The 144,179-nt window shown below is 38.9% G+C and overlaps 8 protein-coding genes across 18 annotated transcripts; 5 read left to right on the top strand and 3 right to left on the bottom strand.

The window, feature by feature from the left end:
- The first annotated feature begins 28,033 nt into the window (after positions 1 to 28,033).
- Positions 28,034 to 51,485, top strand: mms22l (MMS22-like, DNA repair protein). The gene is made up of 25 exons (XM_079836905.1): positions 28,034 to 28,195; positions 28,549 to 28,746; positions 28,830 to 28,955; positions 29,048 to 29,100; positions 31,145 to 31,232; positions 31,344 to 31,521; positions 32,479 to 32,572; positions 32,678 to 32,808; positions 32,897 to 33,010; positions 33,086 to 33,262; positions 33,345 to 33,407; positions 33,574 to 33,693; positions 36,371 to 36,606; positions 39,165 to 39,674; positions 45,130 to 45,317; positions 45,591 to 45,741; positions 45,835 to 45,965; positions 47,624 to 47,763; positions 47,841 to 47,997; positions 48,133 to 48,302; positions 48,474 to 48,685; positions 48,846 to 49,012; positions 50,824 to 50,920; positions 51,010 to 51,177; positions 51,309 to 51,485. Exons 2-25 carry the CDS (start codon positions 28,553 to 28,555, stop codon positions 51,382 to 51,384), a joined length of 3,741 nt encoding a protein of 1,246 aa, XP_079693031.1. The 5' UTR covers positions 28,034 to 28,195; positions 28,549 to 28,552; the 3' UTR covers positions 51,385 to 51,485.
- On the bottom strand, positions 51,005 to 73,668 carry klhl32 (kelch-like family member 32). 10 transcript variants are annotated; one of them, XR_013818037.1, is made up of 14 exons: positions 73,464 to 73,636; positions 72,651 to 72,875; positions 69,662 to 69,786; positions 68,244 to 68,424; positions 62,703 to 62,810; positions 61,449 to 61,547; positions 60,362 to 60,577; positions 56,791 to 57,517; positions 56,603 to 56,661; positions 54,228 to 54,420; positions 53,821 to 53,915; positions 53,513 to 53,737; positions 52,850 to 52,972; positions 51,005 to 51,127 (listed from the first exon to the last, which is right to left on the bottom strand). XR_013818037.1 is itself a non-coding variant. In XM_079836907.1 (13 exons), exons 5-13 carry the CDS (start codon positions 68,412 to 68,414, stop codon positions 53,576 to 53,578), a joined length of 1,830 nt encoding a protein of 609 aa, XP_079693033.1. In that variant the 5' UTR covers positions 68,415 to 68,666; positions 69,208 to 69,786; positions 72,651 to 72,875; positions 73,312 to 73,396; positions 73,473 to 73,619; the 3' UTR covers positions 52,785 to 53,575. The 10 variants fall into 10 exon arrangements, 8 of the variants coding, with proteins under 8 accessions (XP_079693033.1, XP_079693032.1, XP_079693037.1 ...); XM_079836907.1 differs by lacking the exon at positions 51,005 to 51,127 and adding an exon at positions 73,312 to 73,396 and having other exon boundaries at positions 52,785 to 53,737; positions 68,244 to 68,666; positions 69,208 to 69,786; positions 73,473 to 73,619; XM_079836910.1 differs by lacking the exon at positions 51,005 to 51,127 and adding an exon at positions 73,312 to 73,396 and having other exon boundaries at positions 52,787 to 53,737; positions 73,473 to 73,629.
- A 757-nt stretch (positions 73,669 to 74,425) lies between these two features.
- calhm6 (calcium homeostasis modulator family member 6) lies at positions 74,426 to 79,739 on the top strand. The gene is made up of 2 exons (XM_079836678.1): positions 74,426 to 75,030; positions 79,005 to 79,739. Exons 1-2 carry the CDS (start codon positions 74,491 to 74,493, stop codon positions 79,431 to 79,433), a joined length of 969 nt encoding a protein of 322 aa, XP_079692804.1. The 5' UTR covers positions 74,426 to 74,490; the 3' UTR covers positions 79,434 to 79,739.
- An 874-nt stretch (positions 79,740 to 80,613) lies between these two features.
- On the top strand, positions 80,614 to 83,546 carry calhm5.1 (calcium homeostasis modulator family member 5, tandem duplicate 1; the record flags this gene model as incomplete). The annotated part of the gene is made up of 2 exons (XM_079837795.1): positions 80,614 to 81,171; positions 82,323 to 83,546. The coding sequence occupies 2 exons, from the start codon at positions 80,614 to 80,616 to the stop codon at positions 82,710 to 82,712; spliced, it is 948 nt and encodes a 315-aa protein (XP_079693921.1). The 3' UTR covers positions 82,713 to 83,546.
- A 2,592-nt stretch (positions 83,547 to 86,138) lies between these two features.
- Positions 86,139 to 91,414, top strand: rwdd1 (RWD domain containing 1). Its single transcript, XM_079836592.1, has 7 exons — positions 86,139 to 86,299; positions 86,695 to 86,760; positions 86,884 to 87,014; positions 87,129 to 87,281; positions 89,120 to 89,252; positions 90,740 to 90,802; positions 90,896 to 91,414. Exons 1-7 carry the CDS (start codon positions 86,227 to 86,229, stop codon positions 91,006 to 91,008), a joined length of 732 nt encoding a protein of 243 aa, XP_079692718.1. The 5' UTR covers positions 86,139 to 86,226; the 3' UTR covers positions 91,009 to 91,414.
- A 498-nt stretch (positions 91,415 to 91,912) lies between these two features.
- zufsp (zinc finger containing ubiquitin peptidase 1) lies at positions 91,913 to 97,219 on the bottom strand. Of its 2 annotated transcripts, XM_079837840.1 has the most exons (12): positions 97,082 to 97,219; positions 95,661 to 96,208; positions 95,482 to 95,583; positions 95,327 to 95,386; positions 95,134 to 95,241; positions 94,815 to 94,924; positions 94,522 to 94,690; positions 93,588 to 93,773; positions 93,351 to 93,513; positions 92,613 to 92,776; positions 92,261 to 92,481; positions 91,913 to 92,094 (listed from the first exon to the last, which is right to left on the bottom strand). In XM_079837840.1, the coding sequence occupies exons 2-12, from the start codon at positions 96,196 to 96,198 to the stop codon at positions 92,047 to 92,049; spliced, it is 1,869 nt and encodes a 622-aa protein (XP_079693966.1). In that variant the 5' UTR covers positions 96,199 to 96,208; positions 97,082 to 97,219; the 3' UTR covers positions 91,913 to 92,046. The 2 variants fall into 2 exon arrangements, with proteins under 2 accessions (XP_079693966.1, XP_079693967.1); XM_079837841.1 differs by lacking the exon at positions 95,482 to 95,583 and having other exon boundaries at positions 92,093 to 92,481; positions 97,082 to 97,148.
- kpna5 (karyopherin alpha 5 (importin alpha 6)) lies at positions 97,178 to 113,386 on the top strand. The gene is made up of 14 exons (XM_079837842.1): positions 97,178 to 97,302; positions 99,002 to 99,135; positions 99,317 to 99,418; positions 102,281 to 102,380; positions 102,461 to 102,555; positions 102,645 to 102,776; positions 102,885 to 102,973; positions 106,971 to 107,070; positions 107,225 to 107,388; positions 107,485 to 107,563; positions 107,657 to 107,782; positions 107,872 to 107,999; positions 108,526 to 108,704; positions 111,529 to 113,386. Exons 1-14 carry the CDS (start codon positions 97,299 to 97,301, stop codon positions 111,714 to 111,716), a joined length of 1,620 nt encoding a protein of 539 aa, XP_079693968.1. The 5' UTR covers positions 97,178 to 97,298; the 3' UTR covers positions 111,717 to 113,386.
- Positions 113,387 to 122,046: 8,660 nt separating this feature from the next.
- Positions 122,047 to 129,207, bottom strand: gprc6a (G protein-coupled receptor, class C, group 6, member A; the record flags this gene model as incomplete). The annotated part of the gene is made up of 6 exons (XM_079838117.1): positions 122,047 to 123,104; positions 123,319 to 123,454; positions 125,147 to 125,341; positions 125,437 to 126,189; positions 126,270 to 126,567; positions 128,996 to 129,207. 6 exons carry the CDS (start codon positions 129,205 to 129,207, stop codon positions 122,047 to 122,049), a joined length of 2,652 nt encoding a protein of 883 aa, XP_079694243.1.
- Positions 129,208 to 144,179: the final 14,972 nt, after the last annotated feature.

The raw sequence follows: 144,179 nt of genomic DNA, 5'->3' as shown, positions 1-144,179 counted from the left end.
CAACCCCTATTCAACGCTGCGGTTTTTAAGTCACTTATTTGTACGGTATGGTACAAAATTGGGGACACTATACTGTAACAAGCACCGTCCTTCGGATGAGACGTTAAACCGAGGTCCTGACTCTCTGTGGTCATAAAAAATCCCAGGATGTCCTTCGTAAAAAGAGTAGGGGTGTAACCCCGGCATCCTGGCCAAATTTGCCCATTGGCCTCTGTCCATCATGGCCTCCTAATCATCCCAATACACTGATTGATGATTGATCATCCAGGTGGATGCTGCACATGGGTGGTGGTTGAGGAGATCCCCCTTCTAAATGTAAAGCGATTTAAGTACCCAGAAAAGCGCTATATAAATGTAATGAATGCATGAGCTAAAGTTGAGTGGCAAATATGGCCAAGCCAAAAGAGCTCTCACAAAAGCTATAGAGAACCAATTGTTTTATTACATTAGAAAGTATTTGGCTATGAGAAGATTTCCAAAACACTAAAAGTTCCTAGAGAGCTGGCAACCTTATTCATAAGGGGAATAAAATGTTTGATCAGAGCAACTGAGAAAAACCCTCAATTTGCTGCCAAAGACTTGCAAGACGACCTGATGGAAGGATGAAAAAACATTTCAATGCAGAGTATTAGAAGAACACTAGTCAAACATGGCCTTCGTGTTGGGATATTTTGCTACTTTTGAACAAGAAGAACATAAAAGGCAGACTTGAATATGCTAAATTTCATTTGGATAGACCTGTGGGGATCTGTAAGAATGTTGTATGTGTTTGTGACCAAACTGGAACTTTTTGGACCCATGGATAAGCACTGGTACAAAGATGTCTGGTGCAAAAAAGGCAAAGCTTTAGAGCAGAAGAACACCATCTCCATGGTCAAAGATGGAGGCAGTCCAGCCTTGTTATGAGGGTGCTTTGCTGTTGCAGGAAGTAGAAATCTTGACTGTATGAAGGACATCATGAATTCTTTGAAGTTTCAAGCCACTTTGGCAAAGATGGTGATGCCTTGGGTGCAGAGACTGAAGCTTGATGATCAATGGACTTTCCTGCAGGACAGCCATCCCAAAGTATACATCCAAATCTACTTAAGCTTGCTTTAGGAATCAGTCATAGAATGTTCTTGAGTGGCCTGTACAGTCTTTAGATTTAAATCTCATTGAAAATATTTGGTGGAATTTGAAGAAGACTATCTAGATTATAGTGTGAATAATTACATGGTTTTTAGTCCTTTTTTGTTGTTGTCGTTTTTGGGTTATTAATCATTCGTTAGATAGGAACTACTGAACAGACATTTAGAAGTTCATATTAAAGTGCAACACTATGAATTAGTGTTGAACTTTTGATTACAATGCCCACTTTAACACTTGGGCCAAATGCAGGAAATACTTAATGTAAGGAGACAAGTGGTCACGGCCAAAGCGTGGTTATTGGGACAGGACACCTGCACTGCATTTTTAGATCACCTAAAATATACTATGTATTAATAATGTTTTTAACTAAGTTATATGGATAAGCATTTATTTTAGTTTTATGAAATTCACACTTATTTTGTTCAAGTTTATTGCTGTCTGTTACCCTAATTGAATGTAATCATTCAAAAACGTTTTTGAGGTTCTGATATTATAATAAATAATATTAAAATATAGTTATGTATCTGAAGTTATTTAAGGGGCAAGTTAGTAACTTTTTTAGTAACTTGTGTCATTACAAGTAGCTTCTCCAACACATGGCTGCTTCCTCAATATCATTTTGCCAGTCCTGTATGATTAAATGTGGGGTTAAAGGTCAAAAGGAAGCGTAAGGGTAGTGCCATGCAAACACAGGGCACAAAATATCCACAGCAGACACAATCATGCATCCACACACACCCTGTCTAGCCACATCAATCTTCAGGGTGGAGCAAAATCAAATCCAGTGGCTTTGCTTTGACCCTTTCAAAGGTTTTTCATTTTCATTGCCATAGAGACCAAATCATATCGACCAACTGGGAGAGTTCAAGCTAACTAAGTGAAATCCATGTGTGTGCGGTACAAGAGTGTGTTTGTGTGTGTCAGTGTCTCGCTGATTTTATCTTCCTTCAGTTTCATTCGCTCTCTATTCTCTGTCCCGAAGGTATATCAGCGAGAAGACTGCAGAGTAAATTGTCCCAAATTGAGTTCCCTCTCCTCGCCAGAGACAGGCCACATCTCCGGCGTTTAGAGGCGGCAAAAAAAAAACAAGGGAAAAACAATCTTGGCACAGTCAGGCTCTTAACAATTTTCTCTAATTTCCATCCCTCTCTCTCTCTCTCTCTCTCTCTCTCTCTCTCTCACCATATAGTTGCTTTCTAACTGATTCTCCATTGCTTGTCCCCTCTCTATCCTTTTTCTTTCATTGTATTTCTCTCCTCCAGCTCCCTTTGTCTACCACGCCATCTATCTTCCCCCTCCCCCTTGCTTCCTCTCTCTACTTCAGCTTGCGTTCTCTCTCTCGCTCTCGTCCCTGACACACTACCCATCACAGCGGACCCCCAGGCGGTAGAGTCCCGCTCTGACAATAATCACACAGTAAGTTTATAATGCTGCCAGGGCCAAGCCTAGCGCAGCACACACTGCTCCCTGGGCTCTCCTACACCCCATTACGCTCAGTGGGAGCCGAGCTCGGGCCAGCCGAGACCTGCGCTGATGGATAGCGGCAGAGAGAGCTCTAGCACACTGCCCCATGCTGTGTACAGGGTCCGAGTCTGGTCACATGTGGCCGCAATGCTAACACTAGTGGACCGAACTAAGGCTCCATTCAACCTGTACTAATGCCATTTAGCTCCCGCTGTCTGGCTGAAAAATCATCGTACATGCTTTATTTTACATTGCCGGTATGTAATTGTGAACAAACAGAAAAACACTTTTATTTGACAGCGAAGACGGCTGATAAACCCCACTGTGAGAGTCATTCTAATAGCATAGGCTTCCTTTCAAAGTGTTTTTGCTCAAATGTCAACTTCAATGACATGCCTGTCATCCTCCGAGTATATTATACTATTTCAGCGTGACTGACTCCAGTATTTCCCAGAGATGACTGACTAAAGTACCTCCGAAATGACTGTAAAAGTATCTCCCAGAGATGACAGTATACCTCACAGAAATGTAACAGTAGGCAGTCTCACAGAAATGCCTGACTAAAATAGACTTGTAAGTATACTGAGGAGGACTACAGTAGGAGTTGGGTAAGATGTGTCAGGGGTAAGCTGTGCCAGCCTCTTAATCTAGAAAACTCGCATTTTTATTGTCTAAAGACTATATGCATGCATAGGCACACAATATACAGCTGCCTATTATTGAGAGACGCAAATCAGAAGAGTGGAGAGCATTTATTAATGCATTTTTTTTAATAAATCAACATTACCTATTATCAACTAAAACCAATATGCATTTCTTCTTCCCTAGAGTGTAGAAAAAGTGGTACAGCTTACCTCACTCATCCCAGCGCACATGCCTATATAAACAAGTAATACGCATGTGCACCGTTTTCACAGATTTGTGTTTTTGAAGTTTACACGTAGATGGTAATATTATCGTTTTCAAAAACTCGGCTTTGAAACCTGTTTCACGGTTTGCATTCTCAAGCCACCAAAATGTTGTTTTCGTGTAAATGAATGGCCATAATGCATTAAAAGTTTTGTTTTCAGTTCCAAACTGTGTCGTGTAAACGGCCCCTAAATTTATAACTAATGATTTTTACAACAGAAATGAATCAACGCTGAACCTAAACTTACTTAAGCTGGACAATGACTTTCTTCTAGAGCTGCTGTACAGCCAAAACAATCTTTGTTGCATTATTGCCCTGTTATCACTGTAAAGCTGCTTTGAAACAATCTGTATTGGAAAAATCGCTATTTAAATAAAAGTGAATTGACTAATATAGTACAATGATGGTTTAAGTAATACATGCTGCTTAACATATTCATATTCAAAGCTATCTGCATGATACTCCAATAAACTACTGCCCAAAAAGCATTGTATTGTTTTGTTAGTGTAGTAAAGGGCCTACCTTAAAGAGGATGGATGGATGGATGGATGGATGGATGGATGGATGGATGGATGGATGGATGGATGGATGGATGGATGGATGGATGGATGGATGGATGGATGGATGGATGGATGGATGGATGGATGGATGGATGGATGGATGGATGGGACGGGATGGGATGAGACGGGACAGACTATACCAATATATTCCAAAAATAATCTATCATGTCACAAACCAAACAAGTATATACATTTACCACTGGCCAATATGAATCCAGTGCGAGCTGTGTTGCCACCGATCTCTCAGCGCTAATGAAAGCAGTTTGAGGAAGTAATCTGATTCATGGTCAGCAATTAAATGTAGGAGAGGACTGTCACTATCAATTACACACGCTTTCAGTCTCCGCATCTCGGTCAGGATCAGCCCCTCAGACTGCCATCAAAACACTGATCATCTCCATCAGCTCCTGCACGACACACACACTAATCATATCTGGGTTTAATGTGATAATCATATTTCAGCCTGAACATTCTCGTAAATGGGCGTATCAGTGTAACACAATGCAAACGCACCCACAACATTAATTACAGGAGTGTTTCGTTACTTGTTATTGTAGCCATGAAAATTACTCCATATTCGTTCGCACGGTCTAGCAACCATCTCTAGCAATAAATCAAACATTAGAGTATTTAGATTATGAAATTTAGATGAACTGAACTTTGACATAATGCACCGTGATGTTAGTTGTGTCCAGGAGGGAATTAGGTACGGTACTGTTGTAGTAATTTCACAGTAGTTTGATATACCATAGTATTGATTGCCATATTTTAGTCATTTGATGAAATGGGTGCATTTACATTTTAGATATGTGTGCTAACATAATTAGCAATGTGCGCAAGTGCTAATAAATTGCCATTTCAGGAAAATAAAATAAAATGCTTAGAGCGTAGAAAAAGTTGCACATCTTACTCACATCTCATAAAAAAACATGCAAAAACCCTTACAAAAAAAGCAAAGTAGTGTTGTTATACATGCTATTGAATAATTATCATATTTATAATCAATGCTATCAACACAGGACTCCAACGAACCTCAAAAATTACCATGGTACTGTCCAAAGAGCATTGTATTTTTTGTTAGTGCAGTAAAGTAGCCTTCCTCACAGAGAAAATATTATTTTTATAATTTTATAAATGTGCCATTTCAATCTAAAAGGAAATAAAAATGCAGGCAAATTCACCTGACCTATGTCATGTCCAGATCCCATTTCCAATCTCTCTTCCCTTTTTCATATCTTTCTTGACTTTTCTGAGTTGTACAAAGGCAAAAAGCCCATTAATACTATCTGGTTTCAGTATCTCTGCAGAATGAACAAACTCTCAGAAATTGAATTTTACAAAAAAAAAATGTAATCCATTACTCAGATGAAATGCTCTTCTGCTTCCTAAATTTATAGGAAAATGCAGTCCAAACACCAAGAAAAGTCCATTGGAAAAATAAATCAATCTACCCAAAAATGCTATTTTGTTGCTACACTTAAGCGGATAATTGGTCTTAAATACAGGATCCTGAAATGCCGCCTGTTAATTGAATACTATATAAAGGAAGTCAGGCAGCGTTAATGCTTCAGCTATCCTGCGGTTCAGAGACCAACAGGGATCGGGTTGTGATGAATAATTCTAACCCGGCACAGCTGAACTTTGCGCGTGTGTGCGCGAGCGCTTCATACCACACAGGTATTTTACACTCCTGACATGTCTATCAAGCTGCTGCCAGGAGCTGCTCCCGCTGTCAGATCTAAAAGATGACAGGAGGGAAGGAATGTGCGAGAAAAAAACAACAAAATAAAGAAAGACATCAGACCTCGCGAAGGGGAGAGGCAGAGCTCCATGGTGCGGTCCCTGCCTCTTGTGTTTTTGTGAGTGTGGCTGTTGGTGTATAACTCACATGTTAGTTCGCCGCATCTTGTTCCCCCACAGAAACCATAATCATAAACTATGTGGAACACATGTCCCCTCGGGGACGTACAGACACAAACGGCGATGCCACGGCCTGTACGACGGGGCTGCTCTGTGGACTCCAGTGCACACTGTAACAAATAAACACATATCCTGTAAACATTCACACACAAGCAGAACTAATGCCACTCTTGCTGAGGTGCTGTGGACCTACAATCTGGAGGTGATGATGCTGTTTTTGTTTGAAATAGGAAAATCATGTCTGTGTGACAAAACATGAAAAGGCTAGCGGAAAAGGTTGCAGAGTATCAGATGCAGTAACTAACTCAAAGTAGTAGGCTAATGCTAACCAACTTAACTAAATCACTCATTAATAATAAAATGGATTTTCATTAAATGTCCCATTTATGTTGCATTAATTCACAGTTTCATTCATTTTAGTGAATCTGTTTGTTCAGACAGTTGTATTCATTTGATTCTTTTTTTAGTAGGCTAAAAATATTCGGTTCCACTTTATACTCAATAAAACCCTTATTACTTTATACTTATAGGGGCGGTTTCCTGGACAGAAATGCTCTAGACTTAAATGGCCTTTTAAACCAGATCGACACAATTCTGCTTTCTCTGTCATGGTTTTAAATAGTCCTAGACTTCTAATCTAGTTCAGAGAACACTGATTTCCTGGAGGAAGACTAGAGCTACTCCACAACTAAATTGTATCTTAAATTAAAGGCAAGATTAACTTCGGGATTACTTGGGACATGGATTACTAGGACTATGTATACCGGTATGTGTCAGGGCCGTGCAGAGAGTTCGTCAGGGGCAGGGGCTCAAATGTAAAAAAGGGGCAATATGTAAATATATATATATATACACACATATATATATATATATATATATATGTATATATATCCTTACGCTCATCAAGCCTGCATTTATTTAATCAAAAATACAGAAAAAACAGTCGCCTAATATTGTAAAATATTACATTGTTCTTTTTAACTTTTTATTAATCAAATAATCTTTAAAAGAGTCTCACAGTTTCCATCATTGACATTAAATCCTCATATTAGAATGATTTCTGAATGATCATGTGACACTAAAGAGTGGAGTAATGATGCTGGAAATCCAGCTGTGATCACAGGAATAAATTATATTTTAAATTATTTTAAAATAGAAAAACATTATTTTAATATATTTCGCAATATTGCTGTTTTTTATTAAATAAATGCAGGCTTGATGAACATAAGAGACTTATTTCATAATGCTGCATAATATTCAAAAATGGTAATATAATAAAGTCCTTTCATGTAGGCTAACCATTTCGCCACACTTCACATAATAGGCCTGTAGGTGCCGGTGGCACTTGGGTTTTGTTAACTTTGATAGTTTCATGAAATAGTAAACGGTGTATCAATATAGGCTACATAAACACAAGTGAATTTAACACAACTTACCATTAATGCGACTTTTGCTCCTGTGGTTTTGTGCAGGGATTTGTTTGTTGTCAGTTAAAATCCATTGTGTCAGTGATGCAATTTATAAAATGAGCCAAACCGCAGGAAATTGTTCCACAAACGTTAGTTCGTCTGTCCATGTAATTTTCAGCCGATTTATGAATAAGAACAGAAAATTACCACTTCACATCGCCCAATGGAATTTGAACTTACTTTGCCAGATCACGATTGGTTGGTGTATAGCCCATACATAACAAACGGGCATTGGTGAATAGTGTAATACTTTAAAATATATAGCTAATATATAGCTTTGTAATTAAATCAACACATTAGCTCTGATTATGGATGAAAAAAAATATATTGGTTTACTTTTTTCCCGTGAGGCCACACACTTTCTGAAAGGACCATATTTGGCTCGAGAGCCGTTTCCGAACAGTGGAAAATCAGCTGTCAATCAAAACGCACGCAATCCATAGCAACGCGTTATGGCAACGCCTCAACAGAAATTGTCCGACTTTTGAGCCGTTCGTTACTATTGTATGCATTGTCATGTTATAATAATCACATTTATTTAGTTTTATTGACCACAATATTATCCTTGATATTTGTCTGAGAGGGGCACTTTTGATTCATTTTGAAAAAGGGCAGGGGCTCGAGCACCCAAAGATGGCTGACTCACAAGATAGAAAACACGAAAACACCGTTCTGTCGGGAGAGAGAGAAGCCGCATTGTGTGCACGAATAATAAATAATTAGCTACACATCAGAAATCACTGATCACAGATCAGAAGGAACTGAAAAAAGACTTCTGTTTTCATTTGTACATCCAAACACTGAGAAACTGCCAGCGTTCACTCGTTCACAAGCAATGATCTCTCGAGCGTTTGCATGGGCGTGCCAGATTCTCTGGGCGGAGGAAAGGGAGGTAACCGTTCCTGCTTGGACGTCAAACCAGGAGACTTCAGGATTGGCTAGTCTGGCCTGTCATTTTCTCAAAGGCAGAGAAAGACAGCCAGAACTCGGGTTTACACCGATCAACATCATGCCATGGGACCTTTAAGAAATCATTTTTTTCTTGAGCTTTTGACATATAAGAGGTCTTTGTACAATTAAAACTTCCTGCTAGTTTCATAGCTTAAAATGTCCTCATTATAAACCAGCCTTTATTTAATCAACAGCTGTGGGATCTGTGACGTCACATTGACAAATACATTTGCATATGACTGTCTCTAGAGCTAGACATCAGTGAATAGTTATACATCATTGCACCATAGGCCCCGCCTACTATCGTTCAGTCGCTTAACGGCTGACACCTATCATCACCAGATGCGAACATCACGTCAAAAGCAAATAAATTATATTCACTGATGCTCTCTACACTGGGTATACAGATACAGATTCAATTTCTGTCATACTCCACGCACTTGAGTCTGTAGACAACAGGACAAACGGACAGAGTAAAAGCACATGCTCTTTGACACAGCCTGTTTGTGTTTCTGTACAGACGCAAAATCGTGTTGAAGAATTGTGTGTTTGTTCGGAGCATTTGACTGCAGGATGTTTTGTAAACAAGGCACATTATAATAAAGGGTTCCCAAGTGTATTGGATCTGACAGCAGCTGCATCCCAAGCCGTAAGTAAACAATTTCATAATGCTCTGCATCTGTAAATGACAGTATCATATGGATAATGTTTTTAAAAACCTTACTCGCGTGTAATAGCAAGTGGGCATTAAAGGATTAGTTCACTTTCAAATAAACTTTTGCTAATAATTTACTCACCCCCTTGTCATCCAAGATATCCATGTCTTTCTGTCTTCAGTCGAAAAGAAATGAAGATTTTTGATGAAAACTTTTCAGGATATTTCTCCATATAATGGAAGTCAATAGCCCCAAACGGTTCAAGGTCCAAATGAGAGGTTCAGTACAGCTTCAAAAGGGCTTTAAACCACATCAAACGGTACCAGACGATCAATAAGGGTCTTATCTAGCGAAACAATCGGTCATTTTTTTTAAAATAAATAAAGTTTAAGTTTTATAAGCACAAACGCTCGTCTTGCTCTGTTCAGTGATGCGCGCTCGTGACGCCACGTAAAACGCAATTACGTTGAAAAGATCACGCTAGACGCAGGCGGGAGTCAGTGTTTACAAATGAGCGGAAGGAGGACCGCATCCACATTTTCTAACGTCTTGGCGCCTGCGTCTAGCGTGAGCTTTTCAACGTAATTGCGTTTTACGTGACGTCACGAGCGTGCATCACTGAACAGAGCAAGATGAGCGTTTGTGCTTATAAAACTTTTTTTATTTTAAAAAAAATGACCGATCAATTCGCTAGATAAGACCCTTATTGGTCGTCTGGTACCGTTTGATGTGGTTTAAAGCCCTTTTGAAGCTGTACTGAACCTCTCATTTGGACCTTGAACCGTTTGGGGTCTATTGACTTTCATTATATAGAGAAATATCCTGAAATCTTTTCATCAAAAAACTTCATTTCTTTTCGACTGAAGACAGAAAGACATGGATATCTTGGATGACAAGGGGGTGAGTAAATTATAAGCAAAAGTTTATTTGAAAGTGAACTAATCCTTTAATAGGTTCCTATGCAATGATGTTAGCCAATCATAACAGTGGCCGAATACTGATCATTTCAGACAGGGTCAGAATATTTCTTATATATTCTGCATATATATATATATGTTTGTTTGTTTTTGTTTTTTGCAAAAATGTATTATTAACATTATAAGTGAACCTCAAAGAAATTTTTTCTCCCTCAAACTAATTTTTTTTTTAATCCATGTCGTGACCCCATTAATATAATATATAAGGTGCATCCAAATTGTTAGTTTAAGGGTTAATTCACCCAAAAATGAAATTTCTGTCATTAATTACTCAACATGATGTCATTCCAAAACCATAAGACCTTCATTCATCTTCGGAAAAATTAAGATATAAAAACAATTTGGATTTTTGGGTGAACTAACCCTTTAAGTACTACAGTTCATCACATGTTTAAATTTAATTGTTTCAACCTAATTGACCTACTGTTTTTGTAGTGGATAAATAGGGAGAGATGATGATAATGATGATGATGATGAAGTGTTAGCCTGATGTACAGCTCTGTTGAGGGCAAAAGGGAAGGCTAATGAGTCAAGTCAAGTCACCTTTATTTATATAGCGATTTATACAATACAGATTGTTTCAGAGCATCTTTACAGGAAAATTATGCATTTCAGCCATTGTTCAGCTGAAGTCAGTTCAGTGTTGATTCGGTTCTGTTGTAAAGATCATCCATTATTATATTAATTCATTTAATCAATAGAGCAGTTCTGCAGAAAACAGTGATGTCATCGTCCAGTGCTGTTCAGTTCTCATACAACAGCGTCAGTTCAGTCAGATGAATAATATTGTTGAATATTCAGTTTCTCCAACTGAGCAAGCCAAAGCGACATCAGGTGACAGAATGGAGAAAAAAAATCTTGGGAGAAACCAGGCTCAGTCGGGAGGCCAGTTCTCCTCTGGCCAACGAACAAACACAGTGTGATTATGATTCAGACTGCATCACAAGTCAGAACTTAGATCGGGATTGGTAGCATTCAAATATTCATCCAGTTCCTTTTGACTGAAGATCGGATTCATCATGCCAGTATGGAGCTGAAGCTGGCCAAAGGGTCTGTGTGGAGGACCTGTCTGGTTCCTGTGTTCTTTGTCTTGTCGATGAGGCCTTCACAGGGGATTGTCTACACAGTGTCAGCCGACATTCAGGGCTGCGTTTTGGTCGTGTCTAGGTGCAGGTCCACTGTCTGATCTGGATATGGACTGTTTCCGGCTGACTGTGGTAACCTTGGGATAAGGATGACACAGACAGACTAATATTATTCTTCTTACAATGTAACAAGTACATCGGGTGTTATAGGAAGTGTTCCCGGTTCTGGTTGACCTAATTTATTTAGTCTAACAATCATTTAACTGATTTGAATAATAGAAATTGATAATGTGTTATGTGTATGCCAAGTTAAAGAGATGTGTTTTTAGTCTAGATTTAAACTGACAGAGAGTATCTGCTACCCGAATGAGGCTAGGAAGACTATTCAAGAGTGAGCTCGCTCAAATACTGAGGAGCTAAACCATTTTGTGCTTTGTAATTAGCAAGATTTTTATAAAAATATTTACAAAAAAGAATGCCAGTCTCTCGTGAACGCGCGTATGACAGTTAGAGATTACAGTATGTCAAGTTTTAAATATGGATATTTTTCTAACATAAATGCATCGATTCGCTTCAGAAGGCCTTTATTAACCTACTGGAGCCGTGTGGATTACTTTTACAATGGATGGATGGACTTTTTTGGATTTCAAAACAGAAACAGCCATTCACAGCCATTATAATGCTTGGAAGAGCCAGGAAATGTTTTTATTATAACTCCGATTGTATTCAAAGAATGTCATATACACCTACGATGACTTAATGGTGAGTAAATCATGGGCTCATTTTTATTTTTGGGTGAACTATACCTTTAATGCATTTTGGCTGAATATAAGTATTCATTTCTTTAAGAGAAAAAAAAAACATACTGTCCACTTTTGAACAGTATATAGTGTAACTAATGGAGTGGAACATCATCAATCCAGAATGTGTGTATGGAACAAAATTTAAGCACCTTTTTTTAAATACTGTAACTGTAGTAGGTAATTCAGCCTTTCTCGTTAGCACTGTAATTCAACAATGCTTAACATTAATATAATAAAGGTTATGACAATAATAGCAAATAACAACTGATTTCGTTCAAAAATAAGCATTACCTTTAGGATATGTCGAGAAGAGCTCTCAAAAGTCATCTTGACCTTCAGCCTCCTGCAAATTCGCATTCAGGTCTGGCTCCATTCTGGTATAAAACACCCACTTTTCAATATCCAATACATTCCTGTTAGTTCCATCCTAACTTTTTTTTTCATTGAACATCCTGTTTTACTCATAAATCCAGCACAATACAGAAATCAAGTGAGTTGCAGGTGCTGTTTCAAGTCGACTTTAAACACATTATATTCTCAAATCTTTATAAACCTTTAAATCTTTATAAACCATCCTATTTTTTCCACCACTACTATATTATTCAAGGTCTTTTCTTCTGGTGCTCAGGTGTATTGAATTAAATGCTGAACAAATGACTGTAAATTTATGTAGATTAACATGCATTACCTGAGTCCAGATGTGTTTATCTGGACTACACACTTTCTTTCATTCTGCATATGTGTGTGTGTGTGTAGAGAGAGTTTTATTAAAGACAGGACTTGGGGGTGGCGAGGCGCTCTCGGTAATTTTCCTACAAAGTGCTTTAATCCATCACACGGCCAACATGTGGCCTTTCCAGTCATACATCATCTCACCCTGCAGAGAGCATACAGCATCAGCTCTCTCCCTTCTCTCTCTGTCTCTCTCTCTCTCTCTCTCTCTCTCTCTCTCTCATTCACTCACACATTCTTTCATTCTCTCTCTGTCTATAAATCTGTCTCTAGCTCTCCTGCCTACAGAGATGTAGACATGTTTCTGTCTCTACGTAGCCTCAGTCGGAGCATTGCCCTCAGCAGTTTTTTACCTCAATCCTTCTCCAGAAGAACGTGATGGGAAGAAACAGCAAGTACATGAGGGGATAAATAAAATGGGTGGAAATACAGAATATAACAGACGGAGCTAAAGAGAAAGATGCTAAACACCACGCTGTGTGTGTGTGTGTGTGTGTGTGTGTGTGTGTGTGTGTGTGTGTGTGTGTGTGTGTGTGTGTGTGTGTGTGTGTGTGTGTGTGTGTGTGTGTGTGTGTGTGTGTGTGTGTGTGTGTGTGTGTGTGTGTGTGTGTGTGTGTGTGTGTGTGTGTGTGTGTGTGTGTGTGTGTGTGTAATAGTGTTCCCTCCCTCCTTTCTGCACTGGCCTAAACCTGTCTCCATCTCCACTGTACAGTAAATGGCACAGTCGTATCTATCACACAGCTCTCTGTAATAGAACACAAGCTCCCTCACTACCATTAGAGCACTGCCATGTGTCCACATGATTACACACACATATACGCACACACACTCTCCATCTTTCACTCCAAATGTACTGTATACTTACAGCGTCTGACATCCACCAGAGCATTCACAACATTTGCCCTGCATTTAATGGGATATTATGTGAATCTAAAAAGGCTGACAGTGGGACATTCACATGTTGGACACAACTGATTGAAATGTTCCTGGGGAAAATAAATAAATAAATCAAGGGGGGAAAGTTTCAAATGCACATCACCACTTAATATCAGATAAAGAAGACAGGCGCATCCAAGATAAATGAGGAAACTGGAGAATGGAAATAACCAAAACAGATGTGAGAATCGAAACACAGATTGGCAGATCATATCTCAACTGCAGACTGAAGAAAAACTACCTCTATATATGAAAACACAGAGGACACAAATTACATTCGCACAAACAGCACATGGTAGATGCCGTAGACGTAGGCTAATGCTGTGCTTTCATGCCAGTACTGATGTTCTTTTAATTATTATTTTTTATTCACAAACAAAAGGAAAAAAAAGTCCTGTAAGTTGTGTGTTCAGCACATACAGACACTCGATTGGATCGAGATTTGGGCAATTTGGTGGCCAAGTCAACACCTCAAACTCGTTGTTGTGCTCCTCAAACCATTCCTGAACCATTTTTGATTTGTGGCAGGGCGCATTATCCTGCTGAAAGAGGCCACAGCCACCAAGGAATACCATTTCCATGAAAGGCTTGCTTCCTTCCCATAGTGCATCCTGGTGCTCCCCTAAATGAGGCACACGCACCCAGCCATTCAGGCCACCTTCTTCCATTTCTCTGTGGTCCAGTTCTGATGCTCACGTGCCCACTGTTGTGGACAGGGGTCAGCATGGGCACCCTGACTGTTCTGCAGCACCATACGCAACAAACTGCGTTGCACTGTGTATTCTGACACCTTTCTGTCAGAACCAGCATTAACTTCTTGAGCAATTTGAGCTACAGCAGCTCGTCTCTTTGTTCGGACCACAGGGTCCAGCCTTCCCTCCCCACGTGCATCAATGAGCCTTGGCCGCCCATGATCCTGTCACCAGTTCAGCACTGTTCCTTCCTTGGACCACTTTTGATAGATACCGACCATTACAAACCAGGAACACCCCACAAGTGCTGCAGTTTTGGAGATGCTCTGACCCAGTCATCTAGCCATCACAATTTGGCCCTTGTCAAACTCACTCAAATCCTTACGCTTGCCCATTTTTCCTGCTTCTAACACATCAATTTTGAGGACAAAATGTTCACTTGCTGCCTAATATATCCCACCCACTAACAGGTGCTGAGATGAAGAGATAATCAGTGTTATTCACTTCACGGATGACTGGGTCAGAGCATATATATATATATATATATATAATATTTTAATTATTTTCTTTAAAACTTTTAATTCCTATTATAACTATTATACTGTATATATTTTTATTTTATTCACTTATGACTATTTTAACTTCATTTCTGTGTAAAGCACTTTGAATTGCCACTGTGTATGAAATGTGCTATACAAATAAACTTGCCTTGCCTTATTATATAATTTAAAAATATATAAAAAAATATCCTGTAAGAGCTGAATGTGTCATCTTTCAGATTCAAAGTGAATAACTTAGCTAAAAGCCACGAAAAAAACTTTACGGATAAGGGTTCTTTAAGGATCGAAGACAAGTAAAAGACAGGTTTGTGGAGAGGTGAACCTCTTGATTAGGTAGCACCTTACCCCTACACGCTAACCTAAACTATGCTGAGGAAATGATAAACTAATGATATGCTAATCCGGAAACACAGTTACATATCAGAGGTGTGACAGGATTTCAGTCAGACTCTTCACCAAAGGAAAGGCCTCCATCCCACAGTGTACACACCCCAGTGCACACAAACACACACATTGGGTTTTCATGTTTTATGGGGACATTAGACATAGTGAATTTTATAATGTACAAACTGTATATTCTATCCCCTAACCCTAGCCATCACAGAAAACTTTCTGCATTTTCGACATTTTAAAAAAACATCACTTAGTATGATTTATAAATGTCCCCACAAGGACAAGGATTTAAGATATTGCCATCTTTGTAGGGTTTACCAGGACCACACACACACTATACTCATAAGATACTCAAAAGACAGGTTTGTCGGTTTCAAAATAAACTTACAGAAAATACGGGTAATTTGCTTGCTGTCATTCATTCGTTATCATTTTTGTTAAAACACAAACTGTTTACCTCTTAAAAGGAATGTTCCGCTTTCAATAAAAAGTTTGATCAGCAGCATCTCTGACATGCTGTTGATTACCACGGAGAACAATTTCCACTTGTAAAAACAAATGCAACTCACATTTGTCGTGATGCACTTACAATAGAAGCAAAGACAATGCGAAGCTCATAATTTTGTTAAAGCACTTATATTAATTAGACTGTACGATAGGGCTGTAACGATTTGACCAAAAATAAAAACCTCGATTAATTGAGCATTTGACCTCGATTACGATTAATGAACGATTATTTTGCTTCTTCTTTTTTTTTTTGCCCTCATAAGTTTTTTGAGTAAGTTCCTGATACGGTTTGTACTGTAAATATTTTCTACTATTAAAGGTGGATTTTTTTTTCTAATGAAAAAGTGCATTTCTTTGTGATTTTAAAATACTTGAAGGAAACGGTTCACTTTCAGCAGTTATTGTCTATGGAGCATATTTCTGTTTGTTGTACATCAGATGCAGATAAATTAACACAGTAGGCCTACATTACATTTGAATGCATTAATGAGAAAGTGATTGTGTGTGTGAATTACTCTTACTGTCTCTATTCATTATGAAGCTGTGGTTTGTACTTACTTCAAAGGTATTCAAATAACGGTTGAGTTTCTAAGCTACTTTAGTGACTTTACTTTAGTCACAGGACAGCGTTGATCCTGCGTTTCTGTGCTCCTCTGCGCGCGATCTTCACGTGATGTGCGAGCTTCTGTCTGAGTGTTCGTTTGTCACAATAAATCAGGCATTAGTTCAACATAATAGCTACACATCTGATGGTCGAAACTCGCTTTAATGTTCAAACTGACAGGGCTTAAACGACATACAAATGACAAAGCTTTGCGAGAACGCAGGTGAAAGAGGTCTGCCTTCAGGGCGCGCGCGTTGTCGCGTTTAAACGCATTTACTTGACAAACTTTACAAGCACGAAAGTGAAAGCGGTTTCGGGGCTTGCGCGCGCCTTCTCTGTGTGTGTGTGTGTGTGTGTGTGTGTGTGTGTGTGTGTGTGTGTGTCAGTGGCGCCACCAGGGGGTGGCCACCCCACTGGCCACCCCACTGGCCACCCCATGGCCAGTATAAATTTTAGTAGCATCAGTTATGCATTTCATCCCTAATGCACAGCCAGGCAGGCAAGCCGCTCTAGACGATCGATCACACACCGCCCGCCCCGCCCCTCCCCCGATGCCGCTGTTGCGCGCTCACACAGCAACAGTACAGGTCAGCGCGTGCCCGTCAGTCAACAGTTTCAAAAGAAGTAAGACGAAGAAGACTACCGTAAATAAGTCAAAAAATATTCTTTAGTAAAAGAAGACGGGGAATTATGTGTCGTGACGTGCTTTTTAAGTGCCAAATGGTTACAGTATACTGTTACAGCAGCTTTTTGATGTGTCTTTGACACGTTTTGACAAGAGTTAACGTTACCTAGCTAACGTCGTTAGCTGGTGCAAGTTATATCAATTTTCAGACAATAAAGAGAAAGTCCACAGACATCTCTTCTTATTTTAAGAAGAAAAGTACAGAAGGAGGAGTGAAAGAGATGGCAGGGGAGCAAGAGAAGCTTAGTAATAGTGAGGATGAGGAGGAGGATGCTTTTATTTGTATCTGCCAGTATCTGCTTTTCCCCAGTAACTGTTTTGTTTGCAATAAATGTACACCTTATGCCAAATATAATTGCAAAATAAAACAGAATTGTTGTGCAACTCAAAATGTTAACTGTACTGTAGTCTATGCACATTATATAATTAGTAACATTAAATATAACACAATAAACCAAAGTATATCAGTAGGAGTTTCCTAAAGTCTTTCTGATAGTTTTCTACAGGCCGGTTTACTACACCAGTAGAATACAATTCTGAAATTATGGTTTCTAGTTTTGGTGTGCCACCCCAAGATTTTAAGTGGCCCCATCTGGCCACCCCTATGAAAAATTTCTGGAGGCGCCACTGGTGTGTGTGTGTGTGTGTGTCAGCGCGTATGCTATAAGAACAGCAATTAACTGACCTGTATAAACTGTGTAAAACATGCAGTTACTATAGTGATTCTGGGCATCTATAAACACAGATAACTGCTCCTGCATCTGTGTGTCTGCAAACTGCTCTTGATGTGACTGACGGGGCGGAGTCACGTGAAAACCGAAATAACCGACATGGGAAAAATACGTCGGTTAGAGGTTCTGAATGTCGGTTTCGGTTATTTTTCGATTAATCGTACAGCCCTACTGTACGATATGTTTTATTTGAGCTGTAAACCGGTCTATATCACACTTTTAGTAACTTGTGTAGTATCAAACTATAGCACACTCTATGAGTGTGATTTCCTGTTTTCATATTAAATATGATTCTTTCATAGTAGTTTTGTGTTAACATGTATAATATTTAGGTTGTGTGGAATACTTTCACAATGGTGATAAAATACACTTATTCTGCTGCAACGCCTTGCCTCACAGACTATTTACCTACTATTTTCACTCAAAAAACAATTGCAAAAGATGCACACTAAACAAATAACACAAACACTGAGCTCTTTTCTAGCCCATTGTAAGGGTTTGCGTCTCATGAATTCAAGCATGTGGGGAGGTCTCAAGAACCACTGGCTCTCACCAGAGGTCGCAGTGTGCACAAGCGTGCATGTCTACGTCTGCACTGCAAAGGTGTCAGATATTCTCCTGGCACTTCAAATGAAACCTCAAACCCATAATAGCCACCATTATCTGCCTGACGTGCGTCTGCGTGCTCATGCTCACAATTCTCACACAACACACAGATCCCATTTCAACCCAACAATGCACAAACAACCTCTGGAACACTTCCTGACATGTGCCTGGACACTCATTACCACACTGTAGGACGATTACTGACTCGTAACACGCACCAACAACTGCACACAGATTGCATTACAGTACGATGCAAGTCTCAGACTACATAGAAAACCTTCATATAAACAAACTCTTCTCTGTCTACACCTGTTTATTTAAGCTTTGCGTCAGCAGGTTTCGATGGGGTTTTCATTTAGCCTGCCAGCATGTAAGCGGTTACGTTCTGAGATTTTAATATCGCCCTTGCAGACGAAGACATTCATCAGTGACCTTTTATGATGGGACTGAAGAGGCTGGAAATGGTGACATAATGTCACAGAGAACATAATAAATCACATTAAATAAAAGCAGGCACACTAAGACAGCAGCTTCAGCCCATAACTGAGAACACAAACATATTGTAATGACCTTCAAATGCACATGACGTCGTTGAAAGGTGCGAGGCAGACGTTAAGTGCAAAGTGCTATGGTCGACTACATGGTGAGAGGATGTTAGCGAGATGGGGTGAAGATTTGCTTCACAGAGGGGTGGCAGCTTTAAGGCGGTACAGCCTATATATGCTATGGACGCTTTCTGCCAAATCCTTCTATTACGACAAGAAATGATCTTTCTTCCTGTGGCACAGCTGGTCAATCCCATATGAATGTGAGAAGATATTCATGGCATATGTAATGCAGCATATGTCAAAGAAAGCTGCAATTTTTCCTTTTTACGTGGATCTCAAGTAAGACTAAAGCTGACTCTAACCTATCCCACTTTTTACACAGCTACTCATTAAATATATAAGTAAATAAGTAGACATGACATATTTATTTGAAATAGGTATTTTATAATATTATCCATTAGGCCTATAGTCTACTACAATGTACAAAACAATGGGTCTACCAACAAAGAGAACACTGCAAAAATATTTGTGTAATATTAATACTGAAGTCAATTTCATCACAATAGACAACTTTGTTGCATACAAATAAAATGCCACCATCTTGCATCTGTGACAGTCCACTTTTTAAGTAGCAAGTATTTTCCATAAGGAATTTTTAAAAGTCTTTATTAAAGAGATATAATCCGTGAACCAAACTAACCAACACATTTGAATTTGAAGAAGTATTTGAAAATTGGAGTCAATCCTTACTTCGTACCCTGATTCACTATAGTAAACCTATTTTAAGTGATTATATTTTAGACCTACACTCTAAAAAAAAAAAACGGTTCTATGTGGCACCAAAAATGGTTCTTCGTCGTAATCATAGAGGAACCACTTTAACATTTTCTGTATATGGTAGCGGTGCTATATAGCACCTTAGTCAAAGAACCGGTGAAGAACCTCTGAAGAATCTCTGAAGAACCTCTGAAGAACCACTAAAGAACCACTGAAGCACCAAAATTGGTGCTATATAGCATTTAAAAAGGTTCCCCTATGATTACGAGCCAAGAACCATTTTTGGTGCCATATAGAACCTTTTTTTTTTGGAGTGTAGCATGATAGTTTCCATGGGACATTGCGTACATACACCACTCGCTTATAGGAGTCTTGTCATATCCGTAAATATAGAAAAGTTGCTCAGGCTACTTTGATGCATGCATGCTGTGGGAGTGGCATACGTTAGTTGTCAACGAGTGAGAAAGGTTGACATGGTGCACCTTCAGGGAATCACCTGTTTTAAATAAATGTCGAACAGAGGAGAGTCTGCTGGCAAAAAGAGAACGTGCCAGAGTTCGTAATAAAACAAGAATTGGCTTGGCTTTTCGGAGAAGGGATTTTAAGGCCCTGTCCACACGAACACGGGTATTTTCATAACCGCAGCTTTTTCTACGCGGTTTGGCTGTTCGTCCACACGCAAACGCAGTATCCGGTTACTGAAACCGGACTTTTTTGAAAACTCCGGCCAGGGTGAAGTTTTTTTAGAAACTCCGGTTACAGCGTTGTCGTGTAGACGGTGAAACCGGAGATTTCGGCTTGTTAAGTCGAAATGTGCGCCGTTATCGCTTTTGTTTATACATGAGTGGAGTCTATGCAATGGCGGACGTAACTTTTAATAACTCTGCTAACAGCGCTTATTACATATATACAGATACATGCGCAGTTATCTCATTGTATTGCAGAACAGAGGCGCCAGAATACAATAATACAACATAAGGCAAGTGTGTGAAGCTTCAGTCCACTTGAGCCCTGCCCCTGTGTATATACAGTTACCTGTCACTGATTCCAAAGTAAACTTGTAGAAGGGTTTCACTGAGCCCATGGCATCCCTCAGTGCATCAGTGCCGTGGATGGGACCCATGTGGAAATCAAGCAGCCAATCATAGCGCGGTTTTGCGATTTCATGTGGACGGAGATTTTTTTAAAACCGTGCTTGTGTGGACGCGAGGAAAAACTCCGGTTATAAAAATACCCGTGTACGTGTGGACTAGGCCTAAATGTTGTAAAAGTGACGCAGGGATGGCGTTTTTATTACTCAACAGGTGAGTAAGGGATTTTATTGAATACATAATTTTTTTTAAAGCAGTATCTATTGTAAAGGGTCGTTTTATTATGGTTGTGGTAGCACTGTGCTGAAATTTGTTTTCAAGGAAGTACCGTGTCTATTAATGGGTATAGCTACAGTAACGTCTTCAGCTAGTCAGTTTGAGATCCTTTCCATCTAAAATGTATTGTTAGGAATGTATGTATAGAGGAAAATAACACTATTGATTTTTATAAGTGTTTTATATATAAACAACATTTTATATTTATTGCAAAAAAAATTATATATATATATATATATATATATATATATATACACAAATATTTCAGTAGTTTGAAAGCGTAGGGAGACTTACATCATCCGCAGTGCTTCATGGGAATTGGGGGGGGGGGGGGGGGCACTCTCTTCTAAAGAGTTCTTTGGCACTCTTTGCTTGTCGTGATTCTCTAATTGGTGCAGGTAGTTTTTCCACCAGAATTGCAACTGTTAAACATTATTTTAAAAATAAATCAATGTGGGCTAATAGCATTATTCCATTGATTAACAACCTCGTAGCTCACAGTAAGTTTGTTTTTAAAGGTTTATAAGTTATTGTTAAAGATAAATTCCCCTATTGAGAAAATCAATGGGATTTTTGCTCCCAGAACCTGACTGCTGAACTCCATAGCAAGTGAGTCTGTGGTGTGACATGAGAGACATGAAAATAACGCATATTTTCAAATAACATAGATGAACATCGCCTTGGGTGTCTGTGAATACTAGGAAATATCTGAGCCAATGATTGACCAAGCAAGTATTCCAAAGAACCGTTGCAACATTTACAACTTATTCAAACTCAAAATTTTCTACATCTTTAACTTCTCTTTTTCTTTTTTTTTTCTTTTTGAATACATAGATGGGTAATTCTGGATAATAGGGGAAAAGTAAGCATTTCTTTGAGAAAGAAACAAATTATCCTTGATGGTGTCCTTGGGGATTCTGGTGGGATAAAACCTTTCAAATGCAAATGTTTTCAAACAAATTATCAATATATAGAGATTTTGAACATATCCATTTGATAACCACTCAATCCCACAGTCTTAGCCGTGAAGGACATATTAATATCGCAAAACAGGATGAGCAGACATAAACCATTTGAGAACATAAGCTGAGGGAAATGGAACGAGCAGAACTTGACATATTTGGCCAGTTGAGGACAAAAATCACCAGTGACACAATTAAATCAGACTTAACAAAGGGAATTTAATGTCAATGACATTTAGCACCAGCCTAAGGCGACAGGTAAAACAGTCCAGTCAGCCATTTCTTTGCGAAAGAGCTCATGGGACTGATGGGGCGCTGGGATAGAGGATTAATTGAAAATGAATGTAGTTCTACAAATGCACAACCAATTCAGAGCAATCACTCACTGTCATTCTGCACACTGGATGTAGTGGACATACAATACGTTTCACCATGTCGACATACAGCAGGTGGAAGATACCACGATACCGAGTGAGCTTTAAGTGGTTCAGAGGTTACGTTTAATATAGGTGGACGTAACAAACCTGACCTTCAAAACAAGTCAAAACATAAGACCGAGACACGGCGAGGAACTTTGATGGTCAAGACATCTTGTGTCCTCACACCTCATTTGGCGACAGTAAGAAAAGGCGAGGATATCGAAGGGGACATGACTGAGAGGGGAAACAGAGCTCAAGCTGGGCCAGGCAGCAGGCAGGCCAGCAGGACGCCTTCATCCTCCAATAAACTTCAGCTAAAGGTCAAACAGATGAATTATTCATCATTCAAGGTACAGCCAAGGCCAATATTGGCCTTCGTCCTAGGCTGGCCATTTTAAAGTGTTTTAGATGGGGGGGTTAAAAGGGGAATGGCAGCGTTGTGCGGTTCGATAGAAACTAGAGTGCATGAATCGGGTTACATGCAATCCCCAAACTTATAGCACAATAGGCTTTAGACACCTTTGAAATAATACTGTGAAAAAGGTGCAAAGGTTTCTTAATAAATATCTGAATTAAAGTGGGCATTGTGGGTCAATGTGTGCATAATGATTGGAGTTTTAAAAATTGATCATGCCCCATGTGGGCTCGTGTGTGTGTGCCGCTTGTAAAGGGCTTTTGATCAAATATGAAATATTCAAAAACCCAACTGTAATTTGATGAATTCAGATATCCTCAAAATGGGAATAGCAGTCAGCACTTTTCACATTTCTGCTTATAAAAGACCCTCAGTAAACGGATTTAGAAACGGGAGGGGGGAAACCGGGGGTCTGGGTTAGGGTAATAAAGGCTGTTTAAAATATGCGCTGACCCGTGAGATGAACTGTTGTCCGTGTTGCACGGCCAGCGGTCTCGCGACCGCCTTCCCTCCCTCCACTTGGTTTCGGTCCCGCGCTGCCCTCCGGCGGCCAAACAGCGCCACTGCAGCAGTGTGTGGGCAGCCGCACCAGCACAGCAGGCCTCTCCAATCCATGCCCTGCCATTCACAATGGTATCAATTAAGAGCTGCTTGTACTCTTTCTCAAACACACACATTTACTGAAGCCTTTCAGCGGTTCAAAAGGACTGATGACTGGTTGAAATGCATTGATTGGTTGAAGGGGGGTATCACCGCTGGGTCTGAACAAAAAGTACAGTCCTACAAGTTGCCCCATTGAAATTGAGTCATATTATTTCAAGAATATATCCTGCTTAAGCTCAATGTTAATATGACACTTTAACAGGTCAACACTAAATGGCTGAAAAACCCATTTGTCACTAATGTGGGCCAACTAGAAAGGCATGATGAAAGATTTCAAATACCTATTTTACACCAGGGTTTCTCAAACTATGGTCTTAGAAGCCTGGGGGTCCATGGAAAATTTCTGAATAGAGAACAAAATTCTAACTGGAAAACTATGATAGGAACAATGAGCATTCAAGTGTAGTATATTTCCCATTAGTTTTCTCAATATTTCTAAAATCTTCATTTAGGACTTTGAAGCCTTGTAGGGAACAACTTAACAAACAACCACTTGTATAATCAAATAAACAATGATACAAAAAAGTATTGATTCAAATATAAAATAATAAAAGGCTGATTTGATTGTTATTGTTTTTTCCTTAAAAAGTCTAAAAACAGTCCTTTACACTTTCAAACATAAAATGAAATAAAAAAAGGGAAATGTACTAAAAGTTAATCAAGTAAATGGGACAAGATGGGTCCGTAACAAAATAAATATAGCATCAAATATACACTTTCAAAACACCACAATGATAGGAGCGAGGGGAAAAAACATAGCAATCACTCAGGTCTGACTGACGCGATATAACACAAAGCGATTTAGACCCAGTGGTATGTGATAAGCTGAAACAATTCCGTGTCTGAATTGTTTTAGTCTACAGGTTTCAATACTCTGCTCTTGAAAACACTCTTGAGTTAACAGGCAACAAAACCAGAAGCATGGTTTGAAAAGTGAGAGTTTGTCTGTCCACATGAATATCTGCACTGGGCAGATTCACTTATGAAAATGCTTATGAACTGGAGAGTCCATTTGTGTTTCATGCATATTTCATGTAAAGCCCCGTATAATAAACAGAGGAACAAAGGAGCAAGAGTAACATTCTGAATTGAAATAGGATGTTTCAGCAAAGTAAAGAGATGAAAGAGAGATATTTGCTAGTAACACACAGGTATGAATACAAAGGCTAAGCAATGGTGGTGAACATGATGGTGTGTTGGCAGCATTAAACAGTACATTTTTGTAGCAATATTACTAAAAAAGATAAAAGTAATTAAATACTGAGAAAGTAAATTATAGCATGAACAAATAATGTAATTGCTCATTAATAATAACCTAATTGATTAAGGGCAGGCTTTACATTTACTTTCAGAATTAAGAAAGTTTAATTACTTCTTTAAAAATATTATTATATATATATAAAATGATGTTCCAGAATGACAAATTAGATACAATACCATAAAACAATTAAAGTTCAGTGCAAACTTTCTTTTTAAATTTCTAACATAAAACAATGTTAAATAATGTGAACAAATAATGTTCAATTTCACTGCTTTGTACTGATTTTTAAATCAAGTAAAACACAAAAAATGCAGGGTTTGACCACTACAAATGTAATATTGACTACATCCAAAATATACAACACTATTTAGCTGTTACACCGATATCACCAACCACAGCACATTTTACGAATACATTCCACTTTGCAAACTGATCTGAAAGTTTTCCCTGCAAAGATATTACGTTTCTTTCATACACACATTACCTGTCCGCCACAGCAGAAAAATCCTGAAGTCCATCACCTTAGGTCACTGTTCCCTGACAGAAACGAATAACAACCACCCACACTGCCTCTTCCTACACACTCTATCTACAGGTTTCGATGCAAATGTCTTCAGCAATAAGACAAAGTGCTAACGCTAGTTGCTCTTGGCATGCAAACGATGCATTTATCTAACTTTACCTTCACTCGCCATCTGCAGGGCTCAACTATATTCTTTGCACAGAGTTCAGGAAGCACAGACAGAAAATTGTAAATGAAGTTAGAGGAAAATGTTGCTCTACAATTTTCCTGTCTAACGTTATAAAGAAATTAATGTTAATATGAATCATTTATGGGCTGATTTTAGAATTTGAAAAAGCACATCCAAAATACTGTACTAATATTTCTGTTCTTGTGCACTTCAATATGGATGGACTTTCCCTGCTGCCAGGGCAATCGCCCAGTCAATCTTTCAGTAAAGCCAGGACGTATTCACACTAAGCTGCTCGGCCTGAGGAAGTAGGGAAGGAGGGGGCCAGGGGTCTGCCGTACAGATGATCCATTCCACAGAGCAAACATCCAGCACAAGGGCCCCAAGTCCTACAGGGACTCTGATAAAGCACCTCCACATTTTTATAGACAAACTACTTATTTTTTCCCCCTCATATCGCTTAGGACGCTTAGGACGACTGATAACTTTATATTTCTCTAAAGCGCTGTGCTGAAAAGGCTGAGGGAAAGGGCCTTTCAGCAGTTTAATTGATCAAGGTGAAGCCATGGGGGGCACCTTCAGATAAAAAAGACGGGAGCGTTTTGAAGTACAATGGTGGAATCTTTTTTCGGAAGGACCCAATAGGGAGTAAAATATTACTCATTACTTAAACTCATTTTGGAGCTTTAACTGTATGTCAGTATTAAGGTACACGTATTGTAGACCTATTAGAGTCAGGGATGTATTCTGTTGAGTACTTAAACTTTAATGTTTCATTTTCTAATTTTGGTTTTCTGGGGGATACAGGGAATATATGGGGCAATGAGTAAGAGGGCCCAATTTCTGAGAAAAAAGGGGGCCCCTGTAACTACTCAGGTCAAGTGACTTGGTATGAAAAATCTTGCATTAACTCATTAATATGTATGCATAGTGAGAATTGCGCTACCCTTGAGGTGAATGTTGATGTATGCTACATATGTTTGTTTGTTTTTTTTTGATAAAAGGTAAAAACTGAAAATAAGTCATATTTGTGGAAAGGGGTAAATAAATGGTGCTATTTCAGTCATATTACATTAGAAAATAATCAATTAATTTAGGTTTATGTCCCTAACCTTTCAATGGTTAACTAAAATAGAATAGGGTTTTGCCTTTTATGAAAATGAATTAAAAAAAGGTCAAATAACTAGTTTAGCATGAATTAATTGCTTTAAATAGCCATAGGATGCACTTCAAGCTGGCATGTTTTAATTTTTCTAGCCTATTTGCATTAACACTTTGAATTTGCCCTTAAACTATTCTGTTTTCTTCACAAGGGTCGTACCTGTTGATAATAAGAAGCATACATCTGTCAAGGTTGCAACATACAGAGTAGCTCATATCATCTTTACATATGCAGTGAGTGAGTTCATGCACGCTAATCAGCATATTGCCTGACACGTCCTCGTGCTCTGATTACACAGGAACATCATTTCATTCACAAATTAAGGACGTAAATTATTCAGAGATAATAGATTGAGACAGCCTCTAGGATAACCTAATCACTTTACTAAAAGAAATTGCCACAAAATGGAAGTATACCTTGAACATTTTGACAATCTGAAAAGCTGCCAATCTGGACAGCATTTTCAATGCTATCTATATCTAGAAGGGGGCTTGCTAGGTTTTGAGACACGACCTCTTGTTATATATTTTTTTTCTTGTCTATGCGCGCATGCAAGTGTATTAAAAATAAAAATTAATGCAAATGACATCAATTTCACTGACCTATTCTTAGGCACATGACAAAATCACATCCGGAGAGGGTGGAGAGCGTTTTAGAGAGATATCTCCTCCCTCTCGGTCAGCGAAAACAATGGTTAGAGTCAACATGACTTTCATTGTTTTCCTTACCTTCTGTCCGTGCGCGCGCTCAGCTGCACAAATCCACAAACGTACGGCAAGACGCAACAATTAGGATGAAAAGAAAGGGGCAACAAAATCACATCCGCTCCTTTAAACGGTGTTTTGTCGTAGGTAAAAAGTCGGACGACATATGTTTTTACCAAAACATCAAGACATTACATCCGTATAGGTAAAACTAGCCAATAAGCTTAGCCTGAGCGTCGAATAAAAGATTATCTAATCGAGATATCTGCATTCAGATGCGGGGACTGGAAAGATGTTTTTAAATGCATGCATGGTGATGGCTAAAGCTGCAGCCGGCGGAGATAGATCTGCATATGGAAATCAGGATAACCCTGGGTCCAAGTATTTTATTTAACAGTACTGTTCTGTGTTCTTTAATTAGACTGGAATAATGTTGGGCAGACCAGGGTACTTCATAAAATACGTAATGCATCACGCACGAGACGATTCAAAATCTCCTTTATTTTTTACTCCTGCCAGCGTGGAGCTGTGATTTTAACGACAATAACACATGCCTTGCTGGTAATGTCAATATATTGACGTTGTTTTTGTTCCCCGTTCTTTAATACGCTTTTTTACTAACAATGACAAGCGCGTGTACAATAACTTTTCAAGATTTTCAATCACTGAGTCCAATGCGGTAATATTATTACAGTTCCCGACCACTCCCCCGAGAACTTCTGACCAATCAAAGAGTGGCTTCGATGACCGACACTTCCGTGCGCATGCGCAGTGTTGGTGTGCCTGTAGCGCGGGAGAGCATTGATACACTCTGGGAAGAAGGTCTTTCATAGACGCGGTTGTCAACAGTGTTGAAGTAAGTGTTATTACAGAAGTTGTTACATTTGAAATGACTGAAATGGTTGTATCTGTTAAAAATGATTGGGTTCTCTTTCTATTGACACAATTTCCAGGTCGATAGATGACAATTTAGTGCAATTTAGCGGTTCGAAAGAGAAGTGTTCACTGTTGAAAATAACAACTTAAAGGGGCCTCAGCCATTTGCTGGTGTTTTCTGGTTTAAAGTTGTCTTGCAGCTTAGCTTTTTTGGCTTATAATTTGTATTAAATGGTTGTTTGATTACATTACTCATTCTAATTTGATGTTAAAAGTGGTTTTATTGAATTGAGTTGCATTTTTTTCATTGTCTCTATTCAACACTCTTCCCAGTGGTATGTTCCACCCTGTTGACATGGAGGGTGAATTCTCGCAGTCCCTCACCCCACCTGTGTCCCCGTCTGCTCTGGATCATTATGGTGAATCTGCTCCCAGTCGGCCTCCCTGCTTTACCTGTGCTTATGAACCAGGTAGAGAAGAGACAGGACGACTGTCATCAAATGGCTACATCAGCAGAGGAGCCTTAAAGAGGTACGTACTTAGTCCAGTTGTTATAATGATGATATAATCTGTCAACCTGTATATTAAATTCATATCCTTTTTTCCATGATTAGGTTATTGTTAAAGCTCGATCCAGCTCCTGCGGATTTTGAGGGGGACACGGTTGATATTTTTGACTTCCCATGGGTGACGGAAACAGCGCTGGTAGAATCTACCAAACTTCTGTTTGGCTTGTTCAGGTAGGAGTGCAGGTGTGTTGGCTCTGGAGGATTGCCATGTTGTCTGCTGAAACAGGAAGTCTGCTAATTTGACAATCTGTCTTTCCTTTCAGACAAAAGGTGTTAAAACTGGAGACGCTGGTTCAGTCCAGCTCGCATGATTTCGGTAAGCATCTGGAGACCAGCGCTCAAAAACGGGAGGAAAAATTAAATCGGTTCATTGCGAGCAGAATCAGTATTTTAATGTTTCTGTTCATCCTTCTGTAACATTATCATTCCAAAAACGGTTTAATTAGATAAAATACTGGTTACTACATTTTTTTTGCCTATACTTTATACCAGAGCTTGAATTGAACTTTATTTTAAGAATTTGTGACTTAACCTCATAACTCAAGTGAATCCTCAAACTTCAAAGTCCCTATCATGAATGAAGTCCTGCATGCATTTTGGAGACTGTCTCTGCTTGTTTGCAGTGCAAGGGATATTTGAAAAAGTACAGCATTTTCTTTATTCAAAACATGAGGTCTGTAAAGGGTGTTTTATGTATTTGAGGAGCAGAAAAGAGCGTTAGACGTGTCAACATCACATTTGTATAGGCCATACTATTCATTATTGGTTGACTGCCAAATTAAAAAATTAAAAGGAATGATAAAATAACGTTATTAACTGGTTTATGGTTTCAAATAAGCATTTATGTTCAGAACGTTTAAAATTGATTTATTTTTTAAGGTCCCATGGCATTTGAGGTTTTTTAACATTAATATGAGTTCCCCTAGCCTGTATATGGTCCCCAAGTGGCTAGAACTTTTGATGGGTGTAAACCGAGTTCTGGCTGTCTTTCTCTGCCTTTGAGAAAATGACAGCTCAGACAAGCTGATCTTGAATTTCCCTGTTATGACGTCATACCAGGAAAGGTTACCTCCCCTTCCTCTGCTTTGCCCGCCCCGAGCATTCGGAGAAAATGGATTCAGTTTATGTCAACACTGGCTTTACAAACAGACTTTACGATATGGATTCGACAGCACCGTGACAAACAGTGAGTAACAGTGTTCATTAATGCCTGATCTGTGATCAGTGAGTTCTGATCTGTAGGTAATCATTCAAGTTCAAACAGACTTTTTTTCTAGATCGTTTAATACTGTTCATGCATCCGTGAATCAAGCCAGTGACTAAACGATCAACTTTGCATTGTTTCTCTTAGTAGCATGAAACAAATCCGTTTTTTTAAGTGATTAAACTACAGAGAGCGATCAAAGAACACTCTTTATAATGTCCGGAGCTGTCGATCACACGTTGCGAGTGTATCTGCACACTTGCCCAAACTGCCATTATAATGAATGACGCTGTTATGCAGCACAGCAAAGCTCTTACTGTATTCATGTCGATGTGGTGTTTGCTATTAGTTGTGGTGAAAGCATTTTGTGAGAGAACGCGTTGCAATGACGATATCACTGCATTCACGCGATCAACAGACTGTCTGTCTACTCAATGCTCATCACTGCAGCCTTTCATGTGATTGGAATAGATCATAAAATAATGCTATAATCCACACTTTGACGATTCGTTCATCTCGACAGCTGTAATGGTACATTACATGTGTTACAAAGTTCGTAGAATAAGGTGGAAGAAGACAGAATCGACGTGACTGGGACTGTTTATTCAGAACTCTCAGCTACAAATAAATTCGCGCTAACAGCACAGCGCTCTCAACAACTCAGTACAATAAAACTTCCTCCAGCTCTCCGTGGTTCACGAGTGCCCAGTCAATCTTTCTCTCTCATGCATGCAGTGTGTGCAGTGCCTCGCTAAACCACGCCCCCCTCCACAACATAATCTAACACTCATTTCAAATGCAAAGATGTCAGCCAATCACAACAGTGGGCGTTTTCACGGAAGTCTCCCAGCAGACACGCCCCTTGAAACCAGGCATTCAGCCTGAGGGGTAATAACAGTATAGAAAAAATGCCTTTTATTTCTAAATTATGACATTTTTTGATGTAAAAATCATACTAACAATATAAGTACACCTCAGGAAACATTATAAAATAATAGAAAAATGCTGTGCCATGGGACCTTTACAATTTAGTTTGTTTCCATTTTTTGTTTTCGTTCATTGAACCAGTTCAGAGCCTTGCTGGACACTTGTTGTATTCTGACAGTACGTTTGCTTTTGAAATATGAATAAGTACTGTATATTTTGACACTTTCAGGTCAAGCGAGCAGTCTTCATTATGAGGCAGAGGAACTCCGACAGCAGTGTGTGCTGTTCCTCAGCTATATCAAGGTCTTCATTCACAGGTACACATTTTAGAGTCCTCAATGGTTTTGCTCTGGCAACACGTGCTGTGGTTTGGTAGTGCAGGCGTAATAATATCAGAAATTGGTTTCGTGTTGTGTTTTGATCTCCAGGTTTTTGGAGCCCTCACAATCCCTAGATGAAGGTCCTGTTCACCCCTTTAAAGACACAGAGGCTCAACTGCCCTCAGTTTTGGTGGAGGAGCTCTTCAGTATCACCCTGCTTATTGGACGAATCAAAAATCTGCCAGCCAATGTCCAGAGTGCTTTTACGATTCAGCATCAGGGGAAGGTACTGCAGAACATGTGTCATGAGATAGCAAGTCGAGCTGGGCAATATAGTTAATATAATAAAATGATAACTTTCAGCCTTTTGATGGTATATTTCGGAGGAACCATCATTTGACCGAACAGCCATTGTTGCCAAGTTGATTAAAAGTGCAAAAGCAGTTAAATACATTTTTAAAAAAATGAATAAAATGATCAAAACACTGTTTATCACCAAATTAATGTTAAATCAATACAGGAAGAGTAACATTTGATAATTTTTGCTTATATGAACCAATATATTACATCATACCAGTAATAATCTGCAATATTTACTTATACTTACAGTACCATTCAAACGTTAGGGGTCGGAAATATATTTTAAAGTTTTTGAAGAAGTCTCCTATGCTCACAAAGACTGCATTTATTTGATAAAAAAGTACAGTAAAACAGTAATATTATTACAATTACATTTTTCTATTTTATTGTATTTTCAAATGTTATTTATTCCCATGATGGCAATGGTTGTTTTGTTAAAATAGACAATTTGAAAGAATTTAATGGAAATTTAACCAGAACTTAATCAGCATTTTCATATTCACGCTTTTGGCCTACTTCAGTTGACTTTTGGAAGGTCACTGGCCAAATACAAAGTGTTTTAAAATTAATATGATACACACTATATTGGCTGATTTTTACATTTACATTTACATTTATGCATTTGGCAGACGCTTTTATCCAAAGCGACTTACATTGCATTCAAGGCACACATTTTACATTTTGTCAGTTCTTGCTTTCCCTGGGAATCGAACCCATGACCTTGGCGTTGCTAGCGCCATGCTCTACTGTTTGAGCTACAGGAAAGCCAGTTAGAAAGCCAGTTTTTAGATCTGCAACAATTACATTTGACCATGTTACTCACTATAGTAGCAAAAGAAAGTGGCATAAGGGATATAAACTAACAGTGTCATCCACTTTACAGCTCTTTCCTCCATCTTGGCAATTATTGCATCTGCACCTGGACATTCTCTGGTCTGTTCTGGAGATCTTGCACCTGTTGGAGCAAAGGATGATGGGTATGTTGCAATAGCTGAAAATGGTGTGAGATAGTAGATCATACATGTGACCCTGAATCTGGGACTGTCATACTAATGAGTGTTGGGTCCTGATGATTTCGAAAGGTCAGGTAGTTTACGCGCACCAGTTCGTGAATTTGACAGGCGAGACGCTCACGAACATCAGTCTGTTTGAGGACCAGGTCAACAACCTGCTCTGTGATCTCATTGGTCTGGCCATGAACAAATATAATAAGGTTTGGGTTTTTTTAACAATAACAAACATTGTGGTGTAAAGGTTAGGAGGTAGAATCTTTTAGTCTCTCTCTCTCTCTCTCTCTCTAGGTGAGACCAACAGAGACCCTGAACACTCATCACTATCACTGCCTCTGCACAAAGGAATTATGGATTCTACTCATGCATTTACTTGAGCACAGAAGCAAAACCATACACACTCAGGTTAGCACATACACAATCTCGGCATAGATGGTAGTTTCGTATGATTCCTGATTCTAATTTTGCTTTTCAATCCAGTCTTTTTGGAGTTATGTAAATGCCCTGCTGCAGACTGTTCTGAAGGGGACGCCTCCAAGAGACTGTGACCCAGGGTTCCCTGTGCACTGTAAAGACCCTGAGGGCTTCTCCTGGTGGCTGCTTGCACACCTGGCCCAGATTGGGATGCACAACCGGAATGGCACTGTTCAACAGGAGGTAGATCAACACTAACTAGTACCACATGATGAGATGTTATTAATTTTAGATAAACATTATAATCATAAGTTTGTTGTTTCAGAAACAACTTGAGGATAATTGGAGTTTTGTGATCGGGCTGCTGAAGTCTAGCTGTGATCCAAAGGTGATTACAATAATGTTGCATATTCTTGTGTATTATGTTTATTTGGTTAATATGCTTGTTTATCTTGTCTGGTGTTTATGAGTAGCATTACAGTAGATACTTTTTGTACTGCGCAGTGCACACACATGTCTTCTGAAAGGTAACTGTCAATGTGGTTTCATTTCAGAAAGCTGCACAGGAAGAGCAGATACGAACGGTGGTCCATTGCTGCCTCAGCCTCAGCTTAATGTGGGGCCCAAACGTCAGTGCTGTCACAACACTCTGGGAATATTACAGCAAAAATCTAGTGAGTCGTTGCTGCAAGATCACATTCACATTTAAGTATTATTTCAGTTATTGGAAGCATGCTGTATAGTGACATCTAAAGTTCTCTATTTAAAATAATAAGAAGTTAAGAAAGTTTTGATTGAAATATAAATGGAAATAATAATAAAGTTTTCATAATTAAAATAAATGTATTATATTATATTATTGCAAGATCACATTCACATTTAAATATTATTTTAGTAACATGATGTTCAGTGAGATCCAGAAGTATGAGTTCATATTTTTCCATTTATAATGTGGAAATAACAGCAATAATAATAATAATAATAATAATAATAATAATAATGTTTTAATAATTTAAATTTATATTATATATATTATATTATATTTTGATGTCCATTCTGATAGATCTATGCAGAGTTTTAATGGACTTGAAGAATATGTTTAATATATTGAAGAACATTGATATAGACTTGACTTTAATGCTTTGATTATATCAGCATATAAGACAACCTTCTATGCTACTTCTAAAGGCCCCGATATACTTCAAGCGAATTGAAGAACAAACTGGTGTGATGTAATTTCAAACAAAATCAGTGTTTGAAACAGCTTGTCAAAGCAAACTTTCCAGAAAAGTTTGCTCCGGCTGGTAAACCCTCATGTTTAATACTAGAGCCCGACCGATATGGGTTTTTGGGGACTGAGACCGATATTAGGGAGTAAAAAAAATCTGATATCGATATATCGCCCAATATTATTTATGTGTACATTATAGTACAGTACCAGCCAAAAGTTTGGACACATTTTCCCATTGATGTGTCCAAACTTTTGACTGGTACTGTAAATACAATACAATACAGTATGTACATAATATACATACATTGTACATAAATACAACAGAACAAACATACAAATGAAAAACGGTTCGTTCAAAGGCCTAAACTAGATTTTTAGGTAGGCTACAGAAATGGTAATCATTAAACAAATGTAAAATATCACTTCATAGCCTTCACTGTATAAATATAGATTAACCCTCGTTAAAGTTATTCAGTCAAGAGGAGTGAGTGATTCTTTCCCCCCGTCTTTTATTATCTCATCTTTTATGAGAAAACGCTTCCCTGCCATTGACAAGATTTTCCGTGTTTCCATGCTTTCACTGTTATACGGTAGAGGGAGTTATTACGCATCTCCTGAACGAGTACAGAATCTCCTGATCAAAACACAGGCGAAGAAGAAGCAGAAATGCGATCATCAACATTAAATAGCATTTAATTCAAAACGGCTATGTTATTGAAATGTCGACCCAGGACGAGCTATAGGACTGTGACGCACGCATTGGGGGTGTTGATGGACTCGATGTACTTCATCTGTGTTTTGACCATCGTTCTGAATCCGATATGTATGTAGTCTTTGACAAAAACGCAATTATCTCAGCCTTTTGCTCAAAATGTTGCTTTTTTTTCCATGAAACTTACCCACATTCAAGTGTTGATAAATATATTTGATATATTGCATGTTCAGATATTCACACAAGATATCCTGTGGGCCATGAAACTTGTGAAAATGACCAAAAACGCTGGCGGTGACTGGCAAGTGGCAAATTTCATGTTTACGTTCACTTGAGACATAACCGACTATGTTTACAATGATACTCAACAAGGCTTTTTGACATAATTTTGTGTGAATATTTGCGCGCAGGGAGACGTGTGGGCATGCTTGGGTGCGCGTTCATATCTGCAGCATATACGCCGATGCCACTATATCTGCGACAGGCTCATATTGGCCGATAAAATCGGCAGACGATAAATCGGTTGGGCTCTATTTAATACTGTAAGGGGCCGATCACACAGAATGCGTTTTTGCAGCGAGAGGCGCCTTCTTTAATAGATTTCTGTTGGCAGAGAGCGTTATGCCCACTGCTTATGCGCCCCGGGCGCCACGCTTTTTAGAAGGAGCACTCTGAGTGCCTTAAGTTGAAAAAAAAATCAACTGTGAGCGGAATTTTTTTCTATTGTCCAATCGAATGAATGGAGAGGCGGGCCTTCCGTTGTGGTGACCGTTACCTTGATGAGACTGACAGGACAGCTGATTCGGGGGTTTCCTAGCAACATAAAAAAAACCTGCAGCGCACTGCTATTTTCTAAATTGAAAAAACGTCGACCAATAAAAGGCAGTGCAGTGCGCCTCACGTTTTCGAAACTCAAAAACGCGAGGCGCACAGCACTGGCTTTTATTGGTCAAAGTTTTTTCAATTTAGAAAATAGCAGTGCGCTGCGGGTTTTTTTCATGTTCTGTGTGATTGGGGCCTTAAGCTGCTTGATTTTAAGCAATCTATTGTATATGGTATATGAATAAACATGACATGACTTGACTGGCCTGCTGAATGGCAGAGCATGTGCAAACATGTCCACATCGCTATGATCAGATGCTTTCATAACTGCTGTTTTCTCACTACTGTCATTTTTGTTGTTTATTTTGTTATCGAGAAGAAAGTGTGAAACACAAATTTACATTTTCATCTTAACGCCATTCTCAGCAGTGTGGGCGGCGTTGGGATGTTTGCTAATAGTATACCGCTGGGCACGTATTTCAAACTTCTTTTTTTATCCCTGAGTGAAGATCGAAAAAAAAACTTCACCGTGAGTATATTAGGGTCTTAATTCAGAACTTTCTCTTCTCTTTTCATGTGCACACAGAATGGCTCTTTCACTGTGCCTTGGTTAGGTGTGTCGGGGCTGGGCAGCATCAGCAGGACTCCCCTCTGTCTGTTGCAGCAGGCTAAGAGCTGCTGTAGCCCTGCTTCTGTCAGCTCCAGCTCTCACACGCAGCTCTACCGCTCAACCAACTCCTTCCATATCTTTCTGCGTATTCTGGCCCTTCACCTGAGCCAAGAACATGCTGGCGGTGCCCCCTGGAGACAGATCAAGGGCAGGTGAGAATGTGCCAATGGACTATTTTTTCAAAGTTTAGATCTCGTCACCTCTGCATGCTGATCTCAGATCTGTTGTCAGCCCGTTTGCCTGTTGGGGCTCTGGTGAGAGGCTGAAACAAACAAAATGTGGATAATGAATTTGCTGTCTGGACCATGCTCAGCCGTGCTGCAACTGCGAAGGCTAATTAGCTAACGAGCATAGCAGTTAATTCACCTTAACGCAGGCGTTCGGCTTCCAGCAATGGCGTGGCAGAGGCTGACTTGGCTGGCTTCAGGACCACCTCCTCCTCCCCACACACACAAACACACGTGCCACACGGGGAGGTGTGGGCTGTGTGCTGATGGCACTCGGGCTTGGAGCGCGCTCGGTGGGAGGCACGGCACACGGCGCATTAATGAGATCGGCAGGGAGCGCGTTCAAGCTCGTACTCTGGGAATGAGCAGCATCTGCTCGTGGCAGGCGCAAAAAAAAGCTGTCCGTGATAAACAAACAAACAACCAGACAGACAGGCGAAGAACGCAAACAATATCTCGACAGCCTTCCGTTCGTCTTTGGCTCATTCTCTATCTCGGGTCAGTCTCTAAAAGCTTGCACCACACTTTCTAGCTCGGCATCTATCTGTAGCCGTGATGTGTCCCGACTCCCCGCAGTCTTGCGTGATGTGTTTTTGTCCAAACATTAAACGGATGCTCAAAGGCCTGCTTGTAGTGCAGTGTGTTTGTTATGGAACCTGCAGGGTTCTGTTTGGGCCAAACAGTCAACAGTAGAAAGAAGGGGGGAGTGGAGGGGTTCAATATTGATTTCTCCTCCTGTGCTGCAGCAAATTGAGCCACACACGACAGTGCAGCTACCACTGTGTGCCTGAGTGTTTCTGACATTTAACATGGTCTTTTAAAGGCATTTCACCGTGGTGCCCGGAGGATCAAACAACACTCTCTCACACAAACACACACACACACACACAAAGAAGCAAACTTCCACACACTGCTCACAGGCACACAGCTCTCCAGAAAGACTGAACGTCTGGAGGAGGTTAGCGATGAGTTGAGTGCTTAGGTTAGAGTGAAAGAGTCGTTGAAATGTTTGATCCTGATAGACCCCAACACCTGTTTCACAGCTTTTACAGCTTTTTAGACGTATGACCGCATTTGTGTGGTGGAAATATCATCAGAATGGATTAAATATTGATCAGTCTTGAGTCCATAAGGACAATTTGGTGTATTGTAGACATTGATTGTACATTAGGGCAGAGGGCCAACTACATATCGTAATACATATTTCACAACAGTCAAGTCCTGAAAGTCTGGGGCGACTTTAAAAATCTTGTATTCAAAATTTGGAAATACTGGAATTACACCTGTAAAATAAACTTTTAGGATTGTTTTTTTTTATTTTGTTATTTTGATAATATAATTTAGGGCATAACTATAAAGAAGTCCCATGGTGTGACATACTTTTTATATTTTTATAAATTTTTATGCATTGCAAATGTAATGTTGGCATGAAATGAAAATTCACCCTGTCTGTTTTCTGAATGTCTTATTGTGAACGATTCATCCATATGGCAAGCCGTTTTGACTTTTATTCATTCCCAGGATATGAATTCTTGATATCAACAATACAATTTTCACTTGTTAAAATGCTAATTCTTGATATCAAGAATTGAAATTCAACTGTAATTTAATTGTAACTGTATTTTCACTAGTGACTTGTCACCATAGGCTGCCATTCAAATGAAATTCTTGATATCAACAATCAGCATTTCTGATATCAAGAATTTAATTGTTCATCTAAAATGGCTTTATTACTAGTAACAATCAAATTATTGATATCAAAAATGAAAATTATTACTAGTAGCAATTCAATTGTTGATATCAAGAATAGACATTTGCACTAGTAACCACATAATTATTGATATCAAAAATAAAGGTTTTTACTAGTAAGAATTGATATGTGAAATTGAAATTGAATGGCAGCCTATGGTGACATGTCACTAGTGAAAATACAATTACATATATCAAGAATTAGAGTTTGTACTAGTTGAAGTTCAATTCTTAAAATCAAGAATTAGCATTTTAACTAGTGAAAATTTAATTGTTGATATCAACAATTCATTTCCTGGGAATGAATAAAAGTCGAAATGGCTTGCCATAAACCATGCATATGTTTTTTTAACCTGCATTCATTGACCTCTTAATGCTTGATCAAAATGTCATAACTCGATCAACAGACTTCTTCTCTGGTGATGTATGCTGCTCTTAAATAATTTCATCCGCTTAAACCCCCCTCTTTCTTACAATCAGCTGCAAGCTCACATTCAGATCTGCCTCCATCCAATCAACAACCACTGAACCAAGTTACTGCACTACTTTTTTTTTTATTTCTTTTTCACTTGTGTACTGAAGAAAAGCGATCTGTCACAACTTCCGTTTCATTTCTACTTTAGATTATCTGTTTGTTCAGTATTTGAGCTGTAGCAAATTATATGAACATACAATTTATAGATAAAATATTGGTTTGCTAAGATGTTTATCTTGTCTGTCTCACGTGTCCAAAGGCTCTACTCAAAGTTCCACCAGAGGCGGATGATGGAGCTCTCAGACACTGGCCTGCTGCACTTCCTGCTGCTCTTCCTGGTCTTGGCGAAGTGTGCTGAGTTGGAGGACGTGGCCAGCCGAGCGTGCGACTTACTCGCTATGCTGCCCGCCGACTCCACGCCCCCGGCCCTGCGTGCGCTGCAATGGAGAGGCCAGCTGGCTCTCGTGCTGCTGTTTTTGGAGAAGGGACTGGATGCTGGCGCGTTGGCGGAGCAGTTGGCTGCCTACTTCAGCCAAACGGCCCGCGAGTTCTACCTGAAGACCACCGAGCCTTCGCGCAAGCTAGCTCTCTGGACGCCACTTAGCTCGTACCTAGAGGGGGTGAGTGAGGTGTTCGAGACGAGTCCTAATCTTACGCTGTCAGAGGAGAGGCTTCTGAACGAGGGCTTTGGACTGCTGCTGCCCGCCTGCCGCCAGGCAGAGCTCAGCTCCGCTTTGGGCTTCCTGCAGACGGTGCTGGCGCAATTACGGTGAGAGTACACACACGTTAAGATGTGGCAGTTCCTCGAACACACAAACACACAGTGATCCCAGAAGCTTATACATATGGCACCCTGGCCCCCGCGCAGCTCAAATCTCTCCCCTGCATCCCTTGTATGTTGACAATGGCTTGATTGTGCAGTAGTTACAACGCAGCTTGGAGATAAGCTTATCCATTGTGCACAGAGCCCCTGTAAGGTCCCCTGCGCATCTCTAGGGGCCTGCGGCACCCAGGTCAGCCCGTACAGGTGCTGGAAGAGAGCTGTGTTGAGTTTCAGCCCATGGGTCCGGTCCTGGATGGAGATGGCTGAGCTGAAGGGAGGGACGAGTTCATGGCAGGGACATCGGTGTGCCTTACATGGCTAACACGGTCAGAGGTGGCTAGGGTGCGATCAAGTAAGGTGTCTGGGTTTGAGAGCATGCACACACACAGTCCTCCAAGGTAAAGAATTCACTGCTTAAGTGTCCACTATTCTCATTTTACCCATCTAACTCTGAATCACTTTAACACTGCTAATTCCCACAATTCCCAGGCAGGGTCTCAGGGTGGGGGGGCAACTCATTTGCACATTAATGGACGATAAAACCTAGGCGAGCAGGTTTTTCCCGAACGGGCTCACGTTGGCACCAAGATCCCGCTGACCCAGTTTAAAGGGACAGGGCGCTCTTCAACGTGTCCTCACAAATTACTCTTAATTTCACCGTGGTTCTGTTGTATCGCTTTTATTAATGCGTTTTCACTGACACAATTAATGCGTTATTATGTGGTCTGGTAAATTAAGCCATGGCTTCATTACGGCTGTTAGGTTGGAGGCAGCATGCGCAAGCCTTATGTGAATTAGCCAGCATGCGGCTACAGGGCGATGTAAGGCAGACTGTAACTGACGGATGATTCGCGCAGATAACACAGGCCAGGCTCTAGTCACGCTCTAATTCTCCTCATCGCATTCCCTGCCACGATCCTCTGCGTGTGTGGGCAGTGAGATCGCAATGGTGACCCCTGCAGCACGGTGGCGCCTTTGCCAAGTGACTAATCGAGTTCTCGCCAATCGATTAATCTGGTTCCTTCCCACTGCGCTTTCAGCCGTGCGCCCCATCTCCCCTCAGGAAAACGGAGAGCGTGGTGACACTGAGGCCAAGAAAGGGAGGTGGTGAGCATTATCTCGCTGTTTCTCTGTTTCTGTTCAACGCAGCAGGGGCTGTTTGTCAAACTCATTTAAGAACACAAACCAGTTTTTACTTGCCTTAAAATAGTTAAGTTACATCACAGCCATGAACTATGATTTGCTACTTGCTAGTCAGTTGCAGGTGGTATTAATGGGCCAGACATTTGTTTAGATAATAATTTGTGTTGTGCAGCATGAGTCATCTGTGTTTTTGATGTTTTCGAGGAAGAGAATGACATTTTAAATGATTTTTGTCAATGTTTAGGAGTACATTTACACAAGGGTTTTCAGAGAAAATTGTAAATATTGAAAAAAATGTAAATGCATCTGAATAATTATTTTAAATGAATATTTTCCAGTTCATATATAAATAATTTCTTCAGTTTGTTTTAATAATGATTACCAATTATTTAATACCAATTATTTAATTCAATCAATGTTGTCTTTGTAATATCACACTTACTATTTTTTTCCACACACTATGTATGTATATGGGCCAATGACAAATATGTTTTTTTAAGATAAAAAAATTATAATTTTAAGCAAAAGTTTTAAAATGCATTTTTATGTTAAAAGATGTATGGTGTTGATTCATATTAGTTTTACAGCTTTTAAGACAGCATTAATTCATTATTAAACAAGATTTCAGATTTTACCACCAAGAAAATGTCAATTGGTGCGACCATATATTAATTTAAAATAATATACATATGAATCATTGTAGTGTCTAAAATGCATATCACATGGTTAATTCCCTTTCCATTTCTTTATGTATTGCCCTTTTAATCCAATTCAGCTGAGTTTTTATGTTTTGTTTTTAACTGTAAAAATTATTTGTATACATTATATAACGGTTTACAGTTATATTTCTTACTTCATTTTGAAATTAAATTTGCTGGTTGCACCACCTGACATATTGGTCGCACCACCTGACATTTCAAACTCAATTCAAATCTAACTCAATTAAAACATTTTAAATCAAATACACATTTTTATAATAACACATTTTCAAAGTTTTCCAGGTGTCATACCACCTGACATAAGTTGAATTAACCTCATCATTACTCAAAAATGTAAAATGATCTAATATTTATGGGAGGGTGACTAACATTGTTACTGCATCAAAGGGGTCCTCTGGGGTATTCTGTGTGATGTCATATGCTGTCACATGGTTTTCTTAAAGTAACATTGCCTAAAATGGCATTTTTATGTCGGTCGCCCTGACATTTGGAGAAGTAAATTTTTTTTAAGTAATAAAAAAGTTTTTTAAGTAAATAGTTTTGAAATAGTACTGATACACTATTTCCCCTCGTTTATAAGGAATTTAACGTAAAATCATGCCAAACTATTTGATTAAGAATTTTACTGAGGAAATGAACCTTTTTATTGCAGTTTTGTTTTCTGCTTGTACGTGCGGACGGTCGCACCACCTGACATTGTTGGTCTTTCAAACACCACAACTCAAAAAGTCAATTGAATAAAAAAAAAGGAAATATTGTAGATCAATTTGATAAATATCTTTTTTGGAAAATAATGAATTCGGACACAAAAAAAACATGTCATGTCATTGACTCGTATATAATATATATATTTCTGTTGAAAATAAATGTTCTGTCGAACTTTCTATTCATCAAATAATCCTGCAAAAATGGATCATGGTTTGCATCAAAATATTAAGCAGCACAACTGTTTTCAACTGATAATAATAAGAAATGTTTCTTGAGCACCAAATCGGCACATTATAATAATTTGAAAACCCCTGAACTATCATATAGATGGCCTCAAAGCTAAGCTAACACATAACTTGAATTTTGATTTCAAGACATCTTTGAATGCTGCGTTGGAAACTTAGCTAGTATTCATTTTCCTGTTAATTAATATTTAGCATGTGCTTGAATTACATTAATTGCACAGAAATGTTCCCTAGAGCCTTACTGATGGGAATTTCATCCAATAACTCTTCAGTACTCAGTTTGCCCTCAAAATGTTGATGTTAAAAGACTAAAACCTTCAAGACTCAATGAAATGGTTTGACGGATGCTTGTGTTGACGTATTTGAAATGGAAAGCAAAATGGTTTCATCTGCTTTAAGGAGCACACTAGCATATAGATTAGCCTCAAAGCTTAAAGACATAGATTAAAAGCCACACAACTTTGATTCTGATTTCATAGGGTCCATCCCCACCCCAGTCTAGTATATTTACTATTTTGAAAGGCATATTAGCCGATACTATAACATATGCATGGTCAGAAATAAGCACTATTGCTTAATGTCACCGTGAAGGACGTGGTCCTCCATCAACGTGGGGTGTGTGCTGAGCGATACCGAGATATCAGAGCTTATGCGCTGTGTCAGATGGCATGCTCATGATGCTTATCTGAGTGTGTGATTCCGTGTGTCAGTTTACACGAGTGCGCCCGGCATGATCGTGTAAGTCTGTGTGTACGTTCCAGAGGTGTGTGTTCAAAATCTGTGCTGCAGTCCAGGGAGAGATTAAACGAGTGTTCAGATGGTATGGGGTGTGTGCGTGTAAGACGCCGCAGTGAGGGGATTAAGTGGGGTCTCTGACGATGTCTTGTACAATGAGGGTTGATGGGTGTGAAAGGCCCATTCCGCCGCGGTAACGAAGCTAATGAATTCACTCTCTAATCGATTGTCTCAGCTCTCCGTGGATTAGATGCAACCTTGCTGGAAGGCGCAAAGGTGTGTGCATGTGCGCGCACACGTGACGCTCACCCCAGCCCTTTCCTGGCGCTCTCGCTTTCATCGCTGAGAATGACAGGACAGGAGGATCATCTCCAGTCTAAATGAGATTACAGCCCCTTCAGCTGCTTATCTGAGCTAATGCCAGCCGCTGCAGAGCCAGACTCGTGCTCTCAGCCTCCCATTCAGACCCAGCCTCACAGCTACTGCCAGGCCACGGAGGAACCACTTGCCCCACACCAGCGCACACCGTCTAATCCCTCTGTCCAGAGAGATGAGGAGAATTCGCAGTGAAAGAGAGGGCAGAGGGGGACGGAGATAATACAGACAGTGAGAAAGGCAGCAGTCAAGCTGTAATAAGGATGAATCTGGAAAGATGAGATGGGGGAATGAAACATAAGAACTTGTGTGAGGTTGACTGAATTTGAGAAGAGAGGAGCAATTATTTTTAAGCTCTTAATGCTTGTTTTGCAAAAAAAAAAAAAAATTATGGTACTATGTTAAATTTCAAACTTGTTTTAAATCTGACTGACCAGTTGTCAAGTGTGTGCACTGTCCTGATTGTGGGGGGAAAATGGGAATGGCAATGGGACAAAACATCAAACTGCTCCTCACATCTGCCAACCACTATCTCATATCTCATTTCTTTTTATTCTTAAGCTCCTCTTCTTCCTTGTAACATGAAAGCAGTTGCAAAAGCTTCTTGCATGTTGTTTGATGACATGTCATCGAGAATGATTTAAGTTTTTGTAAGAACAAGTTAGGTGTTTGGCTAATATGCCTTCCAAAACAGTCAGTCTGTTCTTGACCTCCTTGGTTCCATTCAAAAGTAGCAAAGTATTCTGGCTAATATATTTTTTCAAATATATATATATATATATATAACATAAATGTGTTTTAAATAATGATATAATAAATATAGTTCTTTTTAGGATATGTATATAATATACGTGAAGTACAAAAGTTTGGGGTCAGAAGTATATTAGTAAAATATTTTTGTTCAGGAAGGACCGTAAATTGATCAAGGTAACATATTTATAATATTACAAATGCTTACTATTTCAAATCAATTTGGTTGTTTGGAACTATTTATCAAAGGATCCCGGAAAGTATCACTTTTTCAACAAAAATTTTAAGTGGCACAACTGTTTTCAACATTGATAATAAGAAATCAGCATATTTGAAATATTTCTGAAGGATCATATGACACTGAAGACCAAAATTTCAGCTTTTGCTTAAGAAAAATAAATTACATTTTAAAATATATTAAAATGGAAAAACATTTATATTTATCAAATAAATGCAGCCTTGGTGAGCATAAGAATCTTCTTTCAGAAATATATTTTTTTTAATTACCGACAACAAACATTTGAATGGTAGTGTTGTATTTAAAATGTTTATAATATATGTATCATTATAAATAATTTTTCAAGGTTTCCAGTACATAATTTCTTTCCCATTTTTTTGTTTCTGGAGGAATTAGTTGTGCAAAGTGCTCACAACACTACAGCCAAGAAACTGCAAGTCTTGAAGTGTGCGCTTGGCATTAATCTGTTTCTCTGTTTCTCTTTTTAGGAGAGTTCACCAGCGCTGTGGCCAGCCGTCTCACTCCGTAGACTCTACCGGTTGGGCTCCTCTCCACAGCGTGGCTAAAGAGCGCCACCAAGCGGTGGCAGCAGCACTCTGGTCCCACTTCTTCCCCTTCCTGTGCAGCATGAGGCTTTCCCAGACCCCCCCGCCACAGCTTGCAGACGCCGCAGCAGGTCAGGGAAACGGAGAAAATGAACTCTTGTTCTCTCAGGGGCTCTCTATGCATGGCTGCCTTTTCTCTGTGGGCTGTGCTCAAAAAGAGCTGAATAGAAGGGAATTGTGTGCATGTGCAGCCGTTCTGATGCACACATCCACAACAACTCATCAGTGTGTGTGTGTGTGTGTGTGTGTGGGGGGGGATCTTTTTGTTTGAGAAGTATAGCTCTTTTTAAGGGTAGAAATGTGGGAATGAATGTATAAAATCTAACAGTATTTTATGTTATTAGGCTTCACACTTTTGGCATTAGACATGCCTGGCTCTGCCCCTCAAAACCTACAACCCCACCCCATCCAGTCCATTATGCAGAGCTTCGGCTGGGATGAGATGCTTCACCCCCTGCTGGTAACCCACTATCTAAATCATCTGCTGCAAAATGGGTGAGTGTCTTTTCTCCATTTACTCTTTCTTCCTGTGTATAGCGAGACTGGTTCTACTGTGAAAGTGAGCTCAATTCTTCTTCTCTCTCACAGAGAGCTGGTCAGTTGGGTCAGCTCTGGGCCAGGCTCAGGTTCGGCCCAGGCTTTGTGCGTGCGTGCCTGGATTCGCTGTGTTCTACAGCAGTACCTCCATAAAAACCAAGATGCCCCTGATACAAGAGCAGGTACAAAGATCTCATCAAGTAATACCGGGCATGGTACGGCATAGGGATGCACCGAATGTTCGGCAACTGAAATTATTCGGCCGAAAATAGCAAAAATTGCACTTTCGGTGTTCGGCTGAATAAGTGAAAAGACAATGAAGAACAATGACGTTTTTGATGACGCGATCAAATATAACAACCAGCGCGTGAGAGAGAGGCGCGGACACTTCTAAATACAACAAACATGTCGGAAGTGTGGAAGCATTAAAGTGTCCAAGATAGACGCAAAAATGGCCGTTTGCAGACACTGTCTAAGCACCCTCAAATGTAAGCAAGAGCACCCTCAGTTGATACTGTAATAATATATTGGCAAATGCTCAAGTGCATATTTGTGTCTGTAGAACGTCAAATGTATCCATTTACAACGTGTTTCTGCAGCGAACAGCGGTGACAGGCTCGCAAAACCTCTCAAACAAACAAACAAACAAAGTGTAGACACGAATTGACGTAAGATATTTACTGTGCATTGTTAGCAGCTTCATTGAAATTTGTACTTTGTGAGATCGCGGTGAGCTGACATAGCGACAGCGTTTAGTGATCGTAAAGGAGCGGTCTTGGCTCACTTTCGGGTCTACAGTCTATGTGATCCATTGAATAAAACGATTGTTTGTCATGTTGCAAAAAGGATTAATGGCCAATTGCACGCTGCATAGTTTCGAAAGTGACATAGTGAAATAGTAACGCATTAAAGCAATGTAAAGGCAGACTAATAGATTAATAGAAAAATATTTGTTGCAAAATATTTTTTTAATTCTAAATAATCTTAAATGTCTCACTGTACACCCACTGCTGCGGTGGAGCCGTTGCTTAGCCTACATCTGCACTTTAATAGAGCACTCTCAGTGATTTCAGAAGCACCCTCAGTGATTTGATTATGATACCTGTAGGCATAATAGGCCTAAGATAAGATGGCCATATAAAAAATATATATATTTTACTTTTTTTTTTTTTTTAGTTAGTTAGTTAGTTATATTGTTCTTTGTTTGTATGTCTGCTGTCAAAAAATAGAAAAAAACGCGTTCGGTATTCGGCTTCGGCCAAGTGTTATGTTATTTTTGCCTTCGGCCAAGAATTTTAATTCCGGTGCATCCCTAGGCATGTGGTTAAAGAGATGATTCATGTAAAAATGAAAGGCCGGCAGTGATACGATTACCAATTGGCGATTACCAATTTTTCCAATTCATAGTAATAAGAGTGAACCATCTTGGTGTGTATATACAGTATTTTCTACAGTCTGCTAGAGATTCTCCTGATGTTTTATCACAGTTGGCAAACCAACGTAAAAGATGCATTTCCTACTGGACTGTATGGCACACGATTTTACTGTTTAAATTGAATATAAACACCAAAACTGACTGAAGCTGAGCCACAGATACTTTTTGTTGACAATATACTGCGATCAAATTCACCTAACCAGATATTCAATAAATTATCTCAGAAGAAAAAAATCCACAGAAAAAAAAAAGCCATACAGGTTTAGAACTACGTGCGCAATAAATTGTTTTTTTTTTGTGTGAATTATCCCTTCAACCCCAAGTCACCCACAAATGGTAGAAAATCGGTATTGTCAATATGGTTTGGGTGTGTCAAAGCGAGCAGCTGTGGTATTGTGTGTACAGGCAGAAGTCTGGATGAACAGCTGGCCGAGTTAACCAGACAGGTCCTACGGCTTCCAGAAGTGGAGTCTGTGCTGCAGAGAGCAGGCCTACATCCTTCTGCTGTCAAAGATCCCAAACCTGCAATGGCTGTGTTCATCAAGGTACACACACAATCAAACCAGAAGCTCTAATAAATAAGCCATACTGTATTGCCAACACTGTATTTGTGCTTTACTAGGCTGTGGGTCGATCATACAGTGAGCTCCAGATCCTCTCTGAGCGTTCTTCAATGGTGTCTCGAGCACTGGAGTATGTGGGAGACATCCTCAAATACATCAAGCCTTACTTGCTGAACAAGAGCCGGGAGGGTCTGCAGCTGGCATACTGGACCATAGGTCTGTGCCCTTTGCCAACAGTGTACTCGAAGTCAATTTTCACTTGGAAATGCATCTTATTAGTGAAGTAAATTGGGGTTGCGAACAGCACTTCATGTTTGCTATAAGTTTATGGTGGTTTTGTGCATTTTTCAGGCTGCTTGGTTAAGCATTGGAGTCACCTGTTGGCCACCACCAAAGCCCAGCAATTGCTCTTTCGCATTGTAGATGTGCTCTTACTGCCCCACGCTCTCCTCCAGCAAGACAGTGGCGCGCACACTCAAATGCTGTCGGCCCTCAAAGACAGTCTGCCTCTGTTCCTGCAGGTTAAAACTCCTCCTTCACATACTGTGCAAATCCAATATGTACTCTGTTTAGACTGCTCAAACTCTTTCTCTATATCCAAAGGTCATTGTTGATTTCAGGATTGTTGAAAACGGGGGATACGTGTGAATTCCCCGACTTTGTCATAGCTAAGATTTTATTGGCATCTTCAGGGTTTGTCCATGGCGGTGAGTGTGTCCCATTCTCAGGGGGCTTACCTAAAGCAGCAGCTGCACAGTGTCATTTCCCAGTACCTGAGCCGCTTCCTCCCAGCCACGCCCTCTACTGGAGCGGTGGTCAATCATCCTGTCCTGCTGGCAGCCTGTGAATCAACAGCCACCCAGCAGGGGGAACGACTCAGAAGGGTTATTCTGCACGTGCTGAGGTATGAGTCTTTCCTCTGTTCCTTTCCTAATTTCATATGTATACTTAAATAAATCCTATGTAGCTTCTTACATAGTCTTGAGTATAGAAGATGTCAGACCTTTCAGGAATAACTTCACACTAGTGTTACGATGAATAACATTTTCTATCCGTCTCTGCAGAGAAAACTTCCTCCAGTTTAAAGGTGTCGCTCCTCCTCCTCGACTCGCTGCCGTTCTCTCTTTCCTGTATGAGCTCCTGAAAAGGAACAGTGACCGAGATCCTTCCTTGCTCACGATACCCCTTCCTTTGGTGCTACGCTCACTGATGCTGGTCAACGAGCCACAAGGTAGGCAGGGACAAATTATATAAAGGCCCATTCACAGCAAGAAAGATAGTTTAATAACATGCGCTGCACTCATTTTCTGTCAAAATATTTTTTTGTTCATCAGCAACAAAAAAAAAGATATATAAATATATAATATATATATATATAAATAAATGAATTTAAAATGACTGTTTTCTATAATATCTTTTCAAATGTCATTTATTATTGTGATGGCAAAGCTGAGTTTTCCACATCATTACTCCAGTCTTCAATGTTACATGATCCTCCAAAAATCATTCTATGTTGAAATCCTTTATGCTGCTTAATACATTTGTGGAAATCTTTGATAAATAGAAAGTTCAAGAGAACATACTGTAATTGAAATCTTTTTGCGTGTGACGTGAATTTTGTCATCAGAAGAGTACGTGCGTACTGAACGTGCACCGCCGGATTTTCGTAACCGCGTATAATTTGTATGCGCAGGTTACACATGCGCATTTAATGTTTTTGCAGTATTTACATGGGTTGTAACTCGTGGCGAGAGATCACTCAACTGCACATGCGTCGAATGTAGGGCTGTAACGATTTGACCTAAAATCAAAATCTCGATTAATTGAACATTTTACTTTGATTGCGATTAATGAACGATTATTTTGCTTCTTTTTTTGCCCTCATAGTTCACTGATAAGGTTTGTACTGTAAATATGTTCAACTATAATTTTTTTCTAATGAAAAAGTTACTTTTTTGTTGATTTTAAAATACTTGAAGGAAACGGCCCACTTTCAGCAGTTGTTGTCTATGGGTCGTAACATTTCTAACAGATTTCTGTTATAACTGTTATATCAGATACAGATAAATGAACACAGTAGGCCTACATTACATTTATTTGAATGTACTAATGAGAGAGTGATTGTGTATGTGAATTAACGTCTCTATAAATTATGAAGCTGTGGTGTGTAGTTACTTCAAAGATAGACAAATCTATGCTATAACAGTTGAGTTTCTAAGCTACTTTAGTGATAAATCACAGGACAGTGTTGACAATGAGTTTCTGCGCTCCTCTCTGCAGGTGAAAGTGATCTAGCAGTGCGCACGCCGTCTATGTGCATGTAGCACCGCATATAAGAACAACAATTAACTTATCTGTATAAACTTTGTAAAACAAGCAATTGCCATAGTAATTCTGAGCATCCAGATTGTATAAACAAAGATATCTGCTCCTGATTTTTTCCATGTGCCTGCAAACTGCACTTGATGTGACTGACGTGGCGGGGTCACGTGACTAAAACCGAAATAACCGACATGGGAAAATTACGTCAGTTAGAGGTTCTGAATTTCGGTTTCGATTAATCGTCCAGCCCTAGTCGAACCCCTGTTTACGCGTACAAGTTAAAATAAGTATACTTTGCAAGGGTGTGCGTTTGACTATGCACGTACGCGTAAAAAAGTATACTTTCAGCTTTAGTTTTACAATATCTTCATGATCTTTTCATGCGTCTAAGTGATGGTCAATGAAAGGGACCGAAATCTCTCCGATTTTTATCAAAAATATCTTCATTTGTGTTCCGAAGATGAACAAAAATAAAAAGAGAGATTTTCTTTTACTATTGCATTCATATGGTTACCCACCAGGACTTATGTAATATGAAGTCATGAACCTTATTTTACCAAAACATTAATAAAACAAGCAGTGAGACATTTTCTAAAACATTGTAACCCATCAATTAGAGAGATCATTTTTGAAAAATACCTCCTAAGTGCTGCTAAAAATGAAAATGGAACATACATTTCATTGTTTTTATTAATCAGATCCCTGTTGTGTTTCTCTCAGTAAAGAGACTGAGCACAGAGGTCACGCAGCTTATTGTTGAGAGGTGCACCGCTGCAGTAGGAGAGCAGCCATGTGAACACACCACTACTATTCTACGGTAAGGTAGCCACACTACTCAATGCTGCTTTAGAGACTGTACTCTCACTCCGACTTACCTTTTCTTTTCTTTCTTTTTTTCTTTCCCAGGGCTTTTGTGGAAGAGAATGAAGGTGTATACGACCAGCAAGTGTATAATGTTCTAGAAGTTGTAGCTGTCCTTCACCCCTCCACAGTGACGGCTCTTATTCCCTTTCTGTCACTGAGCCTTAGGAATACAGAGTGCAAGAGAGGTCTGGGAAAGAATACTTCACTCAGGTACGGCAAAAGTAACCTACATGTCAGCTGAGAACCGAGAAGAAACCTAGCACTAAAACTAGTGCTATCCATTCCCATTTGCTTTTGACTACGCATTATTTTTCCAACTTAAATCTCTCTTACTATTTTAGGAATGGCTATAGGAGGTTGTTGGCCCTGCTTGGAGACAGTGGACAGGCTGAGATGATTAGTTTAGAAGAAGACTGACCAGTGCATGCATCAACTCCTAATCCTCTGATGTAAACAGTGTACATGATGTTGACTTGATAGTGGATTCATGTGTGGATATTGTGAATAAATTTTGTTAGAATACCCTTGTGTTGTGTGCTTTGCTATCAGACATCTGCTTTAGTTAGGGTGGTGGTCAGTGAATAGCTGGTCAAAAATTAAAGGTCATTTTCAGCCAAAATTCAAGATATGGCTGCAAAAAAATGCCCCGGTATGAGTTCTTATTGTCATATTCAAAACATAGTTGAGAAATACCATACAAGTCTGTTTTTTTCCCCCTGAATATCAGCATACTTGCAAATGTGTTGTTGATTTTATACAACAGTTCATTAAACAAGAAGTTACTATTAAGTGACTTGCGTTTTAGAGACGGTATTGTCTGTTTTTGCTCACAAAATTTCCAATGAAAATATTTCCAAACAAATCCACAGAAAAATTTGCATGTCTCAAAGAAGACATAGGGATTTATGACTTCACAAAGAGACATAGAGATTTCATGAATCAACATCGAGCTTGCTCAAATAAAGCTCGGGATTAATAGGAAAATGTTTACCCAGCCCTATTTCTGCCAGTCGCACCTTGGGGACTTGCGGTGAGATGTCATATGGTCTACTGTTATCTAACAGCACTTCTGGACAGTCCACTTTTCTGACAACTGAACAGACTAGTAATCAAAATCAGTCATGAAACCACAAATATGACACCTATGGCTCCCTCAATCACCTCGACACAAAACCTTTCCTTTAACTATTCATACTGTTTGCAATCTTCATGCAATTCTGGGCACAAATTGCCTAGAGCCTCTCATCACTCTCCACCTCCTACCCTTCTTTTTCCTCACCTCTCCTCCATCCCAATCATTCCTTCCATTTCCATCTCAGCTCCTGGTCCTTTCTTGCAGCCGGCACGCTCGCACCCACAGTGTGGCACATGCATCACACTTCATTAGAGCAGAGCCATCAAATGAGCCGCACTGTCTCTCTCGCCTCAGTCGGCGCGTATCTCTGTCACGTCATTCATTGTGCTACTCTGAGATTTTATATGGTTTAACAGTTATGAGAAGTTCCACCCCCTAAGATGACCAAGTAGAATAATTGTTATAGTATGGTGACAAATTAGCGCAATTCCAAAATTGCTACGGCCTATAAAAGTAGCTCGTTTTTCGTTACTTTTTGATATTGAACGAAACACGTAGGGCCTACATTTTCTCTCTCCTGCCATATATACAAAAGATTTGCGCAATGCTGCCTTATCATGGCCAAAAGCATATAGGTAGGCAGCTTACTTTAAGGTTCTGACGTTAAATAGGTTTAGGGAATAAAGCTACTGCTCGTCTCTTGTTTGTATCCAGTAAATCACTGATTAAAGAACTCACCATTGTAATCATTATTGCACAACTGCATAAATTTATTAGAGACATTATGTAAAAAAAGTGTGCCCTTACATGTTTTCTTGTGGAATGGGCAGTTTTTGGTGGTAGGATGGAGAACAGTCAAGCTACCGCTGTTGACGCAGATTGCGAAGATGCTGTGGTCATACACATTCAGTAAACAATTCGGTCTTCATCCTGAGTTTTGATAGAAAGTACAGTTTGACACAGGCTGAGAAATGACATGGAATGAAAGGGAACTTCAACTGATGTTTAGCTGTGTCGCAGAACATTAAGGTCAGAGTGGAGAGTGGATTGAATCCTAGAATCTATGAAAACCGGTCCCTTTGATGTAATTGTGCATGGATTGAGTGAAAGTTAACTGTGAGGTATGAACAGCCTTTTGAATGTTTGAAACGACAATTGGCACAACCTACAGATTTTTAGACTTGATAGGCCAAAGGTTCACATGAAGAGTACCATTTGGGACAAAAGAAGTGTCTCTTAATCATTCAGCCAGATTTACACACTGCTTGTTAAACTGCATGAGCATGGTGCAGCACCATAGCATATCCAGTTCAGAAATGCATGAACGCCAGTCAAGCTTGACAATAAAAAAACTCTTGAACTTCTTTTTGAATGTTTCCACATCCATCAGAACACTTCATACTGGCTCTAAATGATCAACGATGACTCCATCCATCTGTCACAATTTGTGTGAGTAGAATAGGCTCTTACATGATTCCACTGGTTCATAGTGTGTTTTGTGGGAATATCCTCAATGAGTTATGAGTGGAGAGGTTAGAGAGCCCCTATCCTGTGATGCGGCACTTGTAGGGTCTGCAGGTTGGGGCAGGTGAAGTACGGTGCAGGCAAGAAACACGTCGCCACTCCATTTGAAGCGAACGGGAGCGTTGGCCCATAAAAAACCTCCTCTTTACCCTTGGTGCTCACATCTAGCACCTGCCAAACAGACAAATGGTAGGATTTCAACATTAATTATTCCCCATGTCATTCAAACAGAAGCACAATTCAAGTCAACTCACCTGAATGCAGGCAAGGGGTTCATTTGTCCAGATGGAATATCCACCAACCACATAGATTCTGTCATCATGGACGGACACTCCTGCCTCATTTTGGCCTATGAGGAGAATGTAGAGATTACGCTTAAAAAAAATTATTACCATGGTCTATTAACCCTTTCAGGCACAGTTTCTCATTTTGCGCTAAAGTTGTTATCTTTACAGTTTGTGTAAATGTTCTGGTTGGATGACGGTAGTTTGTCTCCAAAGTCTGCACTTCTAAAAACATCTTAGCCAGCTAAACTTGGTTAATTTTTGCACACATTACCCTCTTGATACTTTTTGTAAGGGGTACTAGAATCAGTAATACCATATTAAAAAAACTATACAGAAAAGCTAAGTTATAAAGAGAAAAGAAAAGAAGTGGTGACCTGTGAGGAGACCAAATGTGCAGCGTGTCCACTGGTCCATGTCCATGTCATAAGAGTCGATGTGTCTAACCAGGATGCGGTCGTTGTTGTAGTCTAGATCATTCCCCCCAAGCACATACAGCTGCCTTTTGACTGCCGCCATCACATGGTACACCCTCCTCTGCAACATGGGACTGCGTGCTAACCACTGATTCTATGACAAGGAGGAATTTACAAAGGAAAGAACAGCATTAAAACTTAATTATTCTCATTTTGAATTATTCTTAAAACAAAAGTAATTTCAAACTAATTGACCAGGGAAATAGTTTTTTTTACTGGTCAATTGTATAGTTTAAAATTGCACATTTCACTGGAATATGCAAAATAATATGCAAATGTTTACTTTGAAAAGTATTTCATTTTTTAATTTTCTGTATATACACCGATCAGGCATAACATTATATAATAACACTGATTATCTCTTCATCACGGCAACCTGTTAGTGGGTGGGATATATTAGGCAGCAAGTGAACATGTTGTCCTCAAAGTTGATGTGTTAGAAGCAGGAAAAATGGGCAAGCGTAAGGATTTGAGCGAGTTTGACAAGGGCCAAATTGTGATGGCTAGATGACTGGGTCAGAGCATCTCTAAAACGGCAGCTCTTGTGGGGTGTTCCCGGTCTGTAGTGGTCGGTATCTATCAAAAGTGGTCCAAGGAAGGAACAGTAGTGAACCGGTGACAGGGTCATGGGCGGCCAAGGCTCATTGATGCACGTGGGGAGCGAAGGCTGGCCCGTGTGGTCCGAATAAACAGACGAGCTAGCTCAAATTGCTCAAGAAGCTAATGCTGGTTCTGATAGAAAGGTGTCACAGTGCATCACAGTTTGTAGGAGCACAACAACGAGTTTGAGGTGTTGACCTGGCCTCCAAATTGCCCAGATCTCAATCCAATCGAGCATCTGTGGGATGTGCTTAACAATTCCGATCCATGGGGGCCCCACCTCGCAACTTACAGGACTTAAAGGATCTGCTGCTAACATCTTGGTGCCAGATACCACAGCACACCTTCAGGGGTCTAGTGGAGTCCATGCCTCGACGGGTCAGGGCTGTTTTGGTAGCAAAAGGGGGACCAACACAATATTAGAACGGTGGTCATAATGTTATGCCTGATAGGTGTACACAGTATATCATTTTTTTTTAAATACTATGTCAAAACCAACATTTAACAATAATGTATTTTGCATATTCCAGTGCATGTGTGTGTGCATTTATTTGTGAGATGTGTGTGTTTATGCAGAGATTGCACAAGCAGTGGTGAGTGAGAGTGTGAATATACACGTGTGTGTTTGGCGACCATCTGTTGAGGGTAGTGTGGGTGGGGGGTTGCTGTTCCTGGCAGGTGAATGCAAAGCCACTTTGAATACCAATGAGCCTCTGCCTCCTGTTCTTTCCTCCTCTCTTCTTTCTTTATATCTCTCTCTTTGAAAAACACACACTTGCACTGACCACAGAAGTTATACGATACTTATTTCTAAGTCTTTTTGAATGTAACATGAATAAATTACAGTGGTGTGTAGAAGATTTTAAAAGTCCCTTGTGTGGGTTTGGGTTTTTTGTTTTGTTATTTTTTTGTTTTGTTAAGTTAATATTTCATCTCTATTCAATGTTAAATGCCATTTGTATGTTAAAGGCGTATGCAACACCATTGACCTTAATCAGGGTAGATGCCATATGTAATTTATGTCCTTTCAATAGGTCATAATGTGTTTAACTTTGTTGTTAGTCATTTAGCTGGCACAACACTGAAAATGTTTATGTCCTGGTGACACAAAACACAAAACATGTACTTAAATAAACATTAAACTAAGCAACATTAAAATAAGATACATTATAATTTTCAGAAACAGTAACTACAATTTTCTATTTTAATACATATATATATATATATATATATATATATATATATATATATATATATATATATATATATATATATATATATATATATATATATATATGTGATAGCAAAGGATCAGTGTCACAAGATCATTTAGAAACTATTCTAATATGCTGATTTTGTGCAAAAAAATATCAATGTTGAAAACAGTTGTGCTGCTTAATATATAAAAAAAAAAAATCAGGATTCTTGATGAACAGAAAGTTCAAAAGAACAGCATTTAAGGAATATAATTATACCATTATAAATTAATATAACATTATAAATGTCTTTACTGTCATGTTGATCAATGTATTGCATCCCTGCTGTGCTGAATAAAAGTATAATTTCTCTTTCTCTCTCTTTCTATAATATAATAACTATATAATATCTATAATATTGTAATTATTTAAGATGAGGCAGAGGCACTAACCAGTCACATTATAAATGCAATATGTTACCTGTCCTGGGTCATACACCATCAGTCGATTCTGATACTGAGCTGTGTTGGTGACACCACCTGCAGCAGAAGAAGCCGTCATTATATGTTAAATCTTGGGCCTAGAACCTTTGTGAGAGTCTTACATGCTTTGGGAGATTCCTGATATATGCAGAATAGTGTGGTAAACGTGAAGGAATTTATTATTACCTGAGACCCAGAGCAGCCCATCAGCCACGCATCCTGCATGACAGGACAGCGAACGGTCGAAAGGTTGCACGTAGGTCCACTTGTTCCTCTTGGGGCAGTAGCGCTCCACACTGGGCAGAACCTGCCTCAGTTCATTCCTCCCCCCGACAGCATAGAGATACTGTCCCAGAGCTCCCAGCACAAAGTGCTCCCTGCACGCCTTCATCGGTGCAATATCAGTCCAGCGGTTCACCCTCGGATCGTACCGGCACGCCGTCCTCACCGCACACGTCCTTCCAGTGGCGTGTTCCACCTCCCCTCCAGCCACGAACAGGAAGTTGCCCATGACAGCCACACAGTGGTGACTTCGTCCAGCAGGCATGGGTGCTAATTCACTCCAGTTCGAACCCCCAGAGACACGCGTGTGCTCCTGCGCGGCGGGGTTGAAAAACCGCAACTCCCGCACGCGGCTGACCTCCCGTTTGCGCCCGCCGATAATATATAAAGTTAGTGACTGAAAGCGTGGCGTGGTGCGGGCCGTCTGACGTAAAGGCTGTGCAAATACAGACCGGTGGTAGTCCAACGCCTCCTCCACCAGGGCGGCGACGGTGCTGCTGGAGTTGAGGAAGGGGTGGCTGCTGGCCACACGGTGCAGGGCGGAGACCTCCATCAGGCCGTAGCGCACGTGTTGCAGCAGTTCTTCCATGTACTGGTATCTGCAGTCGTGCTCCAGCCAACGCACCAATAACTACAGCAGGGCAGAGTGGCTCATCAGTATTCAGCACCGATTCGGGATCAGGAGATCACACTGCTCATATTACAGGCTGCAGCTCACACCATCCACACAATACTGTCTGTCTACGCAGGGCCAACGCTTTGTATCATTGCATGCTAATGCTTAAGATATTGTGTCTCTATACAGTGATGAGAAGACAACCGCAGATGAGATGGTGGGGTGGGATCTGTGAGCACGCACACACGCATAGTCATGAGGTGTGCGTGTGAAGCATACGCACATACACACTCCGGCACAGCCAAGGGAGTTAGACAAAGGGGAGTTAATTGAACTTGAGAGCAATCTAGACTGTTTAGCTGCAGAGGCATGCGAGTACGGCGGAGATGGCTGGAGATAAGCAATGCCACTCTCGTGAAAACAAAGTGGCTTTTAACACAATCAGCCCTGAGACAGAGAACTTATTATAGCATCCCGAGATCATGGGCCACCACCTCTAGACGTTCCGCGGCTGTCTCATACACACAAATGGCAAATTTAAATGCTTGTAATATATTTTTTCTTGAAGTATTTCATCTGTGAAGTGGTTCCATTTCATTGTACATACACAAAATGATTTCCAATGCACTAATTTGAGGAAGGTACGTTGTGTTATTTATATGCTATTAGCAGCACTGAATTGCAGAGATAATGATTACTGTTAAACAGGTTTCCCAAACACTCCCCCCCTTTTGCCATTGGTTGTTCTAACAGATAATCCTGCCCCCAAACTCGCAGCATTGGTTGAGATGATTTTGCTCCGTCAGATGCTCAAATAGAGCAAAGTCACTTTTAGAGACCTTTAAACTACTTATGGCGTAATTGTTTACTCATATTAAAATTATGTTAAATACCAATAAGGCTATAATTATTATTTTTATGTCATTGCTGATAAAAGATAATTGACTATATTATCTAATAAAATATAAATATATAAAAAAACACAGTAGAAATAAAATAAAATTGTTGAAATGCTCCAGGTGAATTAAGTAATTTTTCAAATGATATATATTTTAAAAAAAAGATAACTTTTTTTACTCTAATTAAAATGTCTATTTTATATGTGCCTACATGTTATGGCTGATAAGCAATACATTTCTGATAAAAATTCATATTGTAGTGTCTAAAAAACGGATTAAATGCTACAAGTGAATTTTGGCATCACAACATTATAATGTGCAGTATGAAAAATGGATATTCATGTATTATTATGGATTACAGATTATTCAATTGTTAATGTTTGAAACATTGATTAACTTCAAGTGGGCGTTACATGACAATTGAGCATGGTCAATTAAAGATCTATCAGCCAATATCCAAAATTGACCAATTCCAATAAATGAAAAGGTCTGTAATATTGACCAATAACCTTTATGGTACCTATATAGTGTGCATTCCTAAATAATTCCACATTTAAGCTTTAAGTGTACAGAGATTTCAGCAAAACCCTCCATTTCTCCTTGGCGTCATTAATCATGTAAAGCTCTATTGAGGTTCTGTTTCGCCTTCTTCCTTTCTCTGATTTTTAGTTGTTGTTTTTTTTCAACCCTCCTCCTTTTCACAGCCAGCAGAAGAGAAGAAGAAAGAGAATGAGTGAGAGTGGAAAATGGGAGCGGGAGGGAGAGAGAGAGAGAAAGAGTGAGGTGTGAGCGAGGCAGCGTCTGTTGACTGTGAAGGTCACACTGGATCAGAGAACTTCCTCGGGGCAGAAAATAAATGAACTCCCCCACCCACTCCCGCACGGAGAAAGACAGACAGAGAGTGAGTGCGAGAGAAGAAAAAAAGAACAAAAAAAAAAAACAAAGAGGAAGAAAATGTGATTTCCAGAGCGTGAGACTCAGAGACGATGCATGACGATGATTGACAGCCAAACTATATCGAGGGTAGTATTGGCGGGCGCACGTTCGGACTGGTGGACGGCAGCACCAGCCCCTGTGCCCATCACGCTTCCGTCTGATGCCCAAATTAACCTTCTCTGCAAAGTGAAGGAGGCCCAAAGCAGCCTAATCAGGGCCTGATTATGGCAGCAGCGACTGGTTAAAGGGTCAGGGTAATTGTGCCATCAGAGGCCTGATTGTTTTCAATCAGTAGGGCGGCCGGAGTGACAGCTGGGGGATTGAGGCGCTGATGGAGCCGCGGTGGGCCTAATCAGAGAGAGGCTGGTTGGGGGAAGGGGTGGTGGGGGGGGATTGGCGCCTGATTGGTGCAAATGAATAGTCACACCACAAGCCCCCGACTACAGCCTCCGCCCGTGTGTACGTACACATGCACACGCTCACATTGTCCGTACACCTTTTTTTCTCACTCTTACACCACAAATTAAACAGGCGGAGTTGTGAGAATATGACCTTAAGCATTCAGATTTACTTAATCATGCTTTGTGTTTGGCAGTGTTATAGAGATTGTCATGGGGTCTAAAAGTCTGAGATGTTCTTTTCTGATTCAGTACAACATTTTTCATAACCACATTATTGCAGAATTATTTGAATGTGAAGTTGAACTAAAAATGTACATTAATTACAAAGTCTTTTGCTTTAATGACAGCAGCACTTGAGCTGCATGAGCAAACTTGATGATCACATTGTCCAACATGACTCCAAAGATGTTCCAAAAAGCATTTTGAGCTTGACATACATCTGAACAAATAGGCTCACATTAGTGAGCTAGAAATGATATAGAAACATACATATTTAATAACTGTTTTTTTGTTGTAAAGTTTTCAGAATGTTAAACCCCATGCTAATATTTTGCATTAAAGCAACCTAAGCAGTTCAGAGATGTTTTGAAGAGTTAAAGTCTGTGAATTTGCGGCCCACACACCTGCCATATCTCCTCCTCACTGAGAGAGGTGAGGCGGTCGCTTTTTAGCACTTCCCTGAGGAGCCGATAAGGTAGGAGCAGCACTTCCTCTTGTCTGCTCTTCTGCAGCTCAGAGAGGTGATCCACCAGAAAGCCCACCACTGCTTCCTCCAGGGCCGGCAAGTGGAAGAGGTCTGCCAGCCTGTACAGGTCCAGGTAGTTAAAACTGTTCAGCTCCTACAGGCATAGATATAAATACAGACAGATTCACAGTCAGGGGGGATGTTTTATTCATGTATGAAAACTAGTTTTACTAGCATTACAGTCTAAAATAAAATCTTACATGCCTTGAAACATACAAGCACACCAACGCATACAATAATAGATACCCCCATGAATGCATTTAATATTATGATAATAAAAAAATAAAAAAAAGTTATGATGAATGATTATTGGGAGCTCAAGAGAGTTGAATCTCATGAAAGTCCAAAATATCAAAAAAAGTAAAAGAAGGAACAACGGAGACATAACTCTAGTCAGGATGCTCCACATAGGCAGGATAAAGAAAGATGCTTCACACAGAGACTGACTGCCATCTACTGGTTCAATTGAATAACAAGCACATTTTAAAGGCAGTGATGAACTATGAACAGGTTCAGGTGGAATCTACAGATATTTTTCACATTTCCCAGGCTAAATTATGGAATAAATCTATGGAATTCTGCAGAAAGACGGCAAAATTGGGCAATAAAGAGGTCGTCATATAGAGTCGTATAGACTACCACTATGATAATGTTATGGTTATTTGTGTCATTTTGAATCTTAAAAGCTCCACTACTATGCATTCATTGGAATCAAATTGAAAAGAGCATGTAAAACTGTGGAAGAAAGAAACTCAAATCAATGAAGGGTGAATCAATGATGACAGACTTTTTTCAGAAATACTCCAATAAAAATGAGCAGTAAGAAGCATGAAATGAGTAGAAAATTTACAAAAGTATTACTGATTATTACACAGTAGTGTTATGTGTAGTACTTGCTGAAAACACAAAATAAGTTTTCCCAAAACTTTGCATGTAATCAAGGCAGAAATAACCCGTACACACACCTGAATGAGATAGTGGGAACAGAGGCTGAGCAGTTCCAGCAGCTGAAGGTGGCTTCCAGCAGACAGGACATCTTGTATCACTCCTGGCTCCAGCATAATCTACAGACAAAGGACCTGGGTAAGACTATTGTAAGAAACCACAACCTTGCTTCCCTAATCCCATGTTCAAATCAGGGGTCTTCAACCTTTTTCAGGCCAAGGATCCCTTAATGAAGAAAGAGTCGGAGCAGGGACCCTGTGTTAAAACGTGTATAAAACTGTTGCATAAACCTGCTTTATAAAAGACACATACACAAAGCACATACAAGTACACAGACAACTGGCTCTTTTACCTGTAAGAATAGTGTGCATTATGATTTCGCCCATTCATTTATACATTTAATGTTTTTGAAAATAGTCCCTTATGCTCACCAAGGCTGCATTTATTTGATCAAAAATATCATAAAAACATGAATACTGTGAAATATTATTACAATTTGAAATAACTGAATTTTCAGCATCATTACTCCAGTCTTCAGTGTCTCATGAGCCTTCAGAAATAATACAATGATTTGGTGCTCAAGAAGCATTTATTGTTATCAATGCTGTAAAAAGTGCTGCTTAATATTTTTGATCAATAGAAAGTTCAAAAGAACAGTATTTATTTGAAATATAAATATTTTTAACATTATAAATGTATTTACTGTCACTTACTGATTGATTTAATGAATCCTTGCTGAATTTTTATTTTATTTATTAAATCTTACAGAACCCAAACTTTCGAACAGTTATGTATATAATATTGGACCATCTCTATCCCTTACAATATTTCTCTTAGCAGTACTAGAATGCAAAAGTTGTTTAGCAACAGACAACCAATCAAACTAAATATTTGACATGATAAACTGCGACGGCAAACACATTAACTGGAGTAAAGTAGACATTGTTTAATTTGTTTTTGCTTTTGTTAAGAACATGCAACTAAGAACATAAACTCAGGGTTTACCAATATATAGTGTGAAATCTTCAAACTAACATGAAATAAAATAACCTAGGATTATTTTTAACCAGATTTAGAATTTTAAGTGTGTGAGCCCATTCGTGAAGCTCCAGAATAAATATGATTATTCACAAGTATCTCACTTATCTGCTACGTATGATTCCTAATGGGGTCTTTCCAGAATCTAGAGACCTGTCTTTGCTTGAGGCACTGCAAATTGTGTTTGTTTTGCATGTTCTGGCTGTATGTTACTGTGTGGGCTATGCTGAATTTACCTGGCCTGTGTAGGCGAAGTCCAGTGCGTGCTTCAATCCGACGCTAGTCACACCCTGGAGAGTTACCTCATCTGCCTCACTCTCCACCATACACAGACTGAACATGGCCTGAAGATACACACACACACACACACACACACAAACTAATAAGCAGGATGCACCACAGAACTAGATATAGCATCCTGTAAATAGCTGTTAAAGCAAAATGTCAATAAACTGTTCATTCAAGTCTAAAGAGTTTCAAACTGAGAATGAAAGTGAGTCCATGGCCATCAATCAGTGCATACTGTACTTTCACACACACAGAATAAAGAGATCCAAGAGGCCAGTGCTGTCCCGCTGTGTTCTCTGGCAGACTACACTAATCAAAACATTGATTCCTGTCACAGAGCGAGTGTAGGATGGTCATTGATCAAAGCCCATGGAGAAGAGGAAGTCAAAGGACATTGGATCATCATTACACCTACCAAACTCCACTGATCAAACCTAACTGCTCCTAATGATGAACTTCCAGTGTGAAATAAAAAAAAATCTGTAATCTATCTATCTATATATCTATATATATCTAAAGCTATCTCTCTCTCTACCTATTTCTAATATATATATATATACACACACTTTATTGCCAAAAGGACGCCTGCCTTTACATGCACATTAACTTTAATGACATCCCATTTTTAATCCGTAGGGTTTAATATGGAGTTGGCCCACCCTTTGCAGCTATAACAGCTTCAACTCTTCTGGGAAGGCTTTCCACAAGGTTTAGGAGTGTGTTTATGGGAATTTTTGACCATTCTTCTAGAAGCACATTTGTGAGGTCCGGGACTGATTTTGGACGAGAAGGCCTGGCTCGCAGTCTCCGCTCTAATTCATCCCAAAGGTGTTCTATCGGGTTGAAGTCAGGACTGTGCAGGCCAGTCAAGTTCTTCCACACCAAACTCGCTCATCCATGTCTTTATGGACCTTGCTTTGTGCACTGGTGTCCTTGTTAGTCAAAGAAAAGCCAGGCCCAGAAAACGCGAGATCTCAGAATATGTCGACGATTGACGTCATAGGACGCAGAAGAACCACCTCAAGCCCAGCCACCGACTCGTGGAGCTAAATGGGTCGCGCTACCAAGCAGCTCACGTGCGTAAGACATTGCGTTTGTTCGCTTCATTTCACCGCAGAATCGATTGTAAACAAGATAGAGGTCGAAACTGGATTTGCAGATATATTGAGATTAAAACACAATGCTGTGCCCTCTATATTGGATCCGACAGGAACGGTGCAACACACTTATGTGAGTAAAATATGTTTTTTATATGTGTTAGTATTACATTGTTACAGATCGTTTGATATCTATTGATTACATACCTTAGCACGCTGTCACAGGCTGGAGAAGGTGTTATTGGTTCATTCGTGATCAGATTCGGACTTGTAAAGCCAGCTTGCAAAGCCCAAAGTCCCGGGGCTATGTGTTTTTCAGGCGGGCTACAGTGAAATAACATTCCTTTCTTGTGTGCGCGTGTGTGTGTGTGTACGGTTCGCGGTTATATCCACTGATGATTGGGCGAAATGATACAGAAATAACATTTCAATCAATCGCAGGTGGATGAGAGATTAATCATTGTGTTTGTTTGATAAAGATATTTTGCGAGTCCTGTGAACAATTCCCCAGACGCTTTCAAAACAATTCCTCACGTGTACTGTCAGGGGAGCGGAAACTCATTAAATATGCAAATCTTATCCAATCCTAGCCGTGGGCATTTACTTCCAAGTCTTCAGTGCCACACACCCATCAAAACCGACCGTTTTTCAGAGAGCCTCAAAACCAAGGCAGAAAATAGCCTGTTACTTATTAATTATGATGTTTCTGAATGTAAAAGTCACACAAACATCATAAGTTGACCTCAGACAACAGTATAAAAAATTTAAAAAAGCCAGTTCATGACACCTTTAAGAGTTCCTTTCACTGGAACTAATGAGCCGAGCCAAGCCCAGCCCCTGAAAAACAACCCCACAACATAAACGGCCCCTCCACCAAACTTTACACTTGGCACAATGCAGTCAGGCAAGTACCGTTCTCCTGGCAACCGCCAAACCCAGATTCGTCCATTGGATTGCCAGATAGAGAAGCGTGATTCGTCACTCCAGAGAACACGTTGCCACTGCTCTAGAGTCCAGTGGTGGTGTGCTTTACACCACAGCATCCGACGCTTTGCATTGCACTTGGTGATGTAAGGCTTGGATGCAGCTGCTCAGCCATGGAAACCCATTCCATGAAGCTCTCTACTCACTGTTCTTGAGCTAATATGAAGGCCACATGAAGTTTGGAGGTCTGTAGCTATTGACTCTGCAGAAAGTTGGCGACTTCTGCGCACTGTTTGCCTCAGCATGCGCTGATGACCCCGCTCTGTGATTTTACGTGGCCTACCACTTCGTGGCTGAGTTGCTGTTGTTCCCAATTGCTTCCACTTTGTTATAATAACACTAATATTTGATCGTGGAAGTAGTGAGGAAATTTCACGAATGGACTTATTGCACAGATGGCAACCTATCACGGCATCACGCATCACTGAGCTCCTGAGAGCGACCCATTCTTCCAAAAATGTTTGTAGAAGCAGTCTGCATGCCTAGGTGCTTGAATTTATACACCTGTGGCCATGAAAGTGATTGGAACACCTGAATTCAATGATTTGGAGGGGTGTCCCAATACTTTTGGCAATACAGATTCACAGTCTGGTTCTGGATTGAAATGTCTTTTGAAAGAATCAATAGATATTAATGCAGGTCTTAGCTCCATCTGAAGCTGCCGTGTGCTTAAAATAGATGTAAAGTGTTTATCATCTTTTATCTTTGTAACCTCACCTAGTAGTTCCCCCAGTAGTATGTCACATTTAAAGTGCCTGGTAAAGTCTACCATGTTTTTCTATTTTCTATTTTAAGAGCTGCACGTTTTTTTAATGACTGACTGCGGCTCACATTCAGACTTTCAAAAGGACTCATTAGAGATAAGGGTTGTTGGTTTGTCGACAGCTACTCAGAGATCTCCTTACTAGGACACCGCTGCCCATAAGCAAGACTTAAGGGTTTTTTTGGAAGGGGATTGTGGGTAATAAGGATGACCAGTCCTGTGTCACATGTCTGGCTGGATGACTTCTGACATTGGAAAAGCAATGCAGGCTGGTCAGACAGCAGCTTTGTGACACATGCTTTTTGAGCCATAAAAAAATTAATAATTATTCAATGCCTCACATCAGTGTTTCCGGCATAGCTGGACCGTGAATCTTCAGCACCATGCAAAATAAAATCATATTTCACATGAGGTGTCATTGCGAGTTTTATGCCTGTTTTGAATGCAATAGAAACCACAAAATTAATGGCAGGAAGTATCCTACTATTGCCTTCATGGACTGCAGACAAAAACAATATAGTTACAGCACTACTAGTGTAATACACGAACAAATGACTCTTATGAGTCAGCTCTTTTTAATGAATATAAAACATATGATGCAAACAGTGTAGTCTGATTCCCGTACAAATCAGCTTTTATGCGCTGTTGATTTTTTAACAAATAAAAAGATGAACAGTTTGAGTCATTATACAGTTTGAATCATTATATTCCGTAAATGAAGCAAGCTTGTGTAAAAATCATTACTCGTGATTGTTGCTGATGTTATTACTTTTTAAAGATACACACTGCTACACACTTATATTTACAGCATGCAAGTATAATTTGTGTTTACTCAGAGAACTTTGCTATACGAACTTCTCTGGTCAACTGTGTAATGTCATTATTACAGTGTTTGTCTTTAATGGCAGTGCCACAGGTGCAGATTACACCTTTCGCATTTATTCATTAGTGCCACTGAGGTGTTCGAAAGGGTGCAATATCCTTTAATTTCTCAGGCACATCGGGCCTAAAAATAGAACAAGACAGGCGACACTGAGTAAACTGGTGTGATTTTTAAATTTTTACATTTTCTAAAGAAAATGGCCTGGTGTTTAACTGTACAAATCTCATTGACACAATTCTACATAGTTCTGGATGGTTGCCACAGTGTTTCTAATAGTTGCTATGGTTCTGAGAGGTTTTCCTGAAATTCTATGGTTCCATCTTCTGGATGGTTGGAAGGTCATTGCTTTCTGGACCAAGTCAAAATAGCCCACCTTTCTATGATACTGTATTTATGTGTATAGATATGACTTGCGTCCCCTCTTTCCCTCTATCCATCTAAGGGATTTTTACCCACTTATTGTGTTTCAGATGATGAATAATACGCCTCTCTTCAACAAGCCCTAAAATTGGGATTAATTTTCAAAACACAACTCATTTTGCTATTCCCAATAGAGCATGAGACACATGCTCAGGCACATGCGTACACCCCTCTCTATTTAAACCTATTCAACCATTCCACCTAATAGAAATCAGGAATAATACAAAACTTGCAGACATACTATGTCAAAGGGTAGCTGTCAAACAGAGCCAACAGCTTGCTTTGATTTGTTTACACAGTAACTATAATGACTAAAGCTTTGGATCAGTCCATGTTTTACATAAGCTACGACTAGCCTTAGCCCATTTGATAACAACAGCAGGAGGTGTCCTCATCAGAAACCAAGGGCTAAAATCAAAAACAGAGGGATAATATCTTATCATTCCAGCCCAACAGAGGTGGAGAGCTTCCCAGGAGACATATAGAGATAAATATACCTGCCCTATTTAATTCTGTTCTTTGGACTGTGCACATAATCTTTCCCTCTGTTGCAGGGCTGGATGTATTTCTTCTTTGTAATCTTTTGAACAAACCAAAATCAAATCTCACTGATACGGTTTCCAGGCCGCTGCCGATTTTTCATTTCCCGTCTGTTGCTCTCTTGTCTCCTGTGTGAACTGTACATATTTGCATCAGGATTGTGCAGCTAAGTCATTTACTCACTTTTCCAAACCTGTATGACTTCTGTGGAACACAAAAGGAGATATTCAAACGTGTGTTTACGCTGCTCTTTTCCATATAAAGAAAGACAACGATGCTGCACAGCTCTCTTAATTTCACAATGATTTCAAACCTGGCATAAAACATTTTGATACACCATTTGTATATAAACATTTATTTTAGAGCTTGGCAGCACTCCTCCCCATTTACTTTTATTTTATGGAAAAGAACAGCATGAACATTGTGCCTAACATCTCCCCTTCAGTTCCAAGAAAGCATGGATATCTATGGAAGCTCTGTTCCTCCTTTGGTAAAGCATAATTATGAAATAAAAAATAATTATGAAATACTTGTAACATAAGTCAAACTTTTTCACAGGGCGGCTTTTTGTCATAATTACGTTTTTGTCAATGTCTTAGTATGCCATAATTTTGACTTTTTATGATTATGATTTACCAAAGCATGATTTCAAGATTTGTGGGAGAACTGTTTCTTTAATAGATGCCAGAATAAGTGGCATAGAATAGCATAGAAATAGCATAGAAACCTAAAGCAACTTGTGTGGCAAACTGATCATGTTTCTGGGGTAGCGAGATGGAACCTGCAGAGAGTACAAACTCACCCGGAAGTAATCGCTGCAGGCTGCCAGGACCGCCTTGTGAGCGTGGAACTTCTGTTCCCCGGCGACCAGGGTGACATCGCAGAGCAGTCCGTCCTTGCGCTGCTGATTAAGGGCAGAGAGGACAGAGTCCTGGTGGGATTTGGATTGACACAGCCTCTGTCCTGTCAGCATGTCCTGAGAGCTGAGACACAAGAACAACACTGCGAGACAAGCCCGTGCTTGGACTCTGTGAACATCTCATCATGGAAACCTGTGCCCAGAAACAATGAAGTGTGGATGTGTCTTTCTCCCTGCTGTCCACTATAGGTCTATCAATATGTCTATTCAGTATGTGAGATGTCATTGATTCTCACTGCTCCCATGGCCCTGAATAGCTCTTTTCAGGACAACACATTCAGATTTAGCTCCCATTCTGTTTGTACACTGAAAAAAAAATTTTGAACAGAAAAGTACTTCAAAAAATGTTATAGTTAAATACCTGTTAAATAATTCACTTTACATTATCACATTAAAAATATGATTAATAAAATACCACATGTAATTTTACTGTAAAGATTTAAAGATAAAAGATAAAAAGATGTACTATTATTAATTTATTGAAGATATTTGTTATATCTTATTTTTATTTTTCAAATACTTCAATACAATATATATATTTCATCTAGTATATCTAATTTATTTCAATAATTGTATAAAACAACATTTAAATTTCTATTATATTAATACAATTTTTAACAAGGCAATATATGCACTTTTACAACAAAATTACATTTTCAAATAGTAAAAAGTATGAACCTCCTTTGAATTTATATGCATATGGATTTTACCAAAAGTCCCTGCATGAACCATCACATTTGTTGATATTTTATTTCACACTTTTTTTGTTAGTTATTCACATTGGCATGCTAAAAGCTACATTTTACATTATTTCATTCAAGATAATTATTATAGAGTGATGCATTACCCTGGTGTGGGTGACACTGTGCTCTGTCAGTGGGGGGTACTGATGAAGTCATCATGTGACTGTCCATTATAATTGTTTTGTTTTAACTATATTTTGCAGTAACAAACAGGTTAATAATAATCTTAGTACATTATTTTAATCTTATATGTACAGACAAAAATTGGACAATATTGTCACCAAAATGCCACTGGCATCATCATTGTATATTGTTTGTATTTTTGCAGTAAATTTTACAAAAATCTTTTACAGTATTAGTTTACACAGAGTGGTACAGCCTTCCGGGAGATAAAAGCTTCGGACGACCTCAGATATCCTCCAGAGCTCTTTAAATAACGCTGACCATGTCACAACACCTCCCATCAAATCCAGCAGCGTCTACATCAAATTAAAACTCACAAAAAAGACGTGAGGACATGGTCATCTCTTAAGGTAGATTGAGGTGTGCAGAATGTACCTGGGAGGAGGCTCAGAAGGCATGCTCCTGGAGGAAAGAGGAGGAGGAGGAGGGGGAGGAGGAAGGAGTGCTCCCTGTTGATACTACAAAACACCAGACAGGCCCGACTGAGCATGTGCAGCACTCTATAGAGAGAGAACAGAAACAGCAAAGAAGGAGAGTGAATAAGGACACAGCCTGCATATCTGAGAAGCCTATGACAGCCTGAATATCTGAGCATCTCGATGGAGCTACTGAGATGAAGAGCTTTTTAAAGATTGAAATGATTTGCCTTTGCAAAACAGAGTGAAATATCCCTTGAGAAATACATCTCATGTATGCTACATGCTATAAGCTTTCTAGGTTGTAAGTGAAGTCTGACATTAATTTCATGACAATTAAGCACCTTTCCTCCCCCAATTCTTATACTGTACTACAAAAAAACATTGTGGTAGCATTTGTTGTACTAGCTTTATGCTGATTTAATTTTTTAACATATAAAATAAAATAAATAATAAAAATTAACTAAATTATATTAAATTAAAATCATTGTGTCATCAGATTTGTATTACTATCTTACAATAAACACTATTTTACAATAAAATAATCTAATAAGAATTGAGAATAGTGAAAATTGCACACAAACATCCATACAAATTAAATTATTATTTTAGGGTTATATGTGCTTGGCTGCCATAAAAATAACAGTATGATGGCAAAAAAAAAAAAAAAATCTTAAAGGAATAGTTCACCCAAAAGTAAAAAATTCTGTCATCATTTACTCACACTCATGTCGTTCCATACCAGTAAGATTTTCATTCATCTTGAGAACACAAATGAATATATTTTAATGAAATCGGAGAGATTTCTCTTCCTCCATTGACCATCTATGCAACTACCACTTTGACGCTTTAAAAAAAATCATAAAGAGATTGTAACACTAATCCATGAGTGGTTTAGTCCAAATTTTTAATAGGATTTATAAGATGAACAGATTGAATTTAGGCATTTAATATTCACATACAAACATTCATCAACTCGCACATCAGTTATGATAAACCAAAGCTCAAGCATGTTTGCTTAAAGGATTAGTTCACAACTTTTGCTGATAATTTACTCACCCCCATGTCATCCAAGATGTCCATGTCTTTCTTTCTGCAGTCGAAAAGAAATTAAGGTTTTTGATGAAAACATTCCAGGATTTTTCTCCATATAATGGACGATGAATAAGGGTCTTATTTAGTGAAACGACCGGTCATTTAAAAAAAAAAAAACAAAGGTTTAAGTTTTATAACTTAAAGGGCCACTTCAGCGCTGGGAAGATGAATGTGTAATTAAACTGGGTCATTTATGTAGTAGAAATGTGAAATAATTTTTGAATTTGGTGCCTTCTAGACTGAGAAAAGACAGAAAATGTATTTTTGTCTCATGTGGATGAAAGACAACAACTCCCAGATTGCACTTGCTTCGTTGCACTACAAGGCCACTCCCTACACCGCCCCCAGCGTCGTTTTGATCTTCATAATAATACAATAATTTTGTTCAGTTAGAGAATAAACACTACAATTAAAAACTGAACGTGTCTTTTCCATAAAGTGTGAGTGAGCCGAACGAAAGTCACAGGACAAACACAGCAGGAGTCCGATTTCATTCAGCACGAGAGGGAAGTATGAGGTAAGCGCAGCTGTCATTCTCAGCACGTGTCCAGTCTGGCGCGTTTTCTGAACGCATACGGAAGCTAAACTTTCATAGGAATTCATTGAAAAGTCGAAACACTCACTTTGCTCTGCACCGCTCCGTTATGAATGGCCGAGGTCGAGCCGCGAGCGCATTCACCAGCTGACTCAATGACTGATTCTAATGGCGGGATTGAAATGGTCCAGTCGTGGCAGCATTGAGATTCTTCCTCTGTTGGCAATGGTTGGCATTTGCAACATGTGCCCAACCACGTCTCGTTAGATCTTCGTCTACTCGATGCTTGAGAGGTGTGTGTCGCCGTAGCAGTCTCTTCCATTTGCCTAATTTCTTCCTCTGTGTATTCCGGTTCAAAAAGATCCGGTTCCGACATCGTTGTTTTACCTTTTAACTCCCTTTTTTTGTAAACAGCGTTTGACTTAGTATGTGCACGTTCAACTTGTAAACATTGACTCTGTACTTCCGCCTACGTCAAACGTGACCTTTTCAACGTAATTGCGTATTACCTGATGTCACAAACGCGCATCACAGAACAGAGCAAGGCGAGCATTTGCGCTTTTAAAACATAAACTTTTTTTATTTTATTTTTAAATGACCGATCGTTTCCCTAGATAAGACCCTTATTCATCGTCTGGTATCGTTTAAAGCCCTTTGAAGCTACACTGAAACTGTCATTTGGACCTTGAACCGTTTGGGGCCCATTGAAGTCCATTATAAGCAGAAAAATCCTGGAATGTTTTCATCAAAAACCTTAATTTCTTTTCGACTGCAGAAAGAAAGACATGGACATCTTGGATGACATGGGGGTGAGTAAATTATCAGCAAAAGTTTATTTAAAAGTGAACTAATACTTTAATGTGTGAGAACCAATGAGGTTCATTCTCTTGTCTTATGCAGCACGTTTGAGCTTTCGCAAAAGGTTTGTTCTGGCGTGTCAAGCAAGTTCGGTTGAGCCAATCTGTTTATGTTCACTGATTAATGTTTATGAATAAAATCCTAAATTAAATCAGTTCATCATACAAAGCAATCGTCTCTTCCTAAAATTTAGACTAAAATACATATTAATTTGGGTTTCAGAAGACGAACGAAAGTCTTACAGGTTTAAAACAACATGATGGTGAGTAAATGGTGACAGAATTTTCATTTTTGGGTGAACTAATCCTTTACTGGATCTAAATACAAGCATAATTTTCTGTATGAAAAGCAGAATAAAAATATAAATAATAAAAATATGAAATATGTTTTAAAGAGATTCATCATGCAGTAGAATTCATCCAAAGAAAACAAAATAGAATATAAAAAAACCACCACTCACCCTATTGATGCACAATGTGTTTGGATACAAAACAGCTACAAGCAAAGTTCATTCTGATCCAAAATCAGTCTGTGCAGCTCCTGTCATAGAGCCTTGTGTGATGTGTGGTATCAAGCCAGAGAGTAGGTGATCAGATGCAGGACTTATTGGAGCCTAACGGCCCATCGTGTCTGAGCCATCCCAGCAGATATTGATCTGATTACAAAATGACCTTCAGCCAGCAGACTGTAGTCCATGGACGATGGAGGAGAAAAGAAAAGAGCAATAAAACTCATGCCCATGATACAGTAGTACAGACAACAGATATTTGAATAGCTTTGGGCTGTCACTCAAATGGTCCCATCCATCATTCTAGCCTGTCACTGACCTACTTAACCAGAGTCCACCCTTAATCCATCAAACTAAATGACAGTTTAAGGTACCGTCTCGTTAAAATCAACTTGTAGGTTATATTACTAAAATAATAACATGTAGGCAGATGATATATTGTCTATTATTAATATTATTTGACACGTTTATTGCGTCACGAACCCAAAGAAAAGCTGTCACTAAATGCAGATTAGAGTGCTTCCACAATCACTTATAAACCTCAACTGTCAAAGGTCTCCTAGCAACAGGGTAGAACCAAGAATATTTGGGCAACAATAAATGTAATCCTCACTGAAGACCCGCCCAACTGCAACCTCATGACATTCAGCTGTGAACTGTCTCGGTACATCCCTTCAGCATCCATCTGTAAACACTGTCTGAACGTTTCTGTATGTTAGACATGTCGTAAATATACAAACATTCACGGCTAAAAAACGCACGTACACAGTGTACCTTCGCGTCCAGTGTCTTCTTCTCTCGGTCAGACTGATTTTATCCGACGTCGGGTCACTTATCAACTTTGACTGACCCAAACAAAATATCTGCATCGACCCCAGGAGAAAACTGGTGCAACTCGCTATATCTATGCCCGATGCGTCTAAGCTACTGTGAACGCTAGAGTCTTAATCAGTCCCCGCCTCTTGCGGTCACATGCCCGGGATCATGCGTGTCCACGAGGCGCCGAATATGAAGTGCAACAAACCATGGCTAAAAACATTCTGCGTTTTTGTTATTAAATCAGAATGAGGCTTATGTTGAGATTTGATATGTGGCTTTATAACTTAATAATTGATTAAATATGTACGATTATTTTAAAGTGTACAATTATGTTTTAACTAAATAGCCATAGCCTATTGTAATGATTAAGGGAACATTTTTATTAAATAGGTTATATTTATTGCGTAAAAATTGAGAGTAAAATATTTTTGAGCATGGCTTGGCTAGAAAATATTTAGGCCTAGGCTATAATTATGTTGATTATAAAAATGCATGATGGCTTTTTAAGATTGTATTCATTTATGACTTTTCCAGGTCCAGAAATCACACTTAAAATTAATTAAAATTGAAATAACTTTAAGTCATGTTGAGGCCCCATTGGAAGTTTGCTGAAGCCCCTGGCAGAGCTGGTTTAGATTGTGAATATGCAGATTGCCTTTACACGTCACTAAAGGCATTAGGCTACATGTTTTGCCCATATTGGTTTGCAATGCCTTTAACTGGTGGTGTGTAGTCATAACATTGTATATGTACGCTATGTTTTTAGTTTCTTTATTTCTCATAAAGTCATTCTCCCACTACAGTTGAAAAGCATAGCTACTCATTTTTAATAAATTAGGTGGCATATACGACACTTTGTAGGCATGTTTTATATTTTATTCCGCACCCACTTGAAGGTGAGACTCAGCAGTCTTATAACGGAACTGACAGTGTCATTTAATGAACAAAGAGCTCACGGTCGTCAGCTGCAGGCATGGATAATTTAAAACCTTTGCTTAGTTTCGCTCAGAAACAGCAGACCAATTTAGGATTCGGATTAATTGCTCTTATAACAGCGGGTGGCGAGCACGTCTTCTCGGTCTTCGCTTTCAAGTGTCCTTGCAATGATTGGAATTTCATTTATGGAAACGTCTGCCTCCTCGTACCAGCTGTTGTACTGCTCATCCTAAGTTACATGTTGAGCAATAAAACATGGAAACTGTTCACAGGTCTGTGCCATAGGAAATCGAAACTATGTCGTTTTAATTACGCATTTGGCTTTTTGTGTGTTTTCCTTCAAATCACCATGACTGCAGTGGTAGCACCTCTCAGCTGGATCGCAGTTGCTCTTCTCAAAGGGGTGTATTTCGAGTGCTCAATGACTGGCGCCAACATTACACTCTTTAGACACCACCTTTGCAACGAAAAGTATCCTCACTGTCGGACAGAGTTGGAGAAGTTCCCGTGTGATGGAACCGCAATTCCACAAAGTGAGAGAGTGGCTGTTCTGTCCATTATACGCGCGGAGTCGCAGGTGAGCAGACGGTAGAAAAGTCAAAGAGACTTAACGGTACTTGTTTTGTGATGGTATCCTTAAGTCTTTGTCCAAAAAATCTAATCTGATTCAATTAAATCTGGTATCATCAAATAACTTTGACCTCAAATGTAAGACTGTAAAAAATGTAGCCATGGCTACTTCTGTCTTGACCCTTGACTTGATTGCAAATTTAGATTTTTGAAAGGAAATTTTCAAAATTGTGCAGTTGCCTAAATGCTGTTAATGTTTTAGGTAGGCCTAAAAAAAATTATTTTAGCAATTCTACGCACTGTCTTATACAGATCTTGTTATTTGTTATTTTGTTATATACTTGTTATTTAAATTCTGTCATCATTTACTCACCCTCAAGTTCAGGGGCGCCGCTAAGGGGGGGAAAGTTAGGACGATTCTAAGGGCCCATGCACTTTTGGGGCCCCCAGAGATTGGTTTTATTAGTAGTAATAGTACTAGTAGTAATGTAATAGAAATTATAAATGTATAATCTACCAAAGAGTTGCAAATATAACAAAATGATGGCTAATTTCCAGCAAAATCCAGCAAAACGCTCCACTCACAAACCACTAACGCTCATGGGTAAAACGACATTTGCCCAAATCCCACTCCGACATGAAATTTATCTGTACTGTAAGAGAAAATGCATAATAAAATGTATTTAGTTTTATATTTATGTTTAAATGTTATAATGTAATTTTTTATGTCTATCGTCAATCTGTCAATGTTGATTATGAAAAGTGAACAGCATGAGTGAGAAAGGACACATCATAAGATGTGCAATGCCAGGAGACATGGAGTGGGTCAGACTTGATTGTGACCACTTCATTAAGTTTTGTTTTGTAGAAAGCCTTTCTTTAAAGTAAATTTAATTTTGTATAAATTGTATCTTTATTTTAATCAATTTTTCATCGACCAATTGGGGCATTCTGGGTTGAGTGAGCGGAGCTTAATTGGTCAGTATTATTAAATTGCAGACAAAGATTTTTGATAGCTAGGTTGGTGCGGTAGGGGGCCCAACATCATATTCTTTCATAGGGCCCAAAATTGCTAGCGGCGCCCCTGCTCAAGTTGTTCCAAACCTGTATGAGTTTCTTTGTTCTGCTGAACACAAAGGAATATATTTTGAAAAATGTTTGTAACAAAGCAGATAGAGCAACCATTGACTACCATAGTCAATATTTTCCCCCCTACTATGGTAGTCAATGGTTGCTCTATCTGCTTGGTTACAAACATTCTTCAAAATATCTTCCTTTGTGTTCAGCAGAACAAATACATTCATACAGGTTTGGAACAACTTGAGGGTGAGTAAATGATGATAGAATTTTCATTTTTGGGTGAACTATCCCTTTGAGGTCCTCTACATCAGGGGTTTTCAAACTGGGGTCCGGGGACCCCCAGGGGTCCTCCAGAAGGTTTCAAGGTGTCCCCAGAAAATTTCAGAGAATAAAAAGACAAAGCAAAAATGGATAAAGTCTAGCGAATATTCTAACGGTTTCATTTCTAAATGTTTCTCTCCTTTCTTGCCGTATACATTCCAGAATTTATATGTTTGCTTTGTATCTTTCTAGTGAGTTTTTCTCACCATAGTCCCCTTTGTAAGACAGTTTTCTTAACACAGTACATAAGCTGCTTACATTTATTGTGAAAGGTGCTTATACAAATAATTTTGAATTGAAAATGTTCTTCTTCGGGTTTATACATCCAACATTAGTCAAGTCAACCTTATTTATATAGCGCTTTTAACAATGCAGATTGTTTCAAAGCAGCTTTACAGTGTTAAACAGGAAAATAATGCAACATAATTTTATTCAGCCGTATGGCCATTCTGGAGAAAACGGTATGAAACACTTATCATACAGTAACAGTGTGGGCTTTAGATCAGTAATTTAGTTTATATGGTTAATTTAGTTTAATAATTATATTTATTTGGATATTTAGTTGAAAAATTTAGTGTCCGCAACTGAGCACGCCAAGCCAGAGGCAACAGTGGCAAGGAAACCAAAACCCCATCAGGTGACCTAATGGAGAAAAATAAACCTTGGGAGAAACCAGGCTCAGTTGGGGTGCCAGTTCTCCTCTGGCCAATTAACAAACAGCGTATGATTATTATTCTGGCAACTTTACAGGTCAGAGGTCATAATAGATCGGAATATTCGAAGGATCAGAGGCAACACGCCGGAGACGGGTTTATTGAGGGTGATATGTTGATTAAATAATTATTAAAGTGCAATATTCGAAAGATCGGAGGCAACACGCTGGAGACGGGTTTATTGAGGATGACATATTGATTTAAGAATTAATAAATTGTAATATTCCAACAATCGGAGTCATCACGCCGGAGACGGGTTTATTGAGGATGCCGTGTCAACGATGCAATTTCAGGGGAGTCTAATTGACACAGTCTCTGCGGACACTTCAGGGTCCTGCGTTGGTCATGTCTGGGCGCAGGTCCACCATCTGATCTGGATACGGCCCGGATCCGGCTGACTGCAGTAAACCTCGGGATAAAACAGAGAGACTATCATTAGCGTAGATGCCATTCTTCTGATGATGTCACGAGTACATGTATGGGAAGTGTTCCCCGGTTCCGGCTGACCTAGTTAATACAGCCTAACAATCATTTCATTGAAAAAGTGTTTTATGTGTATGCCACAGTAAAGAGATGTGTTTTTAGTCTAGATTTAAACTGACAGAGTGTGTCTGCTTCCCGTACAATGTTAGGAAGACTGTTCCAGAGTTTAGGTGCTAAATTGGAAAAGGATCGACCGCCTGCAGTTGATTTTGATATTCTTTGTATTATCAACTGGCCAGAATTTTGAGACCGCAGTAGACGTGATGGAGTATAATATGTTAAGAGCTCGCTCAAGTATTGGGGAGCTAAACCATTTAGTGCTTTGTAAGTAATAAGTTAATTAATAGCCAATTTAAATTCAAATAGCCCGTTTTTCGTGTTTTTTTGAAGCTTTGATTGTGTTTACAGTGTGCAATATAACATGTGTTCAAAAAACACATTTCACACAATTTACTTATCTGTATACTGCTGTTTTCACTGTCCTCAAAACGGCTTGAAAGATTTCCCTGTTCTATGAAGTCCCTCCTTCAGAAACACGTAACGAGTTCTGATTGTGCCAGCGGTTCCCGTGTTGTGATTCGACAGCAGCTTAGCGCACGCAGAGCGTACGTTACTGGAAAGGTCACGCCTCTTACCATAACGGGGATGCATGCGCTCAATGATCTCTAAGTACAGCGTCCCTGGGAAAGCCAAACAAAGGTGACTTGACTCAGGGATGAAAATAACAGCGTCTCGACGACATGGCAACAAACAAACTATACGAACGCAACCGAACGCAACACTTCCTATTCTCCACGCGGGAGCAACAAGACCACGCCCCCTTTTTCGCGTACTCTTGTGGGCGGAGGTTAGTCGACATACTGCTCTACTGACGTCATTAAAGCAGGATGTACAGGGATGTAGTCCCAACCGGCCGTTCGCTGTAGGCTTTGAAAGGGAACTTCTGTTAAATAAAATATCTCGCTTTGCATTGAACTTTGAGCTTTATAATTTTACAGGTATTATATATGCTCTAACAGCAACATTACACACTAACTAAAGTTTGAAAAATGGGATCACGAAGAACAGGACCTTTAACATTAATAAAGCCAATTTAACATTAATAGCCAATTTAAGTTGGGAAACAATATGTTGTATTTATAATGTCACACTTACTATTTATCTAACAGTTTAAATGTTTTTTCGTACATAAAGATAGATGGATTTTAGGAAGGGGGTCCCAAATAAAGGTTCATCATTCGGGGGTCCTTGGCATCATAAAGTTTGAAAACCCCTGCTCTACATGCATCTTAAAATGATACGATATCTATAACAGATCTGATGTTATTAACTCTCTTACAACAATATACTTCTTTTATAATGTACTACTGAAATATACTTCTAGGTACTTGGTTGGATCCTGATAGCTTCCGTCATGATGTTCACCTTTCTGCTCACATGCATGGCCAGATGCTATTCTCCAATCAGTTACATGCAGCTGAAGTTTTGGAGGATGTACACACAGAAGGAGAGCGCGTTTTTGGACAGCTATACAGCTCAGCATGCCGAAAAGCTTGCTAGGAGAAACATAACAAGCTTCTTTGAGTTAACCAAACCCATTCCCATGAAAAGTCCTCCCAGACAGGCCTGGCAGAAGATCTCTTCCTTCTACAAGTTCCGAAGCATGGACGAATACTACAGCATCCTGCATAAGTATGTGTGCACTTGTGAGGACCTTGAAAATCCAGCCGTGAGGGCTTCATTGAAGTCTGACCATGAATTTTCCAATCCAGCGGCACTTGGATTTGTGGACGAGGGCAAAATGATCCTGTAGATGTGCATGCTGTGTTTTGACAGCTTTTCATGCTTTACCATGTTATTTTGGGTCAATACATAAACAGCTATTTACCTCGCTTCATTTTCTGTGCCTTTTACAGTGTCAATTCATTGTTCTTTTTTAGTCTTGCTTTTTCAGCTTTTCATTTGAATACTGCCATTGTATGATTTTAACATTGTGGACTTTTGTTATTGTTTCATTTTTGTTTTGTCTTTCAATATATTTTTTCAAACAAATGTTTATGGCATGTAAATAAAAAGTATTTTCTATAATTTTATAAATAAATAAGTTTTCAGATTTTTCAACGAAGGTGTTTTTTTCCCCAGTAAATTAACAACATATATTATTTGAACAGATGTGCATTGACCTTTTTAAGGGACTACAAACAAATAGATGCATTATAATGTTAGACTTTCAGTGATTTCAACTTCTTTCAGGCACATGATGATAAGTGATCTCATATATCATCAGGCAGCACTTTGAGGCTTTTTTTCGTAAAGTAACCATGTACAATTTGACAATCACACTGCTAAAAGCACACTTAAAAAAAATCTATATTCATTAGGCTCTACCATTTGCAGTTAGCATTAAAGCAGAGTCTTTATGCGAAAAGTGCATGGCATGACAGTGGGGCAAAACAAGAGCAGAACAGAAACCTCATACATAACCAGAACAAATCGCTTCCCTTTTTTACTAATGTAAAGCACTATGTTGCAAAACACCTCTTTGCTCGAACATGCACTTCTCTGCTGTCTTAAAGATGTTTGGTAATTTCCTCAAGATTTCCACATTCCAACCTCCAGATTCCAGAATTCCAATAATAAAAAGCTCATTGTCAGTTCCACAGATCAGCTTTATACCTCTAATCCAAAACACAGTGTTGGGGTTTTGTTTGTTTGACTGATATTGCATGATGGGTAAATGAGCCCACACACTGTAGTCAGTTTTGACTACCAGCAGAACCTGATGAACTGGTTTTGTTCACGGTCCTTTACTGAGTGGGAGGGGGGAAAGGATGGACAGGGGAGGGATTTGATGAGCTGTGGTGAATGCCAGAGACAGAAAAGGAGGAGATAAAGGAGGGTGTGGAAATCAAAGTGAAAATCAAAGCGAGAGAAAAGGGAGTGCAATAGCAGAATCCACTTCTTTCAATTGACCAACTTATTGTTTACCAGCTATGTCTGTGCCAGCTATGGATTCTTTCAAGACTGTCCTAAGGTTCCTCACGAACCAGAAGAGCACTATTGGCTACAGCTTTATGGCTATTTTGACAATAGGTAGTGAAAGAATCTTCTCCATGGTGTCTTTTCAGTGTCCGTGCAACCGAGAACAGAATTTTGCTTATGGATTAACTTTCCTGCTGGGCCCTGCTGTCGTCTTGCTGGCGATTGGTCTTTTTGTTAGTTCACGTCTTTGGCGGTTATATACTGGGTGTTGTCTCAACCCTTTTAAACTATGCCCCAAGGGTAACTTTCTGGGATGCTTGTCAGTGTTTGTAAAAGTGCTATCCGGAGCCTGCATTGCCCCTATTATGTGGCTTACTGTAGCACTGTTAAATGGAACTTTTTATGAGTGTGCTGTCAGTGGCCTGGATGAAAATATGGTGGTGAACATTTTCTGCCAAAACAAGACACCTACGTGCCGGGAAGAACTACCCCAAGTGCCCTGCACCAAGTCCCAGTTGCCTCAAAATGAAAAAATGGAACTGCTGTTGATGCTGCGAGCCCAGTCACAGGTGAGCACAGACTACGTTACACTCTTAAAATACAGGTTCTTTATTAGCATTTATGGTTACATGGAGAACCTTTAACATCCATGGAACCTTTCCATTCCACAAAAGACCTATATATTGCAGTGTTCGAGGTGTGGTCACAATTACTGTCGTTCTGCAAGTTTTCACTAGGGAAATGCAGTCTTTTCTAATCCACAAATTGAGAATTTCAGGTGGGAACGAAGGGTTTTCGCACAGATTTATGCTGCCCTCACATGCTATTTGAATTATTGTAAACACAATTTCCTAGTTGAAAAATTGGACATGAACGGCCTCTCAAATCAAAATTTGAATGTGATTAGCTCGTCATCACGACTTCAGAAGTGGAAAGTACAACATTTCCGATAGCACATGAAGGCAGCATTAGTAACAGGCAGTGTTGGGGAGTAACTATTTACATATAACTAGATTATGTAATTTAATTACAAAATATATTTACTGAGAAAAAATGTGTAGCCTAATTAGTTATTTATGAAAATGTTAATGATTACAAAGGGGGTTACATCAGATTTTTTTGTAAAAAGCTATATGTTGAATAATATGAATTTGTTGCTTCACTTGTTTTTGATGTGCATATGATAGGAGATATGCCTCCTGCCATTTAAAGGCTGTTTAGTAAAGTAACGCTATTCTGATGCTTTTGATTGGTTCTTGTTTTAAATTGCAGAGCACCACATCTGCCAATTACATCAATCCACATTGCCACTACAACCTGAGAGTTGCCACCAGGGATAAGAATGTAGAAAAGTAATCAAAAAGTAATCAAATGTAATCAGTTACATTACTTTAATAAAGTAATTGAAATAACACTTATTACATTTTATATAGGGTAACTTGTAACCTATTACATTTACAAAGTAACCTTCCCAACACTGGTAACAGGTTAAAGTTTGTCACGTGGATTCGCCACAGTTTGTAAGTGATTTCTGTGTGCTCCGTGCTTCATGCTTCGCTACAATATTGACAAATACAACTGACCTTTTTTGCCTGCAAATTTTAGGTAATGTGACCGCAACTTAACATTTATTAATCAAGTATTCCAGAGAGCTATGTAATAATTTACACCAATAAATTATATATTTTATAACATTCAACTGATTGATCTATGTTCGCAGATTCTCGGCTGGTCCATCATTATCATATCTGCAATAGTAGCGCTGATCGGCACTTGCTTAAAGAACTGTCGCTCTCAAGTAAGTTACCTTCAGTCAACTTTCCAGAAAATCTACATGGAGAAGGAAAGGGAAAAGTTTGAGGCGTTTGCAGAAGACTATGCCACCAAACTAGCAGAGAGAAACCTTACGAGTTTCTTTGACAACAAATGTCCCCAAGCATTTCCCTTTCCAAATCACAGGGCCTGGGAGGAGATCTCTGCTGTATACACCTTTAGACAAAGCGAACAATACTACAGCACTCTGCAGAGATATGTGGAGCGCACAGATCGGGACTTCAGCCCTGAGAAGCGCCTTATTCTAGAGGGGGAAGATGGCATAGAGATGGCTTAGAAGCACAAAACGGCATGGACTGGTATCTGAACTGCCTAGAATATGACCTTGAAGATGAAAAACACTGTGAATCTAAGCAGAATTAGATTTTTGTTTCGTATCTACAACATGTACTGAAAATAAACTAACTGGAAGCTTTGTTTTGTCCACTGAGGAAGTGGTCCTGCCACAAGGCCCTAAAGAGTGTCTGTGGTGTTTCCAATAACAACATCCAATCTGCATATTGTTTGAATGTTGCATTTCAGGTTTTACAAAGTCAAAGAAAGAAAAAAATAAACTTTTCTCAGGGCATTTGTCATTTAAGCACTCTGTAAATCATAAGCTCTCTCATGCCTCTCGAAAATAATTTTCATCATTTTAAGGCAGTGTGTTCAATGCACTTTAATGCATGACAACCTCTTGTATACGCAGAATATGTTATTTTCTAGTTGCACAATACCGATTAAAATGTGCAATATGATCAAAGTGTACGTATGCCATCCAACAAAATATAGAACATGTAAACCACAATGCTTATTTCCCCAGCAGGTTTTAAGTTTTGACAAACAGGAAAACCACATTTCGAGTCCCCGACACACATTGCTTCAGTAATTTTGACCCACATATCAGTTCTGAATAGGGACCCTGTGATCAAAACAGGTTTGATTACACATGGTAAAGTTGTGGTTTCCTGCATGTTTAGGGTGTTTATTTCCTGTAATGTTGTGAAAGAGAAACTACATATACTCAGGTTATAGTCAATGTACTGCAAAAAAGTAAAAAGTATAATAGTAATAATAATAATAACATTATTAACTTATTCATTGTAAGGCAGTTTATTTCAAGTTTAAGTGCATGTGCAAAAAGTAAAAAAAAAAAAAATACTGATTAGAAGTAACAAGCCTAATAACTAATGGTTTTAAAAATAGAAGTAGAGTCAGAGCCACAGCCACAGCCCTTTTCACTTTCAAATAATGGCAATAAAGGACTAAAAGTTGTACTAACAAAACCTGACATAAATCAAATACAGTTGTGGGTTTAATAAAATAATTCTGCATTGTCTTACATTCAAAAATATCACAAAAATATAACCTTTCATTAAAGTAAAACAATTGAAAGTGGGGAGAAAATCTCATTATGAAATAAATATTTTTCTCTAGTTCACGTTGGCCACAATTGGCACCCAATTTTTGTAACGTCCTTTTGCCAAGATAACAGCTCTGAGTCTTCTCCTGTAATGCCTGATGAGTTTGGAGAACATCTGACAAGAGATCAGAAACCATCCAGATACAGAATCTCTACAGATCCTTCAGATTCCCAGCTCCATGTGGGTGCTTTTCTCATTTTCTATAGGGTTCAGGTCACTGGACTGGGACGGTCATGGCAGAAGCTTAATTTTGTGCAATGACTGATGGAAGATCCAATCACGGGCCATTATAAGCAGAAGCGGTCAGGTTTAGATTTTTTTTTAATCTGTTGGTATTTGCTAGAATCAATGATGCCATGTATTTGAACAAGATGTCCAAGACCTCCAGCAGAAAAATATGCCCCGTGGGCATGGGGTATTTTTTTTTATCCCTGTTTGCACCAAACCCATCTGGTGGGTTTGCTGCCCAAAAGCTCTTCTTTTTTTTCTTTTTTTGAGCAGTGTCTGACAACTGAATATGGTGGAGTTTGTTTTTAAATGAGCAAGGAGGATTTTCTTAAACCCTCTCAAACAAATGCAGGGGTTGTTTGATTTTATTATTATTATTATTTTTTTTTAGGCTTTCTGACTTTTAGGCTTTGTTTTCTGCAATTATCCATTGTGATCCTTGGAGAGTCTTTGGCCACTCTATCCTCACCATTGTGCATTAGGACGATATATATATATATATATATATATATATATATATATATATATATATATATATATATATATATATATATACATACTCATGTCCTCAGATTTGTAACATCTTTACTTGATTGGAACTTCTTAATTTTTTGCCCCAATGGTGAAAATGGGGGTTCATTAGTCACCCTGGTGTGCTAAAAAAAAAAAGAATAACAATGCAGATTTATTTTCAAAGCATGCCTTTGTTCATATTCACCAAAGGTGCCAATATTATTTGAGGGCACTGTTGGCTACATATAGTCGGTGGAACTGTTATATTGTGTTTTTATATGCATTGTTCAGTTTTTTTTTTTTTTTTCAATTTTATACAGATTTTTTTGTACTGCTATACTTTTTGTATTTGTTTCTTGCATTAAAAAAAAAGAAAAATGGTGCTGTTATTTTCCCTGCTGAAAAATCCAGCATTGCTGGTCAATTCTGGTTTATGCTGTATGATCCCATTCCGCTGAGACACATCTTAAATTGCCAATAACATAGCACAACAGTACAATTTGTGTTGGAATAGGCCTATAGCTTAAATTACCCATTAAAACTTATTGCTGGTTGTAGGTGTGTGATGCTTTAACATGAAGACAGAGGTCAAGTTGATCTACCTGCAACAATAGCAAACTGCCAGTATATCTATCCAGAAGCTGAAGAAAGAATCTTAGAATTTAAGCTGGTCCGAACAGGTTTTAACCTGTGACCTACACTTCCAGCAAGTCAAGTCAAGTCAACTTTATTTATATAGCGCTTTTAACAATGTAGATTGTTTCAAAGCAGCTTTACAGTGTTAAACAGGAAAATAATGCAGCATAATTTTATTCAGCTGTATAGCCATTCTGGAGAAAACGCTGATGTCATCAGTTCATTTCAATTATCAGTAACAGTGTGGGCTTTAGATAAATAATTAGATCAGTAATTTAGTTTAAATGGTTAATTTAGTTTATTAATTAGATTTATTTCGATGTTTAGTTGAAAAATGTAGTGTCTGTTTAATTCATAAATCCCAGTTCATGCTGTAAAATGTTTGTGAAATGAGCAGCATGTCCAGCTAGACAGATAAATTAATTAAGTTAAACTATAATTAAGTAGTAATAATAATAGACAGTATAATAAATTAATTATTGGATATTATCATTTAAAACTGATTACATCTAATATCAGTACAGATATTAATTTACATTTATTATATAGGCCTAAATATAAACTTGCTTTGATAGTGGAGTAGAGAGGGTGCGTCTCAATCAATGGGCTGATTCCCTGATCTGTGCCCTGACTACTGAACTAGGGAGCTGATTGAGACCATAGAGTAGACTGTAAAAAAAATGATTGAGACGCACCCGCAGTTTTAGAAAAGAGGCTGGGCCGTCAGGCTATATAATCCATGCCAGATTCGAGCCTTTTCATATGTTTATTTTTTATCCATTGTTAATTATGTATAAAACCTTTTTTGCAACATATTCAACAGTGTGACAGCCCGAAATAAATTTTTTTTTTACTAATGTTCAGCGGAACAAGTAAAATCTGGGGGTTACTCACGCCACCCCTACACAAGCTCAGACACTATTGACGATCGCAGATGACATCGATGCTGGACGGGCCTTAGCACACGTTTCTTCCATGCAGACTCTAATCTATGGACATTTGTGACATAAAATGACAGACTACGGCGAGGAGCAGAGGAATGAGCTAGAAGCAATAGAGTCCATTTACCCAGACTCATTTACAGGTAAGATAGAACGCAAAGTATATGTTTGTATGTCCATAACCTCGTTACGCTTTCCGTTAGCTGCCTAGCTTTTCATGAAACAAAGTTAGTTAACCGTACGAGCGACCCAGTCATCGCTTTGATATCATTATTTATAGCAGCAGATTGAGCTGTCAAAGGATAAGAAACATTGCAAACGATAACATATGGTCAGCGATATGTCAAGCAGAAGTTGACTGGGTAACTGATAAACATGATCTATGTTTACGTGCTGCGTTTAATAAACTGTCAAAGTACTGGTTGGAGTTCAGGTATTTGTGCCAGTCTCTGTAGTCAGTGGTGACACAAAGCTGTTTACTTCCAGGATGTTGGATCGTTTCTCTCTGAATGTTTCATTCGTTTGTTTGTTTTTGCAGTGCTTTCTGAGAAGCCCACAAGCTTCACCATCACAGTTACTTCTGATGCAGGAGAAGATGATGAAAGTAAGTTCCTATTTTCTCATAAAAAGTCGAACTATGTCAGTGCACATAATGTGTTACAGTATCTTTAACCATCATTAAAGTTGAGCTCAAAGCACCACCAGCACTGATTTCTGTCTGTTTTAGCGGTGGAGGTGACCCTAAAGTTTACATATGTGGAGAATTATCCAGACGAGCCCCCTCTCTGGGAGATCTTTTCACAGGAGAACCTGGAAGATTCAGACAATGAAGACATTCTAACGCTTTTGAAGCAACAGGTCTGCACACCTGACATCATACCCACATTAACAATTGTTAAAGTGCACATACTGATGATGGCTAACACTTGTTTTGCTTTCCTAGCCCTTTCTAATAACCTCTTTCTTTTGCAGGCTGAAGAAAACCTGGGAATGGTCATGATATTCACATTAGTAACAGCGGTGCAGGAAAAACTTAACGAAATAGTAGACCAGATTAAGAGCAGAAGAGAAGAGGAGAAAGAAAGACAAGAAAGAAAAGAAAGGGAGGCAGAAGAAGCTGAGAAGGTTTGTTGTGAGCATGTGCCTTCTGAGTTTAGTGTAACATTACTCATGAAATCCAAAGGCATATTTTACCCCTCAGGACATTGACTGTTTTGAGCTGTTACATGAAATTCAACTGACAGGGAAAAGTCCATTTCATACTGTTTAGTATGGAAGCCCGTTTCCGCCACTAAATAAAATAATAAAAAGAGTAATTGCGACTTTTTACCTCCTAATTCTGACTTTTTTCTCACAATTGCGAGTTATAAAGTCAGAATTCTGATATATAAACTCGCAATTGCGTGATATAAAGTCACAATTCTGACTTTTTTTTTTTCTCTCAGTCAGAATTCTGAATTTATAACTCGCAATTGTGAGAAAAAGTCAGAATTGTTACATTATATCACGCAATTGCAAGTTTATATCTCAGAATTGTGACTTTATATCACGCAAGTCCGAGTTTATATCTCAGAACTCTGACTTTATAACTCGCAATTGTGAGAAAAAAAGTCAGAATTCTGAGATAAAAAGTCACAATTACTCTTTATATTTTTTTACTTAGTGGCGGAAATGGGCTTCCATAGTTTAGAGCCATTTAAAAACTGGCAATGGGGAAAGATTGCCATAAAGAATATAAGATTATTATATAATAAAGAAAGATTTGTGATTTAAATCTTAATTTCAATAGCATTTGTTTAGCCAGAATACACAAGTACTGTGCTGTCAAAATGAAGCAAAAATGTACCAGAGATGTAATTACGGCATCTACCAGTAGAGGCCCACAATAACCAACAAAAGTTTGACGATTTGGGTTTAAATAGACCATCCCAACTGTAAGGCAATGTTGCTTTTGTATAATTTATTTAAAGAATGTTATTGTCTTGAATGGTAGATTTGATAGTACTTCCACTGGGGGTTAAAAGTTAAGGTGGAATAATTAAGATTTTTAATGTTTATGAAAGAAGTCACAGTAAGCTGCATTTAGTTGATCAAAAAATCAGTAAAACAGTAGTATTGTAAATTATAATTACAATTTAAAACAACTTTTTAATATACAGTATTTTCAAAGGTTTTTTATTCCTGTGATGGAAAAGCTGAATTTTAGCATTCATTACTCCAGTCTTTGGTGTCACATGATCCTTCAGAAATCATTTTAATATGCTGATTTCCTGCTCAAGAATCATTTCTTATTATTTTCAATGTTGAAAACAGTTGTGCTGCTTTATATTTTTTTGGGAACTGTGATGCACTACCATTTAAAAGTGTACATTTTAATTTTTTAGAAATTCATTGTTTTTATTCAACAAAGAGTCATCAATTGATTCAAGTGACAGTAAAGACATTTATAATTTTATAAAATATTTCTATTTCAAATAAATGTTCTTTTCATCAAAGAATTCTGGAAAAGATGTATCAGTTTATACAAATATTAAGCAGCAAAAATGTTTTCAACATTGATAAAAATAAATACCATTATTAATATTTAATAATTGAGCTCCAATAATAATTGATTTGATAACTAATCGCTAAATCAGTGTATTAGAATGACTTCTGCAAGATCATGTGACACTGAAGACTGCAGTAACAGCTGCTGAACATTCAGCTTTGCCATCACAAATTATTATATTTTAAAATATATTCAAATGGAAAATAGTCTTTTTAAAATGTAATAATCACAATATTATTGTGTTGCTGTATTTATGATCAAATGAATGCTACCTTGGTAAGAGACTAATTTCAAATACATTAAATATCTTAATTATTTCAAACTTTTGACCCCCAGTGTACATAGGTACTTTTTATATTATAATGGAAAATGTTGTTATTCAGACTGAACTTTGTTTCTGTTTTGTTTTTCACAGTTCGCATTCCAAGGCACTGTGGTCACAATTGAGAACTTCTTATCATGGAAGGCAAAATTTGACCAAGAAATGTCAGAATTAAAGAGTAAAAGGCAGAAAGAAGAGGAGCAGGCTGGAAAGGGAAAACTCACAGGTGAATTACTAACCTGATATTTACTAATCTGATTTACCACCAGGGCTGGACTGGTAATCTGGCATACCGGGCATTTTCCCGGTGGGCCGACGCACTTTGGGGCCGATACAAGGCTATTTATATATTTTTGCCACTGACTTGCCCATCATGCAGGGACAGCGGCCCATTGGTTTGTCTTCTGAATTGACAGGCCAAAGCGAGAGAGACCTCCGCTTGTCCATATTAGGCGCTGTTTTTATATCTTTTTTTTTTGAGCGCTTGGGAAACTGCAAAAAGCGAATATCTATGAAGCGAATATGCTCTATGAAGTGATGAACGGCACTTTGACTCCGAATTTTGTTTTATACAGTCGTGTGATATGAGAACATTACAGGTTCTGTGGTGAATTAGCTGAAAACAGCCGCGATCCTATAAATACATGACGAGGTAAACTGGAAAACGTACACACAACTACAAACTTGTCAATCTAGCACCACCACACCTTTATAATAATTTACCTTGCAGCTACTAACAGTGAAGAAATATGGTGCTTTGGCAGAAATGCATTAATTAAAGAATGTAGGATTATTACTAACATTTAAATATCGCAGAATATAAATCACTTTTCTAGAGGCTGGTTTCCTTTAATATTTTTTTGTGTAATATTTTTTTTATTACAAATGTATTATTATCTATTTATTTAGAAACCCATGGTAATAAGGAGCATGATTTTATCTGTGACTACCATGATCTTACAGTTAAATGAAACTACAATTAAACTAAATAGATTTTAATTAGGGTAATTAAAGGATAATTCAACAATTAACAGCTTTAAAGCCTGGATCAATGAATTAAGGACAACTTTTTTCTCTTTTAAATGTTTTATGAACTTTTTAATATTTCTAATGAAATATAATTAAATGTTATTTCAAATAGAGCCTCATGAAAGCTAGATATCAAAATATTGTTTTTAAAGGGGTAGTTCAACACAAAAATGTGATCGATTTACTCACCCTAATGTCATTCCAAACCTGAATGAATTTCTTTCTGTGTAACATAAAAGAGAGTCTTTTTTTTTTTTTGTCCATACAATATTCAATGGTTGCCAACATTCTTTAAAGTATCTTGTTTTGTGTTCCACAGAAGAGAGTAAGTTAAACAGGTTTGGAACAACTTGAGGTCGAGTAAATGATGACAGAATTTAAAAGCAGTAAATTCACTTTAATGCATCCTAGCTCAAAATCAGTTCTTTACTGTAAAGTTCATTTCTGCGTGACAAAAGTGCAATATTACATTTGTTAACTGCATTTGCAGTAAATTCAATAATATCCATCATTATTTGTCCCTGTCTAGTTTTATTTATTTACTCGAATTTAAGGCAAAAACATTCACGGAGGAACTAATGTGCCGGATGGGCTGGGTTTGTCCAGGGCTGAATTTTAGCCCCAGTGCAGCCCTGTTTACCACCTTTTGTCGAGTTGTGCTCACTTACTTTTTTTCTTTTACAGGAAAACAGCTCTTTGAGACGGACCATAATCTTGACACATCAGATATCCAGTTCTTGGAGGACGGTAAGAAATGTCAATTGTTATTATTGGATACCATTAGCTTTTCTTTTTTTCGATTGTCCTTCAAAATTACTCTTCTCTGCTTTTTCCATGTAGGTGGGAACAGTGTGGAAGTGGACGAGTCGCTCTTCCAAGACATGGATGATTTGGACTTGGAGGAGGACGATCCTGATTTCAACCCACTGGACTTAGCCAGTGATGAAGACTGAATTGTGTTAAAGCTCAACCTGATATGAATGGTATAGATGCCAATATCCTCCTGTGGAGCAGGACTAGCTCAACTGCGCTAAACACAAACTTTTCAGTCACTACCATCTATGGTGCAGCATTTTACGAATACTGTCAAACAAACATATAGTCATTTGTACAATTATTGCCATTAAAAACCATTGACTTGTTCTCTTATTAATATGAATGGCTTCATTTACACAAGAGTCAAGTTGAGGTTTCCCAAAAATGTGGCCTGGCAGGAAGTCTCTCAGTAAAAATAATTTACTGTTTTCCCTCTGTCTCTTCTTATATAAGGCTATTAAGCATATTTAAAAATACTTTTAGAAAAACTGAGACAAAATTTAATCTTTGTGAAATATTTCTAATACAGTTTCTTTACCTCTCAATAGTTTGTTTGAAATTAACTTTATTTTGCATTTAGGTTAAACAGCTATATATATATATATATATATATATATATATATATATATATACACACACTCACACTATATTGCCAAGTATTGGGTCACCCCTTCAAATCATTGAATTCAGGTGATCACTTTCTCTGGAGTGACTGTGAGATTTCTGTCTGTCTTGTGACTTGTCGGTTGTCTGCCCTGATTAAATCAGGAAGCGTATTTTGGCACATTACACATTTTAGTCAGGAAACAGGAAGGAGGTGAGGTTCTGTAAATGATTTCACCTACAGAGTGGGAAAGGCGGAGTCGGTTGCTGATAGTTCGGATTGACTTCAGAGTGCATAAGGCTAAAGGCTGACAAACATCCCTAGGCCACAGATAGGGTCAACAATCTCACCACGTGCCAACAATACCATGTGAATACAACTAGTGGAAAGAAAATCTGAAGATTCACACACATGATGACAAGAATAACTGACTTATTGTAAGATAAAACTATATTATTGTTTATTGACATTTATATACAAAAATAGTGTTTCAAAGTCTGTTTCAAGAAAGTAGTAGATAAAAGTAGCAGGGACTAGTTAAAACTGCAGTCAGCAGATGTGCACAATTGCATCAAGGAATTTTCTCAGCACATAGAGTCCTTGAATTAAGAATGCAGGTCTGAAAAACAAAGACACGATTCAGTAGTTGAAATGTTTAACAGACTGCCCATATTAAAAAAATCTCGATGAAATACATTACTGAAATTAAATAAATAAATAAATAATAGTTCATGTCAGCAGTTATGATGCCCAAACAAGCAGTGAATTCTGTAGGTTTTAATTACCCGTTTCTCTTCGGCTGTTAGCACCCCATCTGCGACGACCACTTGATACTGTCTGTGTTTTAGGCCACTGGGCAATTTGCGCATACGGCGTACCATAGTAGCTACTGTATCCTGCGACAGCAGTCTCCTCATTTCCCCAGGTGCAAACCCCGGATCAAAGAGGAGCAAGGACAGGTTGCCATTTACTTTCTGTTCCACTCCTACAATCGAGCGACTGTGGCCTGATCATAAAGACGGAACACGTACGTTATCTTACAAAGGCAATTATTTTTCTGTGAGGTCAATGCTATAAATTCACTTTATTCTGATTAAAGTGCTGTAGTTTACAATAGAAACCAGAGTCTTGGAATACCTTGGTGCTGGAGGTATATAGGTGGTAATGTTGTATGCACTACTTTGGGTGACAGTCTTGCACTCCTACTGGCAGAATGTGAGAAATATTGTTTTACCCACTCAAACATTCTGAGGTGTGTGTCTCCTGGGCCAGTGGGCTTGTGGAAATCCACAATTCGGGCTCTAAAATTAAGGACATTTAAGATATGCAATTAATATTATTTAAGTTATGTAAATGAACTGTACAAAAGTTTAGGGTCAGTAAGATTTTTTAAGATTTCATTAGTGAGCACATAAGTCTCATGTACTCACTAATGCTGCATTTATTTGGTCAAAAACTCAGTAAAAACAATAATATTGAAATATTTCTACAATTTAAAATATATTTTATTTTAATATTAATGTAGTTTATTCCTGTGATGTCAAATCAGATTTTTCAGCATTACTTCAGTCTTCAGTGTCACATGTTCCTTCAGAAATCATTTTAATATGCTGATTTGGTGCTCAATAAATATTTCAAATTATTTTTTGTTTGTGGAGCCATTTTTTTTTCAGGATTCTTTGATGAATACAAAGTTCAAAATAATTTATTTGAAATATAATCTTGTTTCAATATATAAGCCTTTACTGTCATTTTTTTTATTTATTGCACCCTAGTTGAAAAGTATTAATTTCTTTAAAAACAAAAATCTTAGTGACCCCAAAGTTTTGAATGGTAGTGTATGTGTGAATGTAAACTTGAGGCTTCAATATGTACTTCACACTAAAGGAGGTGAGAACTGCATAGATTTCTGTAGCTCCTATCCAAGCCCGTGTCCCCTGCAGCCGATGTTTGAAGTGTGAAGCACCCTGAGGATCTGCGCCTTGAGCCCACGCCTCCTCAATTATGGCCTGCACTCTCGGGATGCTGGGAACTGAAACTGAAGGAAAGTTTTATGATAGGTACTATTCAACAAGGCGCTAAGAGAATAACATGATGTCGCTGATGTTGTACCAGGTAAAAGGTTATACTGCTCCATCCTGTGCAAAGATGAAAGAAGCATCTGGAAGTTTCTGTAGCCACATCCCCAACCTTTGTCCCCCTCCGAAGAGGAGTAGTGATCAGTCTCAGCACAGAGCCACACATGAGCACAATCAGAGGCATCCCTCTGGTAGTACCTATACAGAGCTTCCATAAGTCCTGAAACAGAAAGATTAACCAGTCTAAACCTTCAGTTTTATGGATTTTCATTTTCTACAGGTTTCTGTATAATTTCAATGTAACAATTACATAATAACATAATAATAATAATAATGATAATAACAACAACAGCAATAAATTGTTATTAATGAAAAAAAAACAAAAAATAAATAAATCAATTAAATTAAAATGAATCATGTATTATAATGTATAATTAATTAATTAATTAAACATATATACATACACTACCGTTCAAATGTTGGGGTCGGCAAGATTTCTTAAAAAAAAAAAAAAATTCCAACAAGGAGACATTAAAATGATCAACAGTGACAGTAAAAAAAACATTCATAATTTTGCAACAAAAAAAAATCTATTTGATGTAATCTATTTAAAAAAAAGTGTGTTATGGTTTCCATAAAAATATTAAGCAGCACAAGAATATTTTTTTCTTGAGCACTAAATCAGCAAATTATAAATGACTGGAGTAATAAACATTACATTTTAGAAAATAAAAAAGCAGTTATTAACTTATTTTACTATTTTTAATATTTTAAATATTTCACAATGTTACTGTTTTTACTGTCATTTTGATCAAATAAATGCAGAGCAAAAGAGACTTCAAACTTTTGAACGGTACTGTACATTTAAATTATTTATAAAGATATAGAACTTTTCAGTCTAATAATTCACCAACTGGACCAAATTTGTCAAGATTACTGGTATAGCTATGATGCAGTCCCAATCAGACCTGATGTTTTGCTTCTGCCATCATCGACCCCGGAGGCCAGAGATTCAAGCATCTCCACTTTTTTCCTATGGAACTCTGCAGGAACCATCTGACCTCGAGAAACAGCCCTCTCCATATTCCTCTCCATTTGCTTGCGATAACCACCACTGTTATCAAGCCCAAACTGCTTCTAAAACAAATAAATACATTCGCTGGAAGATAAACTAAAGTCTTTTGTGGTGGGTCGACTTTTTTCTCTCAATTTTTTGGTGCGCATTCCTTGAATTCTCATAGTGAAGTTGTCGATAGCTTACCTGGAGCTTCTTAAAGTTCTCGGCTTCCCGTCTGCTCTCTACCTCCCTCCACTTTTGCTCCTCTTCCTCCTGAAGCTTCCTAGCCAGAGTCAGGTCTCCAGGTGAATGTCCTAAAAACACCCAAACCAGATGAACTTCAAGTCAGATGTTTTAACAAACCAAAGTTTTGCTGTGCCAATAGCTACAAAAGATTCCATGTTGATTAATTATAGGTGTCTTGTACTTGTGAAGACAACCTATGAAACTTAGGTTGTAACTCTAACAAACAATTCCAGGAAAAATGTCATATGCATTTGCGTACGTAATAATATTCACATACCTGTTGCAGGTGCTGAGCCGTATTCCAGATGTAGCTCAACATGCTCCTGTAGGGAGGTGCTGCTGGAACAGCTCAAAGAACACATTGGACACTCATAAAGTAACACACCTGGAGATTCCAATTAAACAGTTACAGTTTAGTTGGGTCATTGACTTTGTGAATGAGCAGAGATGCCAAATTCTTGCTAACTCACCTGATCTACCATTGCTTGTAGAAGATGCTTCTGTTGAAGTGCCAACATCAGGACCGGCCCCTTAAGAGGGAAAACCATATCAGAAATCAATCATAGAAAGTTAGTGATATACATTGTAAACATGCAAATATTCTTGATGTTTTGAGATAAGACACCTTCAGTCATGTCTTGGTCCTGTAAATGAAGCTCAACATGCTCTTGCAGCATAAAGCAGTCATTGAAGACCAAACTGCACATTGGGCATGGAAAGCCCCCTTCTGCCATACACAAAGGGAAAAGTATTAGCCTAATGGCTTAATGTAAAATCAGTTTTATGTTGTAAAGTCAAGAGCACCTTTATTAGGTGAGGAAAGGCGCTTCTGCTTTGATTTTCGATGCCCATCTTCTCTCTCTATTCTGGAGTTGGTGGTGGCTGTTTGTGTAGTTCCGACCAGTTTTATCACACCATTCGCTGTGGCTGCGGCAGGTGGTGAACTCTTTAAGCTAGTCGAGGTTTCCTGAGAAAGAGAGGTCCCTGTAATCGGCGTGGCCATCCCGTTTACCTGAAAGGGTGAAGGGTGGCCAGATGCCGGGTGTGAGACTTGAGATACCTTTTGTGCATTTTTCACATTGGAAGTCCTTGTAGTATTAGGACTTTGAGCAATCGAGCCATTTGAGGTTTTCTGTCCACTGTCAATCACTGTCACATTCATGTCCTTGCAGTCTTTTTCTATGTGTGCAGCGTTGATGTGGAAACTCAGCTCATCGTACGAGACCCCAGACAAAGAGCAGAACGGGCAGGCCATCACATTATCCATGTGACTCAGGAGGAGATGGGTTCTCATCTCAGCTTCAGATGGGAGCTCTTCACAGCAGATTTCACATACAGGCATCGTCACAAGGCTGGATGAAACGAACGGAAGAATAGTTTCAGCCAAAATGTCATAGTTATCACAGGTTTTGTTAGCACAATAAAACTGGGACAAATTTACAACCACTGCCATCAAGGAAAATATATCAAAATGATAGAGTGATCCCAAAAGCTTCTTCTTTTCAGCATTTTCTTCTGATTTTGCAATAGTACAGACCTGTCACAATGATTTTAACGTTTCTTGCTTTGAAATTAATGCCTGTGGGATAATTATACTGCCTTAATATTACAATAGAAAGTGGAGGAATTGCAGAAATATATGTATTACATAACAGTATAATTATATTTAATACAATTTTAACCATGATTGAGATTTGAGACCATAACCTTAAATGAGTGGAATAAGATTAAAGTGGTTGAAAAAAAGAGAAATATGTTAAACGTCTTATTATTTTAATATAAATACTATTAGTAATAATTATTTGTATTATATATTTGTGTTTCATGTCAATCTACTCCTGTGCAATGTTTGTTTATAAAAGACAAACGGGACAATATAATTGCATTTATTTGTGTGACAATTATTCGACAGCCAAAACTCATAATTGTGACAGATATGTTTAGCTTGGTAAATTTTTTGTAATGGACGCTTTCAAAATATAATTATCGATAAATTGCAAAAGTCTGAGAGGTGGCTATTTTACCTTACTTAATCTGAAACCTATATTTGATAGAGACGCTCCAGACGCGACATTAAGCATCGATTATGTTAGCTAACAATAAAACTGGACAATCCGGCTGTTACACAATAACATAACATAACATGTAAGTCTTCTTCTACCGACTGCACAACAACAAAAATCCACCCTAAAATTATCTCGAAATCGTATTTGTACGCAACGTACCTTTTTAGAGGTAGATATGTTGAATTGAACAATAACCCGTTTCACTTTCCATTTCTTATTATTGAATGAGGCCGCTTATGAAAACCGGAAACAGCAGCGGAGGTGACGTTCTCGCCATCATTCGACGCCATATTGCCCTCAGCTGGAGGAACTCGGGAGGGTCTTGAGAGAAATTTAAAAACACACGACCAGCATTTCTCTCTCTAATCTACGACTAATGGGTGAGTATTATACACAATCTAAGATGTAAATGCCTTTTCTTTTCAGGAAGCGAATGGGGCAACAGGGTGCATAGACAATTTTGACGATTATGCCAAGCTAGCACAACACGGTTAACGTTAGCATGTTAGCACAGAGTACAGTTTAGGACGAAAGTGGAAAAGCCTGCTGGAATTAAGTGATTATAAACCTCTAACGTATTAAAAGTGTGTTTGTGGCTTTATATGACTGATTTGATTTGTGATCTGTATGGTCTTGGTTCCAACTGTCCAGCTATTGCACATTAAATATGTGCTAATGCGCAACAGAAATAGACAGGAACATTTAGTTGTTTGAAGAGCCAAATAAGCTGTGTGGTATCAATGTTGGTACTGGGCGTTAAACGTTTAATGAGAACCATGGTTTTTTATGTAGTGTAGTATTAGTCCAGACTCCAGTCCTCACCTATTCATACATAAGCTGATCCAATTAAAACAGCATTGTTTACAAGTACTGCATTTGTGTAAACCGAGTATTTAGAAGGTCGAGAATATGGACTTATGGTTTGAAGCTTAAAGAGAACTGTTCTCCTAAAATTGAAACTGCTGTCTTCATGTTGTTCCAATCACAGCCTGTATGATTTTCTTTCTTCTGTTGTGGAACACAAAAGATGTGGGGACTGACAGCCCCCACAAGACACTCGTTCATCCTAGGAACACAAATGATGATCTTTTTGATGAAAGCTGTGAGCTTTCTGTCCCTCCATTGACAGCTAAGCAATTACAACGTTGACTACGTTAAAAACATTATGAACATTATATATATGAACTGAGCGGTTTGGCCCAAATGTTCCAAAGAGACACGATTGCTTTATAAGATGAACAGATTGAATTTTGTTTTTTATACACATACAAACGTTCATCAACTCGCACATCAGTTGTGGTAAACAGACCATTGAGCATGTTCGCTTGATGTGCAAGAACCAATGAGGTTCCTTCTCATGTCTTGCAAAGCACGTTTGAGCTTCCGCGCGTAGCTTGTTCTTGTGTGTCAAGCGGGTTCGTTTGAGCTTCTTTTTATGCTCACTGATGAATGTTTATATGTGAATAAAAGCCTATATTCAAGCTGTACATCATATAAGACAATCGTGTATCTCCAGAGAATTTGGACCAAACCACTCAATTCATATGGGTTAGTTTTACGATCTCTTTATGAACTTTTTGAAGTGACAAATTGGTAGTTACACGGCTGTCAATGATTTCATCAAAAAGATCTTCATTTGTGTTCCCAAGATGAACGAGTGTTTTACTGGTTTGGAACGGCATGAAGGTCAGTAATTAATGACAGAATTTTCATTTTTGGGTGGACTATCCCTTTAAATTACAGAAATTAATTGCAGTAATGTATGACACCCAACACTGTTCTGAACTGTGTTCTCAAACTAGCTGAACAACAAGAACGTTAAACGGATATTGAAGGAAGTTCAGCATGCAAAGTGTCAGTTAGCACTCAGCAGTGTTACACAGGAAATGCTAGTATTGACAATCATAATTGCTTTCAGATAAACCATTCCTTTTGGATTCACATGAGAATTGCATACTGGCTCAACCAGTTGTGTATCTTGTATGCATTGCTATAGGCTTGGAGTTGATGTGCAGAATAGATAACAGAAATTGAGTATCAGAAAGTGCATCTGACCACATTCCTTTGTCTAATCTGAAGACGCAATGGCAAGCCCGGGCAAAGAAAACTATCGAATGAAGAGCTACAAGAATAAAGCCCTGAACACCCAGGAAATGCGGAGACGGAGAGAGGAGGAGGGGGTACAACTCCGTAAACAGAAGAGGGAGGAGCAGGTTTGCCATTATTGTTTCTTTTTTTATTATAAAAGCACATTATACTACAGTTGTGTTTATGAAGGATTTATTGTACATTATGGAATAAAAGTGTATATATTGAAGAATACGACCGGATTTGTTTATCTGACACATCAGTTCTGTGTAAATAGGAAAGTAAATTGTTCTACCTTCTCTGTAGCTGTTCAAGAGGAGGAATGTGTCTATACCACCTGGGGATGAGTCCATGCTTGAATGCCCCATTCAAGACCCTGATATCAGCTCCACTGTACCTGTATCAGGTGTAAGTAATCCAGTCAGTTGTCAAACACTATCTAAACACTCTTTCCCTTACACAGATAATTAGACAGTAAAGTTTTGCCATGCTTGTTTATTTATATATATATATATCTCAAATTGACTATACTGCACTTCAAATCTAGCACAGCTGTATAAGTTGTGTAATAAGGAAGCATGTTATAGAATTATTAAATCTAAATGATGTCATTATATTAATATAAATTATTCATATCAAGTAATATATATTTTATGCTCCGAATGCTGAATTTTTTTGTGCAGAAATATTGTGAAATTATTACAATTTAGAATGACACTAGTTTCCATTTTTATACATTTTAAAATGATTTTATATTTTATTTGTATATTTTCTTATTTATTCCTGTGATGGCAAAACTGACACAACTTTTGGCAGCCATTACTCCAACCTGTCTTTACTGTCACTTTTGAGCAATTTAAAGGGGTGGTTGATCAGCTTGTTTCGAAAGCTTGATTGTGTTTATGGGGTGTACTGGGTTTATTGTGTTTATGGGGTTTGTTTTAAAAAAACACATTCTTTTTCACACATTTTACCTTTATTCTTCACCGCTGTGTCCCTTCTTGTAAAAATGGCCGGATCGCTTCCTGGTTCTATGAAGCCCCTCCCTCAGAAATACACATTGGGCTCAGATTGGTTAGCTGGCCCAGTGAGTTGTGATTCGCTAACCGCCTAGTGCACGCTGTCCGGAAACGTCTCGCGCCTTACCATTACGGGTAGTTGCATATGCTCAGGTGTACTGTAATAAACAGTAGGGATGGGCATTTTTGTCAATTTCTCATTTCGATCATCGATAGGTCTCAAAAACGAGTACTCGAGTACTCGGGGGCGGGGCATGTGCAGGGGGCGGGGCATGTCCGTCACTGAGATAATGAAAACTGTTATGAAAATGGTTGTTGACAAATACAAACGTGACATGAAAACAGGTATATGAAAACATGAACATATAAAACAAAAAATAACTGCTAGATTATGATGTATAAATGTCTTTGAAAAAGAAACATCTTTATAAAATGACCGTCTCAAATAACCAAGTCAGTAATATCGAGCATTGCCTTTGAGCTGAAACTGTGAAATAACACCACCCTGCAGAGCTTGCTAGTTGGTTAATAAACTCAACCAAACGCACCCTATTAATATGAAGATTATTATGAACCTATTACGACAAAAATCAACACAAAAGGACGTGAATGCGCACGTGAACTTCAGCGTGCTAGATTTGACAGGCTATGGTTTGAAACGGAACATTTTGAATGCGCTCTTCCCTTAACAACGCTGATACACGGACAACGAAAGCACACAGAAACAACATTTTATTAAAATCCTGTTCTCATTATAATGCTTTGACAGATTGACTCTGCACATCATGCACTTAATTGTATTATTCATGATCGAAGTGTTTACAGACATCACTGAGCGTTTTCGAACTCATAACGAAAAACAACTTTAAATAAACTAGTCTACTGTTAAAAAATACGAGAACAGTATAGCAGTGCTGCATTACTAATATCAATGATTCTGAGAAAGAAATAGCCTATCTAAAAAGAATATGACTGTCTCTAAACCATCATGTCGAGCATGAAATATGCGTTTGAGCTGAAACTGAAGAGAATGAACAGCCGGTATAACGGCAGCGCTTTGCTAGCTTATTAAGCTCAACCAAACGCTTCTTATATTAGATTAATCAGATAGACAACATAAAAGTAATCTTACAACGTGCATCTGCAGAAAAGGACGCGAATGCGCACATGAACTTCACGGGCTAGTCTGAGTGTTCTCGCTAGTTTCTCTGTTGATCAGTTGATACACACTAGTTTCTCTGTTGATCAGTTGATACACACTAAGCACAGATCATTGACAGCATTCTATTTCTACGTCATTATAATGCTATGTAGGCTATGACAGATTCGCGCTGCACATCTTGCACTAACCATTTAATGATCAGTGATTCCAGACATCACTGCAGTGCACGCCTCAGTTTCCCTTTATTTCGCCGCGGTCTGGAGGCTGTATAACGCTAAACAATCAGACCTCCGGTACCGCGCAAAACGAAGCAATAACCAATAAAAAAAAGAGACAAATATTTTTTTTTCAGGGCGATCATCGTTCTCATGATCGATGATCGCTGTCACGTTCGAGTACTCGATTACTCGACCACTGTTGCCCATCCCTAATAAACAGTGGCATCAATATTGCCTTATCAATTTGAGCCCGAATTATACCCGGAGAATATTAGTGAAGAGGATCGAGCAGAACCTGCGCAAGAACGGCTGATACAGGATCTTTCAGAATGATGTTTTTTTTTATTTGTAAATCTTCTGTTAGAGCCAAACAGTGTTTCCCTTTGTTTACATCCTTGCTGCAGCATAAAAATAATGATAGAATCTATTCATGGAAAACACATCAACAAAGAATAAAACATACTTGCAGGTTGTGGCCCATAAATAACAGCTTCTGCTTTTAAAGTGGGAACTGCTGTCCTCTGTAAAATGTGCAGCACAGAGATCTATATTTGGATTATAATGTTCAGGGAGGTTCAACCTTTTGACGGCATGGCAACAACACTACTAACTCTTCCTCTTCTCAATATGGCCTTTGTTGTGTGTTTCCAGGGGCGGGTTTATGTAAATTGTAGGGTTAGTGATGTCACTAACCCACGAGAAGCTCGTTGTAGTCTCTACCAGCCGTTTGTTGTAGTCCTTAAAAATCTTACTGACAGACATTAAAATGTGAATGTTCAAGACCAAATTATGTCAATTTTCCTGGTTCATTTAAACTTTTTTTTAAATTCCTAAAGCACATCTAGTATGAACATTATGTCAATCTGTGCAGGAAGGAGTTATAACCCAAGACATGATTCAAATGATCTTCTCTGAGGATCCAGACCAGCAGCTCATAGCCACTCAGAGGTTCAGGAAGTTGCTCTCTAAAGGTTGGTGTCTTCATTCCTAAGTCTCATAAATTCAAGGATGACAGTTATTTAAAGATTACAATGTTATTAATTTCCTTCAGAACCCAATCCTCCCATTGATGAGGTCATCCTCACACCTGGTGTCGTCAACCGATTTGTCGAATTCCTAAAAAGGAGTGATAACTGCACTCTGCAGGTAAGAACATGTCATAGTTCAAGCTCTTTGAAAGCTGAATTGCCATTACAGCCAAGCTCTAAGATGGTATTGTTGCTTGTTTTGACCAGTTTGAAGCAGCCTGGGCTCTGACCAACATTGCCTCTGGGACCTTCCTACACACCAAGGTGGTCATTGAGACGGGGGCTGTGCCCATCTTCATAGAGCTGCTCAACTCGGAGTATGAGGATGTACAAGAGCAGGTAATATTTGCAGATTTTAACCTGGTTCATACCTTATAGACAATAGCTGGTTTATCAGAACTCCACAGCACCATGAAAGTAATCTGTTGTGTATAACTGTTTTCGCAGGCAGTGTGGGCGTTAGGAAATATTGCTGGGGATAATGCAGAATGCAGAGACTATGTCCTCAACTGTGGCATCTTGCCTTCTCTTCAGCAGTGAGTGCCTTCTACTAATTCCAAAACTGCAATTGTATGCGTTTATATTGTTAGCTTTTAAGGAAGTGTATAATACCTGCTGGAAGCTATCCATTATCTCAATAGCGCAGGTCCCTACATTTTTCAGATTCAGATCCCTACATATATCAGGAAAATGCCATTTGATGGCATTAACACACTCTAGCTAATATTCTGAGCTGTGATGTAAAATGCAGACAGGGAAAATATAAGTCTGTTTCATGCTTTTAAAAGAGCCCTTCTAACAAATTGGACACAGTTAACTAGGGCTGCCACTGACTAAAAATGTTTCAAGTCTGACATTTATGATATAATTTAATTGTTATAATAATTTAATAATATATAATTTAATTTAATTTAATATATGTACTCGGACCCGAAACTGAAACCAATTACCGCTTTCAGTTTTCGTGGCTGAGAAAAAATATTATATGTAATATTGTTCTACATTACAGAGAAACAAGTCTTGACATTAACACCCGCCAGCCCGCCCTATGCAGTGTCATGCAATGCGGTCACTCCTACTAGCTACTTTGGCGGGTTGAATTTTATATATAGTATGTGTTTTTTTAATTGTAGTCTTTTTAAAAAGGCATCTAAAATAATAAAATTAGTGCAATGCTGTGTTGTAAAAAAGGTTTTATAATATATATATTTTTTTATACATATCGATACTGAAATATCTGAAACCCTTCCAAGAGTCACCTCCCACAAAATAGATACACGATACCAGCTGTGCGTTCTCCCCTCACTCTGGTAATTTGCTCTGGTTGAATATTGTTGGTGTTATAGGGCTTGAATTTTGGAGTGGGATTGAGCATATTGCTCAATTTTAATTTCAGCAGCCTAATTACTTGCTGCCAGATTCTGAGATGATATTAAAAAATATCTATATGGCAGTTTATCCCCATGGTATTGGTGTTAAAATTGTGACGACTTGCATTTGTTACATTATGTGAAAATGCTGAGTGGCTAATAACTTTGGAAAACCACTAGCCACAGTGGCTGGTGAGCAAAAATGTTAATGTCAAACCCCTGCTCAAGCGTGCACACAAAGCCTGCTGCAGCGCAACGGCAACAGTAATGATTATGAATGTGTCGTAAAAAAAAGGCAAAGAGACTGTCTGAACATTTTAACAATTTATTAATAAACTAGTGATTTCTGTCTCGTCATATCCACAGTATAGGAAATGCATGTTAAAGTACGCATGGAGCAAATGCGGTACTAATTTAGCTTCCACGTTCCGCACAAACACAAGTGCGCCTAATAATAGTGCACATTTATCTAGGTTAACATTAATGTTAGAGCGAGTGGCCATGTAAAGTGGCTAATGTTAGGCTACTACTTACAAGTTTCAAATGATAAGCCATGTCTGATGTCAATGAATGTCTGGATTTACTGCCACATAGACCAGCCAACGAACTGTCCATCACGGACTGCGTGACTTTGCCAATTCCTTTGGAATTTTTTTCCCTGTGACTAACCGACCAATTAAAATTTAGTCGACTAAGTCTCCTCTCGTCGACTAACGGTTAGTCAGCCATTAGGGGGCTGCCCTACTGTTAACATACATCTACTATACTAAAATGCAACTTAGGTTATATACACATCCATTTAATGCTGAATGCTGATATACACAACCATTCGGTGCTGAGCAGGGCTTAAAAACGGAAAAAAATATCAATCGGTTCACTCCGAGCAGAATCGATATTATAGCGTTTCCGTTTTTGCGTTCCTCAATAAACATTACTGTTCCGAAAACGGTTTGATATGAAAAAATACCGGTTAATAACGTTATTTTAATTTAGCCTATACTTTAAACAAATATGTATAAATAGACTTATTTTCACTCAATAATAATAATATAACGCATGGTAATTAAACTTGAATATTTATTTCATAACATTTTTAAAACCAGAAATACATGCATTAATTACAAAGCATAAACAGCGGACCTGTTTTAATGGAGCGTTAGACAATCGAAAGTGGTCTCTTTTGCCGAATTATTTTCAGAAGAGTGATAACATTCTTTGTACATAACTTTTTTTCAACACGACTTGTTTTAAAAATTGCATGAATAAAGAATAAATAAACTGGATAACTATTGCTCTTTTAATGCACCGTCAACTGCTAATTTCAAAGCAAACACTGCGCAACACGTCCTTGGATCACATAATCAAATTCAGTCAGCTGATAAAGCTTGATCATTTAATGCAATATAACATACCATTTAATACGAAGCATCAACCGTCTATATAGAAAACATTTACCTGTCCTGTATTGGCAATCTGAAAGACTATAGGAAAAATGTTTGATAGATGCTAGTAGCCTGCTTGGACAGGCTTAAACAAAATCCATAAACTAGCCTAAATCAGTCTATTTGAGCTTAAAGTCCGTACTGCTTATTTAAACGTTCGAAAAGAATGTCCTCCAATACCTGCGCTTTCATTGATGACCTCAGCAGGGAAAGAAATGTACTTGAGGCATGTAAATGCGCGCTCTACACTGACTTGCGTAACCGGTAGATTCATAGATGATGGTGCGCGGGCATTTCACTCACGCTTGATCCGTCAACGTCACATGCTGTAGCTACTCTATTCATGATTGGTCACTGCCAAATTAAAATATTAAAGAGAACGATAAAATAACGTTATTAACCGGTTAATGGTCATTTCAAATTTACGTTTATGTTCAGAACGATTCAAATTGATTTTGATTTCGTTTCCGTTTTTGTTCCTCTTAAAATTTCGTTCGTTTCCGGTTTTCGTTTTCGTTCCTTGAACCGGTTCAGAGCCCTGGCTGAGTCAATAACATTTTTAAATGGTTTTAAAAGAAGCCTCATCATGGCTGCATTTACTTGATCAAAAATACAATACAAATAGTAATATTATGAAATATTACAATTTAAAGTCATTTTTATAATTTTCTATATTTTGCCTGTAATGGCTGCGGAAAATGCAGCTTTGCCATCACTCTAACCGTGTGCGTGCGTGTGTGTTTTAAAGAAATACTTTTATTCATTCATGTGTGTTTGTATTATAGCTGCACGATTTTTTGTTTCAAATAGAGATCACTATTCTTCCACAATTCTGAACAGTCAACAAAATGAATGATTCAATGACTCTCATAAATATAAATACTTCACTTGTTTCATTTAATGGATGAATCCACGTTTTTGAATCTCTTGAATGATTCAGTGACAAATAGCCTACTTTTTGTAACAGTCACTTATCACCACCTTGTGGCATAACTATGTAATTGATACAATCTTTATTTCATGCTCAATTTACTTAATTTTGCTATCTTTTGATAGCTGTGTAGACATCAGTGTTTATATCTGAACTATAAACTTTTATACTAGTACTTCTGTGATTAATGTGAACTTTTGTAACAGAAATAATGTTACTGTGTGGTTGAAAAGACTGTGATGCTGTTTCATAACTGCTCTCTCTGGTTCAGAGACAGTGTGAACACAAACAGATTTGAATATCTGCTGTAATAGTACTTGTCAAAGGTTTAATAGACATGGCTGAATTGATGTCATTAAGCAATGAGATCCTGTGTGCTGCTTGATAAAATTTAATATTTTTAATATATATAATATTTAGTCAGAATACACAGCTGTGTATGCTGTCAATGTTGAGAGATGCTTTAAGACTTAAGTTGCATTACCTAGGGTCCAATAAAAACACTTCCTGTCAATCCCCCTCATTGTATGGATTTTAAAGGGGTTCAAAATGTATGGAATTTCTCAGTTCAAAGAATTAAAATCTTGTTTTTGATTAGGAGCCTTATTCTCATAAGAACAACTAAAACTGAATAAACCTTTCTCAACAATCATTGTTTCCCACTCTCAAATTGCTGGTGTGTACTTTGTGACTTGAGATGGTGTGCTTATGTTTCACTGTGCTGCATAAGACTTTCACATGACCACCATCTAGTGGTCTGATCGGTTTTATTTTTCCCTCGTCTCTGCAGGTTGCTTGCAAAATCAAATCGGCTCACTACCACCCGGAACGCCGTGTGGGCACTGTCCAACCTGTGCAGAGGGAAAAATCCCCCTCCGGACTTTGCAAAAGTGAGTTCTCAAACCAGTTCTGGATAAACCACTTTCCAAATGCATAGTTATCAAATTTCAGTCATACACACAAACACACTCTTTGTTTAAACAAGCGTTTTTCCTCTGTAAACATGTTACATATAATGACTAAGCAAATGTTCCTTTTTCACAGGTGTCACCAAGTCTGAGCGTGCTCTCCAGATTGCTCTTCAGCAGTGATCCTGATGTTCTTGCAGATGCCTGCTGGGCACTTTCATATCTGTCAGATGGACCCAACGACAAAATCCAGACAGTTATTGACTCAGGCGTGTGTCGCAGGCTGGTGGAGTTGCTCATGTGAGGAACAGACATGCTAACCCAAGCAATAAACCTTGTGGTATCTGTTTTACCACTGATTTAGGCATAAAATCCATCTCTTTTGGCTATTCACAGGCACAGTGATTACAAAGTGGTGTCCCCTGCACTGAGAGCGGTGGGGAACATTGTAACAGGAGATGATGTTCAGACCCAGGTAGTGTAGCTCCTTTGTGATATGCGACGTTGTCCACATAGTGTCAAAAAGGAACCGTTTTCTGATCTGTTGTGCTGCTCTGTCCTACGCCAGGTGATTCTGAACTGCTCCGCTCTGCCCTGCCTGCTCCATTTACTTAGCAGTCCGAAGGAATCCATCAAAAAAGAGGCCTGCTGGACCGTTTCCAATATCACCGCTGGGAACCGAGTGCAAATCCAGGTGCTTCAGCCAGACTGTGACACTATAATATTATTACACAACACACATTGTGTCTGAAAAGCTGTGGCTTGATGCTCTTTCTGTTGCAGGCGGTGATTGATGCCAACATATTCCCAGTGCTAATCGAGATTCTGCAGAAAGCCGAGTTCCGCACCAGGAAGGAGGCCGCGTGGGCAATAACCAATGCCACCTCGGGAGGCACGCCAGAGCAGATGAGGTGCACTGTGGGCTCTTTTGCTTTGCCTATTACCTCATTCTTGGAATTTGAAAGGATTTATTCTGATTGAGGAGGACTCATTGCTGCTCAATATTTTTCAAATGTTCTGAGAATGTTAATATTAGTTTTCTTATGTAACGCACGCTAAACCCCTCACATGCTGCCTCAGGTTACCATTTACTCATAATCTGTTTTAGGACAGGCTTGAAGAGCTTAGTAATTATGCTGGGATTTGGGTTAGATTTATAACAGTCATTAAACCACTGAGTAGAATCAATGCGCATTTTTGGCCTGTAGATGGCAGTAATGGTCAGATCAGATCACATTTTGTGGTTATGCAAATACTAGGGCTTCCAATTTAGCACATTCATTTAGTGCACTTAATTATAAAAACAGGAACACTATTAATCATATGTTAAAAGGCCGTAAAAAGTCATTATTTTTTTATGAAGTGATATTTTCGTCTGATGCTTGTTATATTTAACCGACATATTTTTAGTGGTTGTAATGTTTTTTTTACACACAGGTACTTGGTTTCTCTCAACACCATAAAGCCCATGTGTGACCTGCTCACAGTGATGGACTCCAAGATTGTGCAGGTGGCTCTGAATGGTCTGGAGAACATCCTCAGACTGGGAGAACAAGAGTCCAAACAGAACGGATCGGGCATCAACCCTTACTGCGCTCTCATTGAAGAGGCTTACGGTAGGCAGGCGTCACCTGATGCATATTTTAATGATTATTTCCAGGTCTAGAAATGTTATTTATAAATAATTATTGTCATTATAAATATTTCTAATTAAGCTTGAAAATATTAACTTGTTAGAACTTTTGTGTGCAATTGAATCTTTAGAAAAAAATCCAATAATCTCAGACAACTGGAAAACTACTGGAAATGTCTTAATAAAAGAGGCCTTTTTGAAAAGCCCCCCCCCCCCATGAAAATAAATCACAATCCACAGTGGAGCTATATAGTAGAGTTGGGGTACTCAAACTTGGACTCAATTTTGAATTGACTCGAACTTGTCACGAACTCGGGTGAATTTGTACTTGGACTTGACATGGACTTGGACATTTTGTACACTGGATCGCAATGCGTGACTAGGACAATGTCTTCAAAGTCAGCAATAATTTGTTTTGCTTATGAAAATCATAAAGAGTTGATTTGCAAGAAATCCGGTAAAAAGAAGCACTCTGTGGATTTGCAAATTTTGCAAATCAACTCTTACTGATGTGTCTGGCATGACTTTCTACCGACATGTTCAAAGAAAACCTAGAGAAATGTAAATTGCTTATTATAACTTTTAATACCAACTTAAATCCAAATAACTTAGGGCTGGGCGATATGTCGATATATATCGGATTTTTGTGTGCACACACTTAAAGCGGCAGACAGAAATGAGGCCGCCTCATCATGCATCATCAGTAACGAATTAGGCAAATCTAATGGTTTACACTTGGACTGTCAAATAAACTCACATACATCATGTCAAAATGCAAGTCTGACGGAGTATTCATGTAAACACAGTCGGTTATGTCTTAAGTAAATGTAAACAGTTAATCGTTAATATCGCAGTCCAATAAACCTGCTGCCTTAATGTTAATCAAACAACAAAAGACTAAGAATATCACTCACTCTACTGCTGACTAACTTTTGTGTGTGTGTGTGTGTGTGTGTACACACACACACACACACACACACACACACACACACCTAAAGGATTATTAGGTACACCTGTTCAATTTCTCATTAATGCAATTATCTAATCAACCAGTCACATGGCAGTTGCTTCAATGCATTTAGGGGTGTGGTCCTGGTCAAGACAATCTCCTGAACTCCAAACTGAATGTCAGAATGGGTGATTTAAGCAATTTTGAGCGTGGCATGGTTGTTGGTGCCAGACGGGCCGGTCTGAGTATTTCACAATCTGCTCAGTTACTGGGATTTTCACACACAACCATTTCTAGGGTTTACAAAGAATGGTGTGAAAAGGGAAAAACATCCAGTATGCGGCAGTCCTGTGGGCGAAAATGCCTTGTTGATGCTAGAGGTCAGAGGAGAATGGGCCGACTGATTCAAGCTGATAGAAGAGCAACTTTGACTGAAATAACCACTCGGTACAACCGAGGTATGCAGCAAAGCATTTGTGAAGCCACAACACGCACAACCTTGAGGCGGATGGGCTACAACAGCAGAAGACCCCACCGCGTACCACTCATCTCCGCTACAAATAGGAAAAAGAGGCTACAATTTGATCCACGAGCTCACCAAAATTGGACAGTTGAAGACTGGAAAAATGTTGCCTGGTCTGAGTCTCGATTTCTGTTGAGACATTCAGATGGCAGAGTCAGAATTTGGCTTAAACAGAATGAGAACATGGATCCATCATGCCTTGTTACCACTGTGCAGACTGGTGGTGGTGGTGTAATGGTGTGGGGGATGTTTTCTTGGCACACTTTAGGCCCCTTAGGGCCAATTGGGCATCGTTTAAATGCCACAGCCTACCTGAGCATTGTTTCTGACCATGTCCATCCCTTTATGACCACCATGTACCCATCCTCTGATGGCTACTTCCAGCAGGATAATGCACCATGTCACAAAGCTCAAATCATTTTCAAATTGGTTTCTTGAACATGACAATGAGTTCACTGTACTAAAATGGTCCCCACAGTCACCAGATCTCAACCCAATAGAGCATCTTTGGGATGTGGTGGAACGGGAGCTTCGTGCCCTGGATGTGCATCCCACAAATCTCCATCAACTGCAAGATGCTATCCTATCAATATGGGCCAACATTTCTAAAGAATGCTTTCAGCACCTTGTTGAATCAATGCCACGTAGAATTAAGGCAGTTCTGAAGGCGAAAGGGGGTCAAACACCGTATTAGTATGGTGTTCCTAATAATCCTTTAGGTGAGTGTGTATATATAAAATTGCGATTTAAGCTTTGAATTATTTGATTAGCTTAGCTTTTTGACAACTATTTACAATGACACTAATAATTCTTCATTTTTGATAGGAATGCAAAACTAATCAGTAGTTATTGATATTCTGAATGGAAATATCACACGCAAACCTGTACATATTCAATCGCATAAGCGCCCATTTATTTTTGATTACAGTGCTTTGGTACACAACATAGGCTACAAACTTTCAGTCCAAAATTGCGCACGTGGAGAAATAATGTATTCACATATTTACCTCATATTTCTTTAGAAAGTATAGAACCATCATTTCTTAATGACTCACAGAAAGCCAATCCAACAGTCAATATTACGTGATAATAATTCCCACCTTATACGATGATGTAAACTTCAGCATTCTGTCTCATAATACATTTATGCATCAGTTTATTATATATGATAATATATAATATCTATTTTTCCAACCGAGGATAAAAATAATTCGGCAGAGGCAGGGATATTTAGACCAGGAGGGGTAATGATTATAATATAATATTATTATTATTAAATAAGCGCACATTTGTGTTTGATTAGCTGTTTTTTGTTTGACTGATGTTCCTCCTCAGGCTTAGACAAGATTGAGTTCCTGCAGAGCCACGAGAACCAGGAGATTTACCAGAAGGCATTTGACCTGATCGAGCATTACTTCGGGGTGGAAGAGGAAGATGCTAGCATCGCTCCGCAGGTGGATCAGAATCAGGGCCAGTACATTTTCCAGCAGCCCGAGGGACCGATGGAGGGCTTCCAGCTCTAACCCTTGTACCTGTGCTACTGGCCAAGCTTCAGGCCTTGCTTCCTCCATCCTACCTGGAGTCTCCTCTCCCTCTCTCTCTGCAGTGCAGGACCTTCGCTCCAAGACACGGAGACCCGGCTCCGCTACTCACAGCAGAGATGACACCTGCGCCCCCCAAATCCAACCCACTAAATCTTCTATTTCCATCCTACCTATCTTCCAAGCTCCTTTATCGAGAGAGAAGATCTGTGAGGTGAACCAAGGAGGGCATTGCTCAGAGTCTGTAGTTTAAGTCCAGTTGAGACTTACAAAAGGCATCTTGCTTTTATTATTGTTGTTGATGTTGTTATTATTATTATTAGACATTGGCACTGGTGTCCTGTAAAGTAAACTTTACTCCATGTCCCTTGAGAAATGTGAAACTACCTCTTCAATCAGAAAATAAAGTGTTTGACAGACACCCAGCCTTTAGCTCTGACAGTTCTCTTCTCTTGCTAAGTAAATGCTTCTATGCAAACAAATATGTAATTTTGGGGTGGCAGAAATCACAAGGTCTTTTGTTTGGCCAGAAAGAGTAACTAATGTATTTGCATTGATACATTTGCATTGGATGTATTCCTTGACTTTGTGTGCCATCACACCCACTGTATTTGTTCACGATGCATCCTGAGGGCATGTCAAGCCTAGTTACACTATTTATTCTGCCGTTTTGTAAACTAGCAGCAAACTGCTGACCTGGGAGATTCATAGCCGTATTTATTGTGCTCTTTGGAAGGAACCGGTCTGTGGGCTCCAGCTGTTGGGAGACCAGCACTATAGCCCACTTCCTCTCAGCACCCACTTTGCAATTGCGTTAAAAGCGTTGCATGAAATTATTTAAGTGTGGTCGCGTGATCACTAGGATGCAGTTGTTTGTATGTATGCATATCATTCTCATCTCACCTGAAGGTGTTTCTTTTTGTGCTTACTGGCTTTAATTTGATTTATTTAATGTCACATGTTAGAAAGTGTTGAGATGTAGTAAAATGTGTATATTATATATACATTGAGGATAGAAGGAGGAAGTTTTTCAGTGAAATGGTCTTGGTGTGCAGTGAAATACTAATGCAAGGAAAGCGTCTTTTTTATAACATTCTTCATTCGAAGAACTTTCTCATACGTCCCCCCTCTAGTGCTCAAATTTCCTTTAAGGAACCTGTTTAAATCCTTTTTATTTTGAATCGCTTCAGCTGATTTTACATGCAGAAGATTGCCTTTGTGATGAAACCTGTCTGGCACAAAGTTCCTCTCAGTTCTTTGTTTTTGGTGTGATTTATTTACTTCCTCCTCATGTTCTGCCCGTAAATGACACCCATTTTCCCTTTGAAATGAGTTTGATCCAAATAAGAGATATAATAACGTAAAGTAAGTATATTTACACACAAGAAAAACATTGAGATTGTAAAATTAAACTTTATCAAGCACATTCAATTGTGTATAGTTTTGTAAAATTTCTCATGTTTGTACAATGTTTTCTAAGTTTGGGTTGTTTTTTTTCGCATAAGAAAAAAAAAACATCTGTATTTTAAGTTATCATTGGTACAAGCCTTCAGTGTAGAGGAGATTGTTGCTTTCCTCGAGGACAAATGTTGATATTGTGTGAAATGATGTAGGCAAATAAACAGACAAATAAAATGTTCTGTTGCACATTTAAATAAGTGTACTGTTGTTTTAATTGAGCAATAAGGAGCGGAAGACCTTGCTGAATATAGGCTGCTTAATTGCATCCGTTCACGCAAAACGCTTTCTTGCGAAGCGCAGCCTCGAGTCACAAGAACGAGACGCAGTTCAAAACAGTTGAACTTGTGCTTATGGACAACGCTCATGCGCACCGTAATATATTTGCACAGAAAAGAAATTACAAAGCAGTGCAGTGAAACGCAGGAACCTTATGACTGCGAATAAATGCTGTGAATACAAAAGGACATACCAAGACAATATAAAATAATAAAAAAATCACTAGTGGATTTGATCCATACAAGATCCTAGAACAACCTACCATATCTAACATTCTTGGACGTGTGTGTATATATATATATATATATTAGGGGTGTAACGGCACACGTATTCGTATTGAACCGTTTTGGTACAGGGCTTCCGGTACGGTGCACGCGTGTACCGAACGGTTATGAATGTAATGTTTAACAGTTAACAGTCGCAGGGCCGGCCCTGACCAATTTGCTGCCCTAGGCAAGATTTTACTTGGTGCCCTTTGTATCAAGGTTTAGCACTACATGTTTTCAGTCTAAGTTGCGGAAACACTGGTACTGTTTTATTTTTTTAATGCATTGATGTTTTTTAATTTTTATTGTTGTTGTTTTATATGATGTCCAGTCCATTCTACCCCGTCATTATGTTCATGATATTATTATTTTTATTTATTTTTTAAAGGCTGATGATAGTTAAACTATACAAAAATAGCACCAATGCCACATTACAGCCTAAACATAAATCACGAGTAGCCTAATTGCATCTAGCACTCATGCACAAACTATTGAGAACTAGCAAAAGTGTTTGTTTTCCAGTAGATGGCAGCAAACTTCCACTAATATGCACATTCATGTTTTCACCATGAATTAAACTTTGGAGAAATTTAGATATTTAATGTGAAATTTACATAAAATGTATCTATTTTAAATAAACCTGTATATAAATATCCTTACTAATTTCGGAAAATACATTTTAAGATGTCCATATGTCCCCTTAAAACTGCACGACTGTAGAGTAAAAACATTAGGCTATTAAAAAAGTGATATTACATGCGTTTAAAAAAAACAGATATGATTTTTTTTTTTTTTTTTTTTACAAAATACACTGTCTGTGGCCACTGGAGAACCCAGAACAGCTGCTTGCATATAGTTTAAGTTAAAACTGGAATTAATTAGCATACATTAGTATTTTACTAATATGCAATTAAATAAACTGTTCATTCATTACATCACTTTACCTCTGTCTTTACACTGCAAAAAATGCTCTTCTTATTTAGTAATTTTTTCTTGTGTCCAGTCCAAACATCAAAAAATTCTTAAATCAAGATGTATTTACTAGTAAAATGACATAGATAATTTTTCCTTGTTTTCTGGGGGGAAAAATCTAAATGAAGTGAGTTTTAGCTTAAAACTAGCACAATTATCTGCCAAATGGGGTGAGAAGAATTATCTTATTTCTGTTTGGGACAGAAACAAGAAACAAGATTTCAATCAGAAACAAGATTATTTTTCTCACCCCGATAATTTAGCTTGTTTTAAGCATAAACTCACTTAAGAAAAAATATTATTTTACTTATCTAGTAAATGCATCTTGGTTTAAGAATTTTTAGATATTTAGACTAGAAACAAGACATAAATTCTACATAAGAAGAGCATTTTTGCAGTGTTTCCCTTATCTTGCCTGCATCAGAGGGCTTCTGTTTTTTATGACACTACAATCCGGCCATCCGTCATAAATGATCAGGCAACTTACACCGTGTCTACACCTGGAGCGAGCGGCCAAGCACCCTAAAAAATGAAATCAATCCTGTCTACATTAGATGCGGCGAGAGGCGACGCGACACAACAAATTCCATAAGTTAAACTGATCGCGCGTTATATTTCTGACGCACTTCAAGTAGCTCGGCGGGGGGAGATTGATGAGGCGGACCAGGAAGATGCGGCGGACTTAGTTAAGTTTTTTGCGCTTTATTTGGTAATATTTCAAATTAATATTAATAAAATAGTATCAGTAATAAATTTTGGCGCCCCTATGGATGAGTGGCGCCCCTAGCATTTGCCTATTCCGCCTATGCCACGAGCCGGCCCTGAACAGTCGGCTTGTTGTAAGCGCGGAACACACTTCAATCCGAGTTCCCACACGAACATATTAAGTATTCAGTCCATATTATCATGAAATTCAAACTATAAATGACGTTTTGATGCTCTTTAATGTGCGTGACTGATCAGTGATCACTAAACACAGTTCAAGTGGCCGCGTGACCGCGATCATTTGTGAACGGTGCACGCGTCGAACGGTTATGAATGTAATCTTTAACAGTTCACTGTCGGCTTGTTGTAAGCCCGGAACACACTTAAATCCGAGTTCCCACACGAACATATTAAGTATTCAGTCCATTTTATCACGAAATTCAAACGATAAATGCCGTTTTGACGCTCAATGTGGCGTGACTGGTCACTGATCACAGTTCAAGCGGCCGCACGCGTGAACGCGATCATCTGTGAAGGCGATCGATCATCTGTTACTAAAGATTCAAGAATAAACATGAATGACGATCTGAAGGTATGCTGAGGATACATTACAATTTACTGTCATGTATATATGTGGTGTAATCGCTAAATCAGTGTTTCAACTGCGGAAAGATGTCAATATAACTGCTTGTGAACTAAACAATGTCATGTAACGTTAGCATCACATTTACCTCAGGCAGTCATTCAGTGTCCACAGAATTTATTCACTAGAGAAATCAACTCTTTCGCTAAATATATGCTCTATATTAGCCGTTATATTCATTATATTCTACTTAACCTGTTAGTGATGTCTTGATTATTTCATGCATGTTAAATAAACCTGTCATGAAAATGACAGACACTGTATATTATATTTCAACAACGATTTGGAGAAAAAAACTATTTTATAATTAGATTTAGAAGTTAATGCAAAAACTGCCTTATGTGAAGTTTACATATTTGCACACAATGTGTTATTTGAGTGTTGATTATTATACCTAAAAATAAATAGCAACTGAATTTAGGCTAATAGTTTGGGCTCTGTTGTGAACCTTTAATATTAATGTACTTGAGTCTGGATTTGAAAGTGGCTACTGTTGGAGCACATCTGATCTGTTCAGGAAGCTGGTTCCAGCTACGGCTGGCATAATAGCTAAAAGCAGACTCTCCTTGCTTTGAGTGAATCCTTGGTATTTCTTATTGACTTAATCCTGATGATCTGAGTGATCTGTTGGGTTTGTACTTAATCAGCATATCTGCAATGTATTTAGGTCCTAGGTCATTGAGTGATTTATAAACAAGTAATAGTACTTTAAAATCGACAGTATATACAGTATATACAGAATATACTGTATATTGAATAGACAATATAAAAATGTAACTTGGAACTAGAATAATTATGCATTATTTGATGATAAACGTTATTTTAAGCGAAGTCCCATTCTTGCTCAGTGAAATAGTGAAAAATTAAAAGTTGTTTATATGTCGTGGAATTTAACACGACTGTAACACTAGGCCTATTTGTTTTATTGTTATGTAAGTGTTCACATGATATTTCCGTGAGGCGTCAAGCCCAAAATAATTTTTTCTGGTGAAAAGATAAACGTCAGATCTGTTTGATTCATAACGTTTGAAATGAATCACTGTCTGCGGTGGTTTACAGGTGAGGGAATTGCACTCAAGTGTGCCTGACAAGATAAAAACAAAAACTGAGTCGTCATTTATGTGTTGCATCTTTTAAATTCCACATAAGTGACAATAGATGTGTGGGAGTTGTTGTGCACTAATAAAAGCATTTCTAGGAAGTTAACAAGCACGTGGTCTTGGAACACTACTGCAAGAAGTATGTGGACACCTGGGGCCTCAAAACACTTCGATTTCTGCGCCCGAAACCTGGAAAATGCTGCATTCAGAGGACACATTTCAAGGCAGGAAGGCACCAAGGCACGTCCGAATTTAATCTTAGCTTCACTTCCTGTCTCCTGAGATACCTTCATCTGATCGATTTTCGAAGGCAGCATATATGTATCCTTCGCTGCCTTTGAAATCCCACAATCCTGTGCGTTCTATTCTGTGACAGTTGAGTTGAGCTAGAATAAAAGATGGCGCCCGAAAGTTGCGTTTTCTGGTCAGTTAGTGTGTAAATGTACATTTTTTACCAACATTTTCCACTTCTGATGTAATTTCTAGTGAGATTACTAATGTAGTAATAATTTTTTTTTAAATGTGGGTTCTCACCAAAGCTCTCTCTATTTTGCTGTAGATCATTAAACGGTTACACTGTCTTAGAAGTCTGTCCGAAAATCAGTTTTGTGAGGTGCCTTCATGCACAAACGCTGCCTTACAAGCTGTTGTCTGATAAGGCAGCGAGGCAACAAGTCAGCTGCCTAGGTTTTTCGACGCAGCCATAGAGTGTGCGTAAACATCTACGCCACTGTTCATATTAAGCTTATGTGCGTACGCACACTTTTAGGGTGAAATCTACGAAAAGTTCTATACACGAGGCCCCAGGTATTTGGAAATCTAAGCAATTCTTGCCGCTTGGTTTCAAGTAAAGGATTTGGACGTTGACTAATGCTCTTTTATATGTCAATAATGACATTAATTGTGCGGCGAAACATCCAAAGATCAAATAAGACAATTTTCATAACCGAGGCCCCTGATTTACAGGTTTGGCTCTTTACAGTCTGTGGTTTGGCTATTTCCAGTGAAGATGATTCAAAATGCTTCGCATGCAATGACGTTTGTGAAAATTGAAAATTAATGACATTTTTGCAACCGATTTAGGGGGAGGTTTTTCTGTCCGGACAAAACAAGATTAATGGTTATATATATATATATATATATATATATATATATATATATATATATATATATATATATATATATATATATATATATATTAGAGCTGCAACTAACGATTATTTTTTCTGTCGACTAATCTAACGATTATTTTTTCGATTAGTCGACTAATCTAACGATTATTTTCCAGATTAATCTTATGATTCTTTTTTACTGATTATTGTATTTCAAAGAGGGTAGTGAATTTGTATATTATTTTAACATGAAATCAATGAATGATGACAATATTAATTGTATTTCAGGAAAGGTAGTGTACATAGTATGCCATTTTATAATGAAATATATGAACACAAGAAGCTTTTTAAACATAATATATAATGATACTATTCATCATAAAATGTATACAGAGTAGGCCTAATTAGGAAAAGTTGTTTACTATAGGCTAGTAGCTGAGTATGATTTACTTATTGATTTGTGTCAATAGTAAACGAAAATGCACTAGTATTTATCTGCAAAAGGTTCACATACAGGAGCTTTCAGCATAGTTTTAATATAGTATAACTAGTCGTCTATTTTGAAGATACATGTGCATAAACAACGACTAAAGCTGCCAGAAGTTTTTGCCCAAACTTCAAAGACACATTTAAATGATTAAAGCTAGAGGCATATCTTAACTTTAATGTTACTTTAATCATGTAAACTACCTATATACAGCATGTTTTATGCATATGTGTTTGGGACAGAGGGGAACCAGGTCGCATTAACAGGAGATATATGCAGCCCATAATAAATAAAAGCACGAGACGTACTGGGGTCGGAGAAGAACCCAGGAAAATGTGACCGTCTGTTGCAATACACGCGCCACGGTTCAGCTGCGCGAGAGAACACTGGAAGGGTTGCCAGGTTTACACAACAAAACCCACCCATTCGTTACTCAAAACTAGCCCAAAACAAGCCCAATCGCGTTTCGGGGAGGTTCTCTGGTAAACATCGCGTTCGGGGTGTTAAATATGTGTGTTTTTTTGCTTCAACCCGCGGACATGAGACACAGCCCGCGGCAACAGTGTAGAAGTAGCCCAATTCCGCGGAAAAAAGCGGACTTGGCAACACTGATTGGCAGTGTGAAAGCTCCCGCTCTCCACGCGCACAGCTTCTGCTCTGCCTGCGCGCGCAGTGTGAAACCGGCGTTACAGAGCGAACAAAGCACAGTTTTACTCGGCTTCTGTTTAAAGTACTCCCACACTTTTGAATGTCGCGGTCTGGCTTTATATGATAAATGATAATTTTCACTATGCCCGGGAGCAGAAGCTGCCATTATTCTAGATCTTCTGTTCCATTCTAGAACGTAAATAATGTGCCGCCGACGCGTCGACGCATTTCACGCACGTCGACGTATTTTCGTAGTCGACGTCATCGACGACGTCGACGCGTCGTTGCAGCCCTAATATATATATATATATATATATATATATATATATATATATATATATATATATATATATATATATATATATATATATATATATATATATATATATATATATATATCATTTAAAATGCAGTAAATAAACATTTATTTGTCTTACATGGACCTGTTGTTATAAAAACTGCTTTAGCTTTAGATTTTTTTTAATTTTTGAGCCAAATCTCAAAATTGTCCTATGGTGTGACTGTCTCAAGCATGGTTCGATGTGAATTACAACTTTTATAAATTAAAAAGAAAAGCATACAAATGTTAATAAATTCCTCAGGCATAATTTTACAAGTGTCCGTCAGGCATTTTTTGCATCCATATATTTCTAAAAGCTTAGTAACTTGATACATTTTGTCACTGAAAACATGTCCTCTGGTGTGACACCATATCCTGATTTTAAAACAGGCAATTCCACTGACAAGTTTAATTAGTTGAAGGACCCCATTCCAGGTCATGTTACTACGACACCCCTATATTCTTAATGCTAAGTCATACCATAGGACACATTTCAGTAAAAAATTTCAAAAAACAGTGAAATAATTGACAAAGTTAGTGACCCCTTATGATTTGATTCACACTACATAACAATATTTCTAAAAGTGGTTTTACATAAAAAGCATTTTTTTACTTCTTATTTGTCAACTACCCATGGAAAAACCCTAATTAAGTGAAAGGATCATTTTAGGGGACAGCAGTAGGCCTATTGATGGTTGAGAAGCTCACATTATACACTGTCACTTGTGTCTTCATTTGCTTGTCTACATATAAACATGGGTATCATAACACATTCTTGGAGTTTGTGTATTTAGATCATCATAATCATCTCGACAAATATTTAACAAGAGCTCCAGCAGCTTTATTGTGCGTCATTAGCATCTTTCGCACGAATTTCAGTGTAAATATCTAAAATATGAATAAATATCATGTTTGTGTTGACGTAGAGAAAATGGTGCTGGTGACAAAACTGGACATGCTTGTTCAGAGAGGGGAATACCGCCAAACAACGTCTGAAGGCTGCGTGCCTTTGGCAATAATCACTCCACTGTCTGCGTTTACAGTTGTGCAGATGACGTTTCACACAAGTGACAATGAAGAATTGATTCATCATCTGTCACATTTTTAGAACCGCTGTAAGGTAAATTTCTGAGCCAATGCCTATTTGCACCGTTTCTCATATTTCGAGCAAGACCTTTCTCATGCTGAGTGACATTTGATACCGAAGCCTGTAATATTATGCTCAGGGTGAGAGATAAACAGAAAACCTAAACATTTTGTATTTACATAAACCTTCAGAGAGAAAGACATGCAAATACAAATATGTGGGCTACATTCAAAGCGAGCTGTATGACTGAATCAACTTAACACTGCGTTACAAAAACACTTTATGGTAACCTATATGTAACTGAATGCCTGAGCTGGACTTAGTGCTAAGTAATTGAAACAAAAGCCAATTACTTAGCATAGGTGATTGAGGGAAAAAGGGTTTCACTTCAGCATGACATAAGAAACTTGATCTATTTCCCTGTCGGAGATGAGAGTTTGGGGCTGTTAGCAAGCCTCTGGCACTCTCACTATCTCTCTTAGTATCAGTGACGTGTTATATGCCTAAAGCCAATAGAGAATCTGTCACGTGAATTAAAGAAAAGAAGAGCAAAAGACGGTTTCATTTTGAAAAGGATATGGGTGATGTTTGCTGTAAAACCATGGGAAAAGTGGCAGCTTCCCGAAAAATCATTTAAATAAAGTAAACAATTTTCAACTGATTTGTTTTCTCTTTTTTTTCCGAATGCATTAATTTGATACATATTTCTTATAATAGAAACTATATTGTAATGAAACAATTGAAATATAAAGTTTTTTTTTAATTAAATCAATAGTTAATGTTGAAAAACGACATTAGTTTGGAATGCATTGACTAATATTAACAAATGAAACAATTACAATTTTGCTACAGTTAACAGTGTATATATATATACATATATAAAATTTAAAATACATTTAACAAATATATGTACATTTTACAAATACATTTTTCTTTCCAGATGATGGTGGATATGCAAAATTAAACAGGTAACATTTTACAATATGGTTCAATTTTACATTAGTTAATGCATTAAGTATCATGAACTAACAATGAAGGTTATTAGTTACATTTTTGAAAATTAAACTATACACAGTATATACACATTACATATATTCCAAATACATATACATACAAACATTGTATTAGTTTTCCATAATTAAATTAAAGTAGGCCTTTTAATCATCATATATAAGTTCTTCTTTTTTAACTTTAAGTTAAATGAAGACAACGTCATCAAAATGGTTGCTTTGACTCGTGGTACCTAGGCACAGTATCTATTTTTTGTTCCTCCTCAGGCACAAGTGACGGATTGGATATGATGTAGACTAAATTCTCCATTTTACTCTGTGGCACAGTTCCATTCAAGCCCTTGATGTTCTCAGAACTCTTTTTAGCGTATTCATAAACATTCTTCATGAATGCGTCTTTGGTATTGTGCTCCTTTTTGTAAATAATTATGTAACATTTCGGGAAAAAGTGGCAGCTCAGGATTCCGTAGTTTGAAATAAGAATAACAACCACCTCCACAGCCGGTACATATTTGCCACTGGTGGTGACATGCACAGGGATGAAGATGACCCAGGCCATGAGGTAGATAAGCATACCGAATGTGATGAACTTGGCCTCGTTATACTTCTGCGGAAGTTTTCTGCCTTTATAAGCAAACGAGAAACATATAAGTGCCAACAAAGCTATGTATCCCAGCATTAACCCAAACATCACACTTGAACCTTCATTGCATTCTAGCAGAATGACTTGGGACTGCACTGCATTCTTTTTAAACGGACTATGCAAGGTCAGCCAAACAGTGCAAATGATGACCTGCAGCCCTGTGCAGATGCAGATGATCACGTAGGGCTTGTAGAGTCTGTCCAGTAGCTCCTTCAGGTTTAAGTTCATCTGGAATGCCAGAAGAATCTTCAAGGACTTCACCAGGATGCATGAGACACACAGCGTGAAGCTCAGGCCAAAGATGACCTGCCTCACACTACACGTCTCATTGCTCGGTTCACCCACAAAGAAAACGACACTGACAAAACTGCCCAGCAGCGAGAAGAGGATCAGGTGACAAAGGGGTCCACCTGCAGCCTTTACCACTGGAGAGTGCCTTTGCCAGAAGAACAGTGCAGACATTGAGAAGAGGAGGAGGACGCCGAGGGCAGCCAGAGTCAACAGAATGATAGCGAACGCACTATTCCACTCAAAGTACTCATTAGTCTTGGGACGACATTCTGAGCTATGATTGCTTGACCACATACTATTAGCGTCACACTGGGAACAGGCATCTGCATCTGTAAGACAATTTAAAAACATAGTATTTTAATGACCGGAAGGTGCAGTTGAATTAGCCAAATTTTCATTGTTCATTGTCAATAGCGTAAAGATGTATGACACATTGCTCACATAGAAGTCATTTTCAAATCATGCTTGCATGACCGACTTGAACTCAATGACGACTTGAAATTTTGCCTGTGAAATTTTTGCACCTTTAGAGTAAAATGACACCAAGGAACTTGCCTGTTTGGTTGGAATATTGGTTTTCCGCGCAGACGAGACACTCATAACAGCAAGTGTGCTGACCCTCTGCTGTTTTTTTGTACTCCCCTGGCTGACAGCTGTTTGAACACTTAGATACCACGTTCTGAGAAGAAACAAATGAAAGACTGCTTTAGAGAATGCTTCATAGAAAATACTGTTTTACAATAAAATGCCGTGTTAATGAATGGAAGAGTCTCCAGGCATGTTTTTAAAAGTTCAACTTTCCTGAGAGGTCCATGTGTGAAACATTAAAGAAGCAGAGCACATTCTAAACGGTATACCGGTCCTACCGTAGTATTCCGATTCTACAGAGCCCCTACTGTATATATATATATATGTATATATATATATATATATATATATATATATATATATATATTTCAATCCTTTTGCTTTCTCATTGTTTTACGTTCCCCATGTGAAAATCAGCACTCTCAACATTTTTTGCAAGCAAACGCAAAGATTCTCGGGGGAAACAAAAAAATTGTGAGAAAACACAAAAGCATCGAAAGACTTTTTTTCTTCCAAACTCTTATTTTTTTCCATCACCATGTCCCTTTTGGGTCTGCGTACGGTATCATAATGTAGTAAGACCAAAGCCACTTGAAGGCAAGCCTGCAACCTTAGAAAAAGCATAATGCCTGCTAACGCAGCAGTACACAGGGAAGGAGACAAGACACCATTTTTTTTTTTTAAATGAATGTCAATGGAGGAGAGGCCTCACTACGCGGAATAAACCCTATTCACAGCGCCATTTTGGATTTTTAACTGCAATGAAAGTGAGGCTGAGAGGGCTGGATATACATATTTTCAGTGGGTTGTAATGTCTTTCCAGGAAGTTTCAGTAGACAAAAAACTCCAGACAAATTATATGTAATCAGGAAACTTTATACAGGTTTTTTTTTTTTAAACAATAGATGCCAATGAAAACATGTCTATCCGTCACAGCCTCGCTTTTCTTGGCACTGCTCTGAAAAAGGTCTATTCTGGAAGCTTGTTTCCGCCACAGAATAAAAAATAAAAAAGGAAATTGCGAATTTTTATGGGAGCTTGTTTCCGCCACAGAATTTAAAAAAAAGGTAATTGCAACTTTTTATCTCACAATTCTGACTTATTTTCTAGCAATTCTGACTTTTTTTTCTCAGAATTGTGTGATATAAAGTCGCAATTGCGAGTTTATAGCCTTTCTCACAATTGCAAGTTTAGCCTATATCTCGCAATGACTTTATAATGCAATTTCTAGATATAAAGTCAGATTTGTGAAATATAAACTCATGATTCTGAGAAAAATAATCAGAATTGTCTTTTCCCCCCTCGGAATTCAGGTGATTTCATAACTTCATAACTCGCAATTGCGCATTTAGGCTATGTCAGAATTGCGAGATGTAAACTCACAAGAGATAAAAAGTCCCAATTAGGCTATCTTATATTAAATGTTTTATTCTGTGGCGGAAAGCTTCCATAGTTGGTATAAACCGCTTTTTTGAGGAAATAAACCACACCCAAGTTAGCCTTTCTCCAATGGTAGAGGCACAGAGCCTCGAAAACGAATGCAAGAGACACTGATGCAAAACACATGCACTGGAAAATGGAGGCGTGACACAGTTGACGTTAATAATAAAAAAGGTCATATTAACAATAGTCTAATACATTTATGTAAACTGTAAAGAACTACCAAAACCCCCTGTAATAATCGAAATAATACCGCGATACTAGCCTACTAATTGTCATGATACTGGTATCGTAGAAAACTGGACAGCTTAAGAAAAACTGTCTTGATAAAAATGCAAATTACCTGAAAATCACTTAAATTCTTTGTAAAAATGAAACTGCTGTTGGATGGATCGTATTCTCCTATTTTGCCACGTCCTTCAGGTTCGTGTTCATCCCATACGTAGATATCATAGCCCAAATTAATGTCGCCGTTCTCATCGAACTTGTATATTACTCCTTCTTTCTCAAAAGTGACATTCCTCAACTGTATAAGGAGCTGAAACACAAAAATGCAATGGTTTTTAGGATGTTGTTTGTGACAAGCTAAAAAAAGCAATTTGGCAGCAAGTGTCTTTTAGTGTGGTAAAATACCTCCCAGGGCTGGATAACTGTTGGGGTCTTGCATTGTCTTATTCTGCATAGTTCAACCACAGCGTTAGCAATAGCACCGACTGCCATCTGAATGTTGAAGACCATGTCCGAATATGTGATTAGTGCCTGTACTGCTTGTGAAGCATTTGCTATACCAGGTTGTTTTAAAAATTCCTTCAGTAATGAATTCATCTCATCTTCACCTTTAGACTCTAGATCCTTAAGGTACTGATGAAAAAGTGTAACATTTCCCATCTTGAAGGTGAAACCCAGTACTGTTCCAATATCTGAGAGGTTTACATCTTTCAGTATATCTTTAGCAGTTGACCAGTTATCGCTGGCCAACCATACCTTATTATTTGAAACATTCTTGGTCAGTAGGCCCTTAAATAGCAACTGCATTTGAGACGATTTAGCAAACGAGACCACCACATTAACCTTCGCATTTTTTTCGATGATGTCCAAGGTCTTGTTGATGTGGAAGTTTAATATTTGTTGATTTGCTAGTGAGTCTGGTAGGATCGCCTTAAAGGCCACGCAAATTCCCTCGGCTTCGGTGTGCTTAACAAAACTTTCCATGGCAGAACGTCCATAGTCTCCATCTGTAATGATAATGCCAACCCAGGTCCATTTATTGTTCTTCAGAAGTTTTACCATTGCATGGGTTTGGTACTCATCAGTGGGGACAGTCCTCATGAAAGCTGGGAAACGAATTTTGTCACTCAGAATCGTAGCTGTAGATGCGTAACTAATCTGCAGAACAGATAAACAGACAACAATATATTATCCCATCCTAATTTTGAGCTATGAGTGGAGAGCTTACAAGAGCTTACCTGTGGAATCAGCAGAAGGTTGAGTTCTCTGGCAATTGCGATGGAGATCTCAGAAGAAGCGGTCCCAATTACAGCCATTATAGGCCGGACAGGTGGAGAAGAGTTTGTTGGTGAATCACAGTCTGAGAATGGCCTTGTGAGATCTTGGACGGCCCAAAGTGTAGACGTGACATCAGAACATGTGTCATAGATGCGGTATCCAAGAGTTATGTTCAAACTGTTCAACATGGGGGATCTGTTTGCCATTTCCACAGCATGAATCATAGCTAGAGCCTGATTTAGACCTTTTGGGTAGAATCTAGAGAAAAAAATGTGTGATGATTGTGACAAGATTCTTCAGATTAAAAGCATAAGATACTCTAGAGAAGACTTTAGTAGGCACATAATGATGGTGATTATGCATCATCCAATATATTTTTAGGGGGATAACCCTATACCTGGGTCAAGAAGCTCCCCGGGGGAAACGTATCCTAACTGTCATCTGATTTATTGCATAATATGTAATACAATGCAAATGCATTTTGACAATTTAGTTAAATAATGACAGACAAATCAAATAACAGAATTTCAGTCAAAGAGAAACATTTGAATGACACTATAATTACATAACTATACTGTTTTTACTTTATTTTGATCAAATAAATGCAGCCTTGGTGAAAATAAGAGACAGACATCTTTATATATATATATATATATATATATATATATATATATATATATATATATATATATATATATATATATATATATATATATATATATATATATATATATATATATATATATATATATATATATATATAGGTGCATGTCCACTGTGAGAGACATAATCTAAAAAAAAAAAAATCCAGAAATCACAATGTATGATTTTTTAACTATTTATTTGTGATACAGCTGCAAATAAGCATTTGAACACCTGACAAAATCAATGTTAATATTTGGTACAGTAGCCTTTGTTTGCAATTACAGAGGACAAACGTTTCCTGTAGTTTTTCACCAGGTTTGCACACACTGCAGAAGGGATTTTGGCTCACTCCTCCACACAAATCTTCTCTAGATCAGTCAGGTTTCTGGCCTGTCGCTGAGAAACACGGAGTTTGAGCTCCCTCCAAAGATTCTCTACTGGGTTTAGGTCTGGAGACTGGCTAGGCCACGCCAGAACCTTGATATGCTTCTTACAGAGCCACTCCTTGGTTATCCTGGCTGTGTGCTTCGGGTCATTGTCATGTTGGAAGACCCAGCCTTGACCCATCTTCAATGCTCTAACTGAGGGAAGGAGGTTGTTCCCCAAAATCTCGCAATACATGGCCCCGGTCATCCTCTCCTTAATACAGTGCAGTCGCCCTGTCCCATGTGCAGAAAACACCCCGCAAAGCATGATGCTACCACCCCCATGCTTCACAGTAGGGATGGTGTTCTTGGGATGGTACTCATCTCATCTGACCACATCTGACTTTCTCCCATGATTCCTCTGGATCATCCAAATGGTCATTGGTAAACTTAAGACGGGCCTGGACATGTGCTGGTTTAAGCAGGGGAACCTTCCGTGCCATGCATGATTTCAAACCATGACGTCTTAGTGTATTACCAACAGTAACCTTGGAAACGGTGGTCCCAGCTCTTTTCAGGTCATTGACCAGCTCCTCCCGTGTAGTTCTGGGCTGATTTCTCACCTTTCTTAGGATCATTGAGACCCCACGAGGTAAGATCTTGCATGGAGCCCCAGTCCGAGAGAGATTGACAGTCATGTTTAGCTTCTTCCATTTTCTAATGATTGCTCCAACAGTGGACCTTTTTTCACCAAGCTGCTTGGCAATTTCCCCATAGCCCTTTCCAGCCTTTTGGAGGTGTACAATTTTGTCTCTAGTGTCTTTGGACAGCTCTTTGGTCTTGGCCATGTTAGTAGTTGGATTCGTACTGATTGTATGGGGTGGACAGGTGTCTTTATGCAGCTAACGACCTCAAACAGGTGCATCTAATTTAGGATAATAAATGGAGTGGAGGTGGACATTTTAAAGGCAGACTAACAGGTCTTTGAGGGTCAGAATTCTAGCTGATAGACAGTTGTTCAAATACTTATTTGCAGCTGTATCATACAAATAAATAGTTAAAAAAATCATATATTGTGATTTCTGGATTTTTTTTTTAGATTATGTCTCTCACAGTGGACATGCACCTACGATGACAATTTCAGACCCCTCCATGATTTCCAAGTGGGAGAACTTGCAAAATAGCAGGGTGTTCAAATACTTATTTTCCTCACTATATTTATTTTTTATATATATTTTTTTATTTACTGGACCAAAACTAGTGTACACATTTTAATTGAAGGGATCTCATAATAACAATGAATATGAATTCAGATAAATAATTACCTATATGGTATAATAAATATTGAAGTGTGCATTTAATTAATGGAATTTTATTAAGAAATAACTCTATAAATTATGATTCAAATCAATTATTACAACTCCAGCAACAACATGGCACAGCTTTCTGCCCCAATTTTTGGGTCTAACTTTAACCGTTGACTTCAAAATAAACAAAAATTACCCTACAAATCTTTCACCGTAATGTCCATTAATCTTTATTAACAAACAGAAAAAAAGCATTAAAATGTCCAACAGATATATTTACAGACTTAGCCAATGACAAAAATGATCAGTTCAGTCCAGTCGCCCTTTTTTCTGACCTTGATAACCGGGTTCTCCTCAATGAACACTCACCTGCTGCAGTTGCGAAGCTGAGGAGTAGAAAAGCTGTTTGAGCCCATGTAGTTCACTGGCGTTACTACCTCATGGATGGGGAAAAGACCTCCAATAATGATGTCTCCAGGGGCTGTTGCTCTTTGATGGCTGAATTGTGCTGGAGAGGCTTCTGTGACCTCCAGCAGTACAGACAACACGAGTAAGAGGATTGTCAGATCCAAACGACCCATCACTGCTGTAGGCTGTTTCCCTGAGTTCAGCCGGGCGACTAAGGTGTGCTCTCATACATCTTTGTATATAATACACTTACGTCTTCCATGCACACAAAAAACATGCACACCTCCCACACGTTTCTCAAGTCCCTCCCACAGCCCCAACTTGTGTAAAAAATAAAAGCAGGTATCTTCCTGTAAATCAGGCGAAACATAACCAATGCAGAAAAAAACGTCTTAACAAAACAACAAAAGGGCCGCAAGAAAGTTGTTTCTTAATACACACATGTACAGGAAAGAACAATAATTCAAAGGATTATTATAGTTGTATAGTATAATCAATTGAAATAAAATGAACTAAAATACAGTGGGGGAAAAATACAATTATTATCAAGGAAACATTTCTACATTTCCTCTAGTTTAACTTGGTTGTACTACAATATCTAAAACTGAAATAAAAGTAATAAATTATATACACATTTAAAAAAAGTGAAGTGACATGTGGCCAAGTATGGTGACCCATACTTGGAATTTGTGCTCTGCATTTAACCCATCCGAGTGCGCAGGCAGCCATATTGCTGCAGCTGGGGGTTCGGGTCCTTGCTCAAGGGTCTCACTTGTGGTATTGAGGGACCAGACCTGAGGCTCAAGTCCGACTCTCTAACCATTTAGGTCACGACTTCCCCTTGTAAGAACTATTACAAATTGACAAAACATACAATCAACCAAATTACTAAAACTAAAATAAGTTGAAAAATAAAAAACAATTCAAAATATTAACAAAAAACATAATAGTATGTAAAAATACCCCCTCAAAAAAGCACTTATCCAAATTGATTTGAATCCTTATACTACTTAATATTTTAACATACATGTTAACATAACTTTATTATAAAGTGGTGATGCTCACTTTTTTTAGACTCAGGGACATTATAAGTTAAAGGGTGGGGGACTGCTAATACAGAGGTCAAAAGAAACCGTTATCATTATTAAAAATAATTAAATAAAAATGAAAATAAATTAAATTACAATTTTTTTGTTAAACAATGACCTAAAAAATAAGACAGAAAAAGAGAAATGTTTATTATTAACACCATTCATCTTTCTTTCAAAGGTCACATTAGATATACTAAAAATCATCTTGAAGTGCCAGTGGCTTGTTCACGCCACCTTGTGGTGAGAGCACGCAGTCACTTCCATAATTTGATGGTTTTAAGATACATTGGGCCTCATTCATCGTACTACGGAGCCCCTAAAGTACGGTGGCCCAGTAGTGCACAACACAACAAAATTTAAAAAGCATACATAAGTTCACAACACAACAAAATAAATCCACAACACAACGGAATGAAACCATAACACAACGAAATCAAGACACAACACAACGAAATCAAGTCACAACTCAACGAAATCAAGTCACAACACAAAGCAAAATCCACAACACAACGAAATCAAGCCACAACACAAAGAAAAATCCACAACACAACGAAAAGTCCACAACACAACGAAATAAATCCACAACACAACGAAATCAAGCCACAACACAAAGAAAAATCCACAACACAACGAAATCAAGCCACAACACAACGAAAAATCCACAACACAACGAAAAGTCCACAACACAACGAAATAGCCACAACACAACAGAAATGCTCCCGACCACTAGGGGACTCTCGGAGTGCGGTAAAGTTAGTTTTCCTTGCCTTGTTCTATATAGATTCGCCAATCTCACAAATATTTAAACACTACGATCAGTTTTAAGTGTGCAGTTGTATATCGACATGAAATATCAATTAAAAATCACTTACGTCTATAATAGCTGCATATTTATACTCGAGAACGCTTTGACCCGCTGCCTCGGCGCTAAGGGAGCGTCTGCCAATTCCACCAAGTTGAAAAATAATTTGTATGAATTAAATTAACTTTTTTTTTAATTTTCAAATTCCAATGTTGTGTTGTGCATTATTAAGTTAATTTTACCAATACAATCAAGCTGTGGAATTTTAACATGTCTGTTTTTAAATGTTAAAAGTAATTTTAATTCATACAAATTATACGTTTCAACCAATTGGTGGAATTGGCAGACGTTCCCTTAGCGCCGTGGTATCGGGTCAAAGCATTCTCGAGCATAAATATGCAGCTATAATGCATGTAGGTGATTTTAAATTAATATTTCATATAGATAAACAATGGTTAGCCTACATACTGTTAAAACTAATTGTGGTATTGATTTCTTTGTAAGATTGCAGACTCTATAGAACAGTGCAAACTTTACAGCGCTCCGAGTGCCCCCGAGTGGTCGGGAGCATTTCCGTTGTGTTGTGGCTATTTCGTTGTGTTGTGGACTTTTCTTTGTGTTGTGGCTTGATTTCGTTGTGTTGTGGCTTGATTTCGTTGTGTTGTGGCTTGATTTCGTTGTGTTGTGGATTTATTTCGTTGTGTTGTGAACTTATGTATGCTTTTTAAATTGCGTTGTGTTGTGCACTACTGGGCCACCGTACTTTTCTGCTGGCGATTGTGTCAGTTAAAGGGGTCATAGAATTACATTTTTGTACAAGTTAATATGATTCTTTAGTGTCTAAATGAAAAGTTTTTAATATACTTTAATTAAAAATTCTCATTAGTATTGTAAGAAAACACTCAATTTACCTGGTCAAAACCAGCTCAGTTTTCAGCAAGTCATTTCAGTGTATGTGACTTTAAATGATAATGAGCTTTGCTGACCCCGCCCCCTCTGCTCTGTGGGGCGTTCGGTTCGACCCGACACAACACCACAACACACGTGGAGTGTTGCCTTGACAACATTTGAGGGTATATTTTCGAGAAATAATGGCAATGGGAGTCTCTGAGGACACATCTGAGCAACCTTATCATTTTGAACCGGAGTCGGACCAGGAACAGATGACGAACCCATCGAAGTTTGAACAGGACGTTTCTGAATGGTTGGTTAACGTCATGTCACTTTGATCTATCTTTGTACTGGCAGAGTAGTGTAGTTGCTATGTGTTTACTGATGTGTTAGTTCATTGACAGATTGATGTTATGTTATAAGATTTTTTTTTTTACATTACTTCTTAATCAGTAACAGACACCGTTATAAACCATGTACAAAAGTAAGCTTAGTGTAGTGTTACCACGTTAACTTTATCACCCGAGTACACAGTTTGTAATAACAAACATAACGCGTTGTTCATTATAAACGTGGGATTATTAATTATATTGAGAACGTCATACACAGAAAGCATGCCGTAATGTAACTTACCCTGTAAACTTTAGCCTCATTCATCGTGAAGCGTGCAAGCGATTTGCAAAGATTAATATAAAGGTTAATAAAACGTTACACTCACATCTTCCTGAGGTGCAGCAGGAACACGATCCTTTTTTCAAGAGCAGCTTATTAGCAAAACCTGCTTTATACTGACGCTCGTTTCTAAAGCAGTCTGCTGAGAAATGATTCGCGCAAACATTGACGTTGATCGGGGGGAATATTCCCTTCTAAAACAAAACTCAGCAGCCACTGGGTCTTCAGCGGTTCGGATTTAGGAACATCAAAATGACTGCTGTGTTCGTTATTACACCCAACAACACAACACCACAATCGCTTAGACGCCATTCTGCTCCAGAGTATCAACAATGGCGGACTGATGACAGCTCGCTCAGGGCAGGTCTGTGTTGAAACGCTGCTGTCAATCAACAATCTTAGGAGGGGCGTACACCGTGTAACGTCACACAGTCAGACGGCTCGATTTGAGACAGGGGAAAATATATAAGGAGTTTAAAAAAAAACACTGGATGTATTTTTATCATTATAGGATGGTTGTGTACAGGCACTGCCAACACACATTTCCGTATAATCAACTTGTAAAAGTGCATGTACCATTCTATGACCCCTTTAAGCGAGTGGGTGATCTGCACGCGCTCTCTGTGAGCGCCTCGTGTCTGGAATTTGGGCCAAACGACTTCAAGTCGTCCTCAAACCAAGACATGGATATGTACCTAAGTGCTTTCAACTCCGTTCAGAGCACAGGTCTTTCTCTCTTCAGCACTTTTATCGTTGTTAGATGAAGAAGATGCTAATTTGCTCTGTCCTGTCAGAGCGCTGAGGATATACATAGAGCGTTCCACTGCTTAGGCAACTGAACAGCTCTTTGTGTGCTTTGGCGGCCGCACCCGAGGGTGCGCGGTTACAAAGCAGACCTTGTCACGATGGATAGTGGATGCTATCTCGCTGGCTTATGAGTCTAAAGATCTCAGCTGCCCTTTAGGCATCAAAGCCCATTCTACTAGAGGCATGACCTCTTCGTGGGCTTGGTCTACTGGCATTTCTCTGAATGATATCTGTGCGGCGGCAGGCTGGGCCTCCCCGTCCACTTTTATCAGATTTATAATTTAGATGTCCTGGCCTTATAGGCTGGGCTTCTTGCTATGTACAGATTTAACCCCCTAAGGCTCAAAAAGGCCGGTCTGGGTTAAATATTGTATAAGTCAAAGCACATTCCTTATACGGCTTGAATTATCTGGCCATTCATTATTCCTGGCCCGACTATGTCTGGTCTATACATTATATTATTACACGTATATCATGTTCATTTTCATTAAGGGCCCGACTCAGGTCTGGCTCATTTTGGGACTTCTTGATATCATATTTCGGGCCCACCTAGGTTGGCCTGGGTTTGGTGTCATCGGCTTTAGAGCCGTTAAGCAAGCACAGCGTTTTGCATTGGTCCCCCATAGCGTTTTAGCAAAACGCAATACGAGAGTACTCTCGCAAGGGGTTACTAAAGTAACCTCGGTTCCCTAAGATGAGGGAACGAGTATTGCGTTTTGCTTGCCGTGCTTGCTTACTTGCTCAGGAGTCGCTTCAGTCGATTAACCTGACTAACCTTGCGAGACGGGGTCTTATATACCCTTAGCTATGCAAATTCTGTTGCCCCTTGTGGCGGGAGTTTAGAAGGACCTGATTGGTCCGTCCCGCCCCACAGTCTCGCCATAGGTTGCTGCAGTTGCAGCGGCACAGCCAATCAGCACGCAGCTGCTTCCTGCTGAGAGTTGTGCAGCTGCACTGCGTGTACATGGTATTTTTGGATAAAAATTTGCTTCAATATCTCGAGGAAAGGAATTCCCCCATAGCGTTTTAGCAAAACGCAATACTCGTTCCCTCATCTTAGGGAACCGAGGTTACGTTAGTAACTGAAACGTTTCTTATCATTTGGCTTTGGTTGCAGTACCCTATAGTTTATTTTTATTTAGTTTTACAAATGTAATCAACATTTTCACAAGTATTAGATGGGTTGGGCTATTTAACATGTCATTTTAATTATATTTTGCTGAAATTAAAGCAGCACTAGGTAGTTTTTGCTCTCGGGGTCCCCCTACAGTTGGGAAACAGTATTGTCCTCTACTACTGTCGTAAACTGTCATTCTACATGAGTGGATGCATCGCACGTGCATTTATTGACATGACAACTATGATAGCCCTGAACACAGCAGGAGGAGTTCACCTGTCTATGGAGTTCACATGCAGGTGTTCTGCTTGCGTCGCGTGTGAAATGTCTTCATCCCAGGTAACGTTACAGTGGCATATGTTTTAGCTTACATATGAATATAATTTCATGGGTTTTATTTTTTTCAAACGCCAAATGATCGCAATGCTGACGTTTACAAGCCAGCGTCATTATAGTAGCCTAGTCTATTGTTTCCCGTTTTACAGAATATATACAATCAGGGCTTTGGAGCATGAGATGAAAGGGAAGATACACTTCCTGCTGATGAAAATCTTCTCAGTTGGTGGCAAAAATCATGCGGTATACTTCAATTCAATGTCTGAGTGGTAGGTAATAACCATACATCGTCAATATTATAATATCAAGCTACCATAGATGAATCTGCAAATTTGAAAAATCGATTTGCATTATAGCTTGATGCAAGACAAATAAACCAATATCACAGACATGTTAGGTATCCTAAAATATGATTTTGTACGTCTTATGTATTTACTTTCAAGAATGTAGCCCCTCCTCCTTCAGCTCACGCCAACGAGCAAACGCTGGCCCACTGTTGATCCTCGTCCTGCCTTTAATCCGATCACTTTCTCGTTTCCTCTTTTTGCTTTCCTCTGACAAAAACGTTGCTTTCTTATTTTTCTGTGCTGCCTCGGCCATGACTATAACATTCGGCAAACAAATGATAGTTGGGTGGTGGAAGTGACGTATATGCCGTAAAGCAGTCGAATTTTGTAGTTCTTTTTTTTCTCGGGTTACTACCCGAAACCCGAAGTTTAAAAGTACAATTAAAAACTATACAGACCCCGTCAGGCTATGGCAGACGTGTCATTCAACCTATTGTAAGTCGATGTATCATCACAAGAGGTTTGAAAATATATTATAAAGGTTGAAAAGTTACCTAGTACTGCTTTAACGAAATGACTCGAAAAAAGATTCGTTCATTTTGCTGAACGAGAATCAAAGATCCGAGTCAGTAAAATGATCCGAACTTCCCACTACTAGTACAAAGGGACCGTCTGCAAAGTACGGAGCAAAAATTTAGGATGGGAGGAATTTTGCGTTCCCTCGCAAAACTTTTGTGTTCCCCCAAGAAACTTTGTGTTCCCCTGCAAAAGTTTTGCGTTCCCTCGCAAACCTTGGTTCCCTGAGTACGGAACGAGACACTGCGAGACCGACGCTATGGGGAACGCCTTCGGTGTGACCAATGTCTGAAGCCCTTATACCATCACCCCAATTGATTGGTTAGTGACTCTTAGTCTCGCCCTACACCGTGTCCTAACTACATGCGACGCGACGCTGCGACACGCGATAAAAGGTATCTTTTCCATGTTAATTGGAGTTTCTGTCCTAACCAGCCGCGACGACGACACGCGATGAATCTATTTTAGAAACGGTTTCTATTTCTGCGACGTCGCGGCTGACAACAACAAAATAAAACATAATCTCAGGTAGGCTAATGTTTATGTACTTTATTTAATGTTAAAAGCGTGTAATGTGACTTTGAATATCATTAGTGCTCCCAGCTTTGTCTTACTAAAAGCAACAGTGGATAATTCACCTCAGATCTTGAAATTAAACAAATGGAAACAAGAACGTTCAAACTGTGAACAGTTTATTCTATGACAAAGATTGTCTTAGTGACTCAGTATGTATTTGTAGCAGTGATGGGAATAACGGCGTTACAGATAAACGGCGTTACTAACGGAATTATTTTTTTCAGTAACGAGTAATCAAACGAATTACTGTTCCTCCCGTTACAACGCCGTTAGCGTTACTGAGGGGAAAAAAAGAGGCGTTAGTCGCGTTACTATAATTGAGCTCACTGAAGCGCTTTTCATCCGAACAGGCTCTCTGTCAGTCGGACCTGCAACGTGTGTGTGTGTGTGTGTGTGTGTGTGCGTGCGCGTGCGCGCGCACCAGCCATGCGTGTTGGGGGTGGGTGCGGTGGTGCACATAACTGATGATGATTGGTGGGTGGGAGACAAGGTTGAAGTTGATAGGTTGAGTTCACACCTATTTTTTTTCACGGTCTATGGTTCACACACACACACACACACACACACACACACACACCTATGACGCACACGCATATGCACATTCAGCGATGGTCCAACGACTTCAAAGGTAGCTTTCGCAAACTGGAAGTATAAGCGCTACTTTTCCCTCGTTGAATATTTATGTAACGTTCAACTTATGCCCAGGAAGAAAGAGTCTCTCCACGCCGGTGGCAAGTGACTCTGAAGCGCCTCACATCATCATATGCCACAACATTAGTGGCTAAAAACCCAGGTGATAACGTGAGCTCCACTACCAAAGGAAAGTATAGTACTGATAATATTTACACTATATTTACACTATAGTAGGCCTACTGATAATATTTACAATAATGTATTGAATTTGATAGGTGTCTCTCACATTGTCCCACAGCAACATTACAATAGTGTACATTAATGTACAATGTTTTATAATAATAATTTAGTCTATTTAGTGTCCAATTCATTCATTTAACATATCTAATATTGGGGGCATCCAAGTTATTTGACATATTTGAACATTTGGGGGAAAAAAAAAAGTAACGCAGTAATTACTTTCCCTGGTAATTAGTTACTTTTATAATGATGTAACTCAGTTACTAACTCAGTTACTATTTGTAAGAAGTAACTAGTAACTATAACTAATTACTTTTTTAAAGTAACGTGCCCAACACTGATTTGTAGTAATGTTTAAATGGCGTGATATTTGTGAATTTGATTATGTACTTATCCATTTCCTTTCGAATGCCATCAGGATTAATCTCTGGTGCTGTGCACTTGCCGCGAGAGCCCGCCCTCACGCTGTTCTGATTGGCTGTGGTTTTTGATTGATTTGTTGCATCTCGTAGTCGCGTCGCCTCTGGTGTGGACAGACAAATTGCTTGTCGCTGGAATCTTATTGCGTCGCGTGTAGTTAGGACACGGAGTTAGAAATACGTCATGTATGCTTATATGCGCTCTAGGCGTCATATTGTCAGATTTCAAAGACGAAGGAAGCTACTTTTCGAAGAAAGGGAATGGCTGGAATCGCAGTGTCTCGTTCCCTACTCAGGGAACCAAGGTTACATATGCAACCAAGACGTTCCCATTCATAGGTTCTCTCGACACTGCGAGACCGTCGCTATGGGAACGATATACCATAACGCCTTCACATACCTGAGAATAGCTGGGAGACAGTGGAAAGCGTCCGCTCAAGCAGATAAAACCCGGGAGCCAGGAGCAGTCCTCGCGCATTTAACCAAGTGTTAAGGGAGGACCAGCCTGCCGCAACACAAACTTCCTCCAAAATAAAAGCCTCTTTAAAAAGAGCCTTATGACAACACCATTCTTCTAGTTGAGTGAGCGTGACATCTAGAGGCGGAGTGAGCCACGCGCCTTATAGACCACAGAATAGCCTCAATCACCCAAAGAGACATGCCAAATGCAAATAATTGTGCCAGTCTATGCCACTGAGATGTACGGTTGACATAGATCTTCAACGCCCGCACCGGGCAAGACCAAGGGGTCGTACGCTCCCAATCTATGTTCCAGGAGAGGAAAAATCCTCTAAGGCCACTGCTGTGGCTCAAAGAGTCATCTGTTAATCCCTCTAGGATGACAGAAGATCCCAAGAAGGAACTCAGGCAGGGTGGAAACCTAAGTGGTCCTGTCCCTTGCAGAAAACCAGGAGACTAGGAGGTAACATCAAAGAAGCACCCTCCATCTGTATATGCTCTGCAGATACAGCTGCCAAATATAGACCTACAGAATGGTCGGAGCCATCCCTGCCAAAAAAAAAACTTTGTAAAATCTCCAGTATTGAACCAAATCGGGCAATGAGCTGGATCTAGGTTACGTTGTCTACACAGGAGTAAAACGACTTCCACTTAAAGGCATAAGGCGCCTCGTGGAGGAGGTTCTTGAGTTAAGTATCTGTAATCTCTTAGCCGAGAGAGGAGAACACCTTAAAGGACCCCGCTCAGGGTCAAGTAACAGACTGACCAGGTCTGAAACCCAAATGTGAGATGGCCAGCGAGAGGTGACATGACAATACGTGACAATGTATAAGAACCGTTTGAGCACCAAGAACACTGCTAGCAACTTCAAACGATGTATGTGCCAACCACGATGCATTTCACTCATACACCAAAGGTCAGGCGTCCCTGATAAACTGCCCCTGTAAAGGATGCGTCCGTCGTGATTGTCCTGCGATGACAACATGCCCCCAACTGGACTCCTCCACGAAGCAGCGGGAGCTTCGTCCATGGACGCAGAGCATGAAGCCCCTGCATGTAACCAGGACTTTGCAAAAGGTTGGCAATGGGAAGAGATCTCCTGACTCTTGGTCCATCCTGGGAATCGTCTCATGTGGAACAGGCCCACTGACTACAGGGGACGCTGTTGCCATAAGGTCCATAAGCCTGTGGCAAAGTCCAACGTGGACTAAGCAGCCTGCCTTGAAATGACTAAAACCTGCCTTGAAATGGCAGTCTTTTTGCGACTGAAAACATTCAGGAGACTAACATGCCCACATCACACCAGAATCTAGATTCATACCCAGGAAGTTGTCTACTGACTTGGCAGCAAATCACTTCTGATGGTTTATGCATAAACCTAAGCTCCTCAAATGGCAAAAAACTCGATGAGCCAATTCCTGGTATTGAGCTAATATTCAGCCAATCGTCCAGGTAGTTCAAAATCCGGACGCCCTGGAGCCACAATGGGGCCAGAGCAGCTAATGAGCTTTCTGTCATAAGGTACCTGTATAGAGCCCCGAGGCACAAGTTGGGCAGAGACCTCTAATACAGGAACACTGTTCGACTGCCTGGCCGGGCTGACCCCCAGCATTGGGGTTTTGAAACAGCATCATATTTCGTCTGAACTCCGAAGGCTAGGATGCGGAGTATCTGAGATGGTGCCCGTCAATGGGGCCCAACCTTAAACCGCCTGACATACTTATCAGTGGAACAGTTAAGACTGGTCGAACTGGTGGGCGAGTCCTAGGACCCAGTCTCTGCGAGGGGGTTCCATAGGAGATAGCTCGCCTCGCTGTATTTCACAGGAGCACTGAGAGCATGAGTGCGAATGAGCCGGAGGTGGTTATCTGTCCAACCTCTCTGGACCTAAGTGGGATGAGTTAGCAAACACAGCAGACTCTTTTACCACAGTAGTCACAGATCCTCCAGTTAGACTTTCTGTCATAGAAATGGGGCGCTCTAACAATGAGACTCGTCTTTCTCTGTGATGTCAGTGAGAATAAGCCACAGGTGGCGCTCTACTGACACCATTCCCGCCATGGCCTGCCTAAAGCGCGGGTGGTGCTAAGTAGCTACCAGCGCCAAGTTAGTGTCACGGTTGGTAGATCGGTTGTCTCATTCTAGTCTCATGTGTAGTGTGTGTGTGTGTGTGTGTTGTATGTCATGGTTAAGGGGGGGGGCGTGGCCATCTCATGGTTAAGGGGGGGCGTGGGGGGAGCTGTGTATCATCTCTCCAGCCCACTTAATGCCCTCTATCCCATTTCATGTTGTCAGATCGTTGTTTGAGTTCCCGTCCTCGTGCCTGTCCTGTTCTCCTCTTGTTCCCTGTGTACTGGACTCTGGATGACTTCACTTCAGATCTCACCACGGATTCACCTTCACCTTCACGCTGCACCTCCGGATCTGGTCTAATAAAGACTTGTTAAACTTGCATTTGCTTCCGTCCTGCTTATCATTACAGTTAGTAGCCCGTCTGAGCTTCTTACAGCCTCAGGAGTTATGGCTTTTAATGATCCTATACGATTTGGAAGGCAGCAGGGGGCGTGGCTTTCATGATGAAGCCGAAGTAGGCACGAGATGGGCCGTGAGAGTCCCTTCAATAGCTGGCATCATAGCGAAACAAGGAGAAATTGATATTGAACAACTGTTGTTGTTGTAATCTCTCTGGGTTGCACATCACGCTCCAGGCGGGGCACGAACCCGGGTCTTTCTCCATTGGAGTCGAACGCTCTACAAGGAGGCTAAATGCCTAATCCGCCATTTTAGAAACAGTGGCGAAATCTGCGCCACTTTATGTAACGCGCGCCAGAAATGGCTGCTTACAAGACCTTGAAACCTTGTGGTGGAGATCTTGAAAGAAGAATGAAGCCAACGGGACTGGGTAGGGTGCGACTGGTGAATAAATCCATCATCCAGCTTCGGCTGGGACGGGTTTTGCGCGGTCCCATTCCAGCTCAAGCTTATCTACAGTACGAGTGCATATCGTCATGGACGAATAAAACAGGGTCGTTGCTGTCGCGGTTTTGAATGCGCGGACGCGACCGGAGGAGAGAGAGAGAAAGGGGGAATCCGTCTGCTCACTCTCCATGTGCTCGCCGACGTCACCCAAAGCGTCTATCTCGTGTTGTGCCTCGGATAAGCAGAGAGGCAGGGGGTTAGACGAGCGGTCAGAGAATCAAATCACGAGCTTCTGGTGTGGGCAGCGTTTCGTCATGGACGAATAAACAGTAGTCGCTGTCGCGGTTTAAATGCGTGGACGTGACCGGGGGAGAGAGAGAAAGGAGATATCCGTCTGCTCACTCTCCAAGTTTTCCGGATCGCCAACATCACCCCAAGCGTCCATCTCGTGCGGTGCCTCGGCAGCCGCAGAAACGGAGAGGCGGGGGTTAGACTAGAATGGCGAGTCGAGCGTACACTTTCAGATGCAGGCGATCGCAGTGTCAAGAGAGATACAGTAAGTGCGGTCTAAGCATGCTTAAGCATAGTACGCACCTGTACTGTTTCCTCCTGCGATGAACCTGTCGATACATCCCTTGCAGCTCATCGTATCCGCTTAGAGGAGTAAAACTGCTCTGAAAAGGGTAGCTGTGAACACGAAAAATCCGCTTTCCAATGGGCAACAGAAAATCAGCTTCCTGAAGGAATGAAATCTGACGATATGACGCCTAGCGCGCGCATATAAGCATACATGACGTATTTCTAAGGTGGCGCTAAGCGTCACTAGCCAATCTGTTGGCATGATGGTATAAGGGCTTCAGACATTGGTCACACCGAAGGCATTCCCATAGCGACGGTCTCGCAGTGTCGAGAGAACCTATGAAAGGGAACTGTGTCCCCTTTAATTTTCTGACTGCAGCGTGTTTAATCTCAATTTCCTGTCTTTGGTCCTCCTCTTCCCGTTCTGCGTTGTGTTTGCATGGGATAGGTAGGTTTCTAATAAGCTCTGATAAATCTAATTTCATCTTTGCCTTAAAAATCACTTTTATACTTACATTCTTCTTATATACTATTTTCATGTTTCCACTTTAAGTTTGATTAATTTTCTATCATCTGAATTGTTTTATTTTTTTTACAGAAATGTTGAGGGCGAAAGCATACATTGTATAAGGCTGTATTATCTTTTTATGAGTTTTTTTTGTCATTCATGTTAAATCTTTCATTTATTGATTTATTCATCCTCTCCTCTTCCCTTTCTGCATTGTGTTAATATGGGAGAGAAATGGCGAGGGCAAAGGAATACATTGTATAAGACTGTTTTATCTCTTTATCAGAGTGTGTATATAAAACTTTGGTGTTAGCTTATAGTATTATATGGAGGGAGGGACAATAACAGTTGTTTTGTTGTGCTTTTCGCCTAATTAGGTCCCTTTCTGTCTAATAAAAAACGGCTGCTTGTGCTCAAGTTCGTACTTGCGTTCTTGGAATTGAGAAACAGCCTCAGTCCGCTTTTACAGCCTCGTTGTGCTTATAATTGTGCTCTTAAAATCAGGGGTGCGCATAACTGCTGCGCATGCAGGGTAAAAATGAATAATGCGCACCAGGAAACAGCATGTGAACACCGAATTCCTGCTCAGGTCGTCCTTGCGATGGAGGTTCGAGTTGAATAACTAGTTCTTCCAATGTTTCATCATCGGACTCACGCTTGGATTGATATGGTAAAATCGACGCCATCGTTATGGTCTTTACTGAAAGCCTCCGGAGCTGAAGTTTATGATAATGGGTATTTGCGCTGTAAGTGGTAGACCAATCACAATGGACTGGGTCATCTGGCCAATCAAAGCAGAGTAGGCTCACGGAAAAGAGGGATTTAGAGAGACTGATTCATCCGATGAGTCATTTGAGAATAATTGAAAAATGGGGTGATGTGCAATGTATATTGTGAGAAAATGAAAGTGTTTTTAAACTTTGATATATGTAAACTTGTTGTAGGAGACTTCCAAAACAAAATTAGGAAACTTTAAAATAGCATAATAGGGGTGCAGTCTTTTGTTCAAAGTTGGTGGTGCTAAAAGGTATTGAGTCAATAGATGTCTGAAACACATGCACACCATCATGCCATCAGTCATTCAATAAATAATGTATTGTGTGTTATTGAATAATTGTTACTGATTGAGAAGTAATAATGGTGATGATGGGAAAAATATGTTTGAAAAAAATTTTTTTGTTTGTTTCTTATTTCATACTGGGCAGGGGAGGGAAAGAGGTAGGTGAAATGAAAACGAAAGGTTGTAAGCAGTTGTACACACAAAAATGTTCTTTGCATTCAGAATATAGGTCCAGACAGATTTCAGCCTAATAGTGAAACTGAATGGCCAGTTTCACATGCATTTTCAAAATACAAAATACTGTATTTGTATTTAAATAAATTTTTTCCCACAGAGTATTTGGTTTTTTATTTTGATGCATTTCAACTTTTTATTTTAATTTAATTTTTATATATATTAAAATGTATTTGTGCCCATCTCTGCACGCCAGTAATGTTTTTTTTCTTCTTCACATTTATAAAAACTACTTAAATGAATTGTGAAGCGTTACACGGACCATCCTGGCTTAATCGAAGCCCTGCTTGTGAAACCAGGTCAAGATGTTTCAGAAGTCTGATCTATGAACTGTTCATATCATGACATCTACCATAATATACATCTCTCTCACTATAATCAATGCATGTGAGGCCCCTTTTGTGTGTGGTGTGGTGTGATATTTTCACATTTCCTAGGAAATGATCAGTCTGTATATGTCACCAATTTTAGAGTGTAATTTGACAATTCATTTCAAGTATGTTATGTTAGCAGTGTCAGTGGAAGGTGAACGTTTCCATATGAAAATTAAGCAGTTTTAATATATCCGTAGGATTTACCTATTTAATTAAACTGCAGCCATAAACACATTTACATAAGAACACTCACATGTTGTAAGAATACAGTTAATTCAAAACATTAAAAACCTTTTTTTTTTTTTTTAGATGTTCAATAACTAGGACAAAATGTAGCACTTTATTTTACTAACCCTAACCCTAACCCTAACCCTAACCCTAACCCTAAATAAATAGGTTCTAACCCTGAACCTAATCCTAAACCTTACCTTAACCCATGTAGTTACCTTACCCAGTACTTTCTTAGATAAGGACACGTAAGTGCAAGTACTGTAAAATAAAGTGCAACCAGACAAAGTTATTTCTTTTTTTAAAAAGATGGATTGCAAAGCGTAGTGATGCGGGC

Source organism: Gobio gobio (genome assembly GCF_949357685.1).
Source record: "Gobio gobio genome assembly, chromosome: 15".
Classification (NCBI taxonomy): domain Eukaryota; kingdom Metazoa; phylum Chordata; class Actinopteri; order Cypriniformes; family Gobionidae; genus Gobio; species Gobio gobio.
This window is presented reverse-complemented; position numbering and strand designations above follow the sequence as displayed.

Excerpts from the sequence above, each read along its gene's own strand:
- mms22l (XM_079836905.1), top strand. The coding sequence starts at position 28,553 with ATGTTCCACCCTGTTGACATGGAGGGTGAATTCTCGCAGTCCCTCACC. Across the intron at positions 33,263-33,344 it reads ATGGCACTGTTCAACAGGAG|AAACAACTTGAGGATAATTG; the intron begins GTAGATCAACAC and ends TTGTTGTTTCAG. Across the intron at positions 47,998-48,132 it reads GCTGGCATACTGGACCATAG|GCTGCTTGGTTAAGCATTGG; the intron begins GTCTGTGCCCTT and ends TGCATTTTTCAG.
- klhl32 (XM_079836906.1), bottom strand. The coding sequence starts at position 69,684 with ATGCCTTCTGAGCCTCCTCCCAG. Across the intron at positions 62,811-68,243 it reads CCTGCAGCGATTACTTCCGG|GCCATGTTCAGTCTGTGTAT; the intron begins GTGAGTTTGTAC and ends GTGTATCTTCAG. Across the intron at positions 53,916-54,227 it reads CACATTTGGTCTCCTCACAG|GCCAAAATGAGGCAGGAGTG; the intron begins GTCACCACTTCT and ends TTCTCCTCATAG.
- calhm6 (XM_079836678.1), top strand. The coding sequence starts at position 74,491 with ATGGATAATTTAAAACCTTTGCTTAGTTTCGCTCAGAAACAGCAGACC. Across the intron at positions 75,031-79,004 it reads TTATACGCGCGGAGTCGCAG|GTACTTGGTTGGATCCTGAT; the intron begins GTGAGCAGACGG and ends ATATACTTCTAG.
- rwdd1 (XM_079836592.1), top strand. The coding sequence starts at position 86,227 with ATGACAGACTACGGCGAGGAGCAGAGGAATGAGCTAGAAGCAATAGAG. Across the intron at positions 86,300-86,694 it reads TTACCCAGACTCATTTACAG|TGCTTTCTGAGAAGCCCACA; the intron begins GTAAGATAGAAC and ends TTGTTTTTGCAG. Across the intron at positions 90,803-90,895 it reads TATCCAGTTCTTGGAGGACG|GTGGGAACAGTGTGGAAGTG; the intron begins GTAAGAAATGTC and ends TTTTCCATGTAG.
- zufsp (XM_079837840.1), bottom strand. The coding sequence starts at position 96,198 with ATGCCTGTATGTGAAATCTGCTGTGAAGAGCTCCCATCTGAAGCTGAG. Across the intron at positions 92,777-93,350 it reads CTCACCTCCTTTAGTGTGAA|AGCCCGAATTGTGGATTTCC; the intron begins GTACATATTGAA and ends CCTTAATTTTAG. Across the intron at positions 92,482-92,612 it reads TATATACCTCCAGCACCAAG|GCCACAGTCGCTCGATTGTA; the intron begins GTATTCCAAGAC and ends CTTTATGATCAG.
- kpna5 (XM_079837842.1), top strand. Across the intron at positions 107,389-107,484 it reads AGGCTGGTGGAGTTGCTCAT|GCACAGTGATTACAAAGTGG; the intron begins GTGAGGAACAGA and ends GGCTATTCACAG. Across the intron at positions 107,783-107,871 it reads GGAACCGAGTGCAAATCCAG|GCGGTGATTGATGCCAACAT; the intron begins GTGCTTCAGCCA and ends TTTCTGTTGCAG.